Source organism: Lygodium microphyllum, chromosome 9, assembly GCF_053477565.2.
Source record: "Lygodium microphyllum isolate KBCC chromosome 9, Lygodium_microphyllum_v1.1.10, whole genome shotgun sequence".
NCBI classification, from domain to species: Eukaryota; Viridiplantae; Streptophyta; class Polypodiopsida; order Schizaeales; family Lygodiaceae; genus Lygodium; species Lygodium microphyllum.
In genome coordinates this window covers 64326329-64470507 of record NC_141143.1, presented here as the reverse complement: position 1 = coordinate 64470507, position 144179 = coordinate 64326329, and the positions used below count along the sequence as shown (strand labels likewise).

At 42.0% G+C, this 144179-nt stretch overlaps 1 protein-coding gene and 1 non-coding gene across 7 annotated transcripts; both read right to left on the bottom strand.

The window, feature by feature from the left end:
- Positions 1-53227: 53227 nt before the first annotated feature.
- LOC148031113 (Peptidase M50 family protein) lies at positions 53228-89678 on the bottom strand. Of its 6 annotated transcripts, none has more exons than XM_087684649.1 (10): positions 89474-89678; positions 89211-89276; positions 79977-80043; positions 73239-73331; positions 57217-57320; positions 56885-57032; positions 54898-54978; positions 54407-54814; positions 53984-54298; positions 53228-53868 (listed from the first exon to the last, which is right to left on the bottom strand). In XM_087684649.1, the coding sequence occupies exons 1-10, from the start codon at positions 89551-89553 to the stop codon at positions 53701-53703; spliced, it is 1530 nt and encodes a 509-aa protein (XP_087540775.1). In that variant the 5' UTR covers positions 89554-89678; the 3' UTR covers positions 53228-53700. The 6 variants fall into 6 exon arrangements, with proteins under 6 accessions (XP_087540775.1, XP_087540774.1, XP_087540778.1 ...); XM_087684648.1 differs by having other exon boundaries at positions 53229-53868; positions 54389-54814; positions 89474-89676; XM_087684652.1 differs by having other exon boundaries at positions 53229-53868; positions 54389-54814; positions 73239-73351; positions 89360-89475.
- LOC148031114 (U6 spliceosomal RNA) lies at positions 72176-72278 on the bottom strand. The gene has a single exon (XR_015692043.1). It is a non-coding gene; the product is annotated as a U6 spliceosomal RNA (small nuclear RNA).
- Positions 89679-144179: the final 54501 nt, after the last annotated feature.

The window sequence follows — 144179 nt, the reverse complement described above, 5'->3', positions numbered from 1 at the left end:
GTTGTAAACAATGCCTGACTACCTGCAAGAAGCCAACAAGTCTAACTGACTAATTGCACTCTTTGACTATTTATAACAGTTTTTTGCAAACAAATTTACTGCTGAAACCAGAGTATTTCAGTCCCTTAACATCTCCATCCACAAAATGTGGTATAACCCATAGGTATATATTAGTCAATACATAAACCATATAGGTGTTTTAACTCTATCTCATGCAACCTTACTTTCAGAGTACATACATGCAATATGAAATCTATAAACTGTCAATGACTAGCAGCTGATTCATAGCTAAAAATGATATGTATACATTTCATACATGCTCCAAATCTTCATAAACATCTGCTACTACATATAGTAGTCCAAATATGACCATACGGGCACAAATCAATGCATAACCAGTAAGTACAAGTGTCAAAACTCATGTTCACAGATTGTAGCCAATAAATTTTTAGTAGAGCAAGGTTTATCCAGCTCCAAAATGTCTTCAAATCAGTTCATACTTTTGCTTTAGTATGTCGGGGTCAATACATGACCATACATACAACCATAGACACTCTGTCTCCAAGAAGCAATGTCATGGATTGCATTCTCTGCTTGTAAACATCCAAGGCACTTTACATGCATTTTTTTCAACTCCAGAATTTTGTTTTCAATAGCATTCAATGCTTTTCCTAATGCTTCAAACATTCAGTAGACATATCCCAAGCCATACATTTGATAGGGACCAATCAATGTCATGTAGTGCTTCATGCAAAGACCATGTTTGCTATCCATAGTTTTATGATAGTTTTCAGCCTATAATTTTCAGATTTGTAAATGCATTCCAAAACTGAATTTTTAATCCTTTTAATCATGCCCAAGTATACATGGGTATTGCCCAAACATTCACCCAGCATTCTAGCTAGTCATAACCATCATTCCAAGGCATGTATGGATCAAACGGTGCCTTGTATTAGTGCTGGAAATTCAAGGACAGATTTTAGCCTATTAGATACTTCCAGATCTGAGTAGTTTCTTCAACAAACTTCAGCCCATAAGCATGAAAACCAATGTACATGTCTCCCTAAGCATACCTATGCTCTAATGAAGTCTTCCAAACATGTCCAAGAGCTCCAAACTCTTTCAAAATGTAAAGCATATGTTGTATATACCTTATATACAGCAATTTAAGAATGTTTTTAGGTCTGCAATTCAATGTTACAGCTCATATATGAGCTTCCACAAAGGCAATAGCATAGTACAACCTTCAAGTACCTTCTAAAGTGAGTATACAAGTTGTAGATCACTTGAGCAGTGACTATTTTACTGATTTGCAGCCATGGGGAGTAGTTTGGACAACAGGCGCAGTTCACGTAATGCAGCTTGGAGGTGTATTCAACAAGTCTTTAGCCTAATGATGATCAATGCTCTCTCTACTATGGCCAATGAAGCCTCCCAATGCTTCAAACAAGTCATAGACACCCTTTTGAGTAGTGACAAACCAAATGACTCAGTGCATACCTTCAACAGGAACAATGGCAGTCAGCCCCTCTTGTCAAGAACCTTGAATCTTCAAGTTCTTCAAGTCTTCTTCATTGTCTCCTGCTCCAAAGAGCCCACCTAGCATGCCTCTGATACCATGTTTGAAGAGAGAGAGACAGAGAGAAGGGTTGGAGCAACTGAGAGGAGCCGTATGCTCACACTCACTTTCTTCATAGTCCATTACCCATATAATTAAAAGTGAATACAACACTCTAAGGTCTGTAAGACCATTCACACATAGCCTTAATCCACCGACTTATTTAATGTCCCACACTTGTTGATACATTTGGACACAGCTAAGACTCTATCGGTCACACACACGAGCTTGAAGTCTCAACAAAATCATGGAGCTACCAGTGTGCTTGAAGGAGAGGGATAGCACGTCAGCTATGTGAGAGGTAACCAATGGTGAAACACTTAAGTGGTCCATGGGTCTTGGCAGTTGAGTGTGAGCTCCCGATATTTTGGTTCCATTGCTGGGACCAACAGATTCGAGCCTTGAGTGCTTGCGCACTTTGAATCGAGCATTCAAGTAGGGTTTTGCCCCTAAACCAGTGCTTGATATAGATAGGAGATTTAGGCGCTTTGATCTTCAAAACAAGTAAGTGTTTGGAGTTTTGGATGAGTAGACAAGTAGATTACTTTATCCCAGAGATAGTTGGAAGGTTAAGGATTGCTAGATGGGACCCTAAAAGCCCAAAACCAATAGGGAAGAGCTCATTTCTACACTAGAGAGAGAGAGAGAGAGAGAGAGAGAGAGAGAGAGAGAGGTACAGAACAAATCATGCATGTTGATTTTCGAGTCCAATCTTTCATTCTAGGTACCTCCAGGCCTTCCTGGTGCTCTAATTGCTTATGCTATAAGGTTACATGTTAGGCACCAAATCCTAGGGACCTTTAGCATCGATCGCGCTGACATTCATGTTTGGGCCCGTCGCAGTTGTAGACCAACCGTTGGTGTCCGATTCCCAGAGTCGGACTAGTGAGATCGTCCAACTATTCAATCATAGTTGGTCGGGACTGGTGCCATTGAGACAACCTTGTGTCTAGTCAGACAACCCCAATCGGACATGTCATTCGGACCACTTTTTTTCCAGTTGGACATACCCAATCTGACTTGGACTGTTCGACCACTAGAGTCGAGGACCCGGACCAACCAACTAGACCACCCAGAATAGGACAGCCGTCTCTGGGAATTGGATCAATAGGGCATAACAAAAATAGGGCCAAATTACCCCCAGTACCAACTAAACCACACCCCGAAACCCCCGAGATAAATGACCCAGGTTACAGAAGCTGAGAACATGAGGAATTGTGACCTATGACCTAGAGGTAACCTTTAGTGCCCTAGTCAAGAGTCCAGCCCTAGTTAGAGCCGAAACCAACTCATATACCCCAATTCCACCTTGATCAACCAAAGAGGATTAGTAGAAACCCTAGATAACTCTTAGGAGTAGCCAGAGAACGCGCCTAGAGCCACATTAGGTGGTACGAACGAAAAGGGGAATAGCGTGAGTTGCATTTTCCATTCTGCATTTGCACCCCACATTGATTTTATCACTTGAAGTGCACTAAAAAGCCAAGAGCCTGATTTCACATAGTGCATGGAAGAGAGCACACACACATACACTAAGTGAGTTTTGTATGTAAATAATAAGGAAATCACTCAGACCTAACCATCTAAACAAACCCACTACTAGGAGAAGACCCTAAAATATAGTCGGGTGATCAAGAACCCCAAGCATAGGACAAAGCAAGAACCGATACCATTAGAGGAGGGGATCTACCCCCCGACTTGATTAATGTCATCAACACCCTGGTGGAACAAGAGATTGCAAACATGGCATAGTCACGCATTAACCATGGATGAGACAAAGAGCTTGACCTAGGTGGGTTCCAGATAGAAATCCAGTGGCTAGTTGCTAACTACAATCTACAAACCCAGACAAACCACCACGATAAGACGTTCGAGATGTCATAGCGGACCTCAAAGAGGAGAGGAGACTAGCGCGGGAAGCCTTGCAAGGCATAGTGACTTACAATCAGGAGCGACAAGCCAAGAGCTTGTGATTGATAGAACATAGAGATGCATGAGATTCAGCAAGTGATAGCCCTAGCAAGCTGAAATAGGATATGACCTGACACAGAAAGGGAAAGAAAGCTGGAAGGAGATCTCACGCTGAGCGAGCTTCTTATGAAGCGATTATTAGACAATGCTTCCACCAAGTAGAATGCCACTGCAATGGCAACCTCATTGCTTATAGGATTAGGGGTCAACCAGGGCTCTAAGAGCTAATCAAGAATCCCTATCGTGGCTAAGCAGTTAGACAAGTACCAGCCGAACGATGATCCATATAGCTTCGTGGAGCAGTTTGAGGAAGTTTGCGAGACTAACAGCCTCACCGATCTTACTTTGCGCTCACAAGATTTCGGCTTAGGAGATAAGGGTAGGACACCTGGTACATGAATCTGGACTTTACTAAGTGGACTAACTTCAACAACCTCAAGAGTCTTTCATGAAGAGATTCTCTGAGCCTGGGTACTCCGATAACCTCCTGGTACGGCTGATGAACGTCAAGCAGAAAGACAAGGAGGACATCAGAGACTACGTCACCCACATGTGAGTCTCTTTAAGAGGATCCCAACTAGTGAGCGACCTACCGAAAGAGCAGTCTCCATAGTCTTCATCAACTGTATATGAAGCGAGGAACTCTACAAGGCCTCGGCAGGTAATTCAAGCTTACACAATGAGATGCGCTAGCTAGGGTCTTTGACGAGGCAATTAGAGTGGACAACCAGCTTATAGAGAGAAGCTCTAAGAGCTCGACCTGAGAGGAGACAAATGCTAGAAACTCCAAAAGTTTTAATGTCAAGTGAAAGATCAAGCCCAAGTTCTCAAGATAAAGGAAAGGGCAGGGGATGCAAGTTAGGAGCTCGTGGAGATGAAGACAGAGCTAGCCAAATTACAAGAAATGATGAGAAGACCTGCATGCCCTCACGTCTAATGTGTGTATTGTGGCAGAAACCACCTTCCAGTCGAGTGTCAGGAGACCTGAGGTCTTGACCTTGCGCCAATTGCGGTAGGTTTGGTCACGATCTCATGCATTGTCGACTACTACCGATGAGACTTTCGTGCTTGCAACCATAGGATAGCCTTACCTAGCGAATAAGTTGCAAAACTTCTTCGGAAGGGGAGCCCCATTGGCTCTGTCTGCATGCCAAACCAACCATTCTAAGGATGGAGATAAACCCCACATGCATACCTAGACCACCTGGACCCTATGTAACCCTTCCACCAAAGTGATGCTCCACCAATCCACTACATGGAGGAGTCGAACGATGAGGAGCCTTATGTGCAACCCTACGTATCGTATGACAAAGAGGGAAATGCAATCCTAGATTATCGACCTGTACCAGTGATGGCGCTAGGAAGAGGTAGAGGTAGAGACTTTGAAGGGCAGAGCCAAGAACCAATCTCGTGTTGGACTTGTGGACACCTAGGATATATCTCCTCATGCTGTTCTGAACGAGAGTAGGTTAATCGGGAAAAGGCCAATTTTAGATGCCGAAAGTGTGGAATCACTCACTTGTTTGCTGAATTCCCTAGATGAAGACCACCCTTTAGTGCAGCAAACGAGACGTCTATTCCATTGGGGATGTTTGGAGTTGAGACATTTAACGGAGAGGACACACCCATCCCGCTGCATGTCATGACTCGTGAGTAAAAAAAGTAGGCTGACATATCACTGCTTAGACCCAGCAACTTAGATAAAGTCTCAATCAAAAAGAAAAGTTGAAGGCGAAGGAGAAAGAAAGCTGACACAAAGGTTACGCTAAAAACCGAGAGTGTTATGATGCTACCTATTAGAAAAAAGGTAAGACACAGAGGTAAAAACATCAGCTCCAAAGACGGCCGAGAAGGGGAGTGCAAAGGTCAGGGAGTACCCCAACTGGAAGTGCCAAATCAAGGCCATCGAAAAGGTCAAGGACTAGATAAAAGAAGCCCATGAGCACCTAAGAGCCCATATTGGAAGATGAGCTAGATGATCTCTCAAGCGTAAGTATACCAGTCTCGCCTCCACGAGTAAAGTCAAGGAACGCGGCTATACCACAAGCAAGGCTGCTTAAACAGACCCTACACACTATGGGATAGCAAACCAGCTAGGGCTATTGGCCAAGAAACGTAGAGTTAGGAGAGAGGCAAGCAACTAATGGCCTCCTCACCATGCTAATAACCACCCCAGTGACTTTAAGCCTAGGAGATTTGCTTAGGTAGCATCCAACACTATGGGAAGTACTAAAGCAGTGGATTGAAGGACCAATGGAGCAAGAGGTAGCTGATCTACACGATCATGATGTGGTGACTCAAATACCTAGTTTGATGTTGCACTTAGTGCCACACTTAGTGCCAAAGTCCTTACATGTGAATGCTTTTTGGGAAGGCACCAAAATGCATGCAGTCTTACTAGTCCTACTATTAGAAGACACCACAAGAAAGGGAATTGTGGATACGGGAGCAGGAGTTAGTGTGTTGAGCCATGCAGTACTCCAGGAATGGGGTAGCCTACCTATTGAGAATGCTAGGTTCAATGTCATCCTAGCCAATGGAATGAAAGTGCGGTTGCTTGGAGCATTAAAGAACTGACTCGTGAGGATTGCGGGAATCCAATTCTTTGTTGACTTTGTAGTCATGAAGGGAGTGGACGATAACATCCTGTTAGGTTGGCCCTGGATGCGCAATGCACGGGTCATAGAAGACTGGGGCAATGGTCTAATCTTCCTAGGAAATCAAACAGAGGTAGTAAGAGTAGAGATGGGTACATGGAAGACCACACTAGTTGACTTGGATGCCATCTCCACCATGCTGAGGGGTAACATGCAGATTAGGAAATCTTACGGGTCACTGACCAAATATATCCCCTGTCCCGAGGATGAGCAAGATTGGATGTATGTGCTTGCTACTATAGACCCTCCATTCTCAGATAGTGAGGAATACGAGCAAGCTGCTAAGGTAGTTGATAAGTCTAAAGACGTACCCTTAGTGCCAATCTGCATGATGGCCAAAAGCTCGAATGGACAACCCAACCCCATCGAACTCCATGCCCCAAGTAACAAGCGAGAACTCCTAGAGATCCTAGAATATCTAATAAGCAAGTTAGAAGGCAATCAAGCCGCTAACCTTAAACCTCTCCAAGATCTCTTGGACAAACTTAAGTGGCGATGGACCAAAGTGCACAACTCAAACTTAATGTACAATGGGGCCTTAGCCACCATTGATGAGAAGGAAAGACCCTATCAAGACCTAGGAGATGACGAGCAGTTAGAGGAGGATGGCTCTAGCAAAGAATACGAGGATTGTTGTTTCTTCAATGATGGAAGCCAAGAAGAGTTGGACACGATAGAATATGACATTGAGGGAAAGATGATAGAGCAAATTCAAGATGACTCCAAACTGCGTAGAAAGAATGCCTTTAGAATCCAGAGAGGAGTCATGCACATGGATTCCAACCAAGCCTGACTGAAGCACGTGAGGGAAATTGACTACGAACAAGCAAGCATTGCCCGGATGAACTCTTCACCCATGCTTAGAACAGAGTCACCGTCTGAGCTACGACCTCCAGGCGAGAATCCCCCTTCTAGTGAAGATGGAGAGTTTCATTTTGACTCACAGATAAGTTCAGATAGTGATCTTGAGGTGCCACAACCACCTAAGACTAGACGCATCAAAGGGGACCTACCAGTCCACTTGAGGCATGAAAGGGTGAAGGAAGAACGTCACAAAATAGCCTAGGGATATGCAAGCTAAATAGCAAAGGAAACCGCAAGATCTGCCAAAACGATTTACTAAGTTTAAGAAAGGCGATAGGGTAGTGATCTTGCTAGAAGCCAAATGACGAGGGCAAGCAAACAAACCAATAGAAGGACCAACCAAGGAGGTTAATCTTGTTGAGGAAGGGGAGACACCTAGACCTATCTTTATTGCTGATGACTTGACTGAGGAAGAGGAAGCAAGTCTCATGGCTTTCTTGCGAGAGTACATGGATGTCTTTGCTTGGTCCCTTGATGAGCAGTGTCATAACTCATAATATTCCCATGATCCCTAATGCAACTCCGATTAAGCAATGACTGTAAACTATGAATCCCAAGAATTGTCACGTGGTCCAAGAAGAAATTGACAAGCTCCTAAGGGTAGGATTCATTTATGATATTGAGCACATAGACTTGGTCTCGCCTACAGTGATCGTATTGAAGAAGAATGGAAAGATCAGAGTGTGCATCAACTATAAGAAAGTGAACGTTGCTGCCAAGAGGGACAATTATCCATTTCCATATACCGAACACATGCTCGAGAGAGTAGTGGGCAAGGAGGCCTACAATTTTCTGGATAGCTTCTCAGGATACAATCAGGTGCATGCACCCTAACGATAGGCATAAGATTGCCTTTCGCCACTGAGTGGGGTGTCTTTACCTACATAGTCATGCCTTTTGGGCTGACTAACGCACCTGCTACTTTTCAGAGACTCATGTGCGCAATATTCAAAGACATGCTTAGGAAAGAGTTAGAGGTATTTGTTGATGACTTGTGTGTTCACTCCAACTGGAAGGAACACTTGGACAAACTCTGAGCATTCTTTGAGTTGTGTAAACTATATCACTTCTCGATGAATCCCTTAAAGTGCTAGTTCTGGGTAAAGCACGGATGCATCCTAGGGCATGTGGTATCCAAGAACGGCATTGCCATGGAGTTCTCAAAAGTCAGGGTTATTATCGATCTTCCACCCCTAATCGATTACAAGGGAGTTTAGTGCTTCCTACGGCATATGGGATACTATCGACAATTTGTGCTGAACTATGCATTGATTGCTAGACCCCTATATAAGCTACTAATAATATTCGAGTGGACCGAGGAATGCCAGCATGCATATAAGGAATTGAAGAAGGCTCTAACCACCACACCAATCTTAAGAGCCCTAGACTGGAATATAACCTTTCATGTTCATATTGATGCTTCAAAATTCGTTGTGTGGGAAGTGTGTTGTGCCAACTTAGTGACCACAATCTAGACTATCCAGTGAGCTTTGCTAGCAGACAATTCACGGATACAGAAATGAACTATTCCACAACCGAAAGAGAGGTGTTAGCCATGGTGTTTGTTGTAAAGAAATTTCGGCATTATCTTCTGACTATGTCCTTTATTTTCTTTTTTGACCATCAAGCCTTGCTATATCCAGTAAAAAAAACCTTGTGCTATAGGACACATAGCGCGATGGTTACTTTTGCTTCTTGAATTTGACTTCTCCATTGTCATGCAATGCAAGGGAAAACAACACTATATGGCTAATCATATGTCCCACATACCCACGGGAAAAGTCGCTAGACACGGCATTGGAGACGAACTATCAGACGCACATCTATTTGCCCTATCTAGTGAAAGAGATCTGTTTAGATCCAACTTGATGCCATACTAGGCAGAAGACATAGTCCAAGTGTTGGAGCATAGACTACCTAATTGACCCATATAGAAGGCCTGATTGAGATGGCTCATTTTCAAAATCCAACCCTATCAATTAATAGCATGCCAACTCTATAGGCTAGGGCAAGATGGGTTGCTGCAGAGGTGCATGTGTGAACACGAGATGCACGATGTACTAGCACACATGACAGAATTGCAAGAGGACACTTCAAGGGAGATATGATAGTCCGCAAGGTGCTGCAGTCTCAACTGTGGTAGCCCATGCTTTTTCGAGATGTGTCACGATTCGTGAAACATTGTGATGAGTGCCAATGGACCAAGGTGCCAGTTCACAAGGAAAAAATGGAGGTAAGCCCCATTATAACGCGGCAACCATTCGAGAAATGGGGGATTGACTTCATTGGGCCTATTAGTCCCATGGCTCAACATTCACAAGCCAAATACATCATCCTTGCCACATCAATTATCTCTCAAAGTGGGCGAAAGCTCGAGCCACTCAAAAGAATGACGCATGAACCACTGCTAAGTTTTTATGGGAGCATGTAATCTCTCCATTTGGCTACCCCATCGAGCTTGTCAGTGATCAAGGCACACACTTCATTAATGAGGTGATTTCTCATCTCATTTCTACCTTTTTGATCATCCATCAGAAATCCTCACCATATTACCCTCATGAAAACGTCCGAGTGGAATCAACAAATAAGATTTTGGTAAACGTCCTGACCAAGGTAGTCTCTGCTTTGCGTAGTAGCAACTAGGATAACAAGCTAATGGCAGCCTTATGGGTCTATTAGACATCCTATAAAAGGGCTATGGGGCAGACTCCCTTTAGGTTGACCTACAGAGTTGAGGGGATTCTACCTGTAGAATTCTTCGTTCCTAGCTTGAGAATCTCTATTCAAGAAAGATGGCAGGGAAAGGAAGCATGGACAAAACATTTAGTTGAGTTAGAATGCTTGTTGAAAACTTGCCTTCTAGCCACCCATGCATTGATTTGTGAAAAGGCATGATGCAAGAGCTGGTTTGACAAGCATGCCAAGCAACGTGATTTCACATAGAGTAACTTGGTACTATTGTACTTGGTCAAGGGCACATAAGCAAAAAATGAAGTTTAGGGGGTTAGGACCCTTCCGAGTTCACACCATAAGGATCGGTAATGTAGAACTCGAAACCCTGGAAGGTGAGGACATAGGATTCTTTAACGGCATCCGCATCAAGAAGTAATATCCCCACACGTCCACCTCACGAACCCCCAATGCTAGAGACCTTGTCAATGTACGACTAGCCACCATTACGGAGGTTGAAGGTGAGGATGAGGAAGTCGTAGCTCCAGCTTACATGTGCATGAACATTACAACCCAACAAACACACACCATTGATGCATTGATCAATGAGGACCCTGACTTTAATGTCTCGACTTACGATCATTGGACTCAAATCGGCAAACCACAGTTACAAGCTACTAACGCGAAACTCAGCCCATTTGGTGGCCGCACATTTGCACTTCTGGGAAAGTGCAAAGTTGCAGTCTCTATTGAGTCTAAGAGCTTGCCCATGGTCTTTTATGTGTTGCCAAATGTGAAAGATGCATGCACGGAATTACTGTTAGGATAAACCTTTAAGAAGCATGCTCACTGCAATGTTGACTACCAATCACAGTGTATTCACTTGGCCATTGGCAATGTACGAATCATCATAGCCTTCAGCAAGGGCCATGTGATCTCATCAAATCTGCAAAGCCATTGATAGAGAAACCCACCATCAAGCCTCAAAAGGGGGGTCGTGATTCGTCACATCCCGTCGAAACTCAACACCACCAAAAATCCAACCACAAAGCTAAAACCCTTGAACACTAGTTCAAATGGGTACCGAAACATCCAATACCGCCACCTAGGAGCACCCAACCACGAACTCGCAAGGCTAGGAACCTTCCCTCAAAACCTAGGAGGCCAAAAAGAAACTATAGGCCTCGACGAATGGTCAATGGGTCCCTAAGATCTTATTGCAAGCGCAAGGTTATTATGAGAATATTGCCTGGATTTGGGTACCTAAAGCCTCAATGGTCAAGGACACTATCCAAACGCCGCCCTTAAGCTTAACCACACGAAGCACCAAGACAAATCAAACGTCGAATTAAACATCAACACCACAAAAACCCTTGGCTGTAGGGCTTATTTCCCTTCCAAAACCTAAACCCATGACAACTCAACAAGTCTATCCACCCAAACCATAGCTCGCTACTCCTAAACTACCCCAACCTCACCCTAGTAGTACCCCAACCATCACCCATGCATCTAGTGGATCACTACCCACTGCACTGGCAACACCTAGTGCACCAAAGCCAGAACTGCAACCATAGCTGCACTTGATATCCATGTCCAGTCCCACCAAACCTCATCCACATGCTGGCCTTAGATCCTCTTACCAATGGAGATCCATTCTAACCCTAGCCAACCACTGACTTAGCTAAGAATAAGGCGACAACTTGGTTGCGTGCCTCAGACATTTGGATGCCATGTTTACCATGCTCGCTAAGAGCTACAATCGGCTGGACTTAGGTATTTTAGATGAACCTTTAGCAATAGAAGTGCGCACACTATCCTGCTCATGGGAGGAATCTGAATTTGTATTTGTCAAAACTGCCCAGGCATCCGAGGAACTCATTGCCATTGATCTCTCCATTAAACAAGCACACAAACAATGCCTAATCACATCTTAGGTCAAGAGCAAAGTCCTTGCCACCCATAGACCAAGAAATTTTGCAGTTGAAGTAGCTCACTGACCCAACGACTCCTCTTTCTTACACAAATGGTGTGCTCTTCAACTTTAGTGGGAACAAGAAGGCTGCCAAATCATGACCAATGTTGAGCACCAGCGTGCCATTAGAACGTCCAAGTATGATCCCACTTACATAGCTCCTACCTCTTTTAGGGTGTTGGCCATCACCCGCAATCAATCATTGGAAGATCATGTCATGAGCCACCCTTACCTAGATTGAGTCACTGAAGAAGAGCTACACATTGCTAGTAGGATCAACTCTGGTGATCTTATCACACTGATGTCCTAACCTATATTACACACGTAGGCACTAGACCTCATGATATGGACCACCATGCTCACTTGGAATACAATCCACAATTCTATGTGCCTAGCTTCTGCAATGTCATGTCCCACCCAAAGGCACTTAAACGCCCTTAGCCCTTTGCTCTCCAACCCTAGGAAGGATTCAAATCATTCCCATGTTGAGATATTTGCAATCACACCTACTTCAGTCCCTTTGTAAGGAGCAGTGAGGGCTCATGACTAGAATCCCATATACACAATAGGATAAGTGCTACCATTCAATTCCTATAAAGCATTGTACTTGCACTCTTTTCTAATGCAATGATAGTACTCTTTTCTTTCCAGTAAAGTGTCTATGTCACTGTCCACACACAAGATTGCGTTTATGAGTCCACATCTCAATCTTGGAACCTAATTCACTTGTGTGACAATTTGTCTTATCAGGGTCAATGTCTTCATGAGTTTCTTCTTCCTCTTTCAACCTCCATAGCTTCCGCATCTGCCATGCTCTAGATCCCATATATTTAACATGGTATCAGAGCCCAGTCAGGCATGGCACTAACTCTCTAGGTCCCTCTCAATCTCTACCTAGCTCACATCCAGCTCATGATTAGTGTACGACTTCATTCTTTTTCACCTTCATCTTTAGAGCACCTTGTGGCAGCCATAGCCAGCCTGCACATCCCCACCTTTAAGCTTCCATAACTTTCTATAGAGGGCATATCTGTCCAAGCTCTCTTCTAGAGATTTATTCCTTGACCTCCAAGGGTTCTCTGTATCACATAATATCTTGACTTTGCCATATCTGGAGCTCAGCATTGTCACTTCTGTCAGTTGCTCCCATAACCTCAGTCTGTGGCCTGTAGGACATACCCACCTTGGAGGAGCTGGATCTCCAAATACAAAGCATATCTTCATGAAATCTCTTCTAGAAATATCTTCCCCCACTTATGGCACTCCCTTCTAGCCCATGACTCATTGAGATTGGTACTCTATATCCTCAGCATGATCAAAAACGTCAAAATGTGTCAAAGATTGTGCCTGCTGTCAAAGATTGTGCAAGCTAGATGAGTCTGCACGTCTACACTTAACACGTTGGTGGTTATTATGACACTCACATGGCCACTGACCTATCACTTATTATATTTATTTTGTTACACCTACCTACAGCTCTGGTGGCAAAGATATAGCACCAGTCGATTAGTGTAGTCAGTTATGCACTGTTTGACTTAGAAGGCCACTTTCCTTTATGTTGTATCTTATCTATACTTTGTGTACATTGTATAGTGTGTGGAAGAAGAAGAAGAAAACTAGCAAGAAAACATTTTGGCCTCCATCTCTCTTCTTGTGTTCTTGAGTGAGCTTCCTCTTGTGTATACAGTGTGTGTTTGGCACAACAACTCAAGCACATCCCCCCATCACGCGATTCTTGACAATATGGTGGTTGATAAGGTTGAGGATATAGGAGCCTTCTCATAGGTAAAAATGCATGTCCATGTGGCCCATTCTTTTGTAGTTAGTGTAGGTGCATGGTCGAGGACCCATATAGCAGAAGATGATGGCTGTCCTAGTGGATGCATTGGATATGCAATCTCATGGGTTCACAAGGCATCTTGAATTCTTGCCATCTCCAATTTAAGTCCTACAACCTTTTTTGAGATATGAGAGGTTGCTCATTACAAATTGTGAACCTCTCATTATGGATGTTAAGGCTAATTAGGCTATATAGCCTTGGCCTTTCTCTCTTTTAGTAAGTCATCCACACAAATCGTCTCTTCAAAAACCCTAGCTAGCATGTCTCTTTCCAAACCTGAGTTGCTTGCTAGTACCTTGTAGAGTTCTTCATCCTTTATCTTGTTAATCAATACAGTGGAGACCCCCTTCTAAGTGGGTCATTCCGCTATCAGAATTCTTTTGTAGAGACTCTACACATGAGTGATGTAGTCATGGATTTCCTCTTTGTCTTTTTGACCAACATTCATTAACTTGACAATCAGATTATTTGCAAGTATGCCCTTTCTCTTCCAGGCATAGTCCAAAGGCTTCTGCACATTAGGCTATATCTTGGAGGCTGTTGGCCTCATAGACCTGGTCGAATTGTTCCATGAAATTGTGTGGGTCATCTCCTACCTTGTATTTCTCAACTCATTTTATGATTATCGTGATTTTAATCTGGCTTTTAGTATTGGGCATAATTCCTAATCTGGCTATGATTGAGGTAGTTACTGCAATGTTATTCCAATCATTGACTTAATTATCCAACAATTGCTTGGTTAGGAGTTTTGGATGGAGTGAGCTATGCTTCGAGCACCCATTCTATGCTAGCATTAACCCTTGGTCTTGTGTGCCCTACTACGAATGCCAAGTTGCATCATATTTGGTTAATCTTGGCCTCTTTCCTTTGCCTATTGACCCATTGCACTTGTCTGAATCTCAGGACCTATTGCAACAAGTCCTTCCCTAGCCTTCTTTCCTCTTCTATCTTAGTGATAATTCCATGTGTTGGTCTATCCACATGCACTACCCATGCCTTTTGCTTATATTGTGCCACAAGCTGTTCAATTTCGACTAGAAACTCTTGAGGGTCAATCCCTAGGTCATTAGCATTTGATCGTGATGATGACATGAACATTTTTTTATCTTATGACACTAATGTTTCAATTATACCAATGAGGTTCAATAGAGCAATAGATTCTCCTATGAAAGACACTTCATTTAGGAGCTTGTCCCTCGAGGGTTCAATTGACTTATGTTCTTCATGCGTTTGTTTTGTCACCTTTTTTCTTTGGCTTAGTATTGGTGTGGTTCAATTCTCCTTTGATCTCTAAGTTTAGTTTTCTTGTTTAGTTTTTGGTGATTGATTGATTATTTCCCCCCCTTTTTGAATGACTTAACACATATACATGCTTCTTACCACAGCAAACAATCACTTTCTTAGCAAAATATAGAGAAGTCGATGTTGTAGGGGATGGAGGGCTTGAAGCGTACAGAGGAGACAAGCATGGGTAATGTAGATGAAGAGACAGGAGGCCAAGGATTTTTGGAGAATGAGGTGGACTCATCTTTTTATGGAGACCTATGTATAGACCTTTCAACGTACAGCAAGCTATGCCAAGAGCTTGACATGGAGCTATAGGGTCGATCGTATTTGCATTTGCTTGCTCAATTCATTGATAATTTGCTTGCACTGGTACTTTAGTATATGCATTTTAATTAACATCCTTTTTTGTAGAGTTATGTTATCATGCTTCACCTAAATCCTTATATTGATTACATTAACATCATTTCTGACTATGTAGGTTACCTTTTATGATACCAAGAGAGAAAGATGAGTTGAGAGATGACAGATGAGGAGCTGCAAGAGCTCTACACACGTGTCTCCAGACCAAATAGCCTACTTTAGAGACATGACAAACTAGGAGTTGTCTTGGTCATCATCTAGCCATTTTGCACAATCTATCTTAGTACACTGCTCTGATGCTTTGATTTCTAGTAGGTGGAGTCGATATTGTAGACTGGCCCAAAAGGGAGGCTCAAGGATGCCTCACTCAATCGATGGAGGGGGTGGTTTTAGGGGGTGTTGTGGAGATGCAGATGTTGTGACCCCACAATCACTTTGCTACTCCTTGCTATCATATCAGTTCCAAAGAGGGTGGCTCAAGTGGATATTGTAATATTCCCAGGCAATAAAAGTTAGTTGGTTAGTTTAAAAGTTAGTTAGTCAGTTAATAAGTTAGTAATATTACTAACTAAAGTGAAAAATTTAACTAACATTAATAACTAACTAACATTAAAATTAAATAAATAAATAAAACTAAGAGTCGTAACTCGATATTTCTTATGAATTAACAAGGACCGTAGCCACCCTTCATGGAAGTTATAACGTGAACAAGAGAGGTGAGATTTATTAATCACTAATGTTAATGTGTATAGTAGGGATGGTCTAAAAATATTAGATTTTTGGACAAGACTAGAATATTTTAGATATTTTAGATATTATCATTAAAAAAAAGAAAAGATATGGAGATTTCTAGAACTAGATGTCATTTAAAAGAAAAGATAAGAGATGTTTTAGTTAGTTTAAAGATTTTATAAAAAGAAAAATAAAGAAAAGTGACTGGAAAAATCACGTGCACCGCGATCACAGTAGACAGCACTTCGAATAGAGAAAAGAAGAAGGAATGAATTGAGAGCTTTCTAAACAAGCGTCTTGGGGTTTTACCCCCCTTTCGGAGCCAATGGAACCATCAGATTTATGATCTGAGCATCAGATCACTGATCTATCCAAGATCCCTCTCCACAAAGAACTCCTCTTCTCAGCCACAACCCTTCTTCTCCAATTCACTATAAATAAGAGGCATGGGGGGCACTTAGGGAGACATAAGGAGACCCCGAGAGGCTGCGAGAGAGAGATAGAGAAAGAGAGGAAGAAGGATACTCCTTCAAGAGGTTGCGAGAAGAAGCTAGAGAGAGAGAGAGAGAGAGAGAGAGAGAGAGAGGAAGAGAGAAAGAGAGTTAGCTCAAATCCCTTGTCTCGATCTTTAACTAAGCCATATTCTCTTATGCTCTCTCATCTCAAATCTATTCCACCTTCTCTATCTCTCGAACCACTCGTGGACGATGGCTCCAAAGCGACGAAGTGGAAAAACCATGGGAACTAACACAATCGGTCAAGCAACGGGTATTGCCAATGATACGGGAGTGCCCGAGGTTGCGCGAGTTGCCACTACCAACAGAACATCGGGTGTAGTTAATGCAAGCGCGAGTAAAGACGAAGTTCCTAATGTCGTCATGCTGCCAAACCAGGTTATTCATTACTAGATTATTATTTTGCTATATAAGATAATTACATAAGATATTAGCTTCCATATCCTTCACTTACACAAATTGATAACTCATCTAGAAAACATATTAGTACAAGTAGAAACAATTAATCACTATGATTTGCAGCTAGATTAATTGAGATTCTAAGTCATAGAATCAGGTTTGAATTAATTGCCAAGGGTTATTGTACATATGTATTTATGCGCATTCGATATAGTTATGGTCAAATGCGACAAGGTTAAGAGTTGACTATGTTGGGGTAAAGGCGCCTCTGCCATGCCGCCCCGTGTATTACTACACTAGCAGTACCCGCCATTGCACACTGCAGGTGGCGGGCGCCCGTCACGTCACTTTATTCTTTACATTCATTTTAGTGACTAGTAAATAAAGGAAGGCCCGGTCACACATTGTGACTGTTGGAGTTCCCATTTCTTGTCTCTCTCTTTCTTGCTTTTGCTCTCTCGCCATAGCTCGCGTGCAAGCTTCGATCCTTCTCACCTTTCAACTGCTATCAGAGCTTGGCTTCCTCTTGCTCGAGCTCGACTCGATGCTTCTCTACCTTCGCATCGACTCCCTTCACGCATTGGGTCTCCATCTCGGCAGCCATATCTGATCTCCTAAGCTTCTGACACTCCCCGGCTTCCCAAGCTCCCTCCTGGCATTGTTGGGCTTCTTCAGGGCCTTGCCCTTGAGGTATTGCATCAGAGTTTGAAGGGTTTTACTTCAGTTCTCAGTTTTAAATAGGTGGAAGAAGAGGGGCAGCCATCATTTGAAGCTTCAAAGCTCCATATCTCCCTTGCCCTTTGCTTTGGGCATTCATGGCTTTGTTGTATGCCCTCTTTGGGGCCTCTTTGAGCCTCCCATCCACACCAACATTGCCACATGGAACAGCCACTTCCCAGGATAGCCTGTGCTGAATTTGCACCAGATTTCTGCCTACCTATTCATCAAGTTTTCAGCCTATATGCCTTGGCTCCTAAATGAGCACTTAAACAATGGTTTCTGGAAGGCATTTGAGCTACTTTGAAAGCCTCTTTAGGCCTTGTGCTTGGCATTGAAGCTTTGGGGCTAACATTCTCTGATTTGGGACTGTCATTTACTATTATACAGTGCTGGAAACAGGGCAGCCACACTTGGCATTGGCATTTGATGCTTATACTCTACTCCGGTTATCTTGTTTGATGCTTGTATGCGGCCTACATGATGCCTAGTGCCTTGGGAATGTATGCACATGATTATGCCATGATTTTGGCCTGAAATATTGGCTGAAATTTCTCAGTTTTGACAGTCAAACTTGGCTGTAATAACAGTGGGCTGAAGGTACTTTGGATGCTTTGTCACTTACCTATTGGTACCAGATATATGCTTTGGGATTTGCCATCATGTATCTGACATTTGGGGACGACTTTGAGCTCATGTTTGAATCTATGGAATGTATTTGAGCTACGCATAAGCTCCATCTTGGTTGGTATTCACTGGCATTTGGACCGACTTGGCATGCTCTTGGACCGCTTATGCCTCATATCTATGCTTGACAGTTAGGCTTCATACATTACATGCTTTGGTTCGTGATATATGCTGCTTGGTTCATCTATGCTTTACCGACATTGGGAGCTTTGCCTTGGATGTATTTGAGCATTTTCGACTCAGTTTGATCATTTACTTGGTTGCTATCGGATGTCATTGAGTTGATAGAGATCTTATTTTGGGATTATGTATTGCTCGTTGGTTGCTTCCATCAGTTGCTTCATGTATGTCATGCTCTTGGAATGCGTATGATGCATTGACTTGGTCACTTGTCACCGGTACTTTGTCTTGGGTTGCTTGAGCCCTTGAGCTCATTTGTACGCCTTTTGTGCCAGTGGGAGCATCTTCCATGCTTACTTGACCTTGAGCAGGGATTACATGCTATTGGAGCAATTATATGTATTGGAGCAGTCTATGTCATTGAGCAGTTACAGATGTATTGAGACTTTGGGATTATACTCCGACAATTGGATGTTGCATTGAGTATATGTCTTGGTTCACGGGATGCTTATGAGCAGAGTCTTAGTTTTGAATCCGCTTTCTTTTGAGCAGACACCTATTTGTGTCAGGTTTTGGCAGTTGGTTCTACATTTTGCCTAGATTGTCTGGGGGTGTGCCTCTTACTGGCAGATGCTATTTGACATCTCTCGGTGTTATACTCATGTATTTTCACTATCATTTGGCTTTGCTTTGTCCTCTTTATGCTGGCTTTGGACCTAGCATTGTTTAGTTGACATTAGATTCAGTTTTAGGACAGTTTGCTCTCATTATTGCAGTTCTGAAATTTATTATAGCAAGCATTTATTGGTGGACTGAGCAGTATTTTTTATGCTGAAATATCCTGATTTGGTGTACTGCACCTAGTACTAAGTGGGCAGCATCTTTTGGCACACTTTTCTCGCCATTTGGAGCTCATTTCAGCGGATTTTGAGCATTTTCTGCTGTAAAACAGCCAGCAGTTTTACATTGTCTGTGCATTTCCAGCCTGCATTATGGCGTCCTCTTCGACTGATAATGCCATATTTAACATCACAAAGTTGGATGGTACCAACTACTCTTATTGGAAGAGTCAAATTTTACAGGTCTTGGTGCAGAAATCTCAGATTAAGCCACTTTGGTTGAGCAGGGAGCAGCATGAAACTATGGACAATGACAACTGGCTTGAACTTGATGAGCTATGCAAGTCCACAATTGTATTGTCTCTCACTGAACAAGTACATTATAATGTATTTGAGGAAGCACAGAGCGCATGGGATCTATGGAATAAGATCAAGAATCTTTATGATAAGAAAAGTCCAGCGAGTCAGATGTACTGGTTGAAGCAGCTTATGGATCTGCGCATGAAGGATAATGCGACTATGTCTGCTCACTTGAGCCAGTTCCATGCTATACTGAAGAACCTGACTTCGCAGGATATCACCTTTGGAGAGGAAGTAACTCCTCTTTTCTTGCTTGGGACTCTGAATGAGTCATGGGATGTATTCCGCACTACCCTATGTGCCTCTAGTGCTACTCTGAAACCGAATGATGTTGAGAGTGCTCTTCTGCAGGAAGAGGTTAATCGCAAAAACTTGGATGCCTCTCATGTTTCACATGCTTTGACAGTTAGAGGCAGGAATGACAGGAATGATCATGGTCATGACCGTGGCCGTGACTCGCAGAAGGGTCGGTCTAAATCTCGTGGAAAGTCGCGTAGTAAGTCGCGTGGGTGCAACGCTAATGTCACTTGTCATCATTGTGGGAAAAAGGGCCATATCAGACCACAGTGTCATGAGTTGCGCGATGAGAAGCGCAAGGATAAGGGGAAAGAGAAAGTGCAGGAGAAGTCCTCTGATCGCAGCATAGTACGTGCGAAGTCCAGCATCAAGATTGAGGAAATTAATGTCACGCAGATCGAGGATTCCGATGGTGGTGATGAGTTCATACTTGCAGCTAGTTCTTCTGATGCCTCACACTTGACTGAGACACCTAGTATGTATGCATAGTGCTGGTTATTGGATTCAGTTGCGTCCTTCCATGTGACGCCTTACCGTGAGTGGTTTCACTCTTACCGTACTGTATCTGGATCAGTCAGTCTTGGAGATGACAGGTCTCTTGATATTGTGGGCTGTGGAGATATTCAGTTGCAATTTTCCACTGGCAGTTTCTTTTTGCTCAGAGATGTACATCATGTAACTGCGCTTATGCGTAGTCTTATGTCTACAGGACAGTTGGATGATGCAGGGTTTCATGTCTGTTTTGGGGATTCTGCCTGGAAGATTACTAGAGGCAGACTTGTGCTTGCTAGAGGCGCCAAGGCTGGCAGCCTCTATTCTCTTGTTATATCTGGGTCTTCTATAGACCATGTTTTGGCATTGGGCTCTATCCCACATGTATCACTTTGGCATGCCCGTTTGGGGCATATGTCTTTGAAGGGAATGAAAATGTTATCTGGTTTGCAGTATCTTTCGCCTTTGGACTATGCACGTTTTGACTCGTGTGATCATTGTCTTTATGGTAAGCAGAATAGGTCTACGCATAAGAAATCGGGTAGGCCATGCATGAGTGAGCCCTTGGCTTTGGTGCATTCAGATGTTTGTGGGCCCATGCCATGTATGTCTATGGGTGGCGCGAAGTACTTTGTTACCTTCATTGATGATTTTTCTAGGAAAGTGTGGGCTTATCCCATAAAGCAAAAGTCCAATGTTTTGGCAGTCTTTCAGCGTTGGCTTGCTCTTGTTGAGAACCAGACTGGGTATAGGCTGAAATGCCTTAGGACTGACAATGGGGGAGAATATGTCTCACGTGCTTTTGAGCAGTTTTGTGATGACAGGGGTATTAAGCCTCAGTTGACCGCCCCTTACACCCCCGCCCAGAATGGTTTGGCTGAGCGCATGAACACGACTATTCAGGAGCGTGTCTGCTCTATGCTTAGCCATGCATGCCTACCACAGAGCTTTTGGGCTGAGGCAGTTAGTACGGCAATGCATATCATAAATCGATCGCCTTCTAGTGGATTGGATTTCCAGGTTGCAGAGGAAGTTTGGGCTGGTAAGCCACCCTCTTATGCGCATCTCCGTGTCTTTGGATGTGAGGCATTCTACCATGTGCCCAAGGACAAGAGGAGTAAGTTGGATCCAAAGAGCATTAAATGCATCTTTCTTAGTTATGGTGATTCAGGAGAGATGGGCTATCGCCTATGGGATCTGCAGGCGTGGAAAATAGTACGCAGCCATGATGTAGTCTTCCATGAAGACAAGATGCATAGGCAGCCTGAGAAGGTGGTTGAGATCCGCAAAGTGATCTTTCAGGAGGAGCCTAGAGCTCCTGCACAGCCAGTTGGACAACCTACAGCTGCAGCAGATGCTCATGGTCAGGGTGTTGGGCAGGTAGCAGAGCTTGCAGTGAGACGATCTGCTAGAGACAGACGTCCATCTGATAGATTTCAGCCCTCTATGCATTATGTTTTGGTTACAAATGCACGAGAGCCTTTCACTTATGGTGAGGCTATGCGCAGGGGTGACTGTCACTCCTGGGAGAGGGCTATGCAGTTTGAGATTGACTCCTTGCATAAAAATGAGACTTGGGATTTGGTTGCCTTGCCTAAGGGCAAGAAGGCTTTGCCATGCAAGTGGGTGTACAAGCTGAAAAGTACCCCTGGACACCCCAAGCCAGCATACAAGGCTAGATTGATAGCAAAGGGTTTTAAGTAGGAGCATGGTGTAGACTTTGATGAGGTCTTTTCTCCTGTGGTTAAGATGACCACCCTGCGCTTGGTCTTGGCTTTGGTTGCTCAGCTTGACTTAGATCTATATCAGATGGATGTCAAGACAGCTTTCTTACATGGGGACTTACATGATGAGATCTATATGGAGCAACCTAAGGGCTTTGCAGAACCTGGCAGGGAGCACCTAGTGTGCAAGTTGAAGAAAAGTCTTTATGGCTTGAAGCAGGCACCTAGGGAATGGTATCATAAATTTGATGCCTTTATGCAGTCACAGGGCTACAACAGGAATGCTATGGATCCGTGTCTTTACACGAAGAAAGCCCGTGATGGTTCATTGCTTATTTTGGTACTCTATGTGGATGATATGCTGATAGTAGGGAAAGCTCATGATGAGCTAGATGCTCTTAAATCTCAGCTGAAGAAGAGCTTTGAGATGAAGGATTTGGGACATGCCTCTCACATATTTGGTATGCACATTAGATGCGACAGGCATCAGGGACTCCTCTACTTGTCATAGAGGGAGTATATTCATAAAGTCCTTGAGCGCTTCCGCATGCAGGACGTACAGCCTATTGGCTGTCCATTGCCTTCTTATGTGAAGGTATCACAGGCCGATTGTCCGCAGACAGATGAGCAGAGGGCTGAGATGGCCCAAATCCCTTATGCTTCAGCCATGGGCAGTTTGATGTATGCCATGATAGCCACTCGTCTAGATATTGCCTTTGCAGTTGGTGTTGTGGCACGCTATATAGCCAATGTCATGAAAGTAGCATCCAAGCGTCGGAGACAAGCAAACATGTCGTCCCCGGTATTTTTAGCTAAATCCATGGTCAAGGTTAGAATTGAGCACCACTCATGAGAGGGTCTAAGCCCGGTGGAGGTGGTTGAGGTTTGACAACGCTAGAGAGGTCAGTAGCTAATGGTTGTCGCTTGGTTTTCTCATGAGTTTGTAGCTTGGCCTTATGTTCGATGGGTGTGGTTGTGGCTGCAGGTGTGATGTACTACTTGGTGCATTTGAGAGTTGAGGGGGGGCGTCACCGGGACTAGATGTGGTCGGTTTTTTAGTATAATAGGTTGCGATTTTGGCCGATATATTGGTTTATGTCCTGCTGAACTAGGATTTAGAGGTTCCATGGATTTAGTGGCTTGAGTCGCTTGTGGTTTGAGTGGTTCTGATGGGATGTTTCATGTGGGCAAGCTTGAAGATGGTGTTTGAGTAGTGCCTTTGGATGTTTGGGCTTTAGGCAACCAAATCCAGGCGTTACCTGCATAGTAGCCTTGTGCTTACAACAAGGCCTTGGGGACCCATTGTGGCTTGACCATACGCCAATGTTTATGGTTTCGTCTCAGCCTCCTAGGTTTCGGGTGCAGATCCTTAGCCTTGCGAGGCCACGGGTTTCTATTCCTAGGTTGCACTCTCTGTTTAGGTACCCATTTGAACTGGGGTTCATGGGCTTTAGTGTTGGTTCTAGTGGGTTTCTGCCCTCGAGGCTAGGTAGGTTGTGACAAGTCCTAACCACCCTCCGGAGACTTGGCGGTGGGTTTCTCTACCAGTGGCTTTGTGGACTTGGAAAGAGTCACACCACCCTTGCTGAAAGCTATAACTATGCGGACGTTATCCACAACTAGGTGGATACATTACGACTCATAGTCGACATGGCAAGAGGCTTGCTTCTTGAAAGTTTGTCCTAATAGCAATTCTATGTCTACATTCTTAGTGTTAGGCAACACATAGAAGATTATTGGCATGCTTTCAAACTCGATAGAAACTGCAACCTTGCACTTTCCCAAAAGTGTGTAGGGTTGGCCTCCTATAAGGGATGCGATTAGCAATAGTGGGCTACAATTGTGGTTTTCCAATTTGGGTCCATTGGTTATGAGTCAAGATATTAAAATCGGCTCCCTCATCGATCAATGCATTGATGGTGCATGTGTGTTTAGCAGTGACCATCATGCGTAGGTAAGTTGGTGGTGTTGCTTCCTCATCCTCACCGTCCACCTCAATGATTGTGGCTACTCGTACGTGGAGGGGGGGTGCTAGCATTGGGGGCTCATGCAATGGGTGAGTGGGAGGGAAATACTTCTTTATGCAGCTATCATTAAAGAAGCCTATGCCCTCACCCTCTAGGGTTTCTAATTCGATGTTGCCAGTTTGACTGATGGTTCAAACCTTAAAAGGTCATAGCCCCCAAAACTTCAGCTTTTTCTTATGTCCCTTAACTGATTACAACAATACTAAGTCACCCTATTTGAAGCTACATTGCTTGACATGCTTGTCAAACCATTTTTTGCGTCTTGCCTTCTTGCATATGAGCGCATGGGTGGCTAGAAGCCAAGTTTCCGTTAAGCGCTTGAGTTCAATCAAGCGTTCCGTCCATGCCCCCTTCCCATCCCATCTTTCTTGAAAGGCAATCTTGAGGCTTGGTATGAATAATTCCAAGGGAAGGATTGCCTCTGTACCATATGTCAATCTAAAGGGGTCTATCCTACTGCTGTCTTGTAAGCCATGTGGTAGGCCCACAAGGCCGCCATCAATTTATTATCCCGATCACTGCATGAAGTAGAGACGACCTTGGTCAAGATGTTTATTAGGATTTTATTTGTGGATTCAACTTGATCATTTGCCTATGGGTAATAGGGAGAGGATTTTTGATGGATGACTAGGAAGGAGGACAGGAGGTGAGCTATTGCTTCGTTGGTAAAGTGTGTGCCTTGGTCTCACTAACTAGTTTGATGGGACAACTGAATCGTGAGATCACTTTCTCCCATAGGAACTTAGCAGTGGTCCTACTGTCATTCTTTCTCATAGCTCATGCTTCTGCCCATTTAGTTAGATAGAGGGTGGCCACAATGATGTATTTAGCCTATGAGTATTGTGTCATAGGTCTAATGGGTCCAATGAAGTTAATCCCCCATTTCTCGAAGGGTTGTTGTGCGATAATTGGGGTTAGCTCCATGCAATATTTACGGATAGGGACTTTAGTTCGTTGGCACTCATCACAATGCTTCACGAATCATGCCGCATCTCGAAAGAGGGTAGGCCACCACAACTGGGACTGCAGCACCTTGAAGGCTATCGCATCTCCAATGAAATTTCCTCCTGCGATTCCACCATGTGCCTTTGTCAGTATGTTATGCATCTCATGCTCACACATGCATTTGTGCAGCAACCCGTCTTGCCCCAGCCTGTAAAGTTGGCCAGCTATCAATTGATAGGGTTGGATTTTTAGGATAAGCCACCTAAGGCGGGCCTTTTCTATTAGTCGTTCTGGTAGTCCGTGCTAAAGCACTTGAACTATGTCGTCTGCCCAATACAGCATCAAGTCAACTTTAAACAAAAAAAAAATCGATGGATAAGGAGAATAGGTGTGTGTATGGCAGTTCATCCACAATGCCTTGTCCAACCACTTCTCCCATGGAGATACGAGACAGGTGGTTAGCCATGTAATGCTGCTTCCCTTTACGCACCACCACGGAGAAGTCAAATTCCAAAAGCAAAAGCAGTCATCTAGCAATGTGTCCTATAGCGCATGGTTTATTAACCAGATACAGCAAGGCTTGATTATCAACAAGGAAAGTAAAGGCGTAGCCAAAAGATAATGTCAAAATTTCTTCACGGAAAATACCATGACCAAGCCCTCTCTTTCCATTGTCAAGTAATTCATTTCAATCTCACTGAGTTATCTGCTAGCAAAGCTCACTGGATAATCCAAGTTGTGTTCACTAGGTTGGCACAACACATCTCCTACGGTGAATTTCGAAACATCGATGTGCACATTGAACGTGAGTGTTCAAGCTGGGGCTCGTAGTATCGAAGCGATGGTTAGAACCTTTTTTAGTTCCTCATACGCGCGTTGGCACTCCACGGTCCATTCGAATACAATCAGAAGCTTATATAGAGGTCTAGCAATTAATACATAGTTTAACACAAACCGTTGATAGTACCCGGTATGTCCTAAGAAGCACTAAACACCCTTGTAATCAGCTGGGGGTGGAAGATCAACAATGACCTTGCTCTTTGAGAAATCTATGGCAATGTCATTCCTTGACACCATGTGTCCTAGGATACATTTATGCTTCACCCAGAACTGGAATTTCAAGGGATTCAATGAGAGGTGGTATAGTTGGCATCACTCAAAGACCGTTCGGAGCGTGTCTAAGTGCTCTCGCCAAGCAAAGTGAATGCACAAGTCATTCACGAAGACTTCTAACTCCTTCCTTAGCATGCCTTTGAATATTGTACATATTAGTCATTGGAAAGTGACCGGTGCATTAGTCAATCCAAAAGGCATGACTATGTAAGCAAAGACTCCCCATTCAGTGGCAAATGTCATCTTATGTCTATCGTCAAAATGCACTTGCACCCGATTGTATCTTGAGAATCCGTCCAGAAAACTATAGGATTCTTTGCTAGCCACTCTCTCTAGCATATGCTTAGTGTACGGCAATGGGTAATTATCTCTCTTTGTAGCTACGTTTACCTTATTGTAATTGACACACACTCTAATCTTTCCATTCTTCTTTAATACGATTACTATGGGAAAAACCTAGCCCGTGTGTTCAATTTTGTAGATGAATCCTGCTCTCACTAGCTTATTGATTTCTTCCTTGACAGCATGGGCATGCTTTGGATTCATGGGATATGGTCGTTGTTTGACCAGTGTTGTGTCAGGTGTTATGGGTATGTTATGAGTCACTACACTCTTTGAGCTCTTCTAGGGACCAAGCAAAGATGTCTACATACTCTCGCAAGAGAATAATGAGACTTGCCTCATCTTGCTCAGTCTATAAAGACAGGTCATGGAGTCTCCCCCTCCCTAGCTAAATTGACCTCCTTGACCTTGGCGGATCCCTTGATGGGTTCACTTGCTTGCCCATGTCATTTGGCTCCTAGCAAGATCACCACCCTATCTCCCTTTTGGTAGGTCTTGCAGTTGTCGTTGTTTGTCTATCCACATTTCTTTGCTCAGTGTATGTCGTTCCTCCTTTAACCAAAGGCGTTGTAGGTGGATGGGTAGATCCCCCTTAATGCATCTAGCCTTCGGAGGCTGAGGTATTTCTAGGTCACTATCTGAGCTGAATTCTGACTCGGAATTGAACTCTCCATCTTCGCTAAAAGAGGGGCTCTCTCCTAGTAGTCGTAGCTTAGAAGGTGAGTCCATTTGCACCAATGGTGCATCACTTGGTTGGGGGCTAGGCCTGCTTCATCGTAGTCGATTGCGCCCATGTGCTCCAACCAAGTTTGATCGTGGTCCTTGTGTCTAATTCCTTTCCCTACTCTAAGTGCACTCTGCTTACGTGGTCTGGGGTCTACTCATATTTATTCAATCAAATGCCCCCCACTATCGTACTCTAGGGTATCGACTTCCTTTTCGCTCTCTTCACTGAAGAAGCAACAGTCCTCATATTCGTCATCCGAGTTGTCTTTGCCTTATTGCTCCTGATTCTCCTAGTTCTAACTATTCTCTTCTTGTTGGTCAAGAAGTAAGGCCCAATTATACTTCAAGTTCCAATTGTGCACCTTGGACCATCGTCATTCATGCTCATCCAAGAGATCTTGGAGTGTCTTAAGGTTCATCCTTGGATTGCTAGCCAACTTGTTGGTTAAGTACCCTAGGATCTCCTAGAGCTCGTGTTTATTGCTTGGGACTCGAAATGCAACATGAGTGGGTCTTCCACATAGACTTACGGTCATCATGTAGATCGGCACTGAAGGTGTGTCCTTGAGCTTACCGGTTGCCTTAGTGGATTGTTCATACTCCTCAATGTCTGAGAACGGTAGGTCGATGGTGGCAAGAGCATGCATCCAATCTCACTCGTCCTCAAGGCATGGGATATACTTGGTAATGGCTCCATAAGATCTCCTAATCTGTCCCTCACCCTTCAACATGGTCGAGATGGCATCTAGATCAACACGCGTAGTTTCCCAAGTGTCAATCTCTACTCTCACAGCCTCCATTCGATTGCCTAAGAAGATGAGGCCATTCCTCCAATCTTCTACGACCCTTGCATTGTGCATCCAGGGTCGACCTAGCAAGATGTTATAGTCCACTCCCTTCATGACTTGAAGTCAACAGAGAATTGGATCTTTGCGATCTTTATTGGCCAATTTTTTGACACTCCAAACGGCTTCACCTTCATTCCATTTGCTTGTGTGACGTTAAATCTAGTAGACTTGACCGGTGGATTACCCCAAGTTTGGAGTATCATTCCTGACTCAGCACACTCATTCCTACCCCCGTGTCCATGATCCCTTTTTGGTGACGTCCCCCAATGCTAAGACTAGTAGCATTTCATGATTTTCCGTGCCTTCCCAAAAGGCGTTGACATACAGGAACTTAGGCATGGAGTGCAACATCAGGCTTGATATTTGAGTTTTTGCATCATGCTCATGCAAGTTTGCGACAATTGGCTCATTTGGTTCTTCAACCCACTATTTCAGTTCTAGCCATAGCATTGGGTGCTGCCTAAGCAGCTTACCTAAGCTTAGAGTTACAAGGGTGGTCACCAGTGTATTGAGAAGGTTGTTAGTCACTTGCCTCTCTCCTAAGTTTACGATTCTTAGCCAATGGCCTTGACTGGTTTGCTGGCTGCCCAGAGCAGTTAGAATTTGTCTATGCTTCCCAGTTTGGGGTGCCATCACCTCCCTTGATATTGGTCATGGGGGGGTGGGGATTGGCATGCTTATACTTGAGAGATCATCAATCTTGTCCTCTAGTATGGGTTCAGCATCCTTTAGGTGCTCCTAGGCCTCCCTTACCAATTCCTTCACCTTCTTGATGGCTTCAAGTTGGCACTTCGGGTTGGGGTACTCCCCAACCTTGGCACTTCCCTTTTGAGCCATCTGCGGCTCCAACGTCTCTTCTTTTGCGTCATTGACTTTCCCTCCAATTGGCAAAGTCGTGGCACTTTTGGTTTGAGGGTGACCTTAGCGTTTGGTCTCTTCTTTCTTTGTCTTTGACTCCTTTTTCCAACTGAGGTTGTGTTAAGGTTGCTAGGCCCTGGCAATGATATGCCAGTCTACTTCGTTTGCACATGGGTCATGACATGCTACGGGATAGGTGTGGCCTGCCTCCCTGTCAAGTGTCTTGACACCAAACAACCCCAATAGGACCGATGGCTTGTTTGTTGAACTAGAGGATGGTCTCCACCTAGGGCAATCGACAAAGAGATGAGTGATTCCACACTCAACACATCTTAAATCAACCTTATTTCTATTCACTTTCTCTCTCTCAGGGAAGCGTGAAGAAATATGTCCTGGGTGACCGCAAGTCCAGCACACAATTGGCTCCTGGGCTTGCCCTCATAGGCATGTGCCTCTCCCTCTTCCCAATGCCATCACCGGTACTAGTTGATAGTCCATGAGGATAGCATTTCCTTCCTCATCGTATGACACGTATGGGTTTACATATGGCTCATCGTTGCTAGGCTCGTCCACATTGTGGACCAAGGCATCACTCAGTGGATGGGTCACATAAAGTCCAGGCAGTCTAGGGATACCTGTAGATTGATTTCCATCCTAGGGATGGTAGGTTTAGCGTCATTTGGTGCCGAAAAATCCAACGGGGCTCCCCTTTCAAAAAATTTGGTGGCCTATTTGCAAGGTGGGGTTGACCGTAAAGCTGCAAGTATGGGAGCCTTTGAGGTGATTGACAATGCATGGTGTCATGGCCGAACCTACCACAATTAGCACAAGGTTGTGACCTAGGGTACTGAAACTCAACTTGCAAGTGGTTTCCGCCACAATGTACACATTAGACTTGTGGAAGCATTGGTCGTCTCATCATCTCCTGTAGTTTGGCTATGTATATCCTAATCTCTGCTAGCTCTTGTCTCGACTCAGTGCCCTTCCCTTTGTCCTGAGTGCTTGAGTCTATTCTCTCACTCGGCATTGAGGCTATCTCAGAACTCCTGGCAATGGACTCTTCTTGATTCGAGCCTCTGGAGCCTATTTTCTTGAGCTGGTCATCCACTCTAATATAGCTTCTTCAAAGACCATTGCCAGTGCGTCTCGCTACAAGCTTGAGTTGATGGCCAAGGCTTTGTAGAGCTCCTCACCCCGTATTTCATTGATGAACACCGTGGATATCGCCCTTTCAATTGGTCTCTCACCCAGGGGAATTCTCTTAAAGAGGCTTCTTACATGGGTCACATAATCTTGAATGTCCTCTTTCTCTTTCTGCTTGACGTTCATGAGCCGCACTAACAGATTATCGAAGTATCCCAGTTCTAAAAATCTCTTAATGAAGAGATTTTTCATGCCATTGAAATTGGCATGCTCCGCAGCATCTAGACTTGTGTACCAGGTTCGACCCTTGTAGCCTAAGCACAGTCCAAAGGCTTGGGAGCATTGAGTAGAATCAGTGAGGCCGTTGGCTTTGCATACCTGCTCAACTTGCTCGAAAGCTGTATGGGTCATCGATTGCTTGGTATTTATCCAGCTGCTTGCTACCACATGGATTTTCGATTGGCTCCTAGAGCCTTGGTTGACTCCCAACCCTATTAGTAGTGATGTTGCCAATGGTGTGGCGCTTTGTTCTACGGCCGTGTTATCTAGCAACTGCTTCATCAGGAGCTCACTCAGCATAAGATCTCCTTCTAGAGCTCTCTTGCTCTCTGACTAATTCCTGCCCACTAAGGCTAGCACTCTCTAGATCTCTTGCATTTCTAAGCTCTGGCATAAGTTCCTAGTTTTTTTATCGTGGTTGTACGCAGCTAGGGCCTATAGAGCTCTGCAGGCGAGTTTTCTTTTCTCCTCTAGGTCTGCCATGATGTCCTCGGCTGGTCTGCCGCAATGTTCTAGCCAGGTTTGAGCATCATATTTGTACACTAATTTTTGGACAACCTCAAGAAAGTCTCATGAGTTAAGCTCCTTGTTGCTTCTACAGCCTGACCTGCCTCCTTCCATGTCTAGGACTTCCTGATCTTCCAAGTTGTTGATTAAGTTGATAAGGCCAGGCAAATCCACTTCCGCGGTATTGTCTGTTCTTGTGGCGTCTAGATATTTTTGGTTGTGTTCTCCACTTGGTCCTACCTTTTGTGGATTCGATATCCCTTCTATGTCCTTGGGTCTTCTCTTATTGGTGGGTTCCTTCAAATCCTTAGGTCTACGTGTGTTCCTTGTTACTTACAATCATCCCTCAACTTACCCTCACTCTGTGCGTGGGTGTATGTGTGTGCTCTTTTCTGTGCACTATGTGAAATCAGGCTTTTAGCTTTCCTTAATTGAGCTTCGAGTGATAGAAATCAAAGTGAGTGAAAAAACAAAGTGCGCATAGCTCTGGTGCTCCTATCTACGGGTTGGCTTGACAAGGTTTTCCTTCTCAGGCTATGTTTGATTTACCATTGTCCAATTTTGACAATCGGATGTTCGATTTACTAGTGCCCGATTCTGGGGATCGGACAGAGGTTTAAAACCGAATGTCACAATTGGACAGCTGGTGTGTGTTCAATCGGACAGCTGGATTTTTGTCTAATTATTGCGGTTCAATTTCCATGCGTCCGATTCTAGGAGTCCAATCCTAGGAGTCATGTCCGATTTGATAGGTGTCTGATTTTGTGGTGTCTGATTCTAGATGGTCCAATTATGGAATGTTTGATTTTCAAAATCGAACAGGGTTTGTCCGATCAGACAAGGTGGATTGGTCTGACTCTATGGTCATCATCACGATCGGATGGTCTGAGTCCAAGTGGTTTGATTATGGGTTGTCCGATTTTGGGGTGTCCGAGTGATCGAAGTATGGGAATCGGACGGTTTGGTCAGTTCGATTCTAGGAATTTGACATTTTGGGGGGACGTCCAATTCCACTGGCCAAAATGCGTGTCGATCACTTATTTTCTAGAAATCCAAATATAGATATTTCTAATAGCTACCAGAACTTCCAAGAATCAAGGAGGAGTGTAGGCCAAGGGCATTGCATGCTTGAATCTCACTCAAAGTCCCGATATGCTTCGATCGAACCGATGTAGATCTGGACCTGCAAGCTCTCTCTCTCTCTCTCTCTCTCTCTCTCTCTCTCTCTCTCTCTCTCTCTCTCTCTCTCTCTCTCTCTCTCTCTCTCTCTCTCTCTCTCTCTCTCTCTCTCTCTCTCTCTCTCTCTCTCTCTCTCTCTCTCTCTCTCTCTCTCTCTCTCAATGCCAAACTTGTAAATGAGGTTTTCCCTAGTCACCCAGGACATTAAGCCCTCACTGGCCTGTACCTTAGCCTTTCCAATCACTCAACCTTCGACTCTAAAACATCTGAGCACTCTTTTGTTTTCATTTCCCCCTGTTATTGCCTTATTCATTTCCCCCTGTTATTGCCTTATTCAAGATTCCCTCTCTGATTTATCCTATCTATCCTACTCTAAATGCGACAAAAATCAAAAGCACGACAGTGAATGGATTTCTCCTATTCAACCAATTATCAAAAACCAAAAATACTTACTTGTAACATGGATTAAAACCCAAAACCTTCTATCTACCTCAAGCTTTGGTTCGAGGGGGGTGAAACCCTTACTTCGATGCTCGATTTGAAGCACGCAAGTGCTCAAGCTTGAATCCATTGGTCCCAGCAACGGAACCAAAATGTAGGGGCGATCAACTACCGAGACCCACTGACCACTTATTGTTTCAAGTGTTCCAAGCCGAAGAGCACTAATGGCTACCTCTCACATAGCCGACGCGCTATCCATCTCTACGAGTGTAGTGAGCTTACCTCCATGTTCGATCGAGTTGCCTCCTCTCGTGAGCACTCTAGTAGCTCCATGATCTAAGTGCAAGATTCAAGCAAGCTCGATCCTCAAGCTCCATGCTCCAAGCTCCATTGCCATGAGCAAGAGAAGAGAAGAGAAGAAGAGAGGAGAAGATGGAGAGCTTCTCCACCATGGTCCCTCACCCTCACACACTCACTCCCTTACACTCTCACACTCCCTCTCTCAACCACAAGCTCAAGCAAGAAAGAAAAAGAAGAAGAAGAAGAAGAGAGCTACTTTTGGCCACACACAAGAATGAGCTCTCATTCATCTTTTGAACTTTATATACAAAGACCTAAATCTCATTTGGGCAGTCATCCCCTTTTTTCATGGCTGGCCATAGCTTAGGGTCCTTTTTCCATTGTTCTCCTATCTTCCTAGCTTCCTTCCTACCACCCATCTATATTTACAATTTGCACACGTCAGAGCCCGGTGCTTTTAAAATAAATCACGGTGCGCCTTGCGCTCTTTTACAAAAGTATTTGCTTGTGCTTTTTCTTGAGCACCTCTCCTTGATTTAGGACTTTTTCACTCTTCTTGTGTTTCCCGATTTTCTTGGCATGCCTTTTTTCTCCATTGCGCTTTTGCCGTGGCTTTGTCTTCTGCTTTAGATTTTTTGGATTTTCCACCTTGTTCATTTAAGGATTAACAAGAGTCCTCTACATAACAATCATTAGATGTGAATCAAACTTGCAACCCCTACTCCACCATTTGACCAACAAAAACTAGGTTATTAGTTATGTTTATACATTCAATACATTAGCCCTAAGTACTTTATTGTACTATCTTGTATACTCAAGGGAACATTTCCAATGTGAATAACGGGATGAGTTGTATCATTCCCTGTCTCCACATAGCCTGGAGACTCTAAACTATGTATCTCTCTAAACCACTCTCCATAATAAGTCATGTGGTTAGAGGAACTTGAATCTTCATACCATACATCATTCTTAAACAAACCATCAGTAGTCATAGTGTTCATAAATGCTACATGATAAAAAGTTTCTCACTTCTATCATCATTAGTTTCGCTAGTGGAAGCATAATTTCCTTACTGCTTTTTTCATGGGACATTCATTTTATAAATTTTATCCATAATCTCAACAAGTGTCAAGATTCAGGGCTGGTAGTTGTTGGGGTGATGATGAAGATGATGTTCAAGATCTTATTGTCCTCCTCCTTAGCTTCACGATTGCATACTCCCTGCCATGTCTAATTGAATTTGGCTCTTACAATGGTTCTAAGTGAATGGACCGGTGTGATTATAAAACTCCAAAACTCATGCTTTTCCTTTTCGGCTTTCCCTCACACGTATAAGTGTTCCCTCACCACAAGGTGGCTTTACACTTTTGAGAATGAGGGGTGTGTGTGCTTTTGGATAAGATGTATGTGACCTTGCCTTTTCTCAAGAACCTTTTAGACTATTCTAGAGGCTGAAATTATTTGAATGCTCTGAGAGGGTGGTGGCCAATACATTGAGGTGATGGCATGATGGTATAGCTCACAACATCATGATTAGCTCTTAGCTCTCTCGGATCAACCAAGAGATCATCTATTCCGATCAACATCGCGAGTACCACATTGACCAACACAACACTTATCAGTTTGGATTTGAAGCCATGATTTGTATTCAGAGTAATGCCACAATTAATGCTTGAATCAATGCCACAAGTTCTACTTGCTCGAATCAAAGTGACGGGTGTTGCTCAAATTAGTACAACATTGATATTGCTTGGATTAATATAGTGAGGTGCTACTCCAATCAATGCCACATGCCTACTCGGATCACAATCAATCCATGCTCAAATCAATGCAAATATTTAACTTCTCAAATCAATGTGGACATTGCTTGGATAAATGTAGACATTACTCCTTGGGTAAATGTGATGCTCTGAGCTATGTCAAGAATGGTGCCTTGCATTTTATTTAGTGCTTTGAGCACACCATAGTGATCATTGTCTGGAGTGGTGGTCACAACACTTGAAATTTTTTTCTCATGGCACTATGCAAAATCCAATACGAGGTAATGTCTTTGGTGGTGATGTTGTTTCTATTGTATGCAATTGGAGCTATCGCGGTGATTAGGGTACAAAGGACTTTAATGTAGCGCACAATGGTGGCCAACCTTGGGGCTATTGGATAATGGTGATGGCTTTTGGGGCAATCATCATGATAACCCCTTTGATGATACTTGAGGCATCACCCACGTACACTATTGATAGTGCACTCAAGGTAGGATGGGTCTCAACTATTTGGCTCAATGTGGAGTGTACTCAAGATGATATGGGTCTATGTATCATGCACTCTTGGTTGGATCTAAGACTTTGATGCATGGTCTTAGCAAGCATGCTCTATGAGCTCATGACAAGGCCATGTCCAAACCCGGGGGTGCACTTATAAGAAATCATCTATATATTGTGCATTCAAAAGGTACTAAGAAATGCCCTTTCTTTACATGGTATAAGGCCATAAAGTGGCCCCTTTTACTTTACTAAACTTACTGGTTTTTTTCAAATTATAATTAAAAACCCCTTTTGTAAATATAAGCCTGTAAATTTTACTAAATAAAATATCATTTCCTTTGAACTCACATGGTGTCTTACATATTCTATAAGGTGGACTCTCCAGGTGTCCAAGGTGGTGAGATTCAACCCAAGGTTCCACTATGGTTGAGTTGAATCTAGCATCAGATCATATGTCTCTCATTTTTTGGAAGAGTAGAGCCTATGATGGTAATGGTGAAGGTGGGATTGGCAAGAGGGTAGTGTCTCCACTAGAGCAAGAGGGTCTTCTTGACTAGAGCCATTGACTAGAGCCAAAGGATTGTCTCTAGTAGAGGCACATGAGGTAGTACCTTGTGTCCATGTCAAGCTTGAGTTGCGATAGCACGTGATGCCTCATAAGATCATGAGGGTTTTCAACCAAGATGTAATTGAGTTTGGGTCGTCCAAAGCACTCTAACTCTCCTCAAGAGATTGACTCCTAAAAGATGAGTGTGGTAAGTACTATGTCTTCGAGAAGAGCTTAGTGGTGAAGTATCACCCTGGTGTGATCTATGAAATTGTCTAAGCATGAGCTAGGAAGAGCTCTTCCCATCTTCCTATCAATGTCCAACCATGAGCTTGAGTCAATAGGGACAAGAGATACCTAAGATCCAAGCCAATAGGGGTAAAACCTACTTTCTTGAAGTTCTAGATATTCTCAATTCTTTCCCAAGATATAATTGACCTATCTTGTGAGATCAGGGAATCACGATAGTGATCTCCTAATCACTTCCAATGGTTTGAGATGTAGTAGGGCTCAAGATCGCCAACTTCATGTGATTTGTCAAGGTTGCAAGCTACTCCCTTTAACTTTAGAGAAAAATCCCTATGAATGATTTAGTTATCTTCAACATTAAGAGATAGATCACCAAATAACATGCATGTCATCCCCTCCAAACCCAAAAAGACAAGCTTGATACGAGACTATGTCCAGTCATCTACTTCCTAGCTATTGACTATCTCCCAATGAGTAGATGAGTGCAAGAGGCTTATGGTTAGTAAAAACTTGAAAATTTAGCAAAAAACCTATAATTTGCACTAATAAAGATCATGCAAATGGAAGAACATCAATTCAAGAAAAACTACGTCCTACCAAGAAAGCTAGCTAGTTGACTAGCTAGTTACATAGTTAGCTAGTTGACCAATCAGATAGCTAGTTACTTAGTTGACTAGTTAGTCATCTAGTCACCTAATTGAACAATTGGATAGTTAGTTACTTAGTTGACTAGGTGGTTATTTAGTTGTCTACTTAATTATCTAGTTACCAAGTTGACTAGCTAGACAGCTAGTTAGATGGTTGACTTGTTAGTAAGCTAATTTTCTAGTTGGATAATTAGTTAGATAGTTAGTTAGTTGACCAATTAGATAGCTGCTTTGATAGTTGACTAAATAGTTAGCTAGTTAGCTAACTAGCTACTTAGCTATTTAACTAGGTAAATGTCAAGTAGCTAGGTAAATAGGGGAATGAGTACACTCTTAGCTCACAAATTAATGAGTAAGTAGACTAGCTAGGTCATTATGTCCTTCCTAATCCTACCTTCATACTTATACTAGTTAATGTGAGTACAGTGAGTACTTGGATGGTGTTGTTCCTAGTTGATTAAACTTGACTACCTAGATATTTATATTGTACCACCTAGTCAATTAAGCAATCTTTTTACTAGGTAGTCACTCAAACAACCTAGTCAAGTAAGAAGTCTCCAATTCAGACTAGCTAAGTAATCAAAGTCACTATTTTACCAGCTAGCTCATGTAGTGGGTTAGTAGTATAAGAACATGGGTAACTGGATTCTAGGTCAAGGGTTTTAAACATGTGTTAGAATAATTATTTAATTAGAGCTAGTTCATGGGGAAAAAGATTATCTTACAAAAGGTAATGTAATAAAAATAGTTACATTGAACTATGGGCATGATCTTGTATACACACATGATTTATTGTTGGTAGATTTCCTCTTCTTCTAAGCTACACATATGCATTGTGCCACAAAGTCTAATGTGGATGAGGTTTTGAAGGACATTCAAAGGAAAGCAACTTTTGTGTATGAGGACCAAGCACCAAGGAGCCCTATAAATATAACACCCATGTCAAACATTGGAAATGGAGATAAAGAAGGCTATGCGAGTTGTGGAGAGTCACCTAAGAGAAAAGGGCTCTTCATCAAATCTAACTCCATGAGATAATAATGTCAATGTACTTGCTTGCACATCCAAACCTTGGTTTTATTGCTTCTCATTGATATATTTGTTTAGTGACCTTTGAAACCAATGGTGGAAGATGGCACTGCTAGAGATGTTAGTTTGGAGTGCCCTCTAAGGTCATTCATGGAGGCTAGTAAGAAGAAGTGCAAGAAAGGTGGCTCTTTATTCCTTAATGACAATGAATTATGACTATTTACTTATGGTTGTTTGCAAATTTTGTAAGCTCTAGTGTTGATTCAAAGGAAGTGAGTAAAAGCCCAAGGCCTATTGGAAAAAATAAGTTGCATGTGCCATCCCACACATGGTGCCACCTCTTGAAATCCTAGAATCTTATGGCATACTTTATATGTTATCCTATATTCTATAGCCTAGAAACCACTCCTTTGTATTCATTTTCACCACTCCTTTGCTATGGCTACAAGCCACTCCTCTCTAAAATGAAAAGTTGAGCCTAGAGTTGTATTCATTTTCACATTATGTTAATGTATTTCTCTAAAAATTTAGATTCTTCTTTTGGCTCAAAATTTGTTTCAATTTAGAATTGGTTTTGCATATGTGAAATTTGGTCTCTATAGCTCCACCTTGTGTGAGTCATGCATCATCAAGGAAACTGGTTAGATTTTCTAGCTATAAAGATGCAAAAGAAATTTTGGATGAAATGTGCACTAGTGCAAATGAGAATTTTCATGTTATCGATAATCATGATAATGATGGAATCCATGTCATGGATGACCATCAGCTAGGGCATGCCCATGGTTGGTGCAATAGAGCTTGTGCGATCCCATGATTCAAATGCACTAGGGAGGGCACGGATGTTTCAAATTCAAACCATGAGAACCATGAAACAATGATGGACAAGATATACTGAGGAAGGCTTGGATGTTTCTAAATCATTACATGATAGCTAGTTTACTAATGATGTGCATGATAATTGCAGAGTAAATGCATTCTTGCTGAAAATTTATTGCATGAAAACTATACAAACATGATGGGTAGGATAAAGGCAAAAAATGGATACATTGTGAGAAATATTTTATGGAAGATGATGTTGTGGACTATCTAGACTCTCTTATTGTTGTGAGTATACAAGATGTATGGCATATGCCATGGGAGAACCCTAGGAATCCTATATTTGAAACCAAGCATGCTTTGATTGTGAATTTCAATAGTTTTCTTTTTGGAAAAGTGGATAAAAATCAAGATTTATAATGGTCAAGGATGATTAAGGAAGTCTAGATTTAGTTTGGTCAAGGAAGCCTCGCATAAAGATAGGTAGAGGGAAGATATGGGAGTGGACAAGGCCGCTTTCCTATGCTTTGTGGACTGATCCACTACTCATATTGTCGAGAAATATGCAATCATACTTCTATAGTAGTCTCTTTGTATGGAGCAATAAGGCAAGGAACATCATGCAACAACCTATAAGAATTGCCTTGTATCCCATAGGCACAGTGAGAAAAAGTGATACCATCCTCGAACTATAAAAGCCACGTACTTGACAATCGTTTAAATGCAATGCCATTATACTTTGTACTTCTAGTCTTATCCATGTCTACTCAAGATTGTGTTTATGAGTCCAAGCTCATCTATCTTGGAACCTAATTAACTTGAGTATGAGCCTTGTCGAGTCATTTGTCATCATGCTTCTTGTCCATGAACTTCAACCACCATAACTAAACCTTGGTCAAGGATATTCATTTCTTAACATAGTATCAAAGCTATGGTGAGCATGATTTAGCACAAGGTATTGCTCCTCCAACTCCCCACAACCTTAGCTCAGCTCAGTTTTAGTAGAAGTCTTCATCTCTTCACTCCATATGCACTCTATACCTCTTGACCTCCATAGCCAGTAGTACCTACCTATCTTGGAATGCTTGGATCTCTCCATGCAAAGCATATCTCAATGAGCTTCCTTCTAGATATATTTCCCTTGACTTCTTGCACAAGTCCTTGTCACATTACATCATAACATTGGCTTCTCTCCTACTTAGCATTTCAATTTTTCCAGCTTGATGTTAGATCTGCACTATCCACCTGTTGTCGTACAACCTATATCATCTACACACTCTACGATTCATCCTGTGAGCATAGGGCAATGGAAGCTTACTACCTAAGCTACCTACCTACTAGAGATCTTGAGGAATGGTTGCTTGCACATGCCGCTATAAGCTTATAAATCTCTTCATTTTCTCACTCCTCTCAGCTCAAACATGTCATTGACATTCTGATATGTTGCAATACTCAAGTTGTTAACAAGGAGGGGATTCAACTCGAAGGTCAAGAATCAAAGCTCCACATTAGGCTCAATAAGCATAGTATCTTTTAATACCCATTTAGTGCTTTTTGGCACTAGTACTTCTTGTGTCTCTTGACACATCCAGGTTCAACTCACTTGTTGCTGATTATTTGTTGCTACTTAAACATCCATTATGGGTAAAAGATTCGCCATCATGCCACTTCAAAGGAACGAGCTACCACACATGGCAGACAAGGACAAAGCTAATCCTCATGAAGAAAGGTATGTGGTCAAAAACTAGTGGACAGGAGAAGAGATCTAGAGATGTTGCACTTATCTATCCCTACATTCACATCAAAGAAGAGAGTGTGTAGACCCTCTTCTTCTACCACCTTCTTTTAGTTGAGCATTTAGAGAAGTAACCTTAAATAACTACGTGTGGTAATGAAAGTAGGGTCAATGTAGGCTTAGAAATCCTTCGTGATCTATTTGAAAGAAGTAACCTAAAATAATTACATGTGGTAATGAAGGCAGGGTCTAGGCAGAAGCTTAGAAATCCTCCATGAAATATTTGAAAGAAGCGATCAAGTCCTTCTCTTGAAACTTGAGGTTGTCATATGGCTTATGTACATTGATGTTGAAAACAAGGAAGAAAATATACCTACCATGTTTTATAAAGTCATTGTCAACTTTTTGCTATCTAGGATAAGGCAGATAGGTGGGATTTCCTTGTTTAAAATGTACTGAGTTGCAAAAGGCTAGCCATGCTTCCATATTGTCACCCAAGATGTTTCTAATTGAAATTTGTTGCCCTTTACAGTCTTTGATACCTTGAATATTTTGTCTTGCCAATAATTTATCGATTCTTGCTTGTATAATCTAGGTATTCTCCTCTAGCTATTTCTTCCCTAGTCTTAACAACATCTGAACTACTTTTTGCATCACTATTAGTGGTAGCATGGTTTTTAGTCAACGTGAGGGAAGTTGAAGGAAAATTGCATGAGAATTTCTTGAACTTCCCACTACTTCCAAGTGTTGAGTTCCCTATCCTATAGCAGATTGAGATGTACTCCCCTCTCTATGGGAAGGATACATCTAGCATTGTTTGACACATACTCCCCTATCTATGGGAAGGATACGTCTAGTAACATTGGTTGAGATGTGGCAATGGCCTTTCTTCTACTTTTTTCAACCTTCTCTCTTCTCCTTTGCATGGTTACCGTGATTCCTTCTAGAGGAATCGGTGTCCTTGCCATCTTCATGGAATTTTTTGGATGTGGGGATAGCTGCCACTCAAGCTCTTCCTATTCCCAATTTATCTTAGATGTAAGGGATGATGATGGTGGTTCTTTTGTGGTTTGGGTGGGTTCTTCAGTGTGTTGACCATCCCAAACATATTTAGCTCATATATTGAGAGTCTCACTTCCCTAAGCCTTAGCACCTAGTCTTCCCTTATCATCTTGTACTCCCATTGGGAGACTCCTATCTCTAAATTGTTATTGGATGCAAGGGATGATGATGGTGGTTCTTTTGTGGTTTAGGTGGGATCTTTAGTGGTGATCATCCCAAATATCTTTAGCTCATATGTTGAGAGTCTCACTTCCCTAAGCCTTAGCCCCTACTCTTCCCTTATCATCTTGTAGTCCCATTGGGGAACTCGTCTCTAAGCTGTACTTGAGTGTTTGCCTAGTGAGTTGCAACTTCTCCTTGAGATTATCCAATGTGTCATCCTTGCATGGCTCCCACACCTCAAGCAGCATGTTGGTGAAGCATTACTGATGAGCCTACATTACTACCACTATTGTTCTAGCACCTTCAACTACAAACTTCTTTTCACAGTCAGCTTTAGCTAAGTAGATGACTATATTTTGTAGTGCATTTATATTCCTCTCCTCCCATTTACTCACCTTTTCCTTTGCCAACTCTATTATCACTGAGGAGTAAATCACAATGGAAGGCACCAGTAAGGAGTTCCGTGTCATTGGCATGGATAGAAGGATACATTAAGTTCTTCTAGATCTTGCGATAGAGAGTGTTCCTCATGTAATGAGTGAAGAGAAGGCAGCTTGGAATTGGTGAAAGCATTTCCAACTCTCACTTGTAGGAAATTCTACCATTAATTACTTACCACTTCATTCACCATCTTTGTAGACCATTAAGCTTTATTCTACTTAATGAATAAACCTTGCACCACACACACCATAGAGCAAGATGGCTACTTTTGTTGTTGAAATTTGATGTTAGTACGGCCATGAGAAAGGAAAAAAAATGATATATTTCCAACCACGTCTTGTGTAATGAGTGGAGAGAAGGAAATTGGAATCGATGAAAGCCTTCTTGACTCTCACTTGTTCATGGTATACCAATAAATACAACTCTTCAATGCTAATCTAACACCTTATTGGGCACATGACATAGACTATGTAGATACTTGAAAAATGCTTAACTTGGATGCCCAAGTCGACACTCACAAGCCTCATTCTCAAGACTAGACCTTATCAACTAATTGTAGATCAATTGTATCTATTGGGATATGACAACCTACCAAGAAGATGCATATGTAAGCATGAATTTGAGACGTGCAACAAGAGGCACATGGAAGAATAGCAAGAACCGCAATGAGCTACATAACTAAATGGGATGAAAGCTAGAGTTACACGCCAAAAAAATGCCAAAACGATGGCCAAGTTTTTGAAGGATCAAGGCATATCATGATTCTGGTGTCCCATGAAATAGTCAATGATCAAGAAACACACTGTGACCAAAGTTGTAGCACACATTCTCTCTACATTTATGGCCATCATGGGAAATCAACTCCTTATTATCCACAAGCAAACAAAATGTTAATAAGCATCATAACAAACAAATTTTCTCAATCACAAGAAAATTGGAAAATTCAGCTTATGGCTACACTCTAAGCATATAGAATAGCATATATGATAACCATGTGTTAAGGAAACCAAATGCATCCCTACTATCTTCTACATTCTATCGAATAGAGAATATATTGTGATACAAGATACTACTTGGTTGGCCATTCAAATATCAAGAATAATTAAATATTAACTACGTCAAAAAACTCATTCACTTGAGACTTCTAGGAGCAGAAGTAATCTCGGCTTTCACTAGAGGGGAACTAGTTGAGAAACGACTACAACTCATTAAACCAACTTTGCCACTTGCTTCTAGCAAGGAGAAAGGTGATCTATTACAACACTTATTGGAGGGTAAAGAAAAGAAGTTTCAACCTATAAGTAGCAAGAAATCCATCACACAAGCTTAACCTTCAATGGCATCCTAAGGAATGGATTGAACCTATACAATGAAGTCAACTAAAATATGGCACAAGAAGGGCCACACTAGAAGGAAATATGCCACACTGAGATGGATACCCAAGATCTTTCTTGAGGCACAATGATACTACAAGGATAACTATCAAATTTGGATCCCTAAATGCTCATCAACTAAAAAATCTCAATACAAGCCACCAATGGAACATGTAGTTAAGATTGGAAACCCAAGGACTCAACTGAGAAATCCCAATCTAAGATGACTGTCTGAGTATATACACCTAAGAAACTCCAAAACCCTCCTCAAAATTGTGCCAACCTTGCTAACACAAGGAGAACAATAGTTTCAATCCATCTCTAAGGTGCCACAACATCACAATTTTTGTTGCAAATGCCTCCCACCACAATGAGAAAACCATTTCAAAGATTCTCAATATTGACCTTACCAAGACAACAACTAGAGAAGCTAGCATGCAATGCAAAAACCTCTATAAATCCAAGCCAAAAGAAGAAAAGACTCTAGGAAAAAGTCAACAACAAACTAGTATAATGAAGCCATATCCACTAGTTGTTGAGATATCGAGCTCCACTCGTGATATGCCAGGGTGACCGTTGTGCATTTATGTCACCGACTTGTCAGTTGTAGACGCGGTTGGTACACCGCCCATGAATAATAGCTAGATGACAGCTATCCTTATCTACTCTAGTTCGTGGCTTGGTTAGTATGCCACCTTAGTTAGTTGAGTTTGGTTTGAGACCCATATATAGGGTTCTTCTATTTCTTTGTATGAGAGTTCTTTTGGCTTACACAACTAAGAAGAGGAAAATTGTTTTCAGCCTCCACCCTTGTGTGTATTCCCCCATTGTGCAAGCAAGAAAGCTACAAGTGAGACTCCTTCCTTCTCTCCCACAATCTTGACATGGTATCAGAGCCTTGTTCGTGGTAAGGAGCTCAAGAAAGCAAGCCAAGCTCGCGGTGTTCTGGTAAGAGGAGCAGTGTTGCTTTCATTTTCTGTTTTGGGAGCTGATCTCTGCAGGTAGCACAGTCGGAAATTGCAAGAGTGCATTGTCTCAGGTTGAGACGCCCTTCGCGGTGAAGCAAGAGGGCAGTATATACTGCGGGATAGGCCTTTAGCCCTCGGCGACCCTGTTTTTTTTATTTGAGGCCATTTCGGGGCCTGTTTTGGAGGCGGAAGTTTTCTGCACGCACTCAGGAAAAGGCCCAGTTTTATGCTGTGCGACCACTGTTCTACAGGTCGGTGAAAAGTTACTGTAGAAATTGCATCGTATGCTTGTGTGCAGAGACATTGGGAGTTACAGAATCATCCTTGTTGCATGTTGATACAAAATCGTCACTAGGGAGTGACTGTGTGGTCAAATACCACTTTCGTCAATTTTGCAGATTAGCCCTTGTGAGGCTGAAGCTGTGTTCTTTGCAGTGACAGAACTTTTTGCAGTGTTCTGTAATGGCGTCTGATTCTCTCTCACAGATTGTCACTGAAAAGCTTGACAAGAACAACTTGCAAGCATGGAAGTTTAGAATGACGAATTTCCTTATGGGAAAAGGATATTGGGAATTTGTTGCAGGAAATGAAGAAGAACCAGTTCTTCCTGATGTTCCCAATCAACAGCAAATGCAGGTATTTAAAGTATGGCATGAGAGAGCCAGGAAAGTTATGTACTGGCTGTCTATCAGTATTTCAAACTCTATGATTGTGCATATTCAGGATGCAAGTACGCCAAAGGAGGCATGGGATACTTTGTCAAAAATGTATAGCACAAATACGCAAGCCAGGAAAATGCAGCTCAAGCAAGAGTTGCATAATGTGCAAAGAGAAAATATGAGCATCAATGACTACCACATGAAGATGAAGAAGATTGCAGATGCACTTGCTTCCATTGGGTCGCCAGTGGAAGATGATGATTTAGTTTCTGTAACCTTGAATGGTCTAGGAAAGGATTATGCACAGTTTCGGACATCCATTTCAGTTCGTGGAAGATTTCCTGATTTTGAGGAGTTGATTGCTCTTCTAATTTATGAGGAGCAGAGAAATGGTGGTGCATCTTCTTTAGGAGGAACTTCAAAAGAAGCTGTATTCTACTCAAATGCTGGAAGAGGTAGAGGCAGAGGTAGAGGAGGCCGATTTGGAGGCCGTGGTAGAAATCAGAATATGCAGCAAACTCAAGAAAACCAGTCATATGGAGGAGGACGTGGTAACTCTAGAGGCAGGGGGAGCCAAAGAGGTCGTGGTGGATGGCAAAGAGGCCAAAATGCAAACAGTATTGTTGAATGCTATTACTGTGGTAAAATGGGTCATATGGCTAAAGACTGCTATAAAAAGCAGAATGACATCATGAATGGAAAACTGTAACAAGGAAATTATGCATCTTCTAGTAGACAGGGTGATGACAGAAATGAGCATTTGTTTATGGTGCAGCACATGAACAATTCTGTGACAAGTACAGAAGAAAGCAACGATGTGTGGTATGTTGACTCAGGTGCATCCAACCACATGACAGGTCATGCAGAATGGATGGAGGATGCAAGGAAAATGGAAAAACCAGGATTTGTGGAGACTGGTGATGATACTGCACATCCTATTGTGCAGATTGAAAAAATTCCTTTGTCTATGCAAGATGGAAAAAAGAAATACCTGTCCGATGTATTTCATGTCCCGAATATCACCAAGAATCTGGTTTCTGTTGGTCAAATGGTTGAGCAGGGCTTGCAGGTCAGATTTAATCCTCATGGATGCTTTGTTGAGGATATGAAAAATAAAGGTCGCTTGATAGCAAAAGGAAAGAAGAATGGCTGAATGTTTACGTTGGATGCAGATATGTCTGAATTGAGTACAGCAATGTTTGCACATGGGACCGGTGTAGTTGCAGATATTGATATCTGGCATAAACGCATTGGTCATGTTAATGTACAGTGACTTAAATCAATGCAGGCCCAAAATATTGTTGCAGGATTGCCTAAATTCAAGGTTGCAGAAATGCATAAGGTATGTGAAGCCTGTCAGTTTGGAAAACAGGCAAGGAAACCATTTCCTAGACATGTTCAAGAGAGTAAGAAGCCATTGGAATTAATCCACTCTGATGTGTGGACTACTAAAGCTGCATCTCTTGGAGGCTGTCATTATTTTGTCACTTTTATTGATGACTATAGCAGAAAAGTTTGGGTGTATTTTATGAAAAAGAAAAGTGAAGTTTTTGGGCATTTCAAAACTCTTAAAGCTATGGTTGAAAAAGAAACAGGCCTGCAAATAAAATGCCTAAGGTCAGATGGAGGGGGAGAGTACCTCTCAAATGAGTTTGCAAGGTTCTTGCAGGAGCATGGCATAAAGCAACAATATTCATGTAGTCGTACCCCACAACAAAATGGAATTGCAGAAAGGAAAAACAGGCATATTGGAGAGGTATCTCGTGCCATGCTCAACGAAAAAGACTTGCCAGATTTTTACTGGGCTGAAGCAGTTGCTATAGCAGTCTATATAATGAACAGGACTCCCACTGTAGCAATACATGGGATGACTCCAGAGGAGAGGTATACTGGTAAGAAACCAGATATTTCTCATTTGAAAATTTTTTGTTGCATTGCCTATGTACATGTGCCAGATGAGTTGAGATCCAAGTTGGATCCAAAAGCTGAGAAGTGCATCTTTATTGGTTACTCTCTGCAGCAAAAAGGGTATAGATGCTATAACCCTTCTACTCGTAAGTTTACAGTGAGTAGAGATGTTCTTTTTTATGAGATGAGTAGCTGGTATAAACCAGTAAATGTGATTGATGATATAGATGCACAAAATGGTAATGCTGCACAGAATTCACAGCAGCAGTCACAAAATATTAGTGGACCTGGAGCGTCCTCTAGCAGTGGTTCACATTCTTCGCCATGGACAGGCAGATTGAGATCAGGAGAATCTTCTCAAAGCAATGCAGATAGTGGTATGCAGGTATCACGAAAAGGAAAAGAGAAGGTAGATCAGCCCATGTTTGATGTAAATACAGGTCACTCTTTTGTGGATTGTGAATCCAGTGGCTCAGAACAGAGCATTGATGATGAGTTGGGTATTCCTTTTATTGTTGCACCTGGAGTAAGGAAGACCAGGGATGTTTTGAGAGAACGTGGGAGTGAACCTATTTTGCGCAGGTCTAGGAGAGCTAGGTATCCTGTGGATAGGCTGAAATATGATGGATTTACAGCCATTCACTATGTATATATGGTCAAAGTGATACAGGAACCAGAACCCACTTCTTTTGAGCAAGCCATGGAAAAATAAAAATGAAAGAAATCCATGGATGAAGAAATGGATGCCTTGGAAGCAAATGCTACATGGGAGTTAGTACCTTTGCCTAAAGGTAAGAATGCAATTGGCTGTAAGTGGGTTTATAAGGTGAAGCACAATGCAGATGGTTCTGTGAACAGATACAAGGCAAGATTAGTAGTCAAGGGGTATGCACAAACATATGGCATTGACTATGAAGAAAGCAGTCATTGCTATGGCTACATCAAAGGGATGGTCTTTACATCAGATGGATGTAAAGAATGCCTTCTTGCATGGTGATTTGCAAGAAGAGGTCTATATGGAGCAGCCACCAGGTTATGTGCATGTTGTTCATCCTAAGTTTGTTTGCAGGTTGAAGAAATCCTTGTATGGCTTGAAGCAAGCACCTAGAGCATGGTCTGACAAGATAGGACAGTATCTTGTCACTATTGGCTTTCAAATTTTCAAGGCAGATTTCTCACTTTATGTGAGAAAAACAGAGAAAGGTATTATGTTGCTTGTCATTTATGTTGATGATTTGATTATGACAGGTGACAGTGATGAAGATATCCTTCATGTGAAAATGCTATTGAAGCAAAAGTTTGAGATGAAGGATTTGGGAGAGCTACGTTATTTCTTGGGCATTGAGGTGATTAGATCACCAAGTGGGATACAGCTCTTGCAGAGGCAGTATGGATTGGACATGCTGTCCAAATATGGGATGACAGGCTGTAAGCCTATTTCAATTCCTTTGGAGCAGAATGTGAAGCTGAGCCCAGATGCAGGTGAGCTTCTGGAAGACCCTACTATGTACAGACGCATAGTAGGAAGTTTGATTTATATGACTATTACCAGGCCAGATTTGAACTATGTTGTTGGATTGGTAAGTCAGTTTATGCAGGCTCCAAGGAAACCGCATTTGGATGCGGCTAGACGCATACTCAAATATGTGAAGTCCACATTGCAGTATGGACTATTTTATGAGACTGGGGTTCAGATACAGTTACATGGATACACTGATGCTAATTGGGCTGGTAGTATTTCTGATAGACGATCTACCAGTGGATATGTGTTCTCTTTTGGGAGTGCTGCAGTCACTTGGAGCAGCAAGAAACAGCCTACAGTTGCCTTGTCGAGCACAGAGGCCGAGTACAGGGGTGCAGCAATGGCTGCATGTGAGGTAGCTTGGTTGCATAAGCTACTTTATGATATGCATCAGTCTACAGATGGACCAGTTGTCATTTATTGTGATAACATGAGCAGTATACACTTGGCAAATAACCCAGTCTATCATGCTAGAACAAAGCACATTGAGGTGCATTATCACTATGTGCGGGAGAGGGTTTTACTAGGTCTTATTGATCTAGTTTATGTCAGCACAGAGAATCAGGTAGCTGACATATTCACGAAGGCATTGGGCGCAGAGAAGCTGCGCAAGTTCAGAGACTTGCTTGGTGTGCAGGAATTGGGATTGAGCTCGAGGGGGAGTGTTGAGATATTGAGCTCCACTCGTGATATGCCAGGGTGACCGTTGTGCATTTATGTCACCGACTTGTCAGTTGTAGACGCGGTTGGTACACCGCCCATGAATAATAGCTAGATGACAGCTATCCTTATCTACTCTAGTTCGTGGCTTGGTTAGTATGCCACCTTAGTTAGTTGAGTTTGGTTTGAGACCCATATATAGGGTTCTTCTATTTCTTTGTATGAGAGTTCTTTTGGCTTACACAACTAAGAAGAGGAAAACTGTTTTCAGCCTCCACCCATGTGTGTATTCCCCCATTGTGCAAGCAAGAAAGCTACAAGTGAGACTCCTTCCTTCTCTCCCACAATCTTGACACTAGTTGGTTTGAAACCCAATATTATTTAACGATCAATCTATCAAATGGTGACAAAACTAACTAAGAAAACTAATCTACTAAATGCTAACTTCTTTGCCTAGTTACATACAACATTCAAAATGCTTGCCACCAAGGCTTATGAAATGACCAATCTAGAAATTACAAATGACCAAATGCTTGAGGTTGCCTCAATCTGGAAAACCATATGGAAATACCACAAGTATGTCCTTGAAAAAAGCATGTAATTCCAACAAGATCTATTGACAACATTTCTTGAGGAAAGTGCTACAACCATAGGGCTAATATATCAATGGGATCCTATTAGGAGAATTGAGGATCAATTTGAGGTAGCCTGATACAAATAATGATGTAACTCCCAAAGTCCATCTTGAGGACATGGTATTTGAGTGACATTGCTAGCAATGGTAGTTAGCTCATGACTGACATTAAAGAAAGGCACACCATCAAAATGCTTCAATATCATTCAGCTCACAATAATGGTGTTCCTCTTCATTCTATCATTCTTTCATAAAAACTAGCTTACCCTCCACAACTAGGATACCATGTCTTGGATAAAATCCTACTAGAGGAAGAGTTACACATCTTTAGCTAGCTTGAAGGAATAAACATGTTAACCAGCATAGAAGCAAGCATGTTAACTTTTGCATGCTAGCCACTCAAAGTTTCGACATGGATCACTTCATTGAGTTGGGATATAGTCTGCAATTTTACCATTTCTGGCTTCCAAATTAGTAAACCCAAATGAACTACACACAAACAAACTCACCATTCTTTGTACATAAAAATAATAAATATTTTTTTCCCAAAAATTTACACACACAACCTTCTTGATAACCCGCGCACAAGACTCCAAATTACAGAGATAAAAGCAAGAGCACTCAAGTATGGGGGTTCCCTTGCCAAAGTAATCAATGTAGCAATAGGACTCCCTAGTGAGGCATCACCTATTGTAGGGACGATTACACTACTAGGTATACCCTCTCCACCAAGAGTTACCACATCAAGGGAGTAAGATAGAACCTACCATACACAAAACAAACAAGGGAAAAAATCAATGAAAGAGAGAACAGATAGAGAGGGGACAAGGAGAAAGCTCATCCTCAAGGGAAGAACAAAGCAACCAAAAGAGAGAGGAGACAGAAAGAAGGTGGGAAAATATCATCTTTGGAGGATTCCAATGAGAAAAATACCCAACCAAAATAAGCTAAGGTTTGTACTACCAATACAGAGTCAAGAAAATAATTAAAAAGAATAGAGACCATCTCAAAAAGGACAAGCAAATTGCTAAAACAATGATAATATTGTCCTATGAAGAGGGCATGCAAAGAAGTGAAGCAACTCTTTCGCAATATATAAAAGAGGTATTGGCTCATAGAGGGAAAAGATCCAACAAAGGAAAAGAGAAATTTGCCAAGGGACTACCCTTGGAAGTCCAAGGTGATCTTTCATAACTAATGGAGAAAATACAAAACAGGACACAAAACAAAAAGAAAAGCAAATACCTATTGAGTCCACCACAGGATCACAAGAGTGCAAAGCACAGTGGCATATACACAAGGAAGCCTTAACACAATGGAGTGCCTATGTGAGGGGCTCAAAAGATATAAGGCTCAAGAAATCAAGGACCACCTACAAATGCAAATGAGATTAGATCAAGGAAGATGCACACACCAAGAGTTCCTAGAACGATTTGCTCAACTACTACGTGATCTCCAAACCCAACTTTCCAATAATACCAAAAAGATAAGAGAGTTGAAGGTAAAACTATACAAATCAAAGGAAATGAGATATGAAGACATTATAGGTATAGCCCAAATTGTGGATTTGATTATCCATTTATAATAGGAAAATTTTGAGACATCTCCTAACGAGAGGGTTACAAGAGAACCAACAAATTTAAGCGTAATTAAAGGCAACATGTACATATCTACAAGATACTATCAAAAGAAGCCTAAAAAGAGCTATCACCTAGCTAGAAGAAGAGACTGAGAAATTTTATGAAGCAACCCTACTAAAATTGGATATGAACTTAACATCACTATACAAAGAGAGTTGGTTCAAGGCACATGTAGACATCTATAGATATAAAATCTTGCAACAAGAGCTCTATGAAAAGGCCATCCTAACAACCTCCATGCATAGTATAACTAATGTGGTGAAACTAAGGCTCAATTGGATCTTGCCACCATTGCATTGGAGAATTTAGATCACAACCACAATCTCAAGCTCTTGACTTTTGGTCTAATAAAGAAGAGACTAATAGGTTACCTATGTACTATTAATTAGGAAGTTCTAGAGATAGTGGTGCAACATTTATTTTTTAAGATCAATTCAATTTTTTACCTTCGCTAAATTATCTTAAGAAGATGCCTGAAATCTATTAGACTTTTGTATTAAGTATGAGAGCCATGCCCACTCCCATACAAATTTCCTATAAACTCATCAACCCAAAAGGATGTGAGAGTTGCAATGAAATGCTCTATTCGATTTTTCACCTTAGACTAGTCAAACGATCTTAAGAAATGTATGTTTAATAAAGAAAACTAATCATGAGGCCAAATAGTGGGCAATGCCCAAGAGGAGTGCAAACCCTAACTTTTTATGCAAAAATGATAAAAAAGAAAAGAGCAAGCTATTCATGCAATACTTGACACACCACTTCTTGTTATCCATTTTTATTGCTTCCTTGAGAGTAAAGAAGAGGAAGAGAGTGAGAGTGCATGTGAGGGTGAGGAACTAGAGACATGAAGCCCTCCTCCATTCTTGTCTCTCTTTCTCCATCCCCTTGTGGTGAGTTAAAGAGTTGAAGCAATGTATGAGGTTGTGGGAGAGTGAGGGACTAGTCTATAAACTTTTCTCTTTATTCTTTTTTCCCCCTTCTCTATAATCTCATGTATGTATGGTGGCTGTAACGATATGGAGCTATAACTCTTGGAGCTTCACATGGATCATGGAGCTATCAACAAGCCTTCAAGTTCTAGGCTACAATGGAAGAGGTAAATTGTTAAGTTCACTACGTCTTGATCTTGGCCTTGCATTCATGGCTTCCCTGTGATTGGAATAGTGAATACATGATTAGTTGGAGAGGAACATGAGACGACTAGGTGAGAGATTGCCTACTAACGTGGTTAATAATTCCTAAAAAGAATAAAAGTCCATCCAATGTCCCACTTGTTGTGCAAGTAGCCCAACATTTTGGTTTGCAAACGAGTAGCAAAAGTTAAAGGCAAAAGCCAAAGCAAATCAAAGCAAGCTCATACACAAATGCCAAGAGTTAATGTAAAGATATATTAATGTTTTAGCTTCATCAATTTATCTTGAGACACTTGTAATTTGTTAAAAAATCTATATTAATTTTGAGAGCTAGGCTCACTTATATACAAATTGTATCGATTTTCATAGGCTATCAACCCATAAGCATGTGAGGGTTGCAACATGGCACTCTGTTTAATTTTTCACCTTAGAATATTTAAACAAGCTTAGAAAATGTATGCTTAATAAAGAAGACCAATCGTGGGGCCATAAAGTGGGCAAGATGCCCAAGAGGGGCAAAAACACAACTTTTTATATAAAGATGATGAAAAAGCATATATCAAGTTACATGCATGACAATAAAAGATTACCAACAAAATATTAGTACAGCAAAGCAAGAGCTCTAGACTTGTAGCAAAAGATGAGTCCAAAAGCAAGGAGTGGAGAGGGGTGTGCTAGAGCATAAACAATATGTTGTGGTGAAGAGTAAAGGGCATCAAAGTTGAGCAAGGGGACATTTCCATGTTAATGTCATGGGAAGGTGGTATTGCAAGCTAGACTATGATGGTCACCTATGATCAAGATGCTATGATCTTGCATCAGTAGCTTAGAACAAATGTGCATTACTGAATTCCTCTCATCATTCAAAGATGATTTATATGTTAAAAGTTAGCCATTCAATTGAAAATGATGTTTTGACAAAAAATCATCTAAACTCCTAAATTTTTCATTGGTTTTAACCTTGAAAATATCCCAACAAACCAACTTTTGAAAATATCTCAACAAACCAGCTTTTACATACTAATACATCTTGGAAGGGAGCTTGTTGTGTAGTAAAAGATTTTTTCTTTTAAGTGACCATATTTGGATCTATGTGGGGATCTCGATGAATTGTGACAAAAATTGTGGAGTGCAGTTCCATACTTTGCAATAATGCATACATTCAACACTGTCCAAGAAGACTCCTCACGAGAGGGAAAAGGGGACAAAATGTCAAGAAATTGTTGCACCATGAAAAGAGAGCGAGACTTCAGAACGGTCAGTGCAATCCAATCCAAGAGATTTGACTCATCAAGGACTATAGAGGCCACTTGTTCTCTTAACACTTGCGGGTTGATTTGTATCGAAGGACTAGAACCACACTCTCTCCTTGTACCAAACACACACACAACACACACACATGACACATGCATGTGTGCTCTATCACCTGTAGAAGGTTTCAAAAAATTTAGCTACCAAGGACAGTCCAAACAGAGCACTTGCAATTACCAGTACAATCTGCATAAGACGTTTGCGTGCCCTCAGAGGGATGCAGGGTTTGCTTAGTGAAATACCAGCTTGCAGAATAGCTTCTCCATCCAGGTAGAGGACCTGTAAGCACAAACGGAACAAACTTAGAACTTTTAACCCGTTATGAAGGATTACAGTGCTTGCACAATAGATATGAAAAGTATTAGCAGATCTATATAGCTCGCTTAGGGGTTACCGGAGCACTATTCAGGACCACCATTGCTGCCGAGATGGAGAAAGTGTAAGACAGTAACTTCTGCAGTAGATTAGGAAACCACCTCCAGAAATACAAATTGGCAAACAACGAATTTGGTCTTGGCCAGTACTTGCTCAAAATCAGTCCATGAATAAGCTCTACAGGGTCTCCAACATATATGAGAGTTTGTGGGCAAGCTCCATCAGAGGAGTTGCTTCCCTTTAAAACATCTGATGTACACCTGTCTGCTTGGTGGAATTTCACAGTGACAAATGACTCCCCGTGATTGACAACCGGTAAGAAGCATGCTCCAATCTGTAACCAAAAATCAGATATTAAGCAATCAGCAATTCCCAATTTGTGGTTGCCTTTCAGAGAAGAAATAAGGAAAGTAGAGTCTCCTACTCCTTTACAACCGCACACATTAGAGTTCTGTGGCCGGCAAGGAGGGTATTTCACAATGTCCCCAGCTTTTAGACAGAAAGTATGGGGGGACTTGTTAGGGGCTCCTTTTTCTTGATAGCTGGTGCAAGGATGCTCATAGAAGAGCAGCTCATCGTTCAGGCACTCTGTGCCAGACACCTTAGCTCCCTCCTTCCTGATGCTTTCAACAGGGAAACAGAACCCTTGTTCTGCAACTTTTAGAGAATCCTGTCCTTTGTTTTCAAAGGTTTCTCGTGTGTCCACATCTGGCAACTCTTGTGCGCGGACAGCAAGCAGAGACTCAACCCAGTGTTCTGGATTTTGCACTTCTTGTCCAGAGACTTGCAAGATCCTGTCTCCAGGACTTAAATGTCCAGCCAGATGACTTTTTGACTCAACTGCAAGGACCTGATGTGAAAGTCATTGCAAAGGATTACAATTTCGATTCAGGCAAATTACATATAAGATCATCCGTAATCTTTTTTGTTTACCAGAGGATTTTCACTGTGAAGAAACCATGGAGATAAAACTATAGGCAACAAACTTAGCAGCATAAGGCATCCTGCACAACACTGTAGAGCGTAATCATCAGCACAACACCTGAACGTGCATGATGTCCACATGATACACTAATTGCCCGTAATTACACAATGTGATAATCATTTGAGCAGCTGAACCCTTAACAACAAAAAATGGATCTATTGCATGAAAACCCAATGGCTTTTTACATTGGTCACTGTTGCTTCACAATGATGAAATTTAAAGCGATCAGAAAAGCATTTCAGACTCTTTACAGAAAAACATGTTCCTTATTGCATTTCTTTGTGAGTATGATAGAGCTCAGAAACTTGTAGGTAGTTAGCAAATAATTCAAGTACAATTTTCACTTTTTTTCTCTTCTGTTCTTCCACTGTCTTATTACTGTAAATGTACAACCAAATGATCCATTCCAAGCAAATCTATGGAGCTATGAGTACATGTTGATTTGAAGCATTATGGAGGACCATGTGGTTGCAACCAATTCACAACATCTACATGACCCATAAAATGTCTGTCCAAGAAAAACACACAAGATCTTCCCTCGTATACTTCACAAGGTTTTGAACAACACTTCACTACATCTTAGGTCCAAGAAGCTGGCCCTCATTCGCTGAAAATGGCACTTTTCAAAAGAGGACTGCTCACTCTCTGGAATCTTGCCTAGTCAGTGACCAACAGGATAGAGTAGGCAGGAGGTCACTAGCAGCACTGTGGCTCTGCATGAAAAAAAATTGAGATGCAGACAAGCAATTCAGCATCTAAGGATGCCTTGGAAGGAGACCATCTCACCCATATTGTTCATTCTCATTTATTCCTTAATACACCATTGAATAGCTGCATGGAGATTCAAAGAGGATAAGGGAGCATAAGGTCCTCCTTTCTCATGGAAGGAGAAGAGGAAGATAACCATCATAGCTCGCTAATGCAGCCTCGCCTGCCATTTTTGTTGTATGAGGCAACTACTTACTAAACTGACCAGCTTAGGAGCACCTGGTTGTTCGCTATTTCTCCTCTTATATCCTTCAAGGTGTTGTGTAGCCCTTAGGGCACTTCACCTATCACAAAAAGAAAGGAGACTTAAGTCTCCTTTGTGAGCTAGATCTAACTACAACCTAATTACAAGCATGCTGGAGATGCAAAGACTTGCACCTTAATTCAGTGAGAACCTCTAACACACAGAAGGCTTCCATAACCAAGAGGCAACATCCAATGGAACTGTAGGGCAACTAAACTAAAGTGAACACATCAAGAAAGTTCAGCATCTTGCAAACCACAGTTAAGCATTCTAGCTTAAAGCCATAATATCCTATAGCCACGACCAAGGCCACTGGATGCACCTAACTTAAGAACCCCTAGGTGCAGTGTTTGTGGTACTCTGATGTTACATGAGAAGGCTCTTTGTTCATTTCCTTTTGCTTCGCGTGGGTCTTTTCCTTGTTTTCTCTTTTCTTTTTCTTTTCCTTCTTTTTATTTTGGAAGATACATCAGGAGGGAGCACGCTAGACATCATCCTGATGCTCTTTAGTAGCTATATTTTGAGAGGGCCTAAGAGATTTGTTAAGGAATGCATGGCTTTGCATGTAGCCTTTTTGGTTAATTCTTACATTGAGAGGGGTACTAGAGAGGAAAGGATGATTACACTTTGAGGACCTACTGCCACTCATATCTTCCAAAAGGCTCATGCAAAAAGCTGGAAAGAGAGCGACCCTTAACATCAGGTGGGTCATTGCACAACTGTCTATCCTTGCATTGATATCAAAATACAGGAGTGGCAGTGTAACCAAGAAAGATTGATGAACTCACAACATTAACACATCATTAAAATGATCACCTACTAACCATTAAAGAGCCCTAAATACTCATCTGTTCTAAAAATCAATTGGTTCTACACAGCAAGCACAATCTGTTAAGTATAAACAATTAGTTGAGCAATTATACCAATCCATTATGCCAAACTCCTGCACAATATATGCGTAGAGCCCGCACAGGGGATAGAAGCTGTAATGCCTCATCATCAAGAGCAATCAATGCGCCGGGAATAAGGCATGCCAAAAATACAGCCACATATTCAACAGGGACTCCCTCGCTGCTCTGGAAAATAAAAACACCTTTAAAAAATTTGCAAGTTCCAAAAAATGGGCAAACAAGGACCTGCTTGATGAAGGTACTACGTTTGCTTCTGTTTATACCAATAATGTTGCAGATTTCAACTCTAAATAATTCTCTATAATAAAGCCTGCAAAGAACCTTAGGAAAGAAAGTACTTGAACCTTGTGGCGGCAACTGCATGGCCCAGCTCATGAAATCCAACAGCAAATGCAGTTGCAAAGACAATGTATGGCAAGTCACTCCAAGGAACATTAACTCCAGGCACCTTACATCATGAAACTTACCTCTTTAGAATGTGGTAGTGATACAAGAACCAGTTAAGCAAGCCAATACCGCAGACCTCTCCATCCTCAATCCAGAGAAATTTCTAATTAATGTCAAACTTGGTAATTATAGATAAAACAGCATGCTCTTCTTTTCTTCTAAGAGAAAAACATATTGATAAATGCCTCATAGAAAACCCTTTGCTGAGGTAAAAACACAAAATAAGACTGTATAGGACTTCAACAAAGGTATATCGAATGAATACCTGTATAGGACTACAAAGATACATCAGAAATAAGAAATCTAGTACAAGGGCTAAGTAAAGTAGCAGGTCTGGCCAGCTGTAATGCCAAACCATATGCTACTTGAAGTGGAAAAGGATGCTGGAATCCCGAGTATGGATAAAGTCATATCTCCTCATGCTCTCAGAGTCACCCGCAGTCTTTCCCATCTATAGCAGAGTGTATGAATAATCTCTGTCCAGATCTTGGAGTCTTTGCGATAGAAATGTCCTACAAACTACTGGCATTAAACATCTTGTAGTCCCAATAAGCCAAGCAATAGAACTAGCAACCAGTTTCTATCTGTGATAGTGCCCCTCAGTCCACTCCGTTTGCAAGAAGTTTGGCATGTGATGTTGAGAAACCCTTCACCCGCAGGTTTGCATTCCGCGTTTTGCGTTCCGGGTTTTGCGTTTAGGGTTTCAAAGTGGACAGCCCCAAAAAAGGGGCTAGGCGCCCACAGTGGGGAACCACCCTAGACAGTCGGCACCCTCCCTCTAGGCGCCACCCTAAACAATCTCTTGCCTATTTATAGGCTGCCTCTATCATGAGGACATGTGTTTTTGAAACCTCACTTAACATATGGATTAATTTTTAATCACATAATTACGTGAATATTGCACATGTGAGATGTAACTAGGGTTAAAGTAAATTTACAAGCCCTGGATCCAAGGAAATCATGGAATGTCAAAGGCAAAAGTTGCTATAAGTTATGCCGCACAAGTATCTGGTGCCACTTGTTGGCCTAGGTCATTCATTTGGCCATAAGTATCACTTGGTGACACTAGAGAAGTGGCATTTAATGGTACCTGTCGCCAATCTAATGATCAAAGATGGCACAAAGACACTCGAGAATGGAAATTGCATAGCCAATTTAATTATTGGCCAGTCAGATTATTTTTCAAAGCATCAAAATAATTATTAGATTAATTTTTAATATTTAGACTAAAAATTAATATTTAATTATGAATAATGCTAGAAAAACCATTTGGGAAGGCTGCCACTTGTCCAAAATGCCCACACAAGACTGAAAACGTCTTTAGAGGTTGGAGAGAGGCATTTTAGTGTATTCAACCTACAAGAGAGAGAGAGGAGATACTATTGGTCTGATTTGCAGTCATTGAGGACCTTCTGAGGCAACCAGAGGCAAGAGAAGACCCATCAACAACAAGTGATAGCATCTACAGGCTATTAAGATAGGACAACAACACTAAATGACTGATTTTATTCAGTTCTTTGCATCTACAAGCAATTGAGATAGAGCAACAGCAATAAATGATAGATTTTCTTTAGTTCTTCACGAAGAGAGTCTGAATTTTCTCTCTCCTCAGCATTCTCTCTTATCTCCCAACCTTTCTATATCCTTGCTCCGAAGATTACAGCATTGAGATCACTAGAGGCTGAGAAATTTCAGATTTCTCTGTTTTAAACCCTAATCTGTACAGCGAAACTTACAGTTTAGCAGCACCTCGGGAAGCGAGCCAAAAATTGGAAGCTCCAAGACTTGGATTCAACAGGGCTGAAATTGTTTTTAGCCTATTGGAGTGGAGGGACCAGCAAATCATTGAATTTGGGGCATTTTCCATCACCATCAAAGCAAGTGAAGGCCAATTGATTGCTCGAATCAAGGGGCAAATCAGATTGAAGACTTGCTGGTCATTTTAAATAGCAAGGGGAGTTGGAATACCGAAAGGGAATGGGAGAATCCCATTGTACATCAACTCCTTTGAGTGTCATGATACCCCTAGTGCTGGACATCTAGGAGTTAATAAGACTTATAGTCTTATTAAAAGGCAGTTCTATTGGCCCGGAATGAACAAGGACGTCCTTGACTATGTGGTAAAATGTAATAAGTGCCAGGTTAATAAAGCTGAAGGATTGAAAACGGGAGGACTTCTCCACCCATTAGAGATTCCTTCGGAAAAATGGGAGAGTATCTCCATGGACTTTATTGTCGGGTTACCCAGGACACAGAGGAGGTACGACTCTATGTGGGTGATTGTGAATAGGTTAACCAAAATGGCTAGGTTTATTCCGACTTCAACTGATGTTAAAACACCAGAATTGGCTAGATTGTTCATAGAGAACATATACCAATTGTATGGCCTTCTGGCAAATATAGTTTCTGATCGGGATAGAAAATTTAATAGTCAATTTTGGCGTGCTGTATTTAGAAAGTTGGATACTAAACTTAGCATAAGCACGGCGGAGCACCCGCAAACTGATGGGCAACCTGAAAGGGTTAATCAAATCCTTGAAGATATGTTGAGAGCATATGTAAGTAAAAGGCAAACTAATTGGAAAGAGTATTTATCGATAGCAGAGTTTGCATATAATAGTGGATATAGTCCATTTATGCTAATGTATGGGTTTCAGCCTAGAGCTCCTCATGCAATAGAACTACATTAAGGAAAAGGTTCAAGGAGCAAAAGATGTTTTGGAGTATATGAATAGCATGTTAAAATTTGCTCAAGAAAATATTCAGAAAGCTCAAGACAGAGCTAGAGCTTATGCAGATCATCACCGAAGAGACATCTCCTTTGAAGAAGGGGAATTGGTCTATCTTAAAGTGCCTAGACAAACTAAAACCATGAAAACGAGACGATGTCCAAAGCTTTTACCTAGGTATTGTGGTCCTTTCACAATACTTAAGAGGGTGGAAGAACAGGCTTACAAGCTCCAACTACCTACTGGTAGTAAAACACATCTAGTTTTCCATGTAAGCAAGCTAAGAAAGATCTTTTTGAGAAGGGAAATTGGTCTATCTTAAAATGCCTGGACAAACTAAAACCATGAAAATGGGGCGATGTCCAAATCTTTCACCACCAGCTGTAAACCATTGAAAACTGACAATAAACTGATCACAAACTACTACAAATGTGACTCCAAACTAATTGCAAAAACTGATGCAAAACTAATCCCAAAAGTGACCATAAACCGTTCTCAAACTGATAAAAAACTGAGCTGAAATTGATCAGAATTTGTCTCAAAACTAAGGCAAAAACTTATACCAAACTAATCATAAACTGATGCAAATGATAGTTTTGGTGCCCGATTGAAACTCATACTCATCTACATATATCCCACAGTGACTAGTACATTGAGTAGTGACATGGTAGACATACTGTCAGGATACCTTGGATTCATGCTAAATACATCCAAGGTCTACTACATACAAGAGTTTCCCACAACTAGAAGAGTAGAAGTGCTATCTCCCCCTTGAGCATCAGGCTATTAACACTCCGGACCCTGCTCTGCTGAATGTGACTAAGCCCTTACGTCAGCTCTAATTGAAAGGTATCTAGGTAAAGCTGCAACAACTGCGAATGGTCTGCCAAGTCATCCTCTTCCATCCAATTTGCATCTAGCTGAAGCTTCACCAAGAAGCATATGGAAACTTTACCTCTAACTATACTTGCCTTGAAACCTCCACTAGGTTGTCGCCTTTCTTCCCCTTTAGCATTGGGATGCTTTATACTTTTACATTGTTGCCATTCCAACTTAACTAATATGCAACATTGCATCCACTTGACTAGACCCTCATGTATATATGATATGCTAGGAGCACCACATACATTAGGATACATTCTTGTTTGTATACTTTGAACCATTGCAATTTGACTATGCATGAGAATTTGCTACTATCAACCGTACCATGATACATTTTCCCATACATTGCATGCATTACTAGTTGCATTTTTTGTCATGACCAACACTATACGGAGGATTTCGGAACTAGCATAAATATCATGAGTCCCAAACACAACGGGCTGCATATATGCATTGCCAACTTGCCACTTTGTGCCCCAGCATCATGCTGACATTGTTATACATGGGGTTATACATATTACCAGCCATACCCAGATACATTGTCCCTTGCACACCACGCATTGGTTGTTGCATACCATAAGGAGTTTGTCATACATCTCTATATGCGATCCTTGACCCACCATAGGATGGACACTAGTGCCACCACCAAAGTATCATGGCTGTCCCATCATCGCATGCATGCCTTGCTGTCCAAAAAGCATTGGATCAGCACTTCCAAGTTGGCCTTCCATATGCATTAATTGTCCCACTGGTATCATTTGCTTATGCTCACCACCCACATTTGGAACATCATCCTATTATATTAGCTCTTCCTTCAATGCATCTTACTATCTGAAGCACTCAAAGAATATTTCCTCTTCTTGCCTTTGCTGCCCTCCTTTAAGGGTTCAAAAAGCACATAAATTAAGAATCATTTGCCAATTGTATAAATCTTTCAGTTGCTGTCCTCAATTGATCTTTACACTGGTCATCAAATTTTCTCTTCCTCTTGCTGGTCATCAGCTTCAAGAGACCTACAAGGACCCACATTTTGGCCTAAACCAACATTATCAGCTTGTTGTCCATCTGCATGCATTGTCCAAGATCAGGTATTGCATTTTCCCCAACACTTTGTGAATTTTCAAATTGCGAAGCATCATCCCTACTTGATCCCATCTCACTATCTAAAGACATTCTTGCTGTAATGCTCAGCTGAATACAATTTCAGCACTAGAGCAAAGCTTCTAACCTTCAATCAAGTGCCTCGAGCCCACCAATTCGAGGGAATTGATGGTATCCCCGCAATGGAACCGTGAAACCAGCCTTTCTCCTCGACTAGGGTGCTAAATAACCTGATTTAACACTAATTACCAAGGATAAAATTCACATAAACTGAAAATGCACATTTTGCTATATAATTTTGGACATTGGACAACCTATCGGCCCCAAAACTAACGCCCCTTTTGGTATTTCTTTAGCTTATATTGCAATTGGACGGAGTACAATTGAGATTCCTTAATCTCCTCTGCTAATCCAAATGCCCCTTGCTGCCACAAATGAACAACAAGCCTTCAAACCAATTTGTCCCTTGCTTTGCTTAGGGATTGGCCTTCACCCTGTTCCTTGAAAGACAAATTCAGCCCCAAATCTGATATTGGCTGGCTAGCCTCTTTAATCTCCCTGAAATTCCTCAATTTTGGCCACTAGAGTTCAAGTCCTAGGCCCTCAATTCTGAGCACGCATCTTGAAATAACTATCAAACCCTAATTTCTACTGTAAATTAGGGTTTAAAACTGATTGAAATCTCTACCTCCTAATTGCCTAAACCATTGGAAAATGCTAAGATAACTTAAGAGATGGCTGAGGTATGAGAAAGAATGCCATAGAGAGAGAAATTTCAGAGTTTCATCATGAGAAATACTGAGAAGCTACTACTACGCTACTTAAACAGGCATGGAAGTTGACACCTACAGCTTAGGACCGTCAGAAAGACTGTTGCTCCCACCTGTATATTATCATCTACACCAAAAGGACCTTAGGCTGCTATCACCTGCTCTTGAAGGGCTCCAAATTGCTATCACATGCTATAAGACTCATCCCTAGTGGCTGCAAATCACATCAGCAACCTCTCCTTGCTCTCTAACAACCTCCTCTCTTACAAATGGCTAGAATGGACTTCCACCAACCCCTAAAAACGTTTTTCCCACTTGCATGAGCAAGTTTTGCCAAGTGGCAGCCTTCTAATCCCATTATCCAACATTATCCAGCTTATTAAATTAATTTTCAGAATATTAATTCTGAAAATTAATTTAATAACTATTCTAGTGCTCAAAAATTTAATTCCACCAACAAATAATCAAATTGGCTAGACCACTTTGTGTTCCAAGTATCCCTAAGCAATTATTAGCCCTTAGAAAGGCATTAATTGATTAATTAATACCTAGTCTCTAATGTCACCACGAACATTAGTGGCTACTAAATTGTTTAAGCCAAAATGTGACACCAGGTACCACCAAGTACCTATCAAGCATAACTTATTATAACTTTTGCCTTTGACACCCATTGCATCCTCGGGGTCCTTGGCCTGTTACCATAAAATAACTGCCGTGTGCATCACATGTGCTAAACAACCTTGTACATTTGATTATAGCTTAATCAGATGTTATCAGCAAGATTAAAGCATCTCAAAATTTCACGTCCTCGTAACACGAGAGCTTGGATAAACTTGTTTGAGCCTCAGAAAGTGCTCAAAAGCAATCATTACAAGCAATAGAACCAACAGCCACATCAACATACTTAGTGTGATTTACGCCAATTTTCAAGCTCATGTCCTTGGCACTACTGAAGGCATAGGTAGCTCCTGTATCTCCTATAGTATTTGACAAAGCTTTAGCACCTCTCCCAGCATTCTTTGGGACCTATTGAAGCATCCTTTGCAAGTGCATACCTCGGCCATTGTTTGCTGTAATACAAACTTCATTGTTTGAGCTTCATTGATGCTCATATACATATGCATTGATGCTAGGATGTTTGATACGTGTCTTGAGATGCTTCTTGGATAGGTTTAATTTTTCTTTGCTCATTTTGAAGCAAGGTTCTTTGCTGTATATACAATTGACAACAAGTATTTCACTTGAAAGTCTTATGCATTGAAGGCTTATATGCTTCTCGGATACGACATATGCTAATGTATATACTTGATACTGACGTATGGGCTTGGACATGTCTATGGTGACGCTTGAGGCTCCATTTTAAGCCACATTGGATGCTCTCGAACCTTGGTTTTATACTTTAGTTACTTCCATCATTGTCATTACGAGCCTAAAGAATATATTGGATTCAATACTTCTGGATGTCTATCACTTGGATGTTGGATGTAAGGATGTCATTCACATGATGTTTTGAGCTTTATTTACTCGTCTTGCATCCGACTTTTGCTTCAATGGGAGCTAGTCAGCTTTATGTATTGAGTCATATTTGGCACTTGGATATACTACAAAGCATTTGGTTTATGCAATTGAGCTTGAGCTTACTATAGTGAGACGGTGGGACTTGTTGTGACATGTACATGCTCTCTTGATATGTCTTGGATGCAATTACCCTATTATGAGCTAATTTGATCTCTTGGCTTGGACCTTGCACTTATGTCTGTCAAGGTGTTCTCAATGGTGTTTATATGCTTTTGGGTTATGTATTGAGCTTTGCTCAATGGGTTATGCATCTAGCAATTCTCTTCATTTACCCTTGAGACCTGCCATGTGCATAATGTCTATGCCTATTGCGTGTATGGTTACTAACACACTGCGATTGTGACAATGTTCAGTGCCTGTTGTTCCTAGCTTCTTCCTTCTTGATTGCTCACACTTGGTTGTGTGAGAGGAAGGAGAGATCGAAGCTCAGCTGAGAGTACAATTGACAGTGTAGAGTATGAGAGCACAACACCCAATACAATAATCTAAAGTGTAAGGTGCAAGCACAAAGAACAACCCTTAAATCTTAAGGTTGTAAGAGGGTGTTCACACCCGAAGAATGTGAAACACGATAAGTGCCTAAAACTGTGTAACATAGGCACATAAAATAAAAGAAATAAATCTAGGGGAAAAAACCTCCCACACGAAGAGTAAAAAGTGCCTCAATGTCCTACTCAAGATCATCGACACTCCTCTATGAGCGTAGACAAACTCGAACCCAACAAACATCCCTGGAGTGAAGAGTGATCGAGATACAAGGGTCATCCACCAAAGGAGATCAAATTTAAAGCATTGCGAAATACTTCAAATTTGTCACCAAGAAGAGCTTTGGTGAAGATGTCTGCCGCATTACTGGTGGTAGAATAGTAGACAAGGCTAATATCACTTGCATGTAGCCTCTCTAACAAAGTGATAATGGATCTCAATGTGTTTCGTGCATGCGTGAACCGTGCCACTGCAATGGCACTCTGACTGTTAGTGGACAAAGAAGTAGGCTCCGTAACAAATATATCCAAATCAACTAACAAGCATCTAAGCCATACACATTCAACTGTGGTAGTAAAAGCTGCCTTGTATTCAGCTTCACATGACGATGTGACAATAGTGGATTGTTTCTTGCTAAGCCAAGAGATGCAAGATGAGCCCAGAAATAAACAATTGCCACTAGTGGAGTGATAAGAATCATAATCACCAACCCAATCAGAGTCACTTTAAGCATGTAAGTGCAATGGGCCTCCCTTGGCATAAAGCAATCCAAGAGTCCTAGTATCTTGCAAGTAACCGAAAACATGCTTGACAACTTGCCAATGTGACATGCGTGGCTGATGCATATATCTACTAAGGGCTGAAACTGCAAACTATATGTCTGGCCTTGTGTTGCATAGGTAAATAAGACATGCAACTACTGGAGCATATGTATAGATATCAAACAAGTCACTGTCATCATGCAATGATAGCTTCAATCCAGGTTCCATTGATGTACAAACTGGCTTGCAATCCTATAAGCCAAACCTCTCAAGAATTTTACCAATGTATCTCGACTGTGACAGTCCAATGCCTCTAGCATCATGAATAAATCGAATGCCCAAGTAATAGTGCAAAGGTCCCAAATCATTTGAAATCTTAAAAGTTTGCTGCAAATTTTGTTTGAATGTGCAAATCTGATCAACATGTGTCCCTGTAAGTAAAATATCATCAACATATAGACATATGACCAGCAAGGATCCCCCCTCTTTACATACATAAAAGGTAGACTTTGATGAGTTGTTTACGAACCCTTGGCTGAGTAAAAAGGCATCAATATTTGCATACCAATCTCAAGGAGCTTGTTTCAAACCATATAAACCCTTTTTCAGCTTACAAACCAAGTGTTCGAATCTCTTAACTGCAAAACCAATGGGCTATTGTACATACACTTCTTCTTGAAGTTCCCCATGTAAAAATGCAGTCTTTATATCAAGCTAATGCACAGTCCATCCATAATGAACAGCCAAAGCAACCATAGACCTAATGGTAGTCATGTGGAATGTAGAAGCAAATGTCTCCTCAAAGTCAATGCCTTTCTTCTGTGTGTAGCCCTTGGCCACAAGCCTGGCCTTATATTTGTCAATGGATCCATCTACATTCCTTTTCAGCTTATAGATCCACTTTGTACCAATGGCTTTCTTCCCAACAGGCAAAGCCACCAAATTCCATGTTTGATTCTTTATGATGGAATCAAACTCAGCTTGCATTGCTGCCATTCAATGCACACTATGTTTTGCATCCTCAAAACATTCAGGCTCCTCATCATCAAATGTATCTGCTCTGCCATAACAAACTCCACGGTATATGCACCATTGTGCATACGAGCTTGCCTTCTAGTACGACCAAGAATAGGATTATCCAAATGACTATCTTTCATACTCTGCAAATACCATCTAGGCATCTGTCTAGCCTCCTGACTGTGTACAAGCTCTTGTTGAATTTCAAATTCAGCATTTTGCTGAATATTCAGATCAGCCGTGGGCTGATTTTCTACATTACCCAATGGAGCAACTGGCTGAACATTAAGTTCACTTGCTGAAGCTCTAGCTGTATCACTGAAAGAAATGGGCAGCAGCCCTTCAAATACATCATTGGCAGCCTAATATGTGTCAAAACCAGCAATTCTGATTTTTCATCGAAAACCACATTCCTACGGACAAATACATTTTTAGAGACAGGATTATATAATCTATATCCTTTGCTCTCACTACTGTACCCCACAAAAATGCATTTAACAACCTTGTTATCCAACTTCTTCCTGAGTACCTTGGTAATGTGTGCATATGCAAGACACCCAAAAGTACGAAAATGCCCAACAAAAGGTTTCCAGCTATTCCAAGCCTCAAAAGGTGCGACATTCTTTAACGCCTTGGTGGGACACCTATTCAAGACATGGCAAGCACACATAACTGCTTCCATCCAAAAACTGTGGCAAGCTCTTTGCTTTCAGCATACATCTAGCCGTCTCCATGAGTGACCGATTTTTCTTCTTTGCAACCGCATTTTGCTATGGAGTATAAGCAGTAGTGTACTGATGAACAATGCCCTTTTGCTTCAAAAAAGAATTCAGCATAGAGGATATGTATTTCCACCCTCTGTCCGAACGGAGAGTCTTTAGCCTGTAGCTAGATTGATTTTTAGCGAGTGCTACAAAAGCCAAAAATGCATCATACACTTCTGACTTTTCCACCAAAGAGTAGACCTAGCAGAAACGAGTAAAGTCATCAATGAAAGTGACAAAATAGTAACAGCCACCCAATGACTTTATTTACATAGGGCCACATACATCTAAGTGCACAATCTATAACCTGGCAGTTGCTCTAAAAGCAACATCGTGGGGAAACGAAAAACGATGCATTTTTCCCAAAATACATTCCTCCCATATGTGCTCAGGAGGTCTCTCCAAGAGAGGTAAACCATAAAGCATCTATGTACGCTGCATAAGCATCAAGCTACCATAGTTTACATACCCCATGTGAGCATGCCATAACTCCGCCTGTGACATAGCAAGAGCAAGAGTGGACGCTAGATAGACCGCCCGACTAATTAACTATAAAAGCGTCCAACTCATATAATCCATGACATAGAGTGCCAGTTGAAACCAAAGTCATGTATTCTTTATCTCTCTCACCATATATCTCTCATAATCAAAGTGACTTGCAAACAACACCTTGCCAAAGAAGAAATAGATAACAAATTCTTCTTTATGCCTAGCACAAACAAGGCATCTTGTAAGGAGAGAATAGAGCCATCAATGGCTGTCAACACAATCTCCCCAATGCCTCTAACAGGGTATGAAGCATTGTTGGCACACTGTACAAACTTGCCAACTGGGGCTACAATAACAAAAGCAAACAAATCTCTGCGAGATGTGATGTGCCTAGAAGCACCACTGTCAAAAAACCATGTGCTCACATCCTCTGTAGAGCTAAATGCTCTATTAGTCCAAAAAGAGTTATAACTGCATGTGTAAAAACAATAGTCCCTGTCTGCAACAAAGGACGCGGACTCAGTGTAGCAGTAGAAGGTGCATCAGAAATAGATATCCCTAACTCCTCCTCCTTGGCTATGCACTTTCTACATTCAGTAATGTAGTGTTCTAGCTTCTTGCAATAGTGACACTTGCCCTTCTTGGCTTGCATGCCCCCTTGTTTCTTGCTACCCTATTAAGTGCCTAAAGTCTCAAAGCTCTGCAGAGAATTTTTTGCTTAGATGTCCTTGCCCTTCTGCCTTGCCATAAAAGCCTGCTCAAAGGCTATAATATCCACACCATTGTTCTTTCGTGTGTGCTCTTCTTCAACTGACCAACTAAAGAAAAGTAAGTGGATGTGGGAAAATCCTCACGGTGAGGTTCAAGGCCGTGTGAAAGGCGAACACACAGGCCCGAAGTGTATTTGGAGTCCCATACAAGGATTTTGTTTACCTTCTCGGGTTCTATCAATACATAGTGCTTCCGGAGAAGTACTTAATGAGCAAAAGGCCAAGATAGCCAAGATCTCTTATGCATCCGAAATGGGAAGTTTAATGTATACCATGATAGTCACTCGTCCTGACATAGCATTTGCAATGGGAGTTGTGACACACTATATGGCTACATTTGGCAGACAGCATTGGGATGTTGTAAAGGGTATCATGAGGTACCTAAAGGGCACAGTAGCTATGTGCATATGTTATGGTAGCCAAGATACAAGAGTCCTAAGATACATTAGCTTTGATTATGCATGACATGCAAACAATAGGAAGTCCATCTTTGGCCATGTCTTCACCTTTGTTGGAGATGCTGCTTCTTGGCTATCCAAGCTGCAGAAATGCATGACCCTTTCTACTACTGAGGCCAAGTATGTTGTAGCCACTAAGGCTTGCAAGGAGGCTCTTTGGTTAGGCCACCTTGTTATTACTAAATGTGGTCTCTACAATACATTCGAATTCTATGAGTGCTATCCAATTAGTCAAGAATCTGATCTTCCATGCAAAGACGCAACACATTGAGGTGCATTATCCCTTCAGCAAAGAGGTCATTGAGGACAAGTCTATTGATCTTGTCAGGATCTCAATTGACCGAAATCCTACAAATTTGCTTACGAAAAGTCTCTTAACAAAGCATTTTGCCTTCCTTAGAAAGTTGTTGGGAGATGACATATTTCCTCATCCTATTGTACTTGTATACTTTTGTACTTTGTCACTTTTTTCTCATTCTCTCTTCACTAGAGATACATTCACCTTTAATCTGGAAGATTGTTGGGGGTAAATGGACCTGTGCTTAGCTGCCCATGTATTACTACACTGATAGTACCCACACACCTGTACACTGCAAGTGGCGAGTGCCCATCACTATCACTTCATTCTTTATTCTTTCAGTAACATTTAAATAAAGGGAAGATTGGTCACTAATTGTGACTGTTGGAGTTCTCACATCTCCTCTCTCCTTTTTTTTTCCTGAAGATAATTGAATTAAATGGTAAATATTTACATCAGACCATCAAGTCAGCAAAGAAAAAACAGACACAAATGAAAGTCACCGAGACTCTGACATAAAAATATCACACAGAAAGGACAACTGCTCTCTCTCTCTTTTTTTTTTCGTAAAAGGTAATTGTATTAATTATGAAAAAAAGGTACAAGATTACATGATTACATGATTACAAGAGACACGAGGGCCCTAGGCCAACGTGTGGGGAATCCCCGTACTAATGCACTAAAAAGGGTTACACCAATCATGGCAACGACCCAGAGGCAATTGCCATATGCCAGGGAAGCAAGTCCTCCCGAGGGAGCAAGTCGGAGTGCCGGATGAGATCTAGCTGCCAATGCAAGAGCCCTTTAAGCTTGGCAATATGTCTCGGTACATTAGAGGCCGAATCAAAGAGAAAAGCATTGCACGTGGTCCAAATGTGCCAGCATCCCCAATATCTAAAAAAGTGAAATAAGATCTTCATATGTAACTGTGGCGGTGTGGGGTACTTTGGGCACACAAAAACCCAATCGAAAGGAGTTAGTGAGGACCCCACCACTGCGCGCCAGATTTGCGACAAGAGTGACAAGATATTCTTGGCGAGCGGGCAAGAAAGAAAACGATGTCGGGCCGATTCCGTAGTAGTGGTACAGAAGAAACAATTGCCATTCGAGATTCTACGCTTGGAAAGGACCGAGGCAAGAGGAAGACCACCAATCATTACCCGCCAAAGAAAGACCTTGCATTTGAAAGGTGCCTTATTCAGCCAGCCCTCCATCAGCGTTGCCTGCCACCATGACTACGATTTCCGCAGTCCCCAAACAGTATTAGCTTTCACACCCAGCCATTGGTGATCTTGAATGAGAAGATGATACACCTGATTAGTAGAGGCCTTTTCCAGACTCAACCGGCCTGCAAGGTCCCAGTCCTCCCAAGGACGATCCACAGCCAGGGCAGGAAAGGGTTGCCTACCCTGAAGCTCCGACAAAAGCTGTTCCCATAAACCATGGTATCCGCGCGGGATCCTGAAAAGTCTCCTAGCAGTCCGAAACGATGCAAGAACATTGCGAGTGGCAAGGGTAGCATCCGCAATCGAAGTCACACCTAAACGAGCCATGCGGTTAAATCTCGGTCTGAGCTGATGTTTGTCTTCCTATGAAAGTAATCTCGATACTGCCAACAATTCCAGCTGAAAGGAGTTAGTCTGCAAGCGGTCCCCCACTGGATGCCAACGGGCCTTTTGGAGCACCACTTTCCACGAGCCGACCAAGTGCAGTAACAGAGAGGAAGAGGGACTGGAAAATCGAGCATCAGCATTAAGAACATGCCACCAGGAGGCCCGAAGTCGTGTATTACCATGGCGTAGCCCGCTGTCCTCAAGAAAATAACGGGCTATGATGGTCCACGGGTGATGATCCACACACATGGCACGAAAAAGAGACCAACGAAGAGCCAGCATATGAGTTTCTGCATCCAAAATAGCTCCACCACCCATGCGTTTAGGGGTACATGTATGTGACCATGAAATCCACGAAATACCTGCCTGCAGTGAATCCTTCTTCCATAGCATGAAACGAATGGGATGAGTGAGAGCCTTCAAAGTAGTAGGCGTCCACGGCAACAATGGCAGGAAATACGTTAGCATTGGTAGCATAATTGTCTGAGCCACTTTGAGGCGGACATGGAATGGCCATGCTTGCGACTTCCAATACATAAACTTCGCCGCCAGTTTTTGTGAAATCCACTCCAGTAGGTCTTTTGGCCGTACATCCACCCCCAATGGGTATCCAAGATGCCTGACAATGGAGCCACGGGAAACCACCTGGCCCTGCCAGCCTAATGACTGTAAATCAGGCTCCGTGCAACTGAGTATGGCTGATTTAAAGGCATTGATGCAAAGACCAAAGGCCTGACCAAAGAGCGTCCAAACATCTAATGCCTTTCGAATGTTGTCCCTGTCCGCCCGCAAAATCATAAAGGTGTCATCAGCCAAAGATTGGCTAATGAAGTGCTGCCCCAAAGGAAGAGACAATCCTGCCAACTGAGCAGAAGCCGCCATTGAGGATAACATTGAAAGGACCGGGTGAGTCGCCAGGGCAAAGAAGAGAGGACTCAAAGGGCAACCCTGTCTGACCGAGCGTGCAAGGACAAATGGCTCTGTAACCCCACCATTGAGCATAACTCTTGAAGAAGCTGCAGCACTAATGGTGTAGATCAATCGGGACATCCGAGTACCAAAACCCATAGCAGACATGAGATCTGCAATGAAAGACCAGTCCACATAGTCAAACGCCTTTTCCAAGTCCAATTGAATCAAAAAAATTTGGACCATTTCTCGATTTGTGCGTGTCATCCTTGCACAGGGGCCATGCTAATCTTCTCTGTATCGTTCCAATTTTATCAGATGTCTCCGAAGAGACAACTGCTCTCTCTCTCTCTCTCTCTCTCTCTCTCTCTCTCTCTCTCTCTCTCTCTCTCTCTCTCTACCATAGCTCTTGCTTCCGCTCACGTGCTTCCCCTCTGGGCTCACTCCCTTTAAGAGATGTTAGAATAGTAGGCAACAGTAAGAACAGCCTTGGCGAAAGCAATACCAACTGTCTCAACAGTAGCAACAGCCAAAAAGCAAGACTTCCAGCTTTGTGAGCAGGGAGAACAGGTTGGTCACCTTAGAAAACAGGTCGCCCAACTGCTAGACAGGCGGCCAGTACAAGACAGAAGGGCTGAGAATGAGAAACACAAGGTGTGAGAGCACTGGCACAAAGGGATGAACATAAGAAGTCAGAATGAACGGGCAATGGAATCAGTAACAATATATAAGCACTGGCACAAAGGGATGAATACAAGACATCAGAATGAACAGGCAATGAAATCCATAATGTAGCATGAGATTTACAATACAATACCACCAGGGTACTAGCACCATAACTAGCAGTAGTGACTCCAAACTCCCTCTCCAAGGATCCACACTTATGTAATATGCAACAGAGAGTGGAGAGGAGAATATATAGAGGCCTCATGATGACACTAGAGATAATAGGTTGAACCCAAAATGAGCCACCCCACTGCCCATAAATGCACCCAATAAAAAGCCTAATAAAGTGCCCTACAACCCATGAAATGTACACTGCTAATACAAGCAAAATGCATAATTCTTAAACAAAGCTTGAAGATCTGATGAAGAAATTCAGTCTTCAATGCAGTCCTACAATAGCATTGGAACATACTTAGTGGAAGCAAGTGACCTTAAAAATACATTCACAGCCTTAAAGGCAGTAAAACTTGGGATTTATATGCAACAAAAAGGTGTTTCAAGCCACTTGTAATTGCTTCAAAGATTCACAGCATCTTTATGTGCCACTAGAAAGCTGAGAAGCTCATACCACAAATGTAACAAGTTGACTTGACTCCTGTGGGGGACCACTTTCTTTGCTTATGCCAAACTTGACGATTAAGCTAAAAGCCCAAACTAGCATCTGAGAAACAACAGACAAAACTTTGATAGAAAGGTCAAGTAAAGGAAGAGCACAAATTCTTTGTTCACTTGAGCTACAGAGGCAATGACAATATGCAAACAAGTGTTCAGTGTAGCAGGCATCAAAACTTTTTACAACCCGTAACACTTTTCAAATTTCATGAAGACAAAATACATCTTATTCTCAAGCTTCAGCATGTGTTGAGTACAACGCATGATGGCCACTAACCTTGTACCACGTGGTTGAAGTAAAATCAAAGGAGAATCTGTTTTGCCACTGATCATGCCCCATTAAAACTATGCAAGTGGTATTCTCTTCAGGCAAGGCAGGAACTTCCTGCGCATCAATGTTTTTCTTTCTTTCTTTTTTCTTGAGGACACCCTTTGAGCTAAGGAGGGATGGTAGCCCATATTTGAATTTTGCTAATCAGCCTTGAACTGCCTACATGTCTATCATGCTTGACAATTTGTAATTTTCATGTGTGTCCTTTTCATAAATGTGGTTTCAGCATTACAGACACTGTTAAAATCTTTCTCACCCAAACCTCAGCCTCATAATTCAAGTTAGCATTGTTCAATTAGACTACTCCACAGTAAAATTGTCTACAAGTATAACAGTAACAGCTAATACTCCTTCCACGAAGTAGTGTGAAAAACAGGAAGCACAAAAGGAAGAGCCATTGGGGGATGGAGCCAGGGAATCTCATAAAACAAGTATACCACCTGATACATAATATGCCAACTTGTCAGGAGCTTACTGAGGTTGAGAACTTACATTTTGCTCACATAAGGCTGAGTTTATTATTATAATCAAGGAAAGAAACTTCACAAACAGTCCTAAATAAAGATGAAAATGATTCAACATCAAGTTGCTAGCGAGTTCTCAAAAAGTTGAATGAGAGATCATTGGTAGCATAACAGTTTGGGACATCTGGAAGGTGGGGGAAGGTGAAATACAGACAGGCAATCGAAGAGTTTATTGCAGCAATCTCACTAAATATAACTTATTCAGAACAGCTATCAGGGGCAGCTTCAGAAGCTGGGATAATGAGGAAAAGGCTAAATGCCTTTTTATGCATTTGAGAACCGGATCCTTTTTGGACAAGTGGAAATACACCTGCTTTACAAGTGATCGGTGTGTGAACACTACCCCCCCCCCCTGAATTCTGCATTATTTAATGGAGCAGTTGGCTGAACATTTTGTTCGTTTATTTATATTGTATCATATAATGACTTACCCTTGACAGATCATATAAATCACTGAATAACCCATCCCATAGGTACACACTGAAATCCTATAACATTGAAAATTTTATTTGTTTTCACACAAAAGACACATAGTGTCTTGGCATCCACCCCCTCTAAACCTGCACATCCTTTGGCATGGATCACTTACTCTTCTATAGGTTGGAGGTCTTCATCATCTTCCATAAGCTTTGAATCTTCTTCTTCTTCAATATCCTACTCTGCCTCTGCATCTTCAAGCTCTAGCCTTCATATTCCTTTCATCCTCTTCTCTTGAATATCTTGATTCTTTTACCTACAAGTGGAACCCTAAGCTTTGTCTTGTCTAGTTCACACAAGGCATATGTAGCATTGTCAAAAACTTGCATTACAAGGTATGGTCCAAAACACTTCTTGGATACCATCTTGAGTGTTTGACTATTTCTTTGCAAGCCTTTTCTAAGGTCTTCATTATGGGTTGATGCCCTCTCTTAATCTTTCCATTATCCCTTGGATTATAAGTTGAAGTCAATGCCAACTTACTATGCAATCTTGAAAATAACTCTCTTTGGCTTCTTCTACATCTAACTCTCCTTTGTCTACAGTCACTTTTTCTACATATTCATAGTTGCAAAAGACATCTTCAAGAAGAAACTTACATACTTCAATGGTAATCTTGGTCCTTAATTATCTTCATCCTCAACATGGTTAATCAGATCTTCTCTTGCAACCACTATGTATCTTATTTGTTAATCAGATCTTCTCTTGCAACCACTATGTATCTTATTTGCCACATCTTTTGCAGCCTGATATGTGTTATAACCAGCTAGAGATAATTCTGAAAGTTCATCAAAAATCACATTTCTACTGACAAAAACTTTCTTGGAAATAAGATCATACAATCTGTACCCTTTGCTTTCACTCCTGTATCCCACAAATATGCACTTGACAACCTTATTGTCCAACTTTTTTCTCAATACTTTGGGAATATGAGCATATGCAAGACACCCAAAAGTATGAAAGCGACCAACTGAAGGTTTACATGCACATATAAAGTATCTTGCAAACAGAGACTAAAGCCATCAATGGCTTTCAAAAAAATCTCTTCAACACCTCTAACAAGTTAAGATACATTGTTGGCACATTGCACTAATTTGCCAACACGAGCTGCAACAACAGAAGTAAAAAAATCCCTATAAGATGTAATATGCTTAGAAGTACCACTATCAAAGAACCAAGTGCTAGCATCCTTTGTAGAGTTGAATGCTCTATCTGCCCAAGAAGAATCATAACTGCAAGTATAAAAATAGTAGTCACGGTCAATGAGACAAGCATAGAACTTTGTAGCAATAGCAATAGAAGGTACATCTAAAACTACCATCCCAAACTCTTTTTCCTTCTTGCTAATGCATTTCTTGCATTCTATGATATAATGACCTAGCTTTTTACAATAATGGCACTCGCCCTTCTTCGCTTATATGCCCCCATGCTTCTTGTTGTTCTGAGAAGTTCTAGAACTTCCAGAACTCTACGAAGCACTCTTGGATCGATTGCCCTTTCCCTTCTATCTTGCCATAAAAGCTTGTTCAAAAGCTACAACATCCATTCCACTATTTGCCCTTGTTTGCTCTTCTTGCAACAATAAGCTAACCAACTTAAGAAAAGTAAGTGGCTGCGTAGAGCCCACATTGTAAGATTCAAAGCCGTATGAAAGGCCAAATAAGAAGGTGGCAAAGAGTTTGAAATCATAGAAATCATTTGAGCATCATAATAATACTCATCTACATTCATCAACTGCTTGAGCAAGTCCTGAATTTTATTAAGGTGATCTTGCATCACTAAACTACTAATGCAATAAGTGACAATGCTTGGGCATTCCTAGTGTCCCAAGCCTTTTGTGCAACTGTTCTTTGGAGTGGTGGCCGAACAGTAACTTGCCTTTTGACCACGACCTCCTTGTGGAGGAGTTGCAGGAGCCAAATCACCAAGACGAACTTCTTCCCCACTAACATGATCCCAAAGACTCTTTGCATCAAGCACATTCTTCATCATGAAGGACCACAAAGAATAGTCGTTGCCATCCAATCTATCCTCTTTCGATACATAAGTGAAGACATCACTGTGTCCTTGATTTGCCATGATAAATGTCACTCTTTCAAAATTCAAATGCACAAGAACGATAACAAAAGGTGGCATGACCTAGAAGTCTGCAAATCTCTAGAAATTACAGCAAATGTCAAGCTGTAATCAACTAAATTGTGTCCCACTTGACCATACTACCTCAATGTGCTGAAATTTTTCACATTTCAGCAAGCAACACGCTGCCCAATGCAACCAGAGTGATCAACAGCACTAAAAACACAAAAGCCCCAAAATTTGCTGACCCAAATGCCTGCAAATTTCTACAATTTGTGCATTCAAGCACTTGCTGAAGTAGAAATTGACCTTTTCTTGCAAAAGCCCTTTGCTTTGGCTCTAAAATTCTAAATAAAATAATAAAATATACCTGTGGCAGCTGATGATGCTGCAGTTTGTGACTGTTCAGCAGATTTACAAGCGATGATTGCAAAGCTGGAAAGATGCTGACATGGAAGTCAACTGCAAACTATGCATGAACCAAGGTGATGTGGCAGGGCAGAGCAGGTGAAACAGCTGGCGGAGCAACTGATGGAGCTGTCGCAGAACTGCGGGCGAAGCTCGTGAAACAGCTGGTGGAGCTGTCGTAGAACTGGTGTACAGAGCTAGTGCAGAGCTAGCGGGCGGAGCTGGTGCTGAGCTGGCGGAGGAATGCAGGGCGACAAGAGACTGCAGAGCGACGGCCAACTGCAGGGTGGCGGTCAAGTTGGCCCTGATCCCAAATGTTGGAGATGATGGACAACAACTCAACTTGAGAGAGTGAACACAATAGAAGAGAGAGAGTGTGGTCACAGTTCAACTCTCAATTGATTGCAAGTGAGGTACTACGTACAAATGCACAAAGTACAACCCTTAAACTTTAGTGTTGTGTGAGTGACTTAAACTGCGTTCACACACAAATGTGTGTAACGTGCACTAAGTGACCATAAGCATGAGTAAAACCCAACAAACAATGCAGCTATCTTTTGAGCTTCAGCTCCGTTGTATCAGCTTTTCTTCCCATAGCATGATTCAATGTATCATCACCGTGTTCTTCTTGTGTTTCTAAGTTTCTCTTCTCTCTCAATGTTTCCCATACACACTTCGTGTTTCTTCCCCACAAACCCTACTGTCTCTCTAGTCTCTTTGTCATTCTTTTGACATGGTGTGTGCATGTGTGTTGTGGGAGAGGAAGTGTAAACAACACCTAAAACTACCCCAAATGGTCGCAAACATGCACTTTAAACAGTCGGACACTTTGGATCGGACATGATCAGACGTTTCATATTGGACAGGATGGATCAGACTAGTGCATCCGTCCATCAGACATGGACAACTAGGCAGGACCAGAATTACATAAAGCTTAAAAAATAAATAAACGTAAGAGACTCCTTCGATTGAAATGCATCAAACAAAAGAAGATGGGCACACTTTGATGCAAAGAAATCACTCTTTGAAGGAGAATGGGGCAACATTATGTGTGTGAAACCCATATCACAAGCTACCTCAGCCACAATTCCTCAACAAGTCTACTAATCAGTCCTTCCCATATGAAGCATTTTAAGCAGGCGTAAGGACAAGGCACAAACAGGAGGAAAGGATGGTTTTGTGCCTTAGGGCATTTAGCAAGCTTTTGTGATCATAACATTTGTTGCATTCTAGGATGTTTCTATTGGATCTCACAATCTTTTTTCTATAATCTTTCCCACAACAAATACATTATTTTTCTTTTGTATCATCTGGAGCAGCAGGACCATATAATTTAGTTACATATTGAGGATTGCTCTGCCAGTCATTACAAGCCATGCATGGATGTTTCTACTGGATCTCACAAATCTTTTTTCTATAATCTTTCCCACAACAAATACATTCTTTTGCTTTTGTATCATCTGGAGCAGCAGGACCATATAATTTAGTTACATATTGAGGATTGCTCTGTCAGTAATTACAAGCCATGCATGGATTCTGTCCTCCTGCAGATTGATGTTACAAGCTCGTGGACTTATCTTTTGCATGCAAACATGTTCAATTCATGGGCAGAACCAAATTGTGGGCACAGGGACACGTTTAAGGCTAACAAAGCTTGCTTTTTTAATAGTTTCTATTATTTCATGTCACAGCACAGAAGAAAAAGTACAAAAGTCAAGGCAAGGTCAACTATCAACCAAATCTCTAGCCAAGCAAGTGGTTTCCAAGTTTTTCTGCATATATCATTGCAAGTTGTTATATTATATCATGTCACAGTACAAAAGTCAAGGCAGGGTCAACAATCAACCAAATCACTATCCAAGCAAGTGGTTTCCAACTTATTCTGTATATATCCTTGCAAGTGAGTATGGCTGTCTTATCTAGGTGTAAGTATTGGAGCTGTGATTTGGAGTTTTGGAAGAGTTTGTTTCAAGCATTAGACAAAGCTCATGCAGCGGAGGGTTCTGTGGTGGATCGTGGTTCATCAAATCTTCTTGTTGCAGGTAGAGCTCAGAGTTACATGAGGCAAGGTCTCTATGTTCTCTTTAGTTACCCATAATGCCATATATATTTGAAGAGATCTACAAACTCAACCATCCCAAGACCAGTAAATCTCAGCACTCCATACAATCATATAGGACTAAGGAAATAATGGCCAGATCCCATGATTGACAGCAGTGACAGCAGTCCAACATAATCATCTAACTCTGTCACTGATTAGATCAACATCTCACCTATTGCCTTGTACCTTTTCATGTTAATATGCACCAGAGAAGATGTAACATTGCTCGAATTGACCTTTTTTCGGGCACCTTACCAGCCTCCATCATATGCCCGTTGACAGCAAACAATCTTACAGACAAGACGCAGGGGGGATTGCACTTGAAGCATCCTGTCAGCATAACAGGTTTGATAACGTACAAAATTGGTCCTAAAGTTCACTAGATGCATTGAGTCTGTAGTTCCAAACTAACATGCAAGTTGCAGATACAACATTACTACCGGGAGTTCCAGAAAACAAAACTTCGTAACAAGGAGCCACAAAAACCATTGTATAGAACTTTTGTCCTTTCTGACAGTTCCAAATTTTGAAACGTCTTATAATAATTCTGCCACCTTGTTTGGTCAGACAGACTTCCATGTTCTATTATATGTTCATGATCACGTGCACACACAAGTTGTTTCCACCAACTAAGAACAAAGATTGGCTCTTCTACTCAAGAACAAACGGCTGAATTCATTAATTCCACAGAATCCCATAATGTCATACTAAGAAGAGCCTTTGTCAAGCTCTAAGAATAAACCCTTTTGAGTAATAAAAAGCGATTTGAATACTTACCATAAAAACAACCATCATCATTGACAAGCCAAATCCAACTCCAACACTGAACAAAGGCCTCAGGATCCTGTATTTCAGAAAAAGGATACACCACATCTCTTTAGATAATAACTAATAAGAAATAGTCCATGTAAGCCCAATAATGCCAAAAATGTTTGAAGTGATGTATATGCTTACACATCTACAACATTAGCGAGGTATCTACAACATTAGCGAGGTAATTTTCAACAAACAAAACCGCAAATACATATTTTGGCTGTAAAGTGGTACTTTCCAAACAATTGTATGTATCAGATACATAATCCTGATTGACTACTGCAGGACAAAAGGTATACCATGGCCACCCTTTATTCTTCAGAAAGATTATAAAGCGTTCAAGAAGCCTCAAGTGTACCAGGCCATACTGGTTAATGAGTTTATCATAGCAACCAATTGAACCAACCTCCAATATTGGCACAACAATTAACCAACCCATACTACTAATGAGTTTATCATGTCAAACAATCCAACCAACCTCCAATATTGGCATAATAAATAATCTTTTAAATTAACCAACATTGTATCTGAACTGCACTGCTGCTGCAACACACTTCAGACCACTACTGTAAACTGCTAATGAATTGTTGATAAATGCATTGTATATATTCTATGTTTTCACAGTGCACACATGGTATTACGACTAGTGCTCTCCTAAAGAGTATCCTATGGTCATCGTGGAGGCTCGGTTTGTGCAAGATACACAAGCCTCACAATGTTTGAGACTCCTTCCTCTTGGGATCCCATAGTGTCTTTTCAAGCTTCTCCATCATTGGAGGCCCTAAGGAGACATTATGGTCTCAACGAGGAGGACAACTCATCATCTCTTTCTTCAAAACCAATGCTGAAGAGAGAGAAATTTCCAACATCCATCACCAAAAAATGAAAGAAATCAACTGCTACCCTATCTAGACAGCCATGAAAGCTATCTCCACTAATGGAACACCCTAAATATGATGTTACCTAGCTGAAACAGCCCTTAAACCGCTATCACCTATTGCTGTAATCTCTTTTGGGCATGTTACCAAATCCTGGAGGGTCTCCTACTAGTTGGAAATGGCCTATCAACCATTGCAGCAGAAACAAAAGCCCTCCACCTCTCTCTCTCTCTCTCTCTCTCTCTCTCTCTCTCTCTTTGTGCCTCAAAACCTCAAAAACGTTTTTTCCCACTTGCATGGGTAAGTTTTGCCAAGTCGCAACCTTCTAATCCCACTTTCCAGCATTCTCCAACTTATTGATTAATTTAATAATTATTTTAGTGCTTAGAAAAACAATTCCACCAACCAATGATTTAATTAGCTAAGCCAATTTGATCCCCAAGTGCCCCAAACACTTATTAGACCCTAAACTGGCATTAATTAATTCATTAATGCCTAGTCTTTAATATCACCATTGACATTCATGGCCAATAAATTGGTCTAGGCACAAATCTGACACCGGGTACCATCTAGTACTTATCAAGCATAACTTATGACAACTTTTGCCTTTGGCACCAACTGACATCTTGGGGTCTTCAATCCCATATTACAAAATAATTAACTTGCACCTTACATGTGTAGGTCAAATTTACACGTTTGATTAACTTTTAATCAAATGCTAAGCAAAGTATTAAAACTTCCCATCATCGTGGCAAACCTTCCCCTTGAAATCCTTGCAATCATCCTCAATTGCACTACAATAAACCAAAGCAAAACATACTACACTTGAATTTTCCAAATGGCATCATTATGAAAACAACAACCACTACTACTTAACCATGCTAATGCCAAACACTTCATGAAATTTTCCAATCAGCATAAATAAAATATAAGACTCATAAAGAATCCAAAACTTCTGCCAACAACCCATAGAATGTCTCTCTCAATAGCATATCTCAACTATTCTAGCAAAACAACCATAGCAAAGCATATATTGAGCATAAACCATAGCTGAACTTTCAATGGCATTCATTCAATGCATTGCTGTCCAAAAAATCAACTAAACACCACTCATAACTGATTATCATCCACTGAAAAACAATCAGTAATGATCATTTAACGATGCATCTTGATACAAATGCATAGTTTTATAGCTGCAGTGAAAACCATACCAAACTACAATTACTAGTACACTAAATAGTCCTTATGGCACACATACTGTCAGCACAATACCTTGAATGCATACTTAATATATCTGAGATCTACTATACACAAGAGCTATCCATCACTAAAGGAATGGAAGTGCTATCTCCCCCTTGAGCTTCAAGCAATGCCCTAGAGCCCTATTTTGCTGAACCTAACTAAGCTCGATCTAAAGTCATCTCTAATTGAAAAGCCTAGAAATAACGTTGCAACAACTAAGTAGTCTGCCAAGTCACTCTTTTCCATCCACTTAGCATCCATCAATAGGTAAAACAACACTAAAACTTCACTAAGAAACACATGGATACTTTACCTCTATCTCTCATGCCCCAAAATCTACACTGGGTTCTAGGCCTTTTTCTCTCTTGAGCATTGCAATGCTTTATACTTTCACATTGTTGCAATTCCAACTTACCTAATATGCATCATTGCATCCAATTGACTAGCCCCTCATATGTACCTAGCATGCTAGGAGCATCAGATGCATTAGGAAACATTTTTGTTTGCATACTTTGGACCATGTGACTGTGTATGGAATTTTACATACTAGCAATCATACCAAGATACATTTTGCCATATATTGCATGCATTACTAGCTGTATTTTTCCTCATGCACGCATTACTTGCTGCATTTTTTCCTCGTGATTGGCACTATATGGAGCATTTACATGACCACCATTAAAATCATAAGTCCCAAACACAGTAGGCTACATATATGCATTGCTAAACCTGACACTTTGTATCCTAGCATCATGCCAACACTGCTATACATTGGGTTTTTCCATTCAACTTGCAATACTCGGATACATTGGGCCTTGCATACCATGCATAGATGGTTGCATACCAAATATATTTGCTCCTTGCATTCCCATGATTTAAGCATTACCAGTCATTGTTTGGACAACCAAACCACCATTAAAGTACCCCAGGTAACCTATATTAGCATGCATGCCTTGCTATCCAAAAAGCGTTGGATTGGTATCTCCAAGTTGGCCTTGCATATGCATGAACTGCCCCACTGGCATCATTTGCTTATGCTCATTACCCACATTAGCTCTTTCTTCAATGCATCTTGTTGTCCCAAAGCTCTTTGAAGACAATTTCCTCTTCTTGCCTTTGCTACTCTCTTTTAAGAGGTAAGTGCATAAACCAAGGATCTTTTGCTAATTGCACAAGCATTTCAAGTGCTATCCTCAGCTGATCTTTAAACTAGTCCTCAAATTCCTCTCTCTTGAAGATCATCAACTTCTAAAGCCCCAGACAACAGACCCACATTTTGGTCTAAATCAATATTATCAACTTGCTACCCATATTACATGCCTTGTCCAAGCTTGCAATACTTAGTGAATTTTTCAAAGTGAGAGGCATCATTTAAAACCAGCCTTCCTCCTCAGTTAGGGTTATAAATAACCTAATTAAGTACTAATGACAGTAAGCATAAAATTCACATATATTGAAAATGCACACTTCAACACTTTAATCTTGGACATTGGACACTCTATTGGCCCAAAAATCGGTGTCCCTTGCGGTATTTCTTTATCTTATATTACAAATGGAAGTAGTACAACTGAGATCCTCTGATCTCCTCTGCTAATCCAAGTATCTCTTGCACTCAAAATTGACCAACAAGCCTCCAAACCAATTTTCCCCCTGGTTTGCTTAGTGATTGGCCTTCACCCCACCCTTGAAAGACAAATTCAACCCCAAATCTGATATTGCTTAACTGGCCTCTTCAATCTCCTTGAAATTCCTTAATTTCAATTGCTCAAATTCAAGTCCTAGGCCCTCAATTTTTTAGCACACATCTCAAGATGGTTGTTGAACCCTAATTTCTACTATAAATTAGGGTTTACAATAGAGATTTATTGAAATCTCTTTCTTTGATTGGCTCAAACTGCTAGAAAATACTGAGATAACCTGAGAATAGCTAAGGGATGAGATAGAATGCTGTAGAGATAAATTTCAGAGTTTCATCATGGGAAATACTGAAAATTTGCTATTGTCCTGCTTAAACAATCATCAAAGTTGTCACCTACAACTTAGGACCACTAGAAAGATTGTTGCCTATCCTGTATGTTATCATTTGCACCAAAAGGACCATGAGCTACTGTCACCTCCTCTTGGAGAACTCCAAACTGCTATCACATGATGTAGGACTCATCCCTAGTGGCTTCAAATCACATTAGTAGCCTCTCCTTGCTCTCTAATAGCCTTCTCTCTCATAAATGGCTAGAATACACTTCCACCAATCCCTAAAAACGTTTTTCCACTTGCATGGGCAAGTTTTGCCAAGTCGCAGCCTTCAAATCCCATTATCCAACATTATCCAGCTTATTAAATTAATTTTCAAAATATTAATTCTGAAAATTAATTTAATAATTATTCTAGTGCTCAAAAATTTAATTTCACCAACTAATGATTAAATTAGCTAGGCCAATTTGTGTTCCAAGTATCCCTAAGCAACTATTAGCTCTTACACTGGCATTAATTAATTAATTAATGCCTAGTCCTAGGCCCTCAATTTTGAACACGCATCTCGAGGCGACTGTCAAACCCTAATTTTTTCTAAAAATTAGAGTTTATAGCAAAGATTGACTCAAATCTCTTCCTCTGGGGGATGAGAATGTTGTAGAGAGATATATTTCAGAGTTTCATCGCAAGAAACACTAAAAATTTGTTATTGCCCTACTCAAGCAGCCATGGAACCTATGACCTACAGCTTAGGACCACCAAAAAGACCGTTGCCCCCTCCTATATGCTGTCACTTGCAACACAAGGACCTTGGGCTGCACTGCTCCTGGCAGGCTCCAAATTGTGTCACTTGCTGTAGGACTGATCCTTGGTGGCTGAAAATCACATCTCAGTCTCTTCGCACTCTCTAACAACTTCTCTCTCTCTAACAATGACTGGAATAGCCTTCCACCAACACCTAAAAACGTTTTTCCCCCTTACATAGGTAAGTCTCACCAAGTGGCAGCCTTCTAATCCCACTTTCTAGCATTATCCAGCTTATTAAATTAATCTTTAAAATATTAATTTTAAAAATTAATCTAATAATTATTCAAGTACTCAAAATATTAATTTCATCAAACCAATAATTAAATTGGCTAGGCCAATTTGTCTTCCAAGTATCCTTGAGCAATTATTAACCCTTAGACTGGCATTAATTAATTGATTAATGCCCAGTCTCTAATGTCACCACACTGACATTAGTGGCCAATAAATTGGTCTAGACCCAAATCTGACACCGGATACCACCTAGTACCTATCAGGCATAGCTTATGAACTACAAGCTATAAATTGGACACATATAGCTCTTTCTGGTCTGATAGAAAAGGTAGACTCTTTACAAGAACTCTGTGACTCTATTCTCAGTCTATGCCAAAACATTGTAAAATATCAACTTCAAGTCAAATCTATTCAATCTTCTCAAAGTTCTACAACAACTATGGCATTACAACTCTTGTCCATTCAATCTGCAAGTCCTAATTGGAATACTTTCTCCAACAAGCAGTTGCAAAAAGGCTGGAATTCTTATTTTTCTTCTCCTGCCTCTAGTTCCCTGAATATGCATCAAGTTCACTAGACTAAGGGCAAAGAGAAACTTCCTGTAGATATGCCATCTAATGAAGGTCCTTCTGATCACCCCTCTACTTCTTATGCATTCCCCGATTTAAATCTGGAGTATCCACCCATTTGGGCGAAGGAGGATAATGACGATTATTTCCAAGACCTACAGGCCATACAAGACATTTATTGCCCTTCCTTACACTCTGTGCTTAAAGAAGAAACTACTGTGCAACAACCTTGTCTGTTACAACCTACCCTACTAACTAGTGTTACAGCTGAAGAATTTTCAGACTATTTAGAACTACTCTTTCCGGATTGGTCAAAAGCCGATTACCAAATTGCTTTTGACCAAGTAGATGAAGCTATGATGGACAGGATAAGAAGACAAAGAGAAGCTAATCAAATCCTTGATCAAATGCCTCTCTATATTTCTCCTATGGATCAAAACAAAAGCCAAGCTCATCGCAATTTGGATGCTCGACTAGACTCTCGTCTAATGGGCGAAAGTATTGAACAACAACCTCCAACTCTACCCACTCAAGAATTACTAGCATGATATTTCAGAGACCAAGTGCATTCTAGAGACAAGCAGCTTGCACCTTGACATCCTCACATAAAGATGGAGATAGTGTAGTTGATGATGACTTTGTCCCCATTAATCCTCATCGAGATCAAGCGCCAACAGATACATTGCTACATGCCTTACTCAATGCACATACGGAAACTGAAGTAAGTAACATTTCTTCTTCTGTCATAAATGCCACAAAGAAAAAATCTACTCTTGTAAATGCCACCACCACTTATTCTTCTAAACCCTCATATACAAATTTCTATTAAAAAAAATAGGAGTTCCTAAAAAAGTAGGTTCCTTCCCCATTTGGTCAATTGATGGTAAATCTCTCGAGGAAGTTAAGCTCTTAATATACATGATGTATGCTTATGTCGGTCAAAAAATCCTAGATAAACGACAAACCAATAGGATTGATATCCTTAATGCTATGACACGTAGATTTGTAGGTGGACTCAAACAATGGTGGATATCTATTCATCCTCAAGTCAAAGTAGCTATTGCCCAGCATGCAGATCCTGTACAGCAATTTTTTTAGCTACTTTTAGGAGAATTAGTAGGAATAAACCAGATGATATCCTAGAAGCTCAAGAGGCTTTCTTCAAATCAAAACTGTGTGATCCAAGGCAATATAAAGAATATTTAGTCTACATGAGAGACTTACTCTATGAAGGTTTAGGTGCTCATGATAACAGTATGAAGGAACACCTAGTGTGCTCTATCCTGAGCCTATTCCTTTTTATTGCAAACAAAAAATGAAAGCAGAAAACAGAGATTTCACTGACAGTGTGGGCCAAATTCTACAGACTATTGAACAAACTATAAAGGATGAATGTCAACAACAAAAAATGACCCAACTGAATCAAAAATTTCCTCATTCTATAAGGTTGCAAGCAAATATGATCTCGATTTTGGCTATTCTCACTGTTCTTGTTCTACTATTGGTGGTTCTCCCTATTCTCGCCAATCGAGATAGTATTCCTCTCACAATCGCCATTCTTATTTCAACCACCAAGAAAGACAAGACAATAGGCATTCCCGCAACAAAAGATCTTCCCGTCCTTCACACCGACATGGTAAGCACCGCTCCTTTCATTGCCATAATTCTCATCATTCTCACAATATTGGCCAAGACACAAAGGATCTAAGGTGTTATATCTGTGGTAGCAAGTCTCATCTTGCTAACAAATGCCCTAAGAAGACTAAACAACAAAATGCCTCTACATCTGCTAATGTTGCTAAGGTAAATCTACATTACCTTAGTTATGCTTCCTCAATTTCTTCAGTTACTTCCTCAACTGATACCGAAAGCTATTCTTCTTATGATACTGAAATCGAAGACTCTAATAATTCTGACTTCATTTCTAAGTCTCACTCTGAGATAGATCCTGAAGAGAATGAAACAAAGCAATTTGATTTCTCTTGGCATACAACAGACACTGAGCAATCTATGTCAAATAGTGCTGATGAGCAGTCTGAACCAAACACTGATTATGCTATACACCCAGATAATTTTATCCCAGTCAATGCTCATTCAGTTCATTTTTCTAGTCATGGTAAGAAAGACAAACTCTTTCTTGGAGCAACTACTTTTACTAGCAGATTTCATCAGGGCAAGATTATCCTTCAAGATCGTGTCTTGAAAAATGTTTTAGAGATGCCAGATCAATTTTCTTCAGTTAAACAATTACAACAATTTTTGGGATATTTGAATTGGATAAACTCTTCTACTCCCAATTTAGCTTTTTATGCCAAAAATCTGTATGCCCTACTCCGCAAAGATCAGTTTCAGTAGCAACCTCTCCATACTCTTGCTGTACAAAATATAATGACAATATGATGGACCTTCGCACCAAGGCTCTTTCTCAACTGTAATTCATCTGCATTTCAGATCTCTCTGTGATGACACGTCCAAGATCCGAGAGCAGGTGTGAGAGGTTAATCATCTCTTATTTAGTCATTCAGACCAGTCCGTCAGGTTGATGACATGGTAGCCAGTTTGTCCACAGCTATTTTGTCATTATATTATTGTTTATGTTATTATTTGTGCAGCAGGCCGGCCCATTTAACAGATCCGACCTGATTGTGGGATTGTTGTATTTATTGCCTGCAGTCATGTGGTTCAAGTATTCAATCAGTCTGTGAGAGACAAAGATATCAGGTTCTCTGAGAGAAATACTGCCACACATGCTTGTAGATATTCTGCCTTCGTCATTAGGTACTCAGTATTCAGCACACACACACACACACTCTCTCTCTCTCTCTCTCTCTCTCTCTCTCTCTCTCTCTCTCTCTCGTTTCATCTACTGTTTCAGTCCATGTATGCTTCCACTTAGCTGCACTCTGACAAGACTCTAAGACTCTGGTCTAAATGTTATATTCACTTTAGCAACCCGTTCTACTTTTTCATTTGAAATTACTTTGCCAGTAGCAACTATGAATACAATGGTGACCTCTTAAGTTCCAAAGGCACCAGATTGGCCTGAAATATCCCCAAAGAGAGAAGTTTTTCGGCTATCACTACAAGTAGTTTTTGTACCTTAGATAGAAGATGAGCAGAAGTAACCAATCATTATGCTGACTTACAAAACACTCTGAAGTTTGGATGTGGCCATGCATCTTTCTTTGGGTTAGAGACGGGTAATGATATTAGGAGGTGCAATTGTTCCTCCTGAGTCTATGTTTTGTTTTAAAGGCCCTCTATAATAATTATGAGCGAACAGCAACAACAAGAAGCTTTAATTTAAAAAGCTCTCTATAAAATGAAGACTGGCATGATTGAATCCACTGAGACACTACATATGACTGTTTCACAAAGGTTTTGAAGATGTCAAGTTGTCAATATTTTACGATCAGGCTACACTAGCAGAGCAAAAATGGTACCTAAATGGCGAGACAGCTAAGCTAATGTGTCAAATCCACACATCACTGATAACCTACCTTGAGTGACGCTGGCCCCAGAGGTAAAGGAATTCATTGAAACGTCGAATTTCCCATGAGATAAATCTGCACACAAAGACCGCAGCTCTAAGAAGTGTTGATAGAACGCATCTTAAACTAAAAGGCTAAAATGGTGCACGGGTCATTACACAGTTTGATCACTTGCATGGAGAAACACAAGCAAGATGAGATACCATCCTACTGAATCATAGGACTCCCTGATCCTTTCTAATGACAGGAGCGTAGAGACCAGGATTCCTTACAAGCGATTGAGCAGCTCCTTGGGCGAGCAGGAGAATGGCCGCCGAAGTCTCCTGGATCGCCGTCTCGTTGTTGGCAACATCGCTTTCGTTTCATGTTAAGGCATGAACTCGACACGCTCTCTCCTTATAGAGTCACTCGAGGATTCGTGCATATAGTGCCATCCAGCGCCATCCATCATGCTAACCAACTTACCAATCTGTAACAGGTCATTTCGTAATGCGTACATCTATGCCACCTCATGATTTATACATCCGTACCATCTTATAATTGACGCATTTTACGAACCAAGCACCATCCTTATATGGCATCCATATGATAGCACCAAACTTGAAATTATATTTTATTTGTTCTTTAAGGAGAATTATTTGTAGAAACTTTTTAAATTAAAAAGTATCATTATTTCACTCTCACATTGAGTTGCACAAGTAATCTTTGCATTAATCAATGCTTAAAATCTCCGGTTGTATATATGTGCTAGTTTGCACACCTCTCTCTCTCTCTCTCTCTCTCTCTCTCTCTCTCTCTCAACTATGGCACTTCAATACATTGGTTATACCAACACTCTTATATGGAGCTCATATTTGATAGGGCTACCCATAGATGCAAAGCATGCTCCCTGTGACCTACCAATCCAGATCCCCACTTATGGCACAACCATATGATACAAACAATATTGGCATGTTGTCAATTAGCTCTACCTTAACACATTAGCCTATCTATGTTGGATAGACCCATGAGAGAGATATCTTGAGATGATATTGATCCTCCCCACATCAATTCCACATTGTATTTGATCCCTAGTGCTTTCTTTATGTTTTTAGTTGTTTATTATTTCCTAGCTAGAACTTTTTAGATTCTGGTTTATTTATTCTACTTAGAAAACATGATAGCTCCTTGAACTTCAAATGTATCTATTTTTCAGCTACATACAACCAAGACTTGGTTTGTTCCTATCTAAGATTTGGGGATGAAGATGGCTTTCTATTGAAAGCATCTTACATGTATCCCCTAATGGTTCTGTGACCTACTTAAGATACATGGATACAAACCAATTCCATGCAGCACGGTGTGCCATTGGTCTACTTTGCATATCCTCTCACACAAGTTATAATAAAGACCAACTCACTATGGAACATATTTCCTTCCCCCAGAGGACCAAATCTACCAACTTGAGCTAGAGAATGAGGAGCACTACAGGTGTAGGTGTCCACATCGTACACACATGTGCACACTGCATTAGCACACATGCGCATGGATAGTGCACACTACACATCCTCCACAGCGCACTAACCTCGTGCAAATGTGCACATCACTATGTACCAACCTCACCCTAGTGCACTATACTATTGCACTTTTGCCTAGTTGCACTACACCTAGTTTTAATCACACTCTTACACACTAACCCTAGTGCACTAATGCACACATACATGTACACAACTTAGTGCACAGGCATATCATAGTGCAGTAATCCATCCTAGTGTACTATACCTTGCATTACACTACCACAATGCATTTGCTTCAATCTTACGCACTAGTTCCACCCCTTAATATACAACCCTTATGTGTATTATGTACTAACCTAGTGCACAAGTGCAGCACTAGTGCACATGCACTTGTGCAATAGCCCCATCCTAATGCACTCTATCATTGCACACACCCTTGCACCTTACTGCAATGACACCTACACACTCATTGCATACCATCGTGCATATAACCTCGCACCTAGGTATACACACCTCACTATAAGCAACCTCATACCTTGCATTCCCCATAATGCAATGTGTAGTAGTGTGCGTGCATTGTGCACTCACCATGTATTAACATACTCTAGTACACACACACACACACCGCGCGCCCACACACATACCACCTTTGTATCTAAGCAACACACAATAGTGTATTCATTGGCATCCCCTTTTTCTCTCTCTCACCCCTAACACTCACGTTATTTGCAAGGGAAGTTAGAGGGAGGAAAGTGATACCTTGTAGTGCACTAATGTGCCACCTTCGAATAGATCCATCCCACAGCCCTTGCACATAGAGCACACTACAGTAGCTCACTATCTTAGTGTATATGCATTGTATACTCGCACTACACCCTAGTACACCCATGTGCACCATGCACTATACTAGTGCACTAGTGCACCTTAGTGTGTATGCATTGTACATTAGCTCCACCCTAGTGTGGTACACTTAGAGCACTACACCACCTCTTGCACAAAGACTAGGCCGTAGACACCATTGCATGGCACCTAGCCACTCATCGTAATGCACTGGCACATTGCTCGTGCACAATGCACACACATTCATATGCTCATACTATGCACACACACTAGTGCATTGTATAGTAGTGCACACAATTGTAGTCCACCATTAGCGCATATTACACTAGAACTACCCACTACACCACATCTTAGTGCACTAAATCCCACACAGCACTCTAGTCCATGTGCACCACTCTGATGCACTTGGCTAGCATCATCCTAGTGTAGACTACCTATCCTAGTGCAATGTAGTGTACTACATCTTAGTACACTATCCTAATGCACTTACCATGCAATATATCTTGCACCTTAAGACCCTAGCACATTAGCCCAATCCTTGCACACAGTGCACAACCTAGTGCACTACACCTTGGCACACATACACCCAAGTGCACTATGCACCCTCTCATTCCACCTTAGTGCATATGTACAATGCACTAGCCTCATTGGTGCACAGATTGGATGTTGTATGCGCGCATAGTGAGTGCCGAAAGGTCCCCAAGAACAAAAGAACTCTACTTTTGCACAAAAAACAAGAGAAAAAGCTTGCACGACATGAAGCAAGCGACTAATTGGGTACAATCTCCCCCCATGCCTTGTGTGGGCGCTCCACAAAGCATGTATTTGATATATTATTCATCTCCAAGCTCAAAAAATAGCCCAATTTACAATTAGCACACTTTAGCTTTTGTGTTTGCTTTTGTCCCACTAAAGAATTAAAGCTATTGGGCGCCCAAAGAGTCGGGCAGTATCCAAATACAATGTCCAATACAAATATTTAAATCATGCGCTCATGCGCATACAAAAATAATAAATAAATGTCAAGCTCTTTAATAAATAAGCGTGTCAAAATAAATATTGGTGCCACACATAAGAAGCGCTTCCCAACGCCACCGTTGCTTGCTCCACACATCAACTGAAGCATTCACAATTGTTAGAAAATAATACAATTAAATCGACAAAAGTGAATACCTAGCAGTCTTCAGCTACAAAATAAATAAATTGGTTAGAACGCAATCCTAACCTTAATTTATTAGGAGTGCGCACTCAAACTCATAAACGTCTATTAATTTAAATATGTATTTTACGGAATCACATGCTATGGAATCACCCACTTGTACATTAAATTAACAAGACGCCCGAAAAGAACAGGCGTCCCCATCGACTTTTCGCGCAAGGAATCCACCTTGTGTATGAGCCTCGGCAATAAATAAAATTTTACGGAATCCACCGCAAAACCTCACGGAACCCACCGTGGAATATGCCTCCTGGCATCATACCCTCGGAATTCATGCACATTTTTGGGTATCGGCCAATCAAAATTGCTTCTATCTTTTTAGGGTCAACTTTAATATCTTCAGATGAAACAATATGTCCTAGATATTCAATTTGTGTTTGGAAAAATTCGTTCTTTTGTGGATTGGCATATAATTGATTCTCTTTTAATAATTTAAAAACCAAAGATAAATGTTCATAATGCTCGTTCTCATTCTTACTGAAAACCAATATGTTATCAAAGAAAACAATGACACAATGCGGATGCTTCAAAAATATGTGATTCATCATACAAGTGAATGTGGCTGGTGCATTAATTAAACCAAAAGGCGTAACCAGGAATTCATAGTGTCCAAATTGTGTTCTAAATGCAGTTTTGAATATATCAGATGTGTCCAATCTTACTTGATGGTATCCAGATTTAAGATCTATCTTGTTGAATATTGCAGATCCTTGTAGCTTGTCCATAAGATCATCTACCCTAAGAATCAGATATCTATTCTTAACAGTGATTTTATTTAGGACACGATAATCAATGCACATGCGATAGGTATTATTTTTCTTCTTCACTAATAGGACAGGCACACTAAATGGAGAACTACTAGGCCTAATGAGTCCTCGGGTTAACAATTATTCAATTTGGGCTTGAATTTCTTTCTATTCAATTTGGTTATGTCTATATGGTGCTTTACATGGTGGTTGTGATCCAGGAATTAGGTCTATCTTGTGGTCTTCGGACGTATAGGTGGTAAGTCAGCAGTAAAACAATCTTGAAATTGTGAAAGAAATTGCGCGTGCCTAGAATGCATCTGATTTTCTTTAGTCTCGATTTCATTCACCCATATTAAATAGGATTTGCTACCTTTTCGTAATGCACGTTTAGCCTGAGTATGACCAAGCAATGGAAAATTATCGAAAGTGTGCATACCATGCAATGTGATTTGTTTCCCATTAGAATGAATTTTCATTGAATGTGTGGAATAATCTATATCAAGATTATATTGATGACGCCAAGGCATTCCTAAGATAATATCACTAGACTGCAAATGCACAACTAAGAAATTTTTACGTTCAATATAATCACCAATTTTAATTTCTAAGTCATGCACTTTTTGTGTTCCATTGTATCTAGTGCCTAAGAATGCAACCTTAATGCGATAATGTGTAGAAATAGTATGTAAATTCAATTCTTTGACCAATTTTGCAAAAATAAAGTCGTGTGTGCTCCCATCATCATGTAAAACAATATTTTCTTTACCATGCACAAGACATTTCATCGTTAATAAAGAATGGGGATTTGGCATACCTGGTAAAGTATCTGAAGTACTACCAATGTCATCATCGTCTTCCGTGAAATCCGGCATTTCTTCATGTTCTTTATATTCTGTTGCTCCCAAATAATTGAATGAACAGTTGGCTTTTTGGATTGACAATTGGCCGCTAGATATCTAGGTTGATGACATTTGTAAGAGACTATGGGTTTGGCTTTAGATACATTATTGGTAATAGCAAGAAGTTTAGGAATGTTGGGATTTGGCTGGAGAGATGGCTTAGAGTTTGGATTTGTATTTGATGGTAAAGCAGGTGGTCGTGTCCAAGATTTACGGAATGAAGATGGAAGGAAATGACTCTGATTGAATCTTCAAAAATTTGAATTGAATTGTTTTGAACCAAAGTTACCATTAGTTTGAAATTGTTGTGGTCGCTTCTCTCGTCCTTGAATTTTGTATTCAATGTCATGGGCCAAGGAAATTGCATCTTCGAGAGTCGTTAGCTTGAACATGTTGACCTCCACATAAAAATGTCCAAGTAAGCCAGACATAAACTTGCGTTTACGGGTTGCCTCAGATACATCTTCAAGCATTCGTAGTTGCAATAAAGCATTCCAAAAACGCTCAGTATATTGTGAAATAGGCTCACGATTTGCAGAAGATCCCATTGTTTGATTGCTTTTTCGTGGAATTGGGGTGGAAGGAAATTCTGTAAGAATTTCTTTTGGAAAGTATCCCAAGTAGTAGGACAATCAATGCTATTGCAGACAACAGCCCACCATAGCGATGCTCGGTCAACTAGATGATTAGTGACACACTTAATTTTGTCTTTCTCAGCATACTATTCTTCATGGAAGTAATCATCAAATTGACTGATAAAAGCAAGTACAGTCTTTCCATCGTGTGACCCATTGAAAGTACAAAATTTGAAATTTCTTTTACTTATCTTTGTTTCTTTTCGAATAGATTGCGCTTCAAGTGTTGCATCGATCATACGTCGTATAAGATCTTCAGATTGCGATCCATCTTGGTCGGCGGTAGATCATTGCAAATTGGCCAATTGAGCTTGCAAGGTTTGATATGCTCTTCCTTCCTATTGAAGCTGCATCATAATCAAATCCAGTTTTTGCTCCATCGTTGGTTCGGGTAGGTAACCTTCAGCCATAAAATCTTCCATGGTTTGATCGGACATCCTGCAAAATTCCAAAAGACCTCACATACTCGAAATCTCGTTAGCGGGATGAGCGTAGCTCAAAGTCGGGTTTACAAGGCTTATTTCTCTCTCTTTTTTTTTTCTTTTATGGCTTTTTGTAGTATCTCTCCTTTGCGAGATGCGGAATTTGATATCACGGTCGTCTTCGAAGAAGATAATCTTGTGTGTAGACTATGTGTTGTAAACTATTTGCTGGAATTTGTCTCTGTCAGAATGCAGACACGAAGAGGGGCTTGCAGGGAGTTATAGAACCAGTTCTGGTGTACTTCCGTATAAACGCACGCTATGGAAGAGATTAAAAATTGGATTTTAAGCCTGAGTAAGACTTAAAAGAGACTTAAAAGCTTGACTAAATGTTTTGATGACGACCAAGATGGCAGTAGCTTTTCGATGATGGCGTCATCATTGAGTACATCCTCACGCAGCAAATCGTCAAATTCTGAAGAGCTTAAGCAAAGCTTAAGCTTTGTAAAGCTTAAAGCTATTATTAATGAAGATTTTGCTTATTGTATCTCTGAGAAGAAAACGTCTTCCAAAATAACTTCCCGGGTGGTCCTTCATCAGCAGAGACTGGTCCTTCGCAATCCAATAGCGCAGTAGGGGGTTCTTCACCGCCAAGAACACGCTGGTATTGATGGATTGTCACGAGGCTGACTATAGAGCCTGTTCGTTCCAGGAGCTTCGACTTCGCGCGAGATGGTAAGCGATTGGAAGCTCTCAATCTCAGCTTCGCTCTGATACCACTGCTGCACAGATTGGATGTTGTATGCGCACGTAGAGAGTGCCAGAAGGTCCCCAAGAACAAAATAACTCTACTTTTGCACAAAAAACAAGAGAAAAAGCTTATACGACATGAAGCAAGAGACTAATTGGGTACAATCTCCCCCCATGACTTGTTTGAGCACTCCACAAAGCATGTATTTGATATATTATTCATCTCCAAGCTCAAAAAATAGCCCAATTTATAATTAGCATGCTTTAGCTTTTGTGTTTGCTTTTGTCCCACTAAAGAATTAAAGCTATTGGGTGCCCAAGGAGTCGGGTGGTACCCAAATACAATGTCCAATACAAATATTTAAATTGTGCATCCATATGCATACAAAAATAATAAATAAATATCAAGTGCTTCAATAAATAAGCGCGCCAAAATAAATATTGGTGCCATGCCTAAGATGCGCACCCATAAAAAATGATAATGTCGCCATTGTCTTCTGTAAAATTTGGCATTTTTTCATGTTCTTCATCTTCTGTTGCTCTCAAATAATTGATATGAACAGTTGGCTTTTTGGATTGACAATTGGTCGCTAGATATCCAGGTTGATGACATTTGTAAGAGACTATAGGTTTGGCTTTAGATACATTATTGGTAATAGCAGGAAGTTCAGGAATGTTGGGATTTGGCTGGAGAGATGGCTTAGAGTTTGGATTTGTATTTGATGGTAAAGCAGGTGGTCGTGTCCAAGATTTACGGAATGAAGATGGAAGGAAACAACTCTGATTGAATCTTCAAAAATTTGAATTGAATTGTTTTGAACCAAAGTTACCATTAGTTTGAAATTGTTGTGGTCGCTTCTCTCGTCCTTGAATTTTGTCTTCAATGTCATGGGCCAAGGAAATTGCATCTTCGAGAGTCGTTGGCTTGAACATGTTGACCTCCACATAAAAATGTCCAAGTAAGCCAGACATAAACTTGCGTTTATGGGTTGCCTCAGATACATCTTCAAGCATTCGTAGTTGCAATAAAGCATTCCAAAAACGCTCAGTATATTGTGAAATAGGCTCACGATTTGCAGAAGATCCCATTGTTTGATTGCTTTTTCGTGGAATTGGGGTGGAAGGAAATTCTGTAAGAATTTCTTTTGGAAAGTATCCCAAGTAGTAGGACAATCAATGCTATTGCAGACAACAGCCCGCTCGGTCAACTAGATGATTAGTGACACACTTAATTTTGTCTTTCTCAGCATACTATTCTTCATGGAAATAATCATCAAATTGACTGATAAAAGCAAGTACAGTCTTTCCATCGCGTGACCCATTGAAAGTACAAAATTTGAAATTTCTTTTACTTATCTTTGTTTCTTTTCGAATAGATTGCGCTTCAAGTCTTGCATCGATCATACGTCATATAAGATCTTCATATTGCGGTCCATCTTGGTCGGCGGTAGATCGTTGCAGATTGGCCAATTGAGCTTGCAAGGTTTGATATGCTTTTCCTTCCTATTGAAGCTGCATCATAATAAAATCCAGTTTTTGCTCCATCGTTGGTTCGGGTAGGTAACCTTCAGCCATAAAATCTTCCATGGTTTGATCGGACATCCTGCAAAATTCCAAAAGACCTCACACACTCGAAATCTTGTTAGCGGAATGAGCGTAGCTCAAAGTCGAGTTTACAAGGCTTATTTCCTTTTTTGTAGTATTTCTCCTTTTTGGATGCAAAATTTGATATCATGGTTGTCTTCCAAGAAGATAATCTTGCGTGTAGACTGCGTATTGTAAATTGTTTGCTGGAATCTGGCTCTGTCAGAATGCAGGCACGAACAGGGGCTTGCAAGGAGTTATAGAACAAGTTCGAGTGTACTTCCGTATGAACGCAGGCTATGGAAGAGATTAAGAATTGGATTTTAAGCCTTAGTAAGGCTTAAAAGAGACTTAAGCTTTAATTAAAAATCTTAATTAATCGTTTTGATGATGATCAAGATGGCGACAATTTTTCGTGGACAGCGTCATCATCGAGTACATCCTCACGCAACAAGTCGTCACATTTTGAATCATTTAAGCAAAGCTTAAGCTTTGTTAAGCTTAAAGCTATTACTAATGAAGATTTTGCTTATTGTATCTCTGAGAAGAAAACGTCTTGTTGAAGAAGCTTCCCGCATGGTCCTTCTGCAGAAGCCGGTCCTTCGCGATCTCAGTGTGTAGCTGGGGGTTCTTTACTGCCAAGAACACGTTGGTATTGACGGATTTCCATGAGACTGATTGTAGAGCTTGATCATTCCACGAGCTCCGCCTTCGCACGAGATGGTAAGCAATTGGAAGCTCTCGATCTCAGCTTTGCTGTGATACCACTGGTGCACAGATCGGATGCTATATGTGCACGTAGTGAGCACTGAAAGGTCCCCAAGAACAAAAGAACTCTACTTTTGCACAAAGAACAAGAAAGAGAGCTTGTAAGACATGAAGCAAGAGACTAATTGGGTACAATCTCCCCCCATGCCTTGTGTGAGCGCTCCACAAAGCATGTATTTGATATATTATTCATCTCCAAGCTCAAAAAATAGCCCAATTTACAATTAGCACGCTTTAGCTTTTGTGTTTGCTTTTGTTCTACTAAAGAATTAAAGCTATTGGGCGCCCAAGGAATTGAACAGTATCCAAATACAATATCCAATACAAATATTTAAATCGTGTGCTCGTGCGCATACAAAAATAATAAATAAATGTCAAGCGCTTCAATAAATACGTGCCTCAAAATAAATATTGGTGCCACGCTTAAGATGTGCGCCCATAAAAAATGATAATAATTTGAATACATGCAATCGCCCAGTGCTTCCCAACGCCATCGCTGCTTGCTTTACACATCAATTGAAGCATTCACAATTGTTAGAAAATAATAAAATTAAACCGACAAAAGTGAATACCTAGCAGTCTTCAGCTACAAAATAAATAAATTGGTTAGAACTCAATCCTAACCTTAATTTATTACGAGTGCGCACTCTAAACTAACGTGTATTATTTTAAATATGTATTTTGTGGAATCACCTGCTATGGAATCACCCACTTACACATTAAATTAACAAGACGCCCGAAAAGGACGTGTGTCCCCATTGACTTTTCGCATAAGGAATCCACCTTGTGTATGAGCCCCGGCAATAAATAAAATTTTACGAAATCCACCACAAAATCTCACAGAATCCACCATGGAATATGCCTCCTGGCATCACGCACAAGGAATCCACCTTGTGTATGAGCCCCGGCAATAAATAAAATTTTACGGAATCCATCGCAAAACCTCATGGAATCCACCGTGGAATATGCCTCCTAGCATCATAAAAGGAGAGTTGTCCCATCGACTTTTCACACAAGGAATCCACCTTGTGTATGAGCCCCGACAATAAATAAAATTTTAGGAAATCCACCGCAAAACCTCATGGAATCCACCTTGGAATATGCCTCCTGGCATCACTGATGCACACACATAGTGCACTAGTTTACATGCATGCACCTAGTGCACTAGTATCGCTTACTAGAACTATCCCTTGCACCAGCCTAGCTAGTATACTCATCTTGTATGTTGCCTTGTGTACATCACCCTTAGGACCAAGATTGAACAAAAATTGAAAAGGTCGAAACACAAAAATTGAGAGAACCCAATCGAGAACTTGAGGGATGATCATTAAAAAAGTGTTGTAAGTTACTCTTGATGTGATCATTCATATTGATTGGAGAAAGAACAAAGTATGTTATTGCACAACGTAGTCAAACACACTATGACATAAACTAAAATTGAGAATGAGAAACCTTTGCTTGCAAAAGACAATTGAAAAACATAATTTGAAACTTTAAGAAATAGAATAGGGTGGTAGATAACAAGAACAAAAAAAACGATCTCCAAAAATTTGTCCTCTACACCTATCAAAGAAAACGTAGGACTTGAAATCATAGCATAGATGTGTGCACTTGCGAAGTGGACATGAGCTCTTGATTCCCACAACAAGCAAAGACCCTAGTCCTAGTAGACCCATCCATATCAAAAACACCCCTATCTATGACCTTATAATTGAGGTTATTCAACTAGTCAATCTAGGGACCACAACTACCATACCTAGCATGATGGAAATAATAAAAAGTTTGGGGGTGTATTGGATGATTTTGAGAGAGTGTGTGTAGGAAGCAAGCTTTTGGAGTGAGTTTTTTTGTCAGCAACCTCCATTTTTGGTTCCACATAGTCCACTTGTTCCACTTTTTCTTGTGGATATATATCAAGCACCACTACCTCCACCATTACCATATCTTCTCCTCCTCCTCCTCATCAATATCACAACCACCAATACCATCAACACTTATCTATCACTTTCTCCCCCCCCTTCCTCCACTAATTCTCCTTTCTTCCATTCTCTCTCTCTCTCTCTCATCCATATGTGAGTTTAGGTGCTAATTCCCTAATCCATTGAGGTATAGTGCTAAACACCATCACCTTGATTTCACCAAGGTTCATTGAAAGCCCACTACCTAATGCATAAAAGTGTAGTGCATCCAGATGTCTTTCTAGTCCTTGTTGTGAATCAACTCTTAGTACAATATCATCTACATATAGGAGGGGAGATACCCAAGTGCTAGCCAGTAGAGCTCCTCTATCCCCTCCTCCCTGGGATATACAGTTAGCAACTCATCAATGTATAGACAAAATTGTGTAAGAGAGAGGGGGCATCCCTACTTCACCCCAATGGTGGAATGAATGGGAGCTAAAAGGCCCTTTGATGTTTGCACCCTGCTAACATTGACCCTCTTATATAGTGCCAGAATCCCCCCAACTATGCTCCTTAAGCAGTCCCATAGCATGTATTTTGTGTATCAATCTACCTCTCGACACTATGCCAAAGGCTTTGTGGAAATCCACAAACCAATGATAGATTAGTCGGCCACAATCCCTTCCCTCCTCAATGATTGCTTTGAGTGTGATGACCTGATCCAATGTAGAGTAGTCTCCCCTAAAACTAGCCAATCCCTATGCTCTAAGCCCCCACATCTCCACCCATCTACTCAATTTCTACTCAAGGATGAAGGCATATAGCTTAGCTAACATGTGTCCAACCATGATAGTTTGAGAGTTACTAGGTAGAGTGGGATCTCCTAATTTGAGGATAGGTACAATGGTATTTGTGCTCCAGCTTTATGGGAGGCCTTCACACAAGGCTCTATTAAGCACATATCTAGAAAATTTGCGGCAAAATCTCTAGCATGGATCAGGTGCTTGGCTACTAATCCATCATGGTCATGTGCCTTACCTTTGCCAAGTCTATCAATAGCCTCATAGACTCTCCTCTTCTCTATAAAAAAGGTGGTGGTCTTTGGGCAAGGCTTTGTTGGATTGGTGAGGGGAGGCTAACCTACTACTATGTAGAGACTAGTTGCATATTGCTCCCAAGTATTGGGTGACGTTGTGGGCATGGCTAGTCAATGATGTCTAAAGAGTGGCCATGCTTTTCTAAAGTCGTGACTTAGGAATAGCTAGTCTTTCTCCAACTGGGCTAGGTATGCTCTCTTCTTTCTCCATGTGAGGTGTTTAATGATCAGCTGTGTGTGCTTGTGGGTAGTAGATCCCAATGCTACTTCTCTTTGTATGCAAGCTCTTATCACACGTCACTCATCATCATACCAACTGGGGTATCATCCAAGTGGAGGCTCTTTGTGTGGGATTGGAGTGTGGAAAGACTTCCCGTACTACTGTGTGTAGAGCCTCACTAAATTGCTAGGTGTGGAAAGACTTCCCCTACTCTTGTGTGTAGAGCCTCACTAAATTGCTAGGTGAGCTCCTATAGTGGAATGTTAGGATCTACATCATGTAGTAGTTTGATGAGCTCCACCACATAGATGTCCTCTATCTCTTTGGAAAAGAAGTACCTTGGAAATTGCTAGGTGTGGAAAGACTTCCTCTACTCTTGTGTGTAGAGCCTCACTAAATTGCTAGGTGAGCTCCTATAGTGGAATCTTAGGATCTACATCATGTAGTAGTTTGATGATCTCCACCACATAGATGTCCTCTATCTCTTTGGAAAAGAAGTACCTTGGATATTGGTGGGCTATATGCTAGGTTTGCACATTAGTGAACTAGAAATCCATAGTGAAGTATAGATAATCATGGTCTAGGCTACTCCAAGGAGGCATGGTGAGATTGAGAGATCTTGGATATAAGGTATAAGCTTTGGTGGAGCAAGTACATAATCTACCATGCTAGCACCATTCTGGTGGGGGTAACACGTGAAGGATCTTGATAAGTGTTATCTAGTTAAGCCATTAAGGATTGCTAGTCTTTGTGTCGTGCCCGTCTCCATAAGACATGTCCTAAGAGGTCCACACTATCTGTAACTCTACCACATTTTGTTCATATAACATATCCCCAAACATGTCAAAGAAAGACACATGACATGAGGCCATCTTGTCAGTAAACTTTCCTAGGAGGATGACATCTTCCTCCTTTTAAAACTCCAAAATGTCTCATCTAAAGCTACATATGGTGATTGCCCTTGGGTGGGGTGTAGTGAGATGTCACATTTGTGAAATAACATATGGCAAAGTATAGAGTGAGATCCACACTCCATATTCTCATGCACATATATGTGGCCTACTCACCTCTTCAAACCAACAAGACCATTTGTTGAAGTTCCTCCCTAAAAATCATTGCCACTCCTCAAGACCTCATTACAAACTATCAGGTTGTCCTTGGTAGAAATAGCACCTCATGTCTCCTACTATGCCACCTATATTCTACTACCCTACCTCCTCATCACCTCCATGCTTGTTGCCCTACATTCCCATCACTACCCTACCTCATCCCACTTACCTCATGCCACTTGCCTTCTTGCCACTTGTCATGCCACGACCCTATCTATCTTGCCATTACCTATTAGTCCCACTATTACCCATTGTCCCACCATTCCTTATGCGCTACCAATCAACTCCCCTCCTCTATCTTGTACACAGCTGAGAACAACATGGCTTAATCCAACACTAAATCACCCTGAATCGAGTCCTTTTTTCATGCCCAACACATAAACAAAAATGAAGAGGTGCATATAGACTTATTAATCACCAACACCATCGACAAAATAAAGAGATATTATGAGAAGCAAAGTCAATAGGCATTTGAGTGATTGAATAAAAAATCTTGAGCTGAAAATTGAGGTCCCAGATGAAGAAATCAGATCATTGAAGCAACATTTAACTAAAATACAAACTCCTTGATTAGAAGAGGGAGAGATCCAACCAAATGTGGCTAAGAAGATCACTTGAATTGAGGAGGAGATGCATCAGCTCCAAAAGAAAGAAGATGAGATGAATAAGAAACATTTCTCTTGGTGGGTAGACATGCTCAAAAAGATGAAAAAACAAGTAGAGGAAGTGAAACAATGGATCCAAGTAAGGAAAACTACTAGCATACACATCACCTATAGCCATTAAATGACACATTGGAGGAGGCACAAAGACGGAAAGTGAGAGCATTGTAGGTTCATGTAATAGGGTTGAAAATGCATGAAAAGATGGAAGAAGATACTAAGGAGTTGTATGCATTGATGGACATCAAGAAAGACTTGCACACCTCATCTTGGAGATGGGTAGGAAAGGCACTGAAGGAGGGGAGAGCTCAAAAGTGCGCACTCTCATTCTTTGCATGTTGAAAGGTACCAATGTGTTTTTGTGTTATAAGATCCAAGATACACGCTCGACTTTCTTATATACTTAAATATATATATGGTGAAAATTATGCTGGCATAAAGAGAGAACATATGAGAGAAAAGAAAGATGCACACACACAGAGAGAGAGAGAGAGAGAGAGAGAGAGAGAGAGAGAGAGAGAGAGAGAGAGAGAGAGAGAGAGAGAGAGAGAGAGAGAGAGAGAGAGAGAGAGAGAGAGAGAGAGAGAGAGAGAGAGAGAGAGAGAGAGAGAGAGAGATTGACAACACACTAGGGACTGGAAGATAGGCCAGTTACATGGCAGTCACAGTGCTAGAGACAGAGACAAGAGTAGAGCCAAAAAGAGAGACAAAAGCAAAAGCAGAAGTTGAATACATAACAAAGAGCTTATTCTTCTCTTACAGAGCACCCACAGATGTAGAAACAGAACTGAGGATGAAGGTGATAATGCAAACAAAGAATATGGAAGCAAGCTAGAAGAGTCAATCCTACTCATCACAGAAGGCAAAGACAAGAAAGTTATATTATTGACAAGGAGCAAGCTCCACCGTTACACATAAACCAATTCTTATTTGTAGATCTTGGAAACAAGATCACGGTTCCTTGCACGGTATACAACCAGCTAACACTTGCACAACTTGGAAGTTGGCACCTTTTGATCCTTCTTGAGTCTCTTTCTCTACTACACAATATGTGTAGGGCTTTCCTCTTGGAGCTGGATTTTAGCAGAGCTTCCGCAACACTTGCACCTTCTCTTCTCCTCTTGGAACTTGATTTTAGCATAGCTTTCGCAACTCTTGCACCTTCTCTTCTCTTCTTGGAACTTGATTTCAGGAGAGCTTCCGTAGCACTTCATTTTAGCAGGGCTTCTACAGCACTTGCACCTTCTCTTCTCCTCTTGGATGCATGCAAAGTGATGCTTCCTTCACCTCTCCCATACCCAAGGAGAGCCTCCTTTTTTTATAGGCTTTCAAGAGCTTCTTTTCTCGGAGAGAGACTTGAGTTGATCTTTATGCAAGATGTGGCCGTTCTAAGACCTACTTTGCAGCACCAATTTCAAGATATCTCTCTGTGTGTTGCTAGGATGAAAAAACGTTCAGCACGAAAGTTGTAGATCTCATTGTTTTCGATAACCTACATGCGAGCCATTTTTAGAGATCGTCTTTCTATAGCGAGATATTTTAAAAATGGATTCACCATTTCTTAAAAAAAAAAGCTTTTTAAATTATACTCTTAACTTCTGGTCCATGCAACCACCTTAAGGAGAGTTCATTAAATTGCCTTGGGCCTCAACCTTAAGATTGAATTCCATACAAAAGCTTGTGTCATTTTAGACCTTAGAAAGAGAAAATCACTTCTCTCCTCACTTCCAAAGGATCAAGTCTCTTGCCTTTCGTAGTGAGAGAATTATCTCTCTTGTCTTTCTTAATGAAAGAAAAAACCTTAAACCTTGACTTGTAAGGGAGAGGATGACCCCAAATGAATGCAATGCTCACTACACACAAGTAAACGTTTCCAGGCATCCCTGGATGCACACATAAATACATATACACGATGCTAATGCACTTTCTCTTCTTATAAGTTAATCCATCTTCATTTATGTGTAACTTCTTGGTTTTTGTGTACACTCTTACACTTGGAAGACACTTCTTTTCCCCTTCATAACTTGTACTGCATGTACCAAATATCCCCATCACAGTGCTCTGATCACCCCATTAAGTGATGCATTAGGAATGCTGGTCTCTAAATGGTCTCATGGCCATGCTTGATCATCATCAACACTTAAAGAATAGTGATTCATTAATTTGTTGACATAAAATTTTTAAATAGAGAATGTGTAATAAGCAATCAATTTAGTGACATCCTTGTAGCTTCTAAACAGTTGACCTCAACTATAGAGGGGATACATAGTCCTTAAGAAGATCTAGAAAGTCTCGTAGTTCTCTCTTAGTCATAAACTAAGCGTCCAATGGGGGATAATTCTTAATCTTAACCAGATACTTCCATAATACCTTATATGACCTTAGAGTATTGTCATGATGGTGTAAAATTCTTTCAGGCACAAGGAACTGTTATGTTTCTTCTATGCCAGGTACATCTTCCTTGATTGGTTCAATTGGAGGTTCTCCAATATAGGGACGTAGCAAACTTATATGGAAAGCATTATGAATGTTCCAATGACTTGGTAGATCCAAACAAAAAGTCACATCGTTTATCTTATCTTGATCTTGAAAGGGACTTTGACAGTCCTTGCACTCATGGTCTCGACTATCGCACCACATACAATAGCGTACTCGATCACTTTTGGAAGAATCCATAGGAGTAGAAGAGGATGAAATAGAAGTTGGAGCTGGGTTAAGTGGTTATTGATCTCTTCTTGCCATCTTTATCTGAAGATCCTTCAAGTTCTTTGAAATTTCTTCTACCATGTCTTTGACAGTTGGTTTGGCATGTGTTTATTAAGAACTATACCTTAGTAGCTACACCTTTTATAGATCTACTCAAGAAGCAAGTTTCTATTGTGTGGACTTCAATTGAGGAGTCCAATTTTGAGAAACTCGACCATAGCCTAGTAATAGCTCCTATCTTGAGGCTTCCAAACCTAAATCAAGAATTTGAGGTCATGATGATAAATGCAAACTCTCTCACATTAGGTTGCGTGGTCAGGCAAGAGGGGCATCCTATCACCTATTCCTCAAGGAAGTCAAACATGAGAGGGACTATGCCACTCAGGGCTTAGAGTTATTAGTCGTAATCCATGCTCTCAAGCTATGGATACATTATTTGCTTTGCAATAAGAAATTCACCTTAACAATAGATCACAAAAGTCTCAAATGGATCTTTACCCAATAAGATCTAAACATGAGGCAATGAAGGTGGATTGAAGTCTTACAAGCATAGGACTTTGAAATAAAATATAGGCCATGCAAAGAGAATGTAGTTATGGATGCTTTAAGCCGCAAGGCAAAGCTTCTTAGATGAAAGAATATGCTAACGTCTTCCTAGCGGATTTGATAGATATTTCTCCTAACAGGGAAGTTGACCATGAGTTTGAGCTTGTCCCAAGACTTGGACCGATGGCAAAGTGGCCTTATTAATTCACTGTAATGTCTTTTGGGTTGACTAATGTCTGAGTCACTTTCAACAAGTTGATGCAAGATATTTTCAGACCCTAGCTTAATGAGTTTGTTTTAGTCTTATTTGATGATATATTAACCTACTCCAAAGAAGAAGAAAACCATGAGGCACACCTTTGAATTGTCTTAGAGACCTTAAGAACGCACACCCTCTATGCCAAAAAGAGTAAGTGCACATTCTTTAAAGAGCAAATAGAATACCTTGGATTTGTAGTATCTAAGAAGGAGATTGCAATGGATCCACCCAAAGCTAAGGGCATGCAAGAGTGGTTGTCTCCAAATTCGATCAAGGGCCATAATAGTGATTAGAAAGCTTAACCACTTTAACCTTTTGACCTTTCTGCTTCTTCAAGCAAGCCTTCTCAAACTTAAGAAGAACATATTGTCCCAACTTGAGATCGATGCTTATCAGCTTCGTGTTTATGCTTCTCTTGTGTCCTTTGGATAACAGCTTTTACTTGAGTGAAAGTTGTATCAATGTCTCTAACAAACTCATCTGCTGCAAAGATCTTATCCTTCGTAAGAAGAATGGGTGGTAAATGAGGCTTACCATAGATGATATTAAAGGGTGCCTTACGAGTACTCGAGTGCACCATATTATTGTATGCAAACTCTACTAAAGGCAAATACTTTTCCTATTCTCTTTGATTATCAGAGACATAGTATTTCAAAAGGTCAAGAATAGTAGAATTAGCACTTGCACTCTGCCCATCCATTTGAGGATGATAAGAGGATGAAAACTTTAACTTTGTCTCGAGGCTCTTGAAAGAGCTTGCCAAAAGAGGTTGGTCATGCGAGGATCTTGATCACTTATAATGGAATTATGCATGCCATGATGCTTGAAAATATGAGCAATGAATAACTTAGCCATATGATTGGCCTTGATTGTCTTTCGTGCAGGTATAAAGTGGGCTTGCTTACTGAATCTATCAATGATAGTAGAGATTGCATCATTGCCTGCTTGTGTGCGAGGAAGCTCCATGATAAAGTCCATGGCTATACTTTCCCAAGGCTCATTGGGAATAGGCAATGGCTTTAGTAGACCAGGTGGCTTATGCCTGTCATACTTTACTTTTTGGCATATCTTGCACTTGCGGACATATCTTTCAATGTCAGCTCTAAGAGTGGGCCAAAAGAAATATCTTTCCAATGCTTGAGTAGTGGGTAGAATAACTCTATGTCCAGTATATGGGGATGCATGTGCTTCATCCATTACCTTGTGTTGCAATGGTAATGCTATACAAATTACTTGATGATGATATAAATAACCATCTCAAATCGAGTAAGGTGTAACTGACTGAATTGAGTTAAGCTGATCCCATATGGTTGAGAAGTTGAAATTAGTTGCATACATTTTGGGTAAATCCATGAACTCATTATGGTAAACAATTGTGATTGCATTCACTCGAGGTCGCCGTAATAGAGCATCTGCTACCACATTCTTAGTTCCAGATGTATAAAGGATTTGAAAATGAAACATAGATAAGAAATTTGCCCAGCGCATCTGTTTCTCTGAGAGCTTCTTTTGAGTGAAGAAGTATCTTAGACTTTGGTGATCTGTTTTAATAACAAAATCTGCACCAAGTAAATAGTGTTTCCATACTTGAAGAGCATGTACCACTGCCATAAGCTCTTTCTCATATACTGGAGCATGTAGCTCATGATCCTTGAGGCATCAGCTTTCAAATGCTACTGCATGATGCTCTTGGTTAAGCACAGCTCCAATGCAATCCCTAGAAGCATCGCAGTGAACTTCAAAAGGTTTTTGATGATTCGAAACGATGAGAACTAGTTATTGAGTTACAAGAAACATAATTCTTTCAAAGGCTTGTAGTTGCCTTGATCCCCAACGAAAAGGCATTCGCTTCTTAGTAAGGTCATGTAGAGGAGATACAACATATGCAAACCTCGTATGAACCTCTTGTAGTATGAACATAGGCCTAAGAAACTTCTAACTTCATATATAGAAGTAGGTGTAGGCCAATCAACAATGGCTCGAATCTTCTCAAGATCCATTCTCACTAAATTGTGAGAAACAATATGGCCCAAGTAATGAATTTTCGAAAGGAAGAATTCACTCTTCTTAGCATTGATATGTAGTCTATGCTTGCGAAGCTCTTGAAAAACAATAGATAGATGTTTTCTATGCTCTTCTTCAGACCGTGAAAATATTAGAATGTCATCAAAGAAGACACATGTGAACTTTGAGTGAGGTTTGAAAATTCTCTCCATCATTCGATTGAATGTGGTGGGTGCATTAGTCGAACCAAATGGCATGACTAAGAACTCGTATAGTCCAAATGTTGTACGAAAAGTTGCCTTATGAACATCTTCAGGTGCTATCAGTATCTAATGATAGCCGCTTTTAAGATCAATGCGACTAAAGATACTAGCCCGTTGCAGCTTATCCAAGATATCATCTATCCTTGGGATAGGAAAACGATTCTTGATTGTGATCTTGTTCAAAGATCAGTAGTCTATGCACATATTGAAAGAACCTTTCTTTTGAAAAGCTAGACTGGAGAGCAGTATGGAGAAGAGCTAGGTTGAACTAACCATTTTTCCAACAGTTTGTTTACTTGTTTTAGGATCTCCTCTTGTTGACTTGCACTTACTTAGTAAGGCGGTTGGTTAGGTGGTGAACTACCGAGGAATTTGATACTGATTGTTTTAGCAAGGATGTTATGGACAGTCCCAACCAAAGTTAGTAGTCTCCACCGAGTGATCTCCAATCTATCTCGCTTTCCTTTCAGGATGAGGATCAATTCCTTAGACAGCCTCTTTGGCATATCTCATGATGCCATAATCTCTTGGAAGGCTGCAAGAAGTCCTACCTTGACAAGGTCCTTGTAGCTCAAAAGAAGGCCACGCCCAATCCATTGTCCCTTGGAAAATTTCAGTCAAGGCTAATAGCGCATGGGCGAGCTACATGTGTGAAAAGGAAGCCATAGTATCTACTCCTACTCTCACAAAAATCATGTACGTAGAAATAACTTTCTTCATTTCTTTAGAAATGCTAACATGGCTAACCATTGGCACATGCCAATCTCTAGCATTAGCAATGCATACTATGTTTTGACTCTTGAATTGAAATGCAAGGGTCTTCTTAACAAAATCATAGGTCTAATCTTGTAATGCCAAGGCATACCTAAGATAACATCACAGTTACCAATGGGTGCAAGTAGAAAAGATTCTTGGTCATGGTAATCCCCAATTCTAAGATTCAACTTCCCCTGGATAAGAGTAGAATTTGTTGTAAGTCCTTCAAATGCCGAAGTTGATCCAATTGGTGTTCCCAATTGATCCGGTGGAATTTGTAGTCTTTCAGCAGTATCTGTTGACACAAAATTATACGTGGACCCTAGATCAAAGAGTATCAAAACTCGTTGATTGTTGAGTTTCCCCCAACCCTTTAAGAGTTGTCTTTTCTTCTGATTTGAATGAGTGTTAGCTTGCACATCCGGAATAGAATTTGAGATCATTCCCACTCCTTCTTGACATCATTCTCAAAATCAGGAGGCAAGAACTGATCATAAAACTTCTTCTTGAACTTTTCCCAAGTCGTAGGTTTCCTTCCCTCCAAAATGAGAGTCAACCAACAATTGCTAGCAGTGTCTTTCAATTGCATGCCTACATGCCTGAGCTTGGACTTTTCTGAGAAATTACCATCAGAAAAAGCAACTTCAAATTGCTTGACAAAGGCTAATGCCTTAGCAGGATCTCTCTTACTAGAGTAAGAGTCAAACTTTATATTCTTATCCCTAGACTTGAAAGTCTTAGTCTTCTTAAGCTTGCTCCTCTTATGGTCCCTCTTTGTCCGTTTGCAGATTGCATGAGACTTAGAACCAAGAGAGTAGGAACTAGAAGTTGATGAGGAGGTGGAGGAACTTGAGTAATTGGAGGACTAGCTGATTGGTGAGGAAGATGACTCCCTCTTTATCTGCCTCATTGAAGGTGAGGTCTTTTTACTCTTCTTGACCTGAGAGTCCTTCTTCCTTCTAGGAAGCTTCTAAGCAATTGGATGCTTTGCATCTTCACCATCAATTGGTACAATGGTGTTTGCTCCAGTATCACCATCTTTTGGAGGATTCGTTCCTTCACAAGTAGCTTCTTCCCTTGCCCTTAAACTATCAATCAATTGACATACATCGAGAATTTCCAACAAGCTACGATACTTTGTCAATTGAGCCTGTAATTGCTCACTTGTAGGCGCGTCATTAGCTGCCATCTTTACCTTCTTCTTGCAAGGATTGCCTTTACTTTGAGAAAAGCAAAGAGACTTGCTCTAATACCACTATTATAAGATCCGAGAGACATGCTCGACTTTCTTATATACTTAAAATATATATGGTGAATATTATGCTAGTGCAGAGAGAGAATAGATGAGAGAAAAGAAAGATGTAGAGAGAGAGAGAGAGAGAGAGAGAGAGAGAGAGAGAGAGAGAGAGAGAGAGAGAGAGAGAGAGAGAGAGAGAGAGAGAGAGAGAGAGAGAGAGAGAGAGAGAGAGAGAGATTGACAACACACTAGGGATTGGAAGATGGACTAGTCCCACCCCTTATGGAGTTATATTATTGACAAGGAGCAAGCTCCTCCATTACACATAAGCCAGTTCTTACTTGTAGATCTTGAAAACAAGATCACGGTTCCTTGCTCGATATACAACCAGCTAACACTTACAAAACTTGGAAGTTGGCACCTTTTGATCCTTCTCGAGTCTCCTTCTCTCCTACACAATATGTGTAGGGCTCTCCTCTTGGAGCTGGATTTTAGTAGAGCTTCCGCAGCACTTGCACCTTCTCTTCTCCTCTTGGAACTTCATTTCAGTAGAGCTTCCACAACTCTTGCACCTTCTTTTCTCCTCTTGGAACTTGATTTCAGGAGAGCTTCCGCAACACTTGATTTTAGCAGGGCTTTCGTAGCACTTGCACCTTCTCTTCTCCTCTTGGATACATGCAAAGTGATGCTTCCTTCACCTCTCCCATACCCAAGGAGAGCCTCCTTTTTTATAGGCTTTCAAGAGCTTCTTTTCTTGAAGAGAGATTTGAGTTGATCTTCATGCAAGATGTGACTGTTCCAAGTCCTACTTTGTCGCACCAATTTCAAGATATCTCTCTATATGTTGCTCGGATGAAAAAACGTTCAACACAAAAGTTGTAGATCTCATTGTTCGATAACCTACATGCGGGCCATTTTTAGAGATCGTCTTTCTATCGCAAGATATTTTAAAAGGATTTACCATTTCTTTAAAAAAAAGAAGCTTTTTAAACTGTACTCTTAACTTATGGTCCATGCAACCACCTTAAGGAGAGTTCATTAAATTGCCTTGGGCCTCAACCTTAAGATTGAATTCCACACAAAAGCTTGTGTCATTTTAGACCTTAGAAAGAGAAAATCACTTCTCTCCTCACTTCCAGAGGATCATGTCTCTTGTCTTTCTTAGTGAGAGAATTACCTCTCTCATCTTTCTTAATGAAAGGAAAAACCTTAAACCTTGACTTGTAAGGGACAGGATGACCCCAAATGAATGCAATGCTCATTACACAGAAGTAAACATTTCCAGGAGTCGCCAGATGCACACATAAATACATATACACAATGCTAATGCAATTTCTCTTCTTATAACTTAATCCATCTTCATTTATGTGTAACTCCTTGGTTCTTGTGTACACTCTTACACTTGGCAGACACTACTTTCCCCCCTTCATAACTTGTATTGCATGTACTAGATATTTTCGTCACAGTGCTCCGATCACCCCATTAAGTGATGCACTAGGAATGCTGGTATGTAAATGGTCTCATGGCCATGCTAGATCATCATCAAGACTTAAAGAAAAGTGAGTCATTCATTTGTTGACATTAAATTTTTAAATAGAGAATGTGTAATAAGCAATTAATTTAGTGACATTTTTGGTGATGATCTCATGACATCCTAGCTAGCTCACATGAGGGAGTGCATATCAAGAATCACGGTGGCTAGGGAGGAAGGCAAGCTAGCCTTCTACAAAGGAGGAAGAGTGGTCAACATGGAGAGATGCACCAAATGATGGTGCGAGACCCATGGGACTAGCCTTATAATAGTAGCCTAGAGCTGTAATGGTGCTCTACAACTAATTGTGGGGGCTTTTGAAGAGGCATTCAAAGGGAGAGACATAGTTTGTTTCTCAAAGCAAGCTTTGGGCGAGGATATCTAGGAGTTTTGAAAGAAGGGAGATGTCATCCTACTAGGACACTTTAATGCTAGGATAGCCTCACATAAGCTACCTTTCTTTGACACATTTGAGGAGATGCTAGAGAAGTAGGATGTGCTAGAGTTACAGATGGCGAGGAACTCTCAAGTCATGGGAGATGTCACAAAGTATGGGAGATATCTTATGGAGATGGATACATCACATGGACTAGCCATCCTTAATGGCTTAGCTAGATACCCCTTACTAGGATCGTTCACATGTTACCCCCACTAGCATGGGTTTAGCATGATAGATTATGTACTCGATCCACCGATGCTTATACCTTTTATCTAGGATCTCTCAGTCTCATCACTCCTCCTTGGTGTAGCAATAAACCATGCTTATCTATCCTTCACCATGGATCTCTAGTGCAGTGATGTGTAGACCTAGCATACAACCCACCAATATTTGAGGTACTTCTTCTCCAAAGAGACATAGGATATCTACAAGGTGGAGCTCATCAACTACTACATGATGCAAATCCTAACATGCCACTCTAGGAGCTCACCCAACACTTTAGTGAGGCTCTACACATAGAAGTAGGGGTAGTCTTTCCACACTCTAGGCCCACACAAAGAGCCTTCACTTAGGTAATACCCCATAATAACTAGTATGATGATAAGTATCGTGTGAATAGATCTTGTCTACATAGAGAAGCATAATTGGGATCCACTATCCATAGGCATGCACAATTGATCATTAGAGACCTCATATGACAGAAGAAGAGAGCATTCCTAGCCAAGTTGGAGAAAGACTTATACAAGCTATTCCTGAGTTAGGACTCTAGAGTGGCCTAGGAGGTCTTCAAAGAGGATTGCCTAGCCACACCCATCATGTCACCCAGTACATGGGAGTAGTATGCATCTAGTCTCTATGCAATAGCAAGTCTACCTCCTCTCCCCAATCCACTAGAGCTGGGCCCAAAGATTGTCACTTCTTTACAGAGAGGAGAGTCTGTGAGCTATTGATATAGACTCAACAGAGGTAAGGCATAGGACCATGATGGATTAGTAGCTGAGTACCTTATTCATGCTAGAGATTTGATGATAGAGGTCCTAGCTTACATGTTTAATAGAGCCTTGTGTCAAGGGCTCCTAGAGAGGTAGAGCACAAACACCATTTTACCTATCCTCAAATTAGGAGATCCCATTGTACATAGTGACTATCAGACTATTATGGTTGGATACACATTTTCTAAGCTATATGCCTTCATCCTTGAGCAAGACTAGATAGGCAAATATGTAGGGGTGTAGCACAAGGACAAAGGCTAGACTAATTTGCATTAGTTCACATCCTCACACTTAGAGCGATCATTGAGGAGGGTAGGGCTCATGGTTGATGGATCTATTGTTGCTTTGTGGATTTTCTTAAACTCTTTTTTGACACAATGTTAAGAGATAGATTGATACATAAACTACATGCTATGGGAGTGCCTAAGGAGCTTAATTGGGGGATTTTGGCATTGTATGAGAGGGTCATTGGTAGACTACATAGATTAGAAGGCCTTTTAACTCTTGTTTATTCCACCATTGGGGTGAAGCAGGGACGGCCCCTCTTCTTGACACTATTTGGCATATACATTGATGGGGTTGTTGACTACATATCCTAGGGAGGGGATAGATGAACTTTGCTAGTTGGTGCTTGGATACCTCTCCTTCTATATGCATATGATATTGTGCTAAGAGTTGATTCACCACAGGGACTACAAAGACATCTGGATGCACTACACTCTAATGCATTAGATAGTGGGATCTCAATGAACCTTGGTATAATCAAGGTGATGGTTTAATACTACACCACCGTGGGTTGGAGTATGCGGATTCATATATATATTTAGGATGTTGTGCATAGCCCCACTTCTCAATGAAGGAGTCCATAGATAACAAATTGACCCAATGATATGCAACATTAGGAGGCTTGGAGAGAATGTATTCACATGTGTAGTTTCAAGAACATCGCATCAAGATGTGGCTCTTTGATATGCTAGTCACATCCACATTGCTTTATGGAGTACATGTATGGGGGCCCAATCTGGATCATTGGAGCAGATTGGGTGGCACATATGATGGATGGAGATCAATGGAGAGCCCATTTGTAGCCATGATTTCTAGGATGTTTAGATTCACATTAGTACTACATGAGATCATAAAGGTTGAGCTAGTAGCCACACCTACTGTAGTGGAGGCCCTCACCCGATTGATCACATATATACATAGCCTATGGGATCTACCCAAGCATAGATATGTTAGGTTGGCCCTGGAGTCTTCTTGATAGCTTGCCAAGGAGGGTGACACTATGTTGGTATGCACATATGTTAGCTTGGTTTGAGTTACATGGCGTGATTGTGGAGCCTCTTCCCATACTCCCTTAATGCACCATCACTTATCTTGAGCCACTCAAAGATTGGTAGGGTTGTTAGGATTGATCTTACCTAGCTAGACATCAAAAGTACATGTTTGGCACCAGCCTAGGAGTGAGGGACAAATATGGCCACACTACAAATGATGGATTTATTGTCTAGTTATGTAAGTTAGAGCCAGAGACATATGAGCACTCTATTTGTTGATGCCCAACATACTACAAGCTCTGAGCCTATTTCCACTGTGTATGTTCACATACGTGTTTGAGTCTCTATCTAAAGTCATCGATTTCCTTGACCAACAATGCATTGGTCTCTTCTTCTTGGAGATACAATGGCTTTGGGACTCACACCTAAAGAGCACAACAACTCAAAGACAAGGTCACACTGAGAAATAAGATGTTTCAAGACAACCATAGTCACACATAATCAACACGTTGCCCAAAACTTAGCCTCTAAACCTCACCAACTTTGGGAGCCTTGCGAGTAAACACCTTTTGGGAAGGAGAAAAATGTCACATCATTCTCCTAGAGTGAAAGGCCTCAAAGTCTCTATTATAGTGGTATCATTGATATGAGACTTGGAGTTATCATACTTAACCAAAATATGCTTCATGTGTGGGGAAACCCACCAACTAAACATTTACATCTCAATTTGGCTATTGTTAATGGATTTAAAGTCTGCACACAAGGTATATTGAAAGACTAGCCAATCACATTTGGAGTACAATTTTTAGTTAACTTTGTTGTTATGAAAAGGGTTTGACTATGATCTATTGGTTGGACATCCTTGGATGTGCAATGCATGGTTCATTGAAGATTAGGGCAACAACTTACTCTTCCAAGGGGATAAGAAGGACATATGCATGTCAAAATGGAGACTTGGAGAACCTATCCAGTCAATCTTGATGCACATTTTAGTATGTTGCATGGAGGTACTAGTTGCCCTCATACCCAACAATCTCACTAGGTACATCCCATGCCTTGAGGATGAGAAAGATTGGATACACATTCTTGGCACTCTTAAATTGTTGTTCACGGAGGAACTAGAGTATTGAGAAGCACATGAATACATGAGCCAACAATGCATGGCTCATTGAGGATTGGGGCAACAACTTACTCTTCCTAGGGAATAGAAGGACATAGTGCAAGTCAAGATGAAGACTTGGAGAATCTATCCAATCAATCTTGATGCAGTTTTTAGTATGTTGTATGGAGATACTAGCTGCTCTCCTACCCCAAAATATCTCACCAGATACATCCCATGCCTTGAGGATGAGAAAGATTGGATGCACATGCTCGTGACTCTTAAATTGTTTCTCATGAAGGAACTAGAGTATTGAGAAGCATATGAATACATGAGCCAACAGGGAGCATGGAAATCCATTGTTGAGATGATAATCCCTCTATTAGATTTTCCTCAATTAGATTATGTCTGAGTGCCTATCTTTATGATGGTCCCTGACTTAGTGCCACATGACCATATCGAGGGCTCTCCTATTCATACAAATAGCCTTCAACTACATAAAATACATTGGATTGAGAGCTATGGAGTAGTGGAAGTAGATGAAGGACCATTTTTCATAAATTTGGACCTCCTATCAAGCCTTCTTGACATGACTTTGAGGAGAAGGTAAGACAACAATCTCACTATACCCTTATCAATTCAATTGTTCTTACTTTCATGGGGTTTGAGAGCATGACAAATGGATTAATGAGCACGAGAGATGTATCAACTATGTGAAAGGTAGCCATTGTGGAAATAGGAGAAGCACTTGAAATAATAGACATTTGTTCAAGTTTGGCATCGAGCTTGCAAAAGCTTTGACATTTTGGTTTCATTGCCAGAGATGATGAGATCACTTGTAATGGCATACATTTTCTTTATCATGCATTGGAGTAGAAACACAACCTTAAAACTGAATAGGAGCATGTGCTCTGAAATGGATTAAAAGTGGCTTCGAAATGAGTGTGAAATAGGGTAGGACAGATAGAGTAGGAGAGATTAGTTGATTTTTGGTTGAAAAAATGGATTTGAAGTAGAGTAGGGAGTTAGAGAAAACTTAGGAACAAACCGTAGACAATAGAAGCCATTTAAAAAAAGACTAAACTTCTGGTCTCCATTTCACATCCAATGGGAAAGGTAAGGGGATTGCTTGCAAGTTTGAAGTAGGAGGTTTGCAAAAGCAAGGGCTTATCTTGAATCTATAGCTTTTTGATTTTGGAATTGGCATTGTTCCTTGATAGCTTTGTTCATTGACTAATCTTGAATCTATAGCTTTTTGATTTTGGAATTGGCATTGAATCTATGTACTTGCTCGATATTGAGAAAAAGCAAGGACTAATCTTGAATCTATAGCTTTGTTCCTTAGCTTTTTGCTTGCAAGTTTTAAGTAGGAGTTAATTCATTGACAACAAGAAAGAAAGAGAAGAGACAAGGACAGAGCACTAGAGAGAGGAGAAGGAGATGAGAGCAAGCCTTCAAGACCTTGATCTCCATCATGTTGGCTTACAAGGCCTAGATGAATTTGTCATTGTCTCGGCCTAAATCAAGTTCATATTTGTTAGTATCTTCATGTTGGACAAGTCCACACTTATTGTTATCTTCATCTCAGACAAGTCTACAAGGGCTTGAATGACTCAGATGGTTGCCTTTAGTCTTGGGTGGCCATTGCTCATCAATGGCTCACTTTGATGGCCACCTTTGTATCAATTTGTCTAGAATTAAAGAAGTTTTTGTTCTTCTCATGTGTGATGTGTACTCTCTATTCCTTAGATTCTATTTGCTGTGCCATGTATTTTTTATATAGAACTCTAAAGGAAATGGCAGTGGAGCATGCTCACATAGAGAATAGAAATATCGCAGAGTGCCTTACTGAATTGAATGCTAAGCTAAGACTATTTGCACATGTCTATATCCATCTCAATATGGGAACCTTACCAAGGGAACATGAGGAATACCTTGTATATCTACTAACACGGGAGGAAAAAGAACATCTTAGAGAATACTATGATGAGCTTTTAGATGACCTCATGTGACAAAACCTGAACAAGAAAGTTGAAGAATGTTGCTTGACTTTCATATTCAATGGAGTACTTTGCCAACACAACTTGCTCGATATTGAAGAGTTGAAACAAAAAGCTGAGGAACAAAGCTAAATCGGGAAACATTAGTGTTGAGGGAGCTTATGCTCAATTGCCAAGACCCATGGACCGCTTATTGTTTCAAGCATTTCAAGCGAGCTCTAATGGCTATCTCTCAACTAGCCGACGCGCTGTCGATCCTACGAGTGTAGTGAGCTTATACCTTGATGCCAACATGAGTTGCCTCCTCTCTCGCATACACTGGTAGCTCCACAATCCTAGATGCTAGCTCAAGCATCCTCAAGCCTCCTCCATATCCAAGCTCCATCCACCATAGCCGTGCATGCAAGAAAAGAGAAGAGAAGAGAAGAGAAGAGAAGAGAAGAGAAGAGAAGAGAAGAGAAGAGGAGATGGTGAAGAGCTTCACCCTCTTGATCCCTCGCTCCCACATACTCACTCCCTCACACTCTCACACTCCCTCTCTCAAGAGCACACCCAAGCAAGGAGAAGAGAAGAAGAGAAGAAGAAGAGAACTCTTATTAGCCACACACCAAAAGAATGAGCTCTCATTCACTTTTTGAATTTTATATACAAAACCCTAAATTCCCATGGGCACCCATCCCTTTTTTACATGACCGACCGTTGTGGAAAGGTTCTTTCTCTATTTTCCTCTTTTAGCCTTATGCCTCTAGCCTACATCTGTCTAATATTTTATAATTGGCACATGAGGAGCCTGGAGCTCTTTTACAAGAGTTTTTAGAGCTTTTTGAGACGCCTTTCATTTAAAATTGTGCATTTTACCCCAGCTTAGCTTTAGAGGCCGCCTGCATGTCTTTGCTCATTTTCCATCTTTTTTTCACTTTTTCCTTCCCTTTTCTGCCATCTTTTTGTGCCATCTCGACTTGGGTTAACATTATCCCCCTTCGAGATGGGTGCCAGTCCCATGGCACTTCTGGCTGCTGTTGGAGAATGGTAGGCAATTGGCAAATTGTTCGGGCGAGGGTAGGGCCACATGTAGACTCGGGTGCTTGTGGAGGCTTGGTAATGATGTTTGTCGGAGAAGCCAATTGGATACCAAGTGGATGATGGGGGTACTCACTAGTAAATTGTTGTGTGGCCTCATACTATAATGTTGCCTAGATGGCTAATTTCATATCTTTAGAATTTATTGTAGTATCATTATGTAGTAATATATTCTTTCCCTTATATTATTTATGATCCTATACTTTTGTTAGCCAATTTACTTAGCTCCATTGAGATCCCTCATATTATGAAAATCTCATTTTCTAATACCATTAATCTCTTTTACCTAAACTTTAGAACATGATTATTAAAGTCTAGCAATTCTACATGGCTTTTGTGGGAGCTTTTGCTCAACTGCCAAGACCCACGGACTGCTTATTGTTTCAAGCGTTCCAAGCCAAGCACTAATGGCTACCTCTCACATAGCCGACGCGCCATCCATATCTACGGGTGTAGTGAGCTTACCTCCATGCCGTTCGAGTTACCTCCTCTCCCGCGCACTCTGGTAGCTCCATGATCCAAGTGCAAGCTTCAAGCAAGCTCCATTCTCAAGCTCCACGCTCCAAGCTCCATTGCCGTGAGTAAGACAAGAGAAGAGAAGAGAAGATAAGAAGAGAGGAGAAGATGGACAGCTTCTCCTCCTCGGTCCCTCACCCTCACACACTCACTTCCTCACACTCTCACACTCCCTCTCTCAAGCACAAGCTCAAGCAAGCAAGAAGAAGAAGAAGAAGAAGAAGAAGAAGAAGAAGAAGAAGAAGAGAGTTACTTTTGGCCACACACAAGAATGAGCTTTTCATTCACTTTTCAACTTTATATACAAAACCCTAAATCCCTTTTGGGTGGTCATCCCTTTTTCCCCTTTTTTACATGGCCGGCCGTAGCCTAGGCCATTTTTCCCATTGTCCTTCTATCTTCCTAGCTTCCTTTCCACCGCCCATCTACATTTACAAATTGCACGGGTGAGAGCCCAGTGCTCCTTGAATTAAACCATGATGCACTTGCGCTCTTTTACAAAAGTTTTGACTTGCGCTTTTCCTTGTGCGCCTTTCTCCCTTATTTAGGACTCTTCTCCTTGTGCGTCTTTGTCTTCCGTTACTCTTTTCCTTGGCCTTTGTCTTTGTCTTCTGCTTTAGCTTTTTTGGATTTTCCACCTTCGTTCATTTGAGGGTTAACATTACCCCCCTCCTAGATGAGTGCCAGTCCCATGGCACTCACTGTCGTAGCAGGCTGTAGTATGCACCAAAGACGTGGGTGACAAGGACACCTGTGGTTTTCGTGGAGGAGTGTTGGTGGTGGTGTGGCAGAAGGTCCTGGGGGCCTGTTGGTGGCCAAGGTGGCTGGTGGAAGATTGTTGGAGTTGGTGGTAGGGTTATTTTGTGTTGGGAATTGCATTGATGGCTAACACAAGTGTTGGTTTGTTGGGGATTCTACACATGATGATTCTTTGCGGGCTTGTCGGATGGTAAGGGATAAGCATTCAAAGTTGGGTGTTGATGAAGAGCGAACGATATTTTCGTTGGAGTCTTCAACACCTACAATTGAAAACCTCTCATGTGGTCTCTCCCTAAGGGTAGTGCTAGTCTTCTCTATTGTGCACAAGACATAGTGCAATTAGTTTGGGAGACAGGTCGAACTCTAAGCAAGCTGAGAGTATTGTCCTGCACTTGAGGACCCAAATTCTGTATATACTTCTGTGCAGGTATTATGTGAGTACCTGTGCATACTTAGATATTACTTAGTTAGAAGACTGTCGGCTTGGTTCCTTGTATAGCAATGGGTCAGTGAAGCAAGGGGCTAAGTTGATGGAAAATTTTATCGATGAAGACGGGGAGTACACTTGAAGATTGCTTGAGACATCGTTATGGTCTTGTCAAGGCCATGTAGCATAATGGAGCTCCTTGATGTCTAGCTCTTGGTAGCTAGTGATTACTTGTAGTGCTTGAAAAGTATGGTGTACTTTTCCATTGTCTTTCATGCCTTGCTTACCACTGTTGATTGTAATGGCATTGAGATGGAGTGTAAAAGAAATGGCAAGTGGTTCAGGGTGACATGTCTAACCATAGGCGAGGCGAGGTCCCTAGGTATGTCCTACTTTTGATGTGCCCTGAACAATTGTGGGGGATGTACAAAGGGCTAGGGAATTAGGGACGGATCCAGCCGACCAAGGTCACTGGACGTACCTAATTTGAGGACCCCTAGGTGCGGTGCTGTGATCGTGTGTGCTTTTTTTTTCTTTTTTTTCTTTTTTTTTCTTTTTTCATTTTCTTTTCTTTTCTTTTCTTTCTTGCTTTCTTTCTTTCTCTTCTTTTTTTTTTTCGGTGGAAAAAATGAATACAATCAATGCCATACATTGAGGCTAGTAGCCTTTCATTTGGATTGAGAAATGTTGGAATCCAAAGGCTATGAAGAATGGATATTACAGAGAGGATTGTGTCACCAGCCTTGATGCTAGAGGAACTATTGTTTGAGATGAAGAGATACACTTGAGATATTGCAAACCTCCTTGCGACACACGCGATGTTGGTACAATTGAGGTAATGACTGCCGTGAGCCAACTATAGAGCTTGACCCAGAAAGAGAGCGTAGCCCATGAATATGCTTTGGGCTATGCGATGTGGGCGGTCGGCAAGGGTGGTTTTTGCTTTTGGCAGCGTGGCTTTGTCGTGGCTCTTTGTGGGGTCGATGGTCTTGCGGTGATCAGGCATTGAACACTTTCGCACAAAGACATGTCTCATCCTGTATCCACTTGTCACTTCATGAGAGTACATGCATGGTATATGCCGCAATTATAATAAACCAGTGCAATGCAAGGAGACATCACTTATCTGAATTCTATGGTGTTGACTTAGATATTTATCACCTACGCTTGATTAGCTTTTTCTTTTGCTAAAGATGTGAAATATATTAAACACAGATATGAAAAGTTCGTACAATTCGGGAACATGTCAACACTGAACCATTTAAAGGCAAAAAGTTCTGGCCAGGTAGCATTTGATAAGCCTTTATTCAACATGGGGCTACTCCATTTGTACGAGGCGGGGAGAGTTTGGGTGGTCGGGTGATTGGGGCTCTGCTGGTGCGGGGCTCCCGTGGGGTTGGGCAGGGAACATGTCGGCCGGGACATGAATGGTGTAGTCCCAAGCTGCCACCGTTTCCAAAATGCCTTTAAATAGTTCATTGAATTCTTCCCTATCCCGAGCTGCCCTTTCTGCCCTTGAGCATCTGGTGCCCGAGCGTACGTTGGGGGTTTGTGCCACTGGTGTTGCCACATTGTGTGCGCCTCCTTGAGCGTCCGCTCCCCTGGCCTGCGGATTCTTCGGCCTTCATCCGGGGCGGTGTCGCTTGGGGCCGCGTTTCTTGGCATATCTTTTAAGAGTGGGCATGTAGCGCACCGGTAGAGGGGCATGTGCTGCATGTTCTCGTCGGCTGCGGAGAGCGTCCTTGCAAGCTAGCTGCCCTTGGTTTTCCATGTTTTCCTCGCGGGGGGCCTGTAAGATGCGAATCAAGGATTAGGATTTGTTACATGATAAGACCCTTCATATGTAAGGGATTATAGTGCAGGTTATCAAGCGCATAGGACGAGAAGGGGAGGGGTGGGGCATGCAGTGCTTGTTGTAGAGGGATGGCCCCCGTGATGTATAGTTAGCCTCCTGCCATTAGTAGATCTTGGCTCATGTTGAGTGCTTGTTGTAGACGGATGGCCCCCCGTGATGTATACTTAGCCTCCTGCCATTAGTAGATCTTGGCTCATGCTGAGTGCTTGTTGTAGAGGGATGGCCCTCGTGATGTATACTTAGCCTCCTGCCCTTACTAGATCTTGGCTCATGTTGAGTTATGTCTGTTGGCGGTCATGAATGTCGGCAGGGCTCAGCCTTGGAAGGATAGATCGTGAAGGGAAGAAGGTGTATAGAAAAGGGGTTGCACCCTGTCTACACCATCAGGGTTGTTGGTCAAGGCTTCCTATGGTGGTCATATGGATTGCATGCCCTTCACTTGGAGGTGGGGATGGTCACACGGATTTTAAATGCGTGATGAGAGGAGGACTTGAGGAGCTTAGCCTATCAGACCCAACTCTTCTCCCTGCACTTAACTATCATTGCTTGTGTGTGTTGCTATTGTCTATACACGGTGACACAAAAATCAGTGTTTATTTATATACATATTTATGAATCCATGTTACTTCACGAGGATAAGAACCAATTGTAGAACTCGGGATTGTACTGGAGCGTGGCACATGCATCTAGCACTCGTGGCAGCTTACTCAATACTGATAGATATTTCGCCACATCGAGTAGCATGGAACCTTGTCCGAGTCTACTGGCGATATGTAACTCCTCCTCAGTGAGAACCTTATCCAACAGAGAGTTTTCTTGGCTAGGTTCAGCCAAGTCTGTACCCCGAATGGCAGTCAGCACTCGAAGGGAAGTTGGTGCCACATAGGTTGGGTCCCTTTGGGATCGCCATTTGGCCAATCGCTCCTCAGAGACTGTCATGATCTGAGCCCCTAGTTCGGCCATTACAACGTGGCGTTCGCACCAACGTTGCTCAAATTGACTCTGGCATGTTAACAGTCGCTTTAGTTGCTCTATGTCTACGAGATTCGGTCAACAGAGCACTTCATTGAACGTGACGGTTAAGCACAGTTCGTCAGCCTCCTCGTCCGAGATGAGTTGCAAGCGTTCGTGTAGGAGCCTGCTATAGTGCCTGTTAAGGTGTTCCTGCTCTTTCCAAGATAAAGGGAAGGGCAAGTAATCTCCAAGCTGTTCCTTGGGGATTGTGCCCATGTCCGCAAGGACGTAAACGCGTGCGAACACCTTGAGCTTAGCATCCAACTCAATTAAGCATTCTATGACACTTCTATGTTCAACAAGGGCTTGCTCGGTTGCCATTTCATGCAAGGTTCTAGGAGTTTGCATAGGTTTTAGCATAGCTGGGGGTTCAGGCCTATATGAGTAAGATTGGTCAACGCTAGGATTGCTCATGCTCTTGGGGTTTCCATGTTTCTCCTGAGGCTTTGTTATTGCGTCATTGTTCTCCTTGGATGTGACTGGTATAAATTTGCCACCTTGTTGTGACAGCGTTGTATCCACTCTTGATTGGTCGATGCGAGTTCTATTGTCGGTGGATTGAGTGTTGAAGGCAACTGTTGATGGCAACGACTGCTTTAATTTTTCAGAGCATATGGATGTGTCTGAGGTTTCACCGCTATTAGGAGAGGCATCAATGGGTTCATTGGTGGATGGACTCGATGCTTTATTCCTCAGCTCTCCAGCACTCTTCGTCCCAATGTTCTTGGGGTCCACAACCACCTGCAACTGTTGTTGTTTTCTCTGTTTTCTCCTCTTTTTCTTGGTCAGTGCAGGTGCACCTCTCAACGACTCAGGACCCTGGACTCGGTCAACCGTTGATGTGCTTGGTTGGGCCTCAACATTCTCTTTCTCTAGTGTGTCCTTATGGGACATAGCCCTGGCCTGCTTAATAGCCTTGCTAGGTTGTGAGGATACCATTGCCTCCCTTTTTGGAGAGTCTAGCTCTTCCCTTCTGTTTAACTCCTCTAGCCTAGGCTTTAGGCTCTTTGGAAGTGTTGGAGTTGCCAATGAAGTTGGTTGCGACACCTCCTCCACAGGTAAACTGCTAAGTACTCGTTCTGCAAGGGGCATTGTCACTGCCAAAGGCTGTGACGGCTGTGATCCTTGATTTGCAGTAGTAGCAGCTAGTTCAGTGGACTTGCTACTATTGGTGGATTGCGGTGTCAAGTCCTTAGGGCAATTGGAAGTGGTTGTTGCTCTTAGAGCATTCACTTGCGTAGATCGAGTATCAGTTGAGCTAGCCCCGGTGGATTGCACAAGCACATCCTTAGGTTGAGAGCTAAGGGTGGTGTCGTGTCTTGCCTCTTGGACATTTGGAAGCTTTGATGTAGGTAGAGATTGGGATTGAGTAGCCGCACTTGAAGAGTGTTGTGCTTCCTGTGTCCGTTTAGGGGAAGAGGGTGTAGGAGCCTTGGGACTCCTAAGTGGCCTTGACACTGGCTTGGAGATTTGCTCGTGGTTGGCTGTTAGATGATTTTGCTATTTGCTTTGTTGAGCCTTAAACCTTGCCATGAGCAATGTTGTGCCTATGATGCCTGCTATCCTCTTGGGGAATCAAAGGCTCCTTGGGCACTAGCGGCTTCTGCGTATCCTCAACGATTACATCTGGCATCTGCTTGTCAAGCATGCTAGGCTGAGGATCTACCCTCCGATTGGTCCCATTTGGTTTCTTGATTTTGACCATGAGGGGCTCGGTCACTCCACTGTTGTTGACTCGAGACTTGGTTTTTTGTTTAGATCTCCTCCTACGCTTCTTTGCACTTGATACGACCTAGCCTTCAGTCGACCAGGGAGGTTTAGCAAGGGGTTTTGGCACCCAAATCCATGGGTTACCTACGTAATACCCTTGAGCAAGTAGCAATACTTTGGACACCCATCGTGGCGTTGTGCTGACCTTCCATCGATGCCTTCGTCTATAAAGATTGGGCTTCTTTTGGGGTCTTCTACGATATTTGTAAGTCCAAAGCCCGTCCTTGGCATTGTCTCTTGACCTTCTTGTTTCAGGCATGGCCTCACTCACTGGTTCTCGTTGTTCGACCTGTGCTTGTATCAACTCTTCCAACAAGTCCTTGCCCTCGTTTGTAGGCTTGACTGTTATGTCATCACCTTCCTTGCCTTTCCCTCGAGGTTCGATAAGGTCACCCTTGCTAAAGGTGGTGACTATCCTCACACCCGGTAGTGTCAGGTGTATCCTTTGTGCTACATAGTCAGCCTCACACTTTGTCACCCTTTTGAAGGGTCTTCCTAGGAGGGTTTCTTTCCCGCAGCTAGCACTTTTTGGAGGAACATGAAATAGGATAGGCAAGCTTTCCGTTTCAATTGTCGAAAGGATTTTGCACTTCCTTATGAGTGCTTGTGGGTGTCCCCCATAAGGGCTAAGAGTTGCACTAGTCGGTGTGAGCTCTGGTTGGCCTAGTAGGGTCCATGATTCATAGGTTAAGATATTAAAATCTGCTCCTTCATCAATTAGAGCATCGATAGTATGCTCTCTTTTCGCGGTGAGCCTGACCCTAAGATAAGCAGGTGGTACTATGTATTCATCTTTTGGGTCCTGTCTTGTAAATTTAAGCCTTCTGACACATGCCCTTGAGTCCCCACTTGCATGACCAGACGTGGATTCTCCAACAATGTCTTGGGTTATTTGTGCAGTGTTGCTCAAGGTACATCTCTCGTCAAGAGTGCCATGTCTAGTCATCTTGGCATTTGTAGCTTGCTGATGTTGCATTTCGCTCTGATTAGACATGGTATGAACACAATGTCTTTGTGTTCTCCTGGTGTGGCCTTTTTGCCCTTGATGGCTAGATTGGCCCATTGATGTTCTAGGGTCTCTGTTTCTCTCCGTTTGGGTATGGGCTTTTGGTTGCTCTTTTGCAAAGTGAGAATCCATGCTCATGTAGAGCCATTACTTCACTAGGATCCAATTTGGAGGACCTATCATGGCGCGCGTTTTCCCTCCAATCTACTTGGGGGAGGTGCGGAGGGGGTAGAGCCCCCTCTGCGGGGGTCCGGGGGGGTAGTCTTCCCGGCCCGTAGGGCCATTACGGTAAAAGCCATGCACAATTTGGAGGACCGTTTATAGCCAAATTTTGAACTACGTGCTCTAAATTTTAGCCCAGTGATGGATCTGTGATGTGCCTTTAGCTCTACGTAGCCCTTGGGGTCAATTTCAAGGTTTAGATGTGTCAAAATTTGTGTTCTAGATACGTGTTCGATTTTGATAGTTTTTGGTCTGATTCTCAGATGTCTGATTTTCAAGAGTCTGATTATCAGAATCGGACGTCCGATTCTGGGTGGTTCGATCGTGGTCCGATTTTGGTCAGTCCGATTTTGGGAATCGGATCGGACAGGGTGGTCCGATTGCCTCGATTGGACGAGCGTCCGATTGGACAGGATGGTCCGAGTGGTCCGAGTCCGAGTGTGCGAGTGGTCCGATTTCCAAAATTAGACGGGTTGGTCCGAGTGGTCCGATCGGACAGGATGGTCCGATTGGACAGTTGTCCGAGCGTCCGATTATGGACTAGTCCGATTATGAATTGGTCCGATTCTGGGACTCGGACGAGCTGGTCTGATTGGACAGGATGGTCCGAGTGGTTTGATTGGACAAGATGGTCCGATCGGACGGTTGTCCGAACGTCCGATTATGGACTGGTCTGATTATGGATTGGTCTGATTCTGGGACTTGGACGAGCTGGTCCGATTGGACAGGATGGTCCGAGTGGTTCGATCGGACAGGATGGTCCCCAATTGGATGGTTGTCCGAACATTCGATTCTCAAAATCGGACGTCCGATTCTGAGACTCGGACACTAAATCGGGTGTCCAATTCTGCCGACCCGAACGCACTTTCGAGCATGAAATCGTCCAAAATCTTAAGGTATTGCTTATTGTAAGCTACAAGATTCCACAGGAATGATGCTGGAGTGATGGGGAAGAGATCTATATACCTGGGATAGCCAATAAACTTCAAAATGCAAACCAGCAAACGAATCAAACTGTCATGCCTTGTTATGACATCATAAACCTTGATGCTTGTTTTTCTTATTTTTCTTTGTTTTTTCCTACCTAATGCACCCAAATCACAAAGTAAATACCTACACTACTTCATTCCACAACATAAATCTCAAGAAAGCAAAAAACCTACTTGCCAAGGAGATTGAATACCATCTTCAGCCCCCTCCCTTCCTACCTATCTCAAGCACCGGTTCGGGGAAAGCCCTTACTTCAATGCTCGATTCGAAGCGCGCAAGTGCTCAAGGCTTGAATCCGTTTGTCCCGGCAAAACGGAACCAAAATGTGGGAGCTTTCGCTCAACCGCCAGCACCCACGCACTGCTTATTGTTTCAAGCATTCCAAGCCGAGCACTAATGGCTACCTCTCACATAGCCGACGCGCCATCCATATCTACAGGTGTAGTGAGCTTACCTCCATGCCGTTCGAGTTACCTCCTCTCCCGCGCACTCCGGTAGCTCCGCGATCCAAGTGCAAGCTTCAAGCAAGCTCCATCCTCAAGCTCCACACTCCAAGCTCCATTGCCGTGAGCAAGAGAAGAGAAGAGAAGAGAAGATAAGAAGAGAGGAGAAGATGGAGAGCTTCTCCTCCTCGGTCCCTCACCCTCACACACTCACTCCCTCACACTCTCACATTCCCTCTCTTAAGCACAAGCTCAAGCAAGCAAGAAGAAGAAGAAGAAGAAGAAGAAGAGGAGAGCTACTTTTGGCCACACACAAGAATGAGCTTTTCATTCACTTTTCAACTTTATATACAAAACCCTAAATCCCTTTTGGGTGGTCATCCCTTTTTTCCCTTTTTTACATGGCCGGCCGTAGCCTAGGCCCTTTTTCCCATTGTCCTTCTATCTTCCTAGCTTCCTTTCCACCGCCCATCTACATTTACAAATTGCATGGGTGAGAGCCGGGCGCTCCTTGAATTAAACCATGATGCACTTGCGCTCTTTTACAAAAGTTTTGACTTGCGCTTTTCCTTGTGCGCCTTTCTCCCTTATTTAGGACTCTTCTCCTTGTGCGTCTTTGTCTTCCGTTTCTCTTTTCCTTGGCCTTTGTCTTTGTCTTCTGCTTTAGATTTTCCGAATTTTCCACCTTCATTCGTTTGAGGGTTAACAGCTTTTAAGATGAAGTACTATAATTGTGTACTCAAGGAGGCTATAGTACATTGAAAGTCATCTGAAGTTGGTGGTTTGTCGCCTTTTGTAATGCATGAGAGGAGAAGATGTGGTGCACTACCTAAGGGGAGTGTTTACCTTATTGTTTGGTGTATCATGCTCGTGCTAATGGAATGGGGAGGTGGATCTAACCACAGGCAAGCTTGGGTGACATCCCACACTTGAGGATCCCATTCGTGCAAAGGGAGGTGCGGTGCAAGTAGCTTAGGGTGACAGGTCTAACCATAGGCAAGTGTTACCTCCCTAGGTATGTCCTGCCCTTGATGGGCCCTAAGCGTGAAGTGGGGGATCAAAGGGCTAGGGGGTTAGGAGCGGAGCCGGCCGACTGAAGCCATCGGGCATGCCTAACTTGAGGACCCCTTGGTGCAGTGAGCGTGTTTTATATGGTGCTAAGTGCTTCTTCAAGTGAGTCGTTTTTCCCATGTCCTTGAGTGATGTTCCTCTTGCTTTTCCTTTCATGCTTCTCTTTTTCTTCTTCTTCCTTCCTTCTTTCTTTCTTTCTTTCTTTTTTGTTTTGGTATAAGTATTACACTAGTAGGATAACAGTAGTGTCTAATTCTCATAGTCTGAATTAGGTGGAGAAGGGGGTCGAATGGATTTGCTCAAAAATTGCCAGCTCTGCATGTATTCTTTAAGATTCATACGAACGTGGAGTGAAGTGGTGGAGAGGAAGGGATGATTACATCTAGTGAACCGGCTGTCGTTCATATCTTCCAGGAGAGCTAGGCAAAAAGAAGGGAGGAGGCTAGCCCTCATCATCAGGCGCGCCATAGCATAGCTGTCGATGGCATTAGGATCAAAGAAGAGGGGAGCCAGGCCACATTCTTGTGGAGTCGGGTCTTGCTTAAGTAATAATTTAAGAATCCTAAGATAATTACATGTATTATGAAAGATGGATCAGGGCAAGAGGAGAAGTCGACGAGGAAGCGAGTCATGGAGTCATCCAAGCTTTCCGAGTTGAAGATGAGGGTGTGTTTAAAAGAGACAACATTAGAGTTGTAGGTAATGGAAAAATCATATTGCCCATGGAGGGGGGCAGCAAAATCCACTCCTACCCTACAAGGGTAAGCTATAAATGTGGGGTTGTTCCTCTCGTAGGGCAGGGTGTTGAAAAAAGCCATCCATGCGAGTATGCTAATGTCGCACACCCGCCTCCTCTATAGGGGTTGGTAGTTATAACCTTGCAAGGAATGCGGCACTTTGCACACTTTATTTTGCCAAAACTCGGCTTCTTTAGTTCCCCAAAGAGTGGGGTTCTTCTCTCTTTCTTCTTGCCACTTCTGTCCTAGTTGGCTACCAATCCCAATCACCTCCTCCATCACCTTGAGTGGTAAGACCCTCCACAGGCTGTTTGGCATGAGGAAGCTGAAAGTGAATGGCTCTTTTTCTCTTTCCTATCGCTCCCAAACTACCAGTTCTGCATGGAATCCTACGGGAATGTCCTTAGGGCATGGTGGGTGGGGCACGGATGGCTGCACAACTGGCTTGGCCCTTAGCTACTTTCTGGTTTCTTCTACTAATTTTTTCCTTCTTTCCCTGAGTGCGACTTGTCTTTCTGCAAATGTGTCGATCGGTTGTTGCTCTTGGGAATGCGGCGAGGGGGGTTGTGAGATTACCTCTTCTCTAAACCTCCCATATCAAATTGAAGTTCAGCTTCATCCCCCTGTCGGTCTCCTTGTTGTGTTTCCTCTTCAAACCCTATTGCATCAATTTCCTGGGGGGTTAGGCCGGCCAGTAAACATGTACTTTCGTTGATCATCTAGGCTCAACTTAACCTCCATAGGTTGGGGTGGCATGTGCAGCCTTGCGTGCAGAGCTCTATGTGCGATACTGAGTTTCTTCTTAACCACCTCCAATGACTCTTCTTCGTTTGGGCGGGTGGTGTCCATCAATGAATCTAGGAAGGCCTTTTGCTGGGTATTAAAGGCTACATGGGCAACTTCTTCTTTGCTCTCTGTAAGGATCTTCTCTTTCTCTACCAGAGCCAGGCGTCGTGCCAGTGTCTTCACCCTTCTTTCATTTTGCCAGGCCCATTCCTCAGCTCTCTTCTTCATCTCTTCCATGCTTTAACTCTGCCTCTAGACCAAGGACACGAGTTTCTGCTCCTGGTCCTTTAGCTCTTTGCTCATGGTTTCCTGTTCTTTCTTTCCTTGGTCCAGCTTGTCGGTCATGGTTTCGATCTCTTTCTACTACAGCTCTGACTCCTGCTTTCTTTCCTCGTCCCTAGCAGTAAACTCAGCCATAAGCTTTTCGATCTGATTGGTTTTTGCATTCAACTCTTCAAGTTGCATAATCAGGAGCTTGCATTCTCTTTGCATCTTCACGAGTTCCTGTGTTTCATCCTCCAGTTGCCGCCTCCAACCCTCTTCCCTGTCATCCCTAGCCTTCAGCTCCTGTTTGAGATAAGAGATCTCCCTTTACTGCATGGCTATTACGACGCTATTACTCGGGTCTTTTCGAGTTGAAATGCAGTCACCGACTCCTTTTCTGCCGCCAACTCAGCCACAGTTATCTTCCTTTCCTCCTTAGCCTTCTCCAATTGTGAGAGCAGCTCGGCAACGTACTCGTCGTAATTAGCTGGTGGCATCATTGTTGTGTGGATGGGAGTGGTCGAGGCCTCCACTTTCTGGCGCTTCGGATCCTGCCTTGACTTGGCATCTGTGGCCGGCCTTTTCTGCCCTGTGGCTGTGGTCTCGGTGCTCTTCCCTTGGGCCAGTTCTTTGTTAATAAAGTACTACATCCAACGTCACAAAGTTTGAGACATCTGCATTGGTGGGGATGCTCAGGCTGTGGGTTGTGGCTTTGGTGGGAGGCACCAGAAGGGTCGGAATAGGGTTAATGGGAGCCTTGCCTTTGCCCTCAGTGACCGCCGGTGGTATGATTTTTGGCACCTGTGTGCTGGAACCGGGCCTCTCCTCTCTGGGCGGTCTCATAGCCCCCAGGTCATCTGCCCTGTTTTGCTGTTTGATTGATCAGCATGTGGCTTCGGCCAAGTCTTCCTCGCCTTCCTTCTTAGCTTCTTTAGCAACTCTTCTCTTCCTCTCTTTCTCTATTTTCCTAGACTCTTCTTCTAATCTATCTACTTCCTATTTTTTCTTCTTCTCCCTCTCTTTGGCCTCCTTGAGGGATTCCCTCTTTGCTCTCTCTAAATCCTCTTTCTCTTTTTTTCTGCCTTCATTCTACTTCTTCTTTTATGTCGTCCTTTTAACAGGTTTCTTTGCTGTCTTCTTGCTTCTCTGTTCCTTCTGTTCTTCCCCTTCTTCACTCTCAGTTTTGTCACTGGATAACTCTTTGTCCTGGTGAGGGGGCGATCTCTCAGGTGTTTCTCCTTCTCCTTCCTCTGCATCTTGAGCCTGTTTTACTGCCTCTTGAATGAGAGCAGTCAAAATGCTTCCATAGCCAATGACTGAGGCTTTGGATGAGGCCATCTTTCTTTTTGTGGTCTTGGATACTGGGGAATCCCCACTTGCTGATTTACTGCCCAAAGCTAGCGCTTTTGCCGCTTGGTCAATGGTCTTATGTACATAGCCATTCCAGTCGACTTCGTCCAAGGTGCAAGCTGCCACATTCTCCAGCACAGGTAGGCTGATTCGATGCATCGAGGAGTTGTAGCACTGGGCTGGAGAAGAGTTCATGCACTAGCTTTGCTTGTAGACGAGCTTCCACATCAAAATGTCCTGGATGCTGATGCCGTCATTGGTCAACACTTCTTCTCTCTTCATCTTAAGCATGGCATAAACATCTATCTTATGCTTTTTCTCTACCTTCGGATCCAACCCCAATGCCTTCTCCACCAAGGCTGGGTTTAAGTGTACCTGCACCTACTTGGCCTTGTCTCCCCTTCCCACTGTCATGGTGCCGCACTCCTGGTCTGGGTTGTACATCCTGAGGAACTCCACACACTTTGTGTGGTCAGGCTCCTGTGCAAACTTTTCAAGGTACTTTGTGAGGTTGCATTGCTCGACAACTCTCTTGGCTTTTTCCTCCTTGGCCACACCCTCTATGTTATGGATGGTTTGAAATTTGAGTTGGTTGTAGGCGTGGTTTTCTAGGGTGATGCGATATTGCGTCCTTTCCTCCTCCGTGAACGGGAGTCGGTGGGCACAGTCTTGCTGCGACATCTTTCGTTCCTATCATGAACCCAAGTTTTCATTAGTGCTTCCAAAATAATAATTTACTGGACAAGAAAGACTCTATGTGTTTATTGAATGAAATCATTAAAATCCAATATAGATTCTTCCCTTCAGATCTGAATTTTTTTAAAAAAAATTTACGTTCTCGTGCTATTTTTTCTACCTCACTCGTTTTTTACATGTTTATACATTTGCTTGATTTTCCTTGGTTTTGGTTTGATTCACCTTACCCCCCTCCCCTTCCAGCTTGAGAAGAATCCTTCCTAGGATTGAAAATTAGGAGGTCAAGGGCATTCTGTGATGTGGTCGAGGATTTACCTGCATAGGAGCCAAGTATAGAAATTGGGATTGTACTCTAATTGAGCTTCGCAGTCCAGAGCAAGGGGTCGAATGCCGACTTGTGTGATGTATGTGAGAATATCTATTAGGAAGTCATCAGAATCGACACAGCTAGTAATATGTAACTCTTCCTCAGTCAGTAGGCAATCGAGGTAGGGGTGTCCTTTGATGTGTGCTTCTATGGGTCGACTATGAAGAATGGTTAACACTCTATACAAGGTTGGCACGACATAAGCGGGGTCGTACTCAGCTGTTTTGATTGCACAACGCTGCTCAGCGTTGGTCATTATTTGGCATCCTTCAACTTCCCATTGCAATTGAAGAGTGTACCAATGCCTTAAGAACGTGGATTCAGTATCAGCAAGTTTTGATAATTCTGCGATTTCTTGGTCAGTAATGGCGGAATTGGTTCGTTTATCATAGGAAGTGATGAGGCGTTGTTTAATGGCCTGCTCTTTGGATATCTCGTGGTTGAGCAATTCGAAGAACGCGCAAGAATGAGCATGATATTGAGTAAGTTAAGTATCAAAAAGAGTGTGACATGACTTTATAAACTAGATCAGTCATGAGGTAACTTGGCCAAAAACCACTTGAAGAAGTCATTTTAAAGAAAAAAATACATTTTTGAAAAAACAGGCCAAAATTTATGACCTTTTTTATGCCTGGAGGGAGAGAAAGTATAAAATAATCATCCCCATGTCACCTCCGATAGGTAGGCAATCAAAATACATTTTTAATAAATCTCAATTGGCTCTTGACAAGTAGCCAAAAAATTGAGTAAACTGCATGCTCCCCCTCATGCCTATAAATACACCCCCCTCCTTCACAAAGAAAGCGGCTTTTGCGAATGCAAAAATTCAAACGTTTCCCAAGAATAAGGCATTGTTCGAACGTCATTTGCAAAGGGTTCTTGCAGTAGGCCTAAATCCAAGCGATCATAGCTCAGAGCTAATGACATGAAAGTGGCATCGAGTCGTCTAATGCAATCAACCACATCCTCCTCTGTGTCCTCAACCAGATCGACGACTAGTGTTAAGAATGATTTCCGCTCATAAGGGGGTCAAAGGCTTGTGGGTGGTTGGGGTTTGATAGAACTAGAGCCTTTGACAACAAATAGTTGTGGTTGTGGGTGTTCTTGAGATTGCGGTTGGCCTCTTGAATTAGGACTGGGGTAGTAGTAGTGACATTTGACGGACTGCTGCCTTCGGTATGAATTAGGGAGGTGTGAGCGACTCTATCGGGTGTTGAGTCATGTGATAGTGTTTGTCGTTTGGGCCGATAGGCTTGTTCGACTTTCTTGGGCGTATGTGCGGATGAGCTTGATGGATACGAGTCTTGGAAGCACTGCAACTTCTAGCTTTGAGGTTTTATGGGGCTTGGTGTGATCAAACTTGAGGGCGGCGTGCGAGTAGTGCCTTTGGCCGTGCAGGCCTTAGGGTTCCATATCCAGGCATTTCCCTCATAGTAGCCTTGCACATGCAAGAGGGCTTTAGGGACCCATCTTGGCTTGATCATGCGTCGATTTCTGTAACTTCACCTTGGCCTCCTAGATTTAGAGTTTCTAGTGTTATGAGGACATAAGTGTCGACTCCTAGGTAGAGGTTGCGGTTGTTTGGGCCTCCATTGAAGCCTAGGCTATTGGAGCTTAGCCTTTGCTGCTGTGAGCAGCGATTCTAGAGATTCGATGGGTGGTGGTAGAGCACTACACCCCTCCTTAGACTTGGTTGCTAACATCTCTACCAGTGGTCTTGCAGACTTTAACGAGGTTGTGCAGCCCTTGCTGAAGGTTGTAACAATGTGAACGTTGCCTATGGCGAGGTGGATATGCTGCGATTCATAATTGACGTTGCAGTGAGTTTGCTTCTTGAAGGTTCGCCCTAGCAGCGATTCCGTGCCTGCGTCTTCAGTGTTTGGCAACATGTAGAAGATCATTGGTACAGTCTCAGACTCGATAGAAATGGCGGCCCTGCACTTGTCGAGAAGTGTATATGAGTGGCCCCCATATGGGCTTAATTTGGCATTGGTGGGCTCTAGTGGTGGTTTGCCCAATTGGGTCCAATGATCGTTGGTTAAGACATTGAAGTATGCTCCCTTGTCGATCAAGGCATTTAAAGCGCATATTCGCTTTGGCAGTGACCGTGATGTGTAGGTATGCAGGTTCTATGGCTTCCTCATCCTCGTCATCCATTTCAGTGATTGTGGCTACTCATACTTTGACAAGGGGTTCTAACATTGGTGGCTCATGCAGAGGATGCGTGGGAGGGTAGTACTTCTTGACACGACTGCCATTGAAGAAGCCTATGCCCTCTCCATCTAGAGTCTTGAGCTCAACATTGCCAGTTTGACTGATTGCACGAACTTTGAAAGGTCCAAGACCTCTAAACTTCATTTTCTGCTTATGCCCCTTAACTGAGTATATGAGTACTAAGTCTCCCTATTCAAAATCACACTGACATGTTTGTCAAACCGGCTCTTGCGTCGTGCCTTTTCACATATGAGTGCGTGAGTGGCTAGAAGACGAGTTTTCGAGAGGTGTTTGAGCTCAACCAGGCATTGCATCCATGCCTCCTTTTCTTTCCATCGTTCCTGAAGTGCTATTCTCAGGCTAGGAACGAAGAACTCTACAGAGAGAGTTGCTTTAGTTCCGTAGGTCAACCTAAAGGGAGTCTGGCCGACAGCCGTTTTATAAGCCGTACGGTAAGTCCACAAGGATGCCATCAACTTGTTGTCCCAGTTGCTGCGCGAAGCAGAGACTACTTTGGTTAGGACGTTTACAAGAATCTTATTCGTGGATTCTGCTTGGCCGTTTGGTTGAGGGTAGTACGGAGAGGATTTTCGATGGATAATTAGAAAGGTGGATAGAAGATGCGTTATCACTTCATTGATGAAGTGTGTGCCTTGGTCACTGACTAGTTCGATGGGACAGCCGAATCGTGAAGTCACCTGCTCCCACAAGTACTTGGCAGTTGTTCTAGCATCGTTCTTATGTCGCTCTCACTTCTGCCCATTTTGTTAGGTAGTCTGTGGCTACAATGATGTATTTGGCCTGTGAATATTGTGCAGCTAGGCTGATGGGTTCTATGAAGTCAATTCTCCATTTTTCGAAGGGTTGTCATGCAATGATTGGGGTCAATTCCATTTGATCCTTGTGAATCGAGACCTTCGTCTATTGACACTTCTCACAATGCTTAACGAATAGTGCTACATCACGAAATAGTGTTGGCCACCATAGTTGAGACTGCAACACTTTGCGGGTTGTCGTGTCTCCGTGAAAGTGCCCACCAACGATTCCACTATGCGCTTCTGAAAGCACATCGTGCATCTCATGCTCGCACACGCATCTACACATCAATCCATCTTGCCCTAGTCGATATAGCTGGCCTGCTATCAACTGGTAGGGTTGGATCTTGAGGATGAGTCGCCTAAGTCTTGCCTTGTCTATCGGTCGCTCAGGCAGTCCGTGCTCAAGCACTTGGACTACGTCATCTGCTCAATATGGCGTTAGATCTACCTTAAACAAATCTCTCTTGCTTGAAAGGTTAAAGAGATGGGCATCGAGAAATTCATCGGCAATGCCTTCTCCAGCGGCCTCTCCCATGGGGATGCATGACATATGGTCAGCCATGTAGTGCTGTTTTCCTTTCCGTACAACCATGGAGAAATTGAACTCCAAAAGCAAAAGGAGCCACCGAGCTATGCGTCCTGTAGCGCAAGGTTTATTCACTAGATATAGCAAAGCTTGATGGTCCACAAAGAAGGTAAAGGGTGCAGCCAATAGATAATGTCAGAATTTTTTCATAGCAAACACCATGGCCAAGTCCTCTCTCTCTGTCGTCAAGTAATTCATTTTTGTTTCAGTGAGTTGTCTGCTAGCAAAGCTCATTGGGTAGTCTAGGTTGTGTTCACCAGGTTGGCACAACACTTCCCCCATAGCAAATTTTGAGGCATCGATATGCACGTGGAAGGTAATGGTCCAATAATCTGGGGCTTGTAGAATCGGTGCTGTGGTTAGAGCCTTCTTCAACTCTTCATATGCTTGTTGGCATGCTTCAGTCCATTCAAAGACAATTAGCAGCTTGTATAAAGGTCTGGCAATCAACGCATAATTCAACACAAACCGTCGATAGTATCCCATGTGGCCTAAGAAGCATTGAACTCCCTTATAGTTGATTGGGGGCGGAAGATCAACAATAACCCAAACTTTTGAGAAGTCAGTGGCAATGCCGTTCTTTGACACCACATGCCCTAGGATGCATCCATGCTTCACCCAAAACTGGCATTTTAAGGGGTTTAGGGAGAGATGATATAGGCGACACCGCTCAAAGACTGCTCAGAGTTTTTCTAAGTGTTCTCTCCAAGTCGAGTGAACACACAGGTTATCTACGAAGACTTCCAACTCTTTGCGAAGCATGTCTTTAAATATGGCGCACATGAGGTGTTGGAAGGTGGCAGGGGCATTAGTCAACCCAAAGGGCATGATTATGTAAGCAAAGATGCCCCACTCAGTGGCAAAGGCAGTCTTATGCTTGTCGACAGGATGCACTTGCACCTGATTGTATCTCGAGAAGCCATCCAGAAAACTGTAGGCTTCCTTGCCAGCCACTCTTTCAAGCATGTGCTCGGCGTATGGCAATGGATAGTTGCCCCTCTTAGTAGTAGCGTTCACCTTCTTGTAATTGACACACACTCTGATTTTTCCGTTCTTCTTCATGACAATGACTATGGGTGATACCCAGTCCTCCATGTGCTCAATTTTGTAAATGAATCCTACTCTCATCAGCTTGTTAATCTCTTCCTTGACCGCGTGGGCGTGTTTTGGATTCATAGGGTATGGTCGCTGCTTGATCGGCATAGCGTCTGGTGTCATGGGTATGTTATGAGTCACTACACTCGAATCTACCCCCTTAAGCTCTTCTAAGAACCAAGCGAACACGTCTATATACTCTCGCAAGAGAGTGACAAGACTCGTTTCCTCTACCTCAGTCAAGTCATCGACAATGAAGACTGGTCGGGGTGTCTCCCCTTCCTAGACTAGGTTTACCTCCTTGACCTTGACTGGTCCCTCGATCGTTTCACTCGTTTGCCCTTGACGTTTGGCACCCAACAGGATCACTACCCTATCCCCTTTCTAGAATTTCGTAAATCTTTTAGGAAGGTCCAGTGGTTTTCCTTGTTCTTCCGTTCGTATGTCCCTTGGTTGTTTTATCCTTTCCTCTTTCAACCGTCTGCGCCTCAAGTGGACGGGTAGGTCCCCCTTGGTGCGTCTGCCGGCCTAGGTATCTCTGAGGTTGCTATCTGAACTTACCTCTGACTAAGAGTCAAACTCCCCATCTTCGCTAGAAGAGGTGGTCTCCCCTAGTGGCCGCAACTCAGATGGTGAATTTGTACTAAGCGCTAGTGTCGTATCAGACTGAGCTAGGCCTGCTTGATCGAAATTTATGGCCCTTACGTGTTCCAACCAGGCGCGATCACAATCGATGCGCATGACCCCTTGCTCGATCTTGAAGGCACTCTTTTTCTACGGCTTGGAGTATGCCCGTATTTGTTCTATTTCCCATCCCTCAGTGTCGTATTCTATGATATCCATCTCACCCTCGATTTCGTCATTGAAGGATTGGCAGTCTTCGTATTCGTCGTTGGAGTCCTCTTCATTAGACTGCTCGTCATCTACTAGGTCTTGGTATATCCCTTGTCTTTGATCGGGGATGAGAGCCCAGTTGTACATGAGGTTCAAGTCATGCACCCCGATCCATTGCCACTTGGATTCATCTAAGAGATCCTGGAGTGGTTTGAAGTTTGCTGCTAGATTGTCGGCTAGCTTGCCCGTTAAATATTCCAGAATCTCTTGGAGTTCTCTCTTGTTATTGGGCACTTGGAAGGTGACAGGTTTAAGTCTCCCTTGAAGGGTTCCTGCCATCATGCAAGTTGGTACGGAGGGTGCATCTTTAGACTTACCGATTGTCTTGATGGCTTGCTCGTATGCCTCATGATCCTAGAACGGCAGGTCGATTGTAGCAAGGACATGCATCCAATATCACTCGTCTTCTGGGCATGGAATATACTTGGTCAAGGGTCCATAGGACTTCTTGACTTGAGCGTTCCCTTTAAGCATCACGGAGATGGCATCCAAGTCGACTAGTGAGGTCTTCCAGGTGTCCATCTCTACCCTCACGACGTCGGTTCTATTGCCAAGGAAGATTAAGCCATTACCCCAATCTTCGATGACTCTGGCACTGCGCATCCAGGGTCGGCCTAATAGGATATCATAGTCCACACCCTTCATGGCTATAAAGTAAACAGAGAACTGGACACTGCGATTTTCATTGGCCAGTTTTTTAACATCCCAAGTGGTTTCACTCTCATACCATTTGCTAATGTGACATTGAACTTAGCAGTCTCAACATGTGGGTTTCCCCAAGTCTGAAGCACTGTGTGGCTAAGCACACTAACCCCAGCTCTCATGTCTATGATCCCCTTTCTCGTTGTGTTGCCTAGGGCTAGGACCGGTAAGATTGCATGCATGTCAGTGCCCTCCCAGAATGCATTAATGTGCAAGGACTTTGGCACAGAGTTGGTATTTGTGTCTCTGCATCATGGTCGTGCAAATCAGCATCTTGCTCTCGTGATCCCTCGACCCATTGCTTCAGGTCTTGCCATAGGGTGGGATGCTGCTTAAGCAGGTCTCCCAAACTTAGCGTTACAGGGGTGGTTATCAGCGTGGTAAGGAGGTCGTTGGCTTCTCGTCTCTCTCCTAACCTAGATTGTCCTGGCCAATGGCCGTGACTGATTTGCGGGTCTGTAGCATCAAGACTTGGCCTAAGCGGTACCGCTTGTGGTGTGATCGCATCCCTCGACTTTGGTCGAGGGGGTGAGACTTGCGAGCCTAAGTTGGAGAGATCATCGATCTCATCCTCTAGGACGGGCTCAATGTCCTTTAGGTGCTCTTGGGCCTCTTTTATCCATTCCTTCACTTTCTTTATGGCCTCTAGTTGGCGCTTCGGATGTGGATATTCCCCTACCTTAGCACTTCCCTTTTCGGGCATCTTAGGGGCTGAAGTTTCTGCCTCTGCATCAGTGACCTTCTTTCCAGTAGGCAGAGTAGTAGCACTCTCAGTTTTCAGTGCAACCTTAGCTTCAGGCCTCTTCTTTCTCCACCTATGGATTTTCTTCCCTATCGATGCTGCATCGAGGTTGCTAGGCCCTGGCAGTGATATGCCGGCCTACTTCGTCTGGGCACAAGTCATGACCCACAGTGGGATAGGTGTGGCCTCCCCATCGAGGTTCTTGACACCAAATAGCCCCAATGGGACAGATGGCTCATTGGCTGAACTGGAAGATGGTTTTCATTTTGGGTAGTCGATGAAGAGATGAATAATCCCGCACTCAACACACCTTAGGTCAGCTTTGTCTTTGTTCTGCGGCTCCCTCTTCGGGCAGCATGATGAGACATGCCCCGAGTGACCACAAGTCCAACAAGTGATTGGATCCTACATTTTCTCCCCTAGGTCTCTACCTCGATCCTCTTCCTAATGCCATCATCGATACTGGTCAATAGTCTATAAGGATTGCATTGCTCTCATCGTCGTGCGAGATGTAAGGGTATATGTAAGTCTCTTTCTCAGTCGGCTCTTCCACGTAGTGGAGTGGAGCATCACTCGGTGGATGGGTTACGTAGGGGCTAGGTGGTCTAGGTATGCTTGTAGGGTTTATGTCCATCCTAGGAACAGCCGGCTTAAGGTCGTTATGCGCAAGAAGGGCCAATGGGGCTCCCCTTCCGAAGAATGGCTGTGGCCTGGTAGGGCTAGTCATATGGTTGCAAGTATGGAAGTCTTCTTGGTAATCTACAATGCGTGATGTCGTGACCGAACCTATTGGAGTTAGCGCAAGGTCTTGACCTAGGGTGTTGATACTCGACTGGCAAGTGGTTTCCACCACAGTACATGCATTGGACGTGTGGGCGTGTAGGTTGTCTCAACATGTCTTGTAGTTTGGCTATCTCCATCTTTACATCAGCCAAGTCCTAGTTTGTCTGGGTGGCTTTCCCCTTATCTTGGGTGGTTGGGTCTGATCGTTCGCTAGAGGTTGAAGCTCTCTCTGAGCTCCGCCAGAAGCCAGCCGCTCGGACAGGCCGAGTTGTTGCGCATGATGTGGCAGCGTCGAGATGATTTTAATCAAAACTAACGATTTAGCTAATCATTTCACACACAACCTTCTAGATCACAACTAGGGTGCAAGGGGAAGTGATTGATATACCTGAAGTGATTGATAGGCTCTCTGGCGACAAGATCGAATTGATTCTCCGCGGGTTCTCTCTCTCTCTCTCTCTCTCTCTCTCTCTCTCTCACTCACTGCAAGGGTTACAAATGAGCTCTCCCTTGGCCTCTTGGCTCTTAAACCCCTTCTCGGGTAAGGTTTGGATGCTCCCAATCACTCACTTGTTGACATTAAGCATGCCAAGCAATATTTTTGCCATGTTTTGCATTATTTGTGCCCTGTTTTGCCCTATTTTGCAATGGTAAACCCTGCCCTTTTCCGATTCGATTTCCTAGTCCTAACCTACGCTAAATGCAACAAGAATCGAAAGCAAAAAAATGAAATGATTTCCCCATGTTTTCCAATCATCAAACAAACAAAATAACCCAAAATACTTACTTGCTTTGAGGATAAAAAAACCCAACTTCCTACCTATCTCAAGCTCCGGTTCCAGGATGAATCCCTTACTTCGATGCTCGATATGAGGCGCGCAAGTGCTCAAGCTTGAATCCGTTGGTCTCGGCAATGGAACCAAAATGTTGAGCGAGCTCACGCTCAACCATCAAGACCCACGGACCACTTATTATTTTAAGAGTTTCAAGTGAGCTCTAATGGCTATCTCTCACCTAGTCGACGCGCCGTCGATCCTACGAGTCTAGTGAGCTTACCTTGATGCCGACATGAGTTGCCTCCTCTCTCACACACGCTGGTAGCTCCACGATCCTAGATGCTAGCTCAAGCATCCTCAAGCCTCCTCCATCTCCAAGCTCTATCCACCATAGCCGCGCACGCGAGAAAAGGAGAAGAAGAGAAGAGAAGAGGAGATGGTGAAGAGCTTCACCCTCTTGATCCCTTGCTCCCACACACTCACTCCCTCACACTCTCACACTCCCTCTCTCAAGAGCACACCCAAGCAAGGAGAAGAGAAGAAGAGACTCTTGTTAGCCACACACCAAAAGAATGAGCTCTCATTCACTTTTTGAATTTTATATACAAAACCCTAAATTCCCATGGGCACCCATCCCTTTTTTACATGATCGGCCGTTGTGGCAAGGTCCTTTCTCTATTTTCCTCTTCTAGCCTTATGCCTCTAGCCTACACCCGTCTAATATTTTATAATTGGCATAGGAGGGAGCCTGGCGCTCTTTTACAAGAGTTTTTAGAGTTTTTTGAGGTGCCTTTAATTCAAAATTGCGCTTTTTGCCCCAGCTTAGCTTTAGAGGCTGCCTACATATCTTTGCTCTTTTTCGATCTTTTTTCTGCTTTTTCTTTATTTTTTCGCCATCTTTCTCCGCCATCTCGACTTGGGTTAACAATTAGTTTATAATTGAGCTTTGATGGCTAAACTTGTAGGCCAACTAATGACTATGTTGGAGGAGAGACAAGCCATATTAGAGTTTCAAAGGGACATTATGTATGTAGGCCATACTTCCTTTCATGTACTTGCTATTATTTAGAGTATGGACTTAGTTGTGGACCAATACTAACATATCCCTTGCTTGAAAAAATCCATATGAAAACAGAGCTACGTGTTGCTAGTAGGCTAGGACAAGGAATGATACTACTTGATGTTGCATAATATTTATCCTATATCGTTAGTGAACATGCCAGATGCTTGTGCTACACTAGAGTGTAATCTAAATTTCTATAATTGGCTTTTATAATCTCAAAGTGATAGGGAACCGCAAATTATAAATGTGTACATAAATAAAAAGTACTTTTAATGATTGTGTATAAATAAAACTAACTAAGCAAAAGCTGCACACCCTACTACAATGATTGTCAACACAAGTGGCAACAATAAGGATCAAAATCAACTCACCTAAATTTAGATAAGTGTTACTTCTATAAATTGAGCTCTTTTGTTTGCATTTGAAACACATCAACCACATGTACTCTGCATTTTCACCAAGTGAATGTAGGATAACACAAGATACTAGGCTT

Coding starts and splice junctions, on each gene's coding strand:
- LOC148031113 (XM_087684648.1), bottom strand. CDS start 89,553: ATGTTGCCAACAACGAGACGGCGATCCAGGAGACTTCGGCGGCCATTC. Junction 89,277..89,473: donor AAGGAGCTGCTCAATCGCTT/GTAAGGAATCCT, acceptor CTTTGTGTGCAG/ATTTATCTCATGGGAAATTC. Junction 80,044..89,210: donor TGGGGCCAGCGTCACTCAAG/GTAGGTTATCAG, acceptor TCTGAAATACAG/GATCCTGAGGCCTTTGTTCA.